The sequence below is a fragment of the Cryptomeria japonica genome, chromosome 2 (genome assembly GCF_030272615.1).
Source record: "Cryptomeria japonica chromosome 2, Sugi_1.0, whole genome shotgun sequence".
In the NCBI taxonomy this organism is placed as follows: Eukaryota; Viridiplantae; Streptophyta; class Pinopsida; order Cupressales; family Cupressaceae; genus Cryptomeria; species Cryptomeria japonica.
Genome location: NC_081406.1, coordinates 637,046,352 through 637,190,530, shown reverse-complemented (window position 1 = coordinate 637,190,530; position 144,179 = coordinate 637,046,352). Strand labels below are relative to the sequence as shown.

The following is a 144,179-nucleotide window of genomic DNA, read 5'->3' as shown; positions in this document are numbered from 1 at the left end:
TTTAGGAATCATCGCTTGAAGCCATTTCTTTTAATTTTTTATTATATCCCTAAGTGTTGCAAAAATCTTTGTGACATAAAGTTCTAAAATCCCCTAGGAAGGTCTCCACGCACGATCACTTCACCCATAAAAGGTCTCCACGTGCTCAAAAGATTCACTTAAGTGTCTTCCTTAGTGTAAATGTTGTGCGAGATAAGCATGTCAAAGGGAAATATGAAGAAAGTTTATCCCGTGAGCATTTTAGCAGAATGTCTCAGCCCCACGGGATAAAGGAATAACACTACTCAAAGAGGAAGTGTTATCTCGTGGCACATTGGAGGTAATGGTAGAGCTCCATGGGATAAGAAGTCTAAAGAAAATATAAAAAAATATTATCCCACAAATGCTTCATAATAGCAAAAGGATCGTGTGGGACAAGGAGCATTCACAGGAGCGATAGGAAGAAAAGATTATCTTGCAGTAGTTTTTAGTATGCACTGTGACCATGCAAGATAAGGGAAGATGAGGAGTGTTGAAGAAAGGCTTATCTCGCGATGTCTTAGGAACACTGAGATGAGGTTGCGGGATAAGAAATAACTCAAAGATTGGTCCCGCGGGATAAGGAGTAACTAAGGATTCTGAAGAGGGCTTATCCTGCAAGGAGTTTCACCCATTCAAAAGGGGTCGCGAGATAAGAATTGCAAGCCAACATAGACAAGAAGAGGAGTGCTAAAGAAAGGCTTATCTTGTAGTGTCTTAGGAACACCGATATGATGTTGCGGGATAAGAAATAACTCAAAGTTACAATGGAAATGTTATCCTGCAAGGTTTCCAAGCCGTCAAAGTGGTAATGGGGGATAAGAGATAGTGGAAAAGGTAATGAGAATAAGGGTTTTACCCATTGTGTTCTTCATTTGCAAGGATTGGTCCTATAGGATAAGGAGTAACAAAGGATTTTGAAGAGGCCTTATCCTGCAAGGAGTTTCACCCATTCAAAAGGGGTTGCGGGATAAGAAATAACTCAAAGTTACAATGGAAATTTTATCGCGCAAGGTTTCCAAGCCGTCAAAGAGGTAATGTGGGATAAGAGAGTGGAAAAGGTAATGAGTATAAGGGTTTGACCCATCATGTTCTTCATTTGTAAAGATTGGTCCCTCGGGATAAGGAGTAACAAAGGATTCTAAAGAGGCCTTATCCCACAAGGAGTTTCACCCATTCAAAAGGGGTCGTGAGATAATAATTGCAAGACAAAGACAAGAGGATTTCTTATCCCACGCATTCCCGCAGGGATGAGAGATAGGTTGCGGGCTAAGAAAATATTAGTCTATATGCTTACCTTGAGAGAGGTAGATACATGAAGAAAATCATTCTCAAGCAGCAAACATATAGAGGGCTATGAGCAACGTGAGATAAAAGGATTCCTAAAAATATATATATAGAGATTTATCTTGCAAAGGAAAACAAGGAGGACTATTGCGCTACAGGATAAGAAGAGATAGAAGCCGATGAGGTCAAAATAGCGGAAGCTTGTCCTGCAATGATGAAAAAGATGCTCTTAGGTGCTGCGGGATAAGAAAGAAAAGCAAACACAAAGAAACTTTATTCTGCAGGGATAATTCAAGTTGTGAAAGACAATGCAGGATAAGAGAGGAAGGTAAATACAAATGAGGGCTTATCCCGTAGAGATAATAAAGGCCATGGGATGGCTGGAATAACACAAAATGATAAATATTTTGACAAGTCAAGGGTGGTCGAAAGTGCTTCATAAAATGCCAAGTCACCATTCAGAGTACATCAAAGGACAATCTCGACCATTCATTTCTTAAGCAATAGATGAAATTCAAATTTGGCGCCAACGACTAACTCTATCCAGCACAGATGAATTAATGGCGATGCCATAAAAGAGGAATTCATTGGTGTTCTTCCTTACCTTGCAGCTGAAAGAAAATTCAGTGCATTTCCTGAGGAAGAAGAAGAGTGTGTTTCACTGAACCAGTGCGCCCTCCAGCAATTTAGCTAAGCAAAAACCAGTAAGTTGATTATCTCACCATCCTTGTGCATTGTTAGGATGTTGTGTGTACCCTAGAGCCTATAAGTTTGCGTCTGCTTTTAAATTTTCTAGGGATTCTTTGCTTTAAGCAATAAAATGACTTCTCCTGCTGAGAAATTTGCTAGCCCTACCTCAAAGGAAACCCCTGTTGTTGAATCCATCTCCTCAATTCCTATCACTAAAGCTACACCAATTGATATGATTCCTCCTCTGCAAGAGATAGGAAGTCCTCCCGATGTAGAGAAAAACCCTAGAGCTTCCTCGCAACCATCCGAGGAGGCCGAAGCTAGCTCCCTTCCAAAGGAAAAGGCCACAAAGAGGAAAAGAAGAACAATTCAAAAGACTATCAATGTTGTCTAAGACAAAGAGTCTTCAGGTGAGCCCGCTCCCGCTCCCAAAGCTAGAAAACCAACCCAAAAGAGGAGGAGGGGCACTCAAAGGACCTTTGTTGAAGCACTCACCATTGAAACTCCTCCTGCAAAAAGTGCCCCTATTGCAATTAACCCTCCTGCTAAGGAAACCCCAATTCCTCAGGGGAAAAATCCTCAAAAAGAAAACCCTCTGGAGCAAGTTAAGGAAACTGCTCCTACAAAGAGGCCAACTCCCAAAGTTGCAAGGCGGCCTAGGAAACCATCAAAAGGAGAATCATTTGCCCAAGCATGGCCCAAGCAAAGACAACAACAGTGCCTACTACCACTCTTGCTCCTGCAATGAGTGCAGAAGAATTGCAGCATGAAGTTGAATAGAAATTAGAAGAGGTTGCTCAAAGGCCAACCAGACAAACAAAGAGTCTACACCAGAACCTCTTGGAATTATTTGAGGGTTCTGATATGAATGATAGCCTTAGAATTTCCTTCAATGATAAGGAGGCAGGGTGCAGAGATGCTTTCACAAAGGAAAGGGGTTGGGACATTTTTTATTATTTTTATGGCAATGGAGATAAGCCTGTCCCAATAGCTAACCCTTGGACATTGAATATGGGAAATCTAATGGTACCAAATATTTTGGTTGAGCCTATGTTGATAAAAAAATTGGCTGAAGCTTATGATGCCTCAAGTCTAACTATAAGGACTATAGAAGGCTATGTCCTATTGGACATCTCACATAGGGCCATTGTTGAATGTTTTGGTTTGGATGGGTCTGCGCTCAAGGGCATCAACATGAGCAATCTACAAAGGGACTATCAATATAAAAAAGAGGTATAGAAAGGACCTTGTTCCTCCATTCATGAGGAAACTTTTCAAAAATTCACATAATTATGTCCTGCCATCTGAAAGGGAGCCTTTCAAATTGGAATGCTTTGAACCCTATTTTGTTAAGACTTACTATGCATTGGGGCAGATTCTTGGAGTTGATTGTGGGCTTACTCAAATTTCCATTGATTTCATGATGATTTCCATCAACATCTAGCACCATTCAATAATTGAGTTATATGATTTTGCAACTATTATTCATGACAAGCTACATGAGGGGTTAATAGGAGCAAAGAATAAAGTAGAGAAGCTGGAGTTCAGATAATATTCTTACTATGTCATCTTATTCTTTATCAAAACAAGGCTTTTTGGGGTCTAGAATTGAATATAAGGACTATTGACCCATGCATAGGTTCTGAGTGTCCAATGCAGAGGTGGACACAAGTATGGGATAAGGTGTCTAGGCATGGTGATTACTATGTTTTCTTTGACCATTTTGTTGTAAATATTCTATCCAGGATTGAAGTTGGGTTGCCAAGGCTGCCCAAGGACATCATCAAAATTTTGAGAGTAAATAGTTGCAGGGCTGATGGAATTGTATATCCCGAGGGTGCATTCACCCATAATTTTGGGGACTTCTTTTTGTATGGAAACTGCACTATCATTAGGGTCTATGGGTGTGAGAAGGCACCCCATGTGTTGCCACTTTTTGTTTCTCCAAGGCTAGCATTTATTAAGTTCATCTGGTAGATAATGTGGATGGAGAAAGATAAGATCAAAATTGATAAGAAAGGGAAGCTCCTCCCTAGGGTGACTGTGTTTGGTGAATTCACTGTAGGTTGTGATACTTTGGAGAAGGTATATAATTTTTTGGTAAAAACCTACAGATTAAAGGCTGCCCAAGCCAGGCATTTTGACCCTGAGGGATGTATAAATGATCTTAGGATACATAAGCTCAAGGAAAAAAGTTGTTTCCATTCTTTTGATGAAAGAGAGGATTTAACCAGGAATAATTTACCTACTGATATAGATCAAAGAAGAAAAAAGTGGGAGCTCATGAAGAAGCTAGAGAGGGAAAGGAAGAAGGAGCATCCTAATTTCTAGGGTATGTGCAGAAATTTTCAGAGTGATTTTGCTAGGATGTCTTTCATGCTTAGAAAGGCAGATGACATAATAAAGATGGAGATGGAGAGAAGGGATGCCAAGGATAAAGGGGATGAATTTGAAGAAAGGACAATCGACCCAACCCCTACAATGTACAAGATGAAGGGAAATACAGTAACAGTTGAAGAACTGTCCCCTGGAACCTCTCAGCGTAATGCACAAAGAGAAAAGCAATCTTCTCTTGAGCATGCAAGAAATATTGAGAAGGGGAAAGTGAATATGTCTGATTTTGTAGACATCCAAGAATATTTGGATACAAATGTGCCACCACCTTCTCCCCTGCGGGAAACATCCCATGAAGATGAAGTTGTTGAAGTCCTTAATAATTTAGATAGGGCCATCATCCCGAGCACAATCCCTATAGAAGAAACAAATGATGAAATAATTATTGCTTCAAAGAACTTTATGGTAGATGACAATTTTGTGAACTCTTCTGAGTTCAAATCGTTTTGGCTTAGGGAAAAATTAAAGAACTTATCTGATGAAGAGATTAGTAATTTTGATAGGAATAGTTTCAGATGCACCCCTGAAGAAGATAGGGATATGATTCAAAATAGTGGCATGCTTCTTGTTCCCGGCTGGGATTTTGAGAAAATTTTCTTGGTAGATCAAATCATGCGGCAGAAAGACCCCAATTTTTCCAAAGAGTTTGGAGAGCATGGGTCAGGGGTAAGTATAAGCTCAAAGGATTTTTCTCTATGGTCTAAAGCCCCAAATTTTTAGAAACCTGTAGTTTTGCAGGGTGGAAAACAAAAAATAGGAGATCAAGTGGTTAGGACACTAGAAGATACGATTGCATCTGAGGCTATGACAATCACATCACATGCAGTCCAATTTTCTCAACTAGTAGTTGAAGATCTTGAGAAAAAGCATGTAAGACTAAAGGACATGCATGTGGCCTTAAATGCAAGACACAATAAGTTATTCATTGAAAATGTTGCATTAAAGGAGCAAATAAAGAAGATGACTGCAAACTCTTTAGGAGGAATTAGACCTAAAGAATTGGAAAGGATGAACAAAGAGTTGCAAAGGGTCAGAGATGAGGCCGAAAATAATTATTTTGAAATCAAGAAATCTTCAATTTGGCGGATTTCAAATATGATTATTGATAAGTTGAGTGAGATACATACTTCATATTCTTTGACATCTCGGCTTCTTAGTCATCTAGATGAAATTCTTTCATTCTTTCAAGCCATTGGGATTACTTGGTTGCCAAAGAGTCAAATTTTAAAGGAAGTCATGTTGGTGGTCAAGAATGCAGAGTCTCCACGCCAAATTGTGGGGATAACATGGAAGAATTATAATTTGTTGATTAAGGAATTTCCCAACATAGAGGATGAGAGGAAAACATTGATGGGGATGATTAATTCTTTCCAAGGGCTGAAAAAGTGGGATATCCCCACATTTTTGACAGGTGAAGGACAAATCAAAAGCCTAGAAGAGTGGAAGCAAGGCTTCCAAGATGCCATAAATGTAGTTTTGAATTCTCTGGCTATTGATCTGACCCAAGGTGATACATATTATGATATTATTGATAAAATAATGGAGGTGGATTTAATGTATCACAAGTTTACTTTGGGAGCCACAACTGTACCAACCCACAAGAGAAAATAAGCAATTAGTAAGCTGCAAGGCTTAAGGGATTTATCTTGGCCAGATGATGAAATAGAAGCGTTGCACAGAAAGTATTGTTCTTTGGAAGAAGAGAAGCCTGAAGAGGAAGACTAGTCTCAGTCATTCCATTTTTGTCACTCCTAAAATTTTTGTATAGGTTGTCTATTTTGGGAGAATGATTAGAACACCCAACTAGCAAGGACCAATCTCTAAGAAGCCTGCCACCGAATGCCAGATTTCACTTTTGACCCTGACAGGAGAAGATATGAAGTACAAATGTGAGGACACCTTTTGCAGGTTCGTATCCCAAGCTCCTAGGATGATGCCTTCCCAACCGCCTTCATTAAATGCATCAAGGAATATTGCACGCAAAGAACCAGTGACCTAGGCTTTAGGTCAAATTGGTAATGCAATTAGATTTTGACATGTGTCTTCTTCGGCCTAAGGCTTTTTTTGCTCCCTTGTGTTATAAAAGGGAATTCAAGGCCAAGAAGAAGGATTCAAAAATTTTGATTAGTATGTACTAGGAAAACTATAGAGCAATATAGTGTCGGTTACTCTTTTGGAAGCTTAATGAGAAAAACAGTTTATCATGAGTGTATCATTCATCTTTTGAAAATTAATATATAATACAATCATTTTCTTACTCCAATCTCTGGTGTTTTATTGTATAAGTTGAAGTGTTAATAATATTTTAGCTTGTCTTCTCTAATGTAGAATATGTGTTATTTGAATAGGTTTCATTTCCAGTAAATGAATTAAATTCTATCTTAAACACTGCAATATATATGTATTTGAGAAATTGTGAGGAAGGAGTAGATGTGTTCTCATTCTGAACATGTTAAGCAAGTCTTAGATGTTTAGTATTGAATTCTAATGTTGATCATATGAAACTTTTTGTCATTAGGCCTGTTATTTGACTTTGTTTTCCCTTGAATAGGCACTAGTTGCACTTTTCTAAGTTTTGGGATCATTTTCACATTCTTATTTCACCTTTTATATTTAAATTTTCAGTTCTTCTGCATTAGGAGTAGAATAGATTAGAGCCACTTTCAATGCAAGCAAAGTGACACAAGCTAAAGTTCACGCCAGAATTTGTATTTTATCATACTTTTCTTGGTATATTTTCATTGAAAGCATCTGTTGTACATTGCAATGTTTGCTCATATAAAGCTAAAATGTTATATAACATTGCAATAGGGATACCCACCTAGGTCCTGCAGAGCCTAAATAGAAGAAGATTGTAGCTTTTATGTTGAATCTTGTTCATTGGCCAAATCCAATCCTAGGTCTGTTTATGAGTTAGTGGCTATTTCTCTAGGATCTAGGATCTTTTGATTTGGAAACTGACATATACAAAGAATTGAACAAATATCGCTACTTACCTCATGTATTTTCCAAGATCATATATAACCTGCTTGACATTGTTGTCGAAGTTGTCTTGGAGAGATAAAGGTAGAACGTACTGCAACAATTATAAAATAATCTTTTCATTATTTTTCCAAAAGTAGTAAACATAATACACTGAAAAGTACATGCAATATATATATATATATAATTTACCAGAATAATTACCTTAATGAAAGTATGTTAATCATGTGTTTTCATCCCTGACCCAAATTCACTTTTCTTTGTTATTATATTGTTTATGTTCACAGCAAATCCTGTGGGAAATCAAAATTTTCATATGACTTCTTTTATAGAATTGCTTTGCTGCTCCATTAATAACCAAGGAAGTGCGCTTATATTAATTTGGTCTCCATTGCTATTATATTGAATGACATTTTTCATTGCATGATTGGCTTCCTAAATGTCACTACAAATTTTGACAATTTTTTCTTTTTCATGCCTTCCATCCAATATTTTCCATAATGTTTCTATTAAATTCTTTCCGATATGCATTGTATCAAACAAATGCACAATTTGTAGATGCTCATAGTAGGGCAACCTACTAAATTGTCTAGGATAACTTTTCAATCCTTGTGGAAACCGACCATTAATGCCTTGATGACCTTCATGAAGCATATAAGTTAAACAAATTAACAACGACAATCATTGTCAATTACAACATGAGTCAAGGAAACACAATATAAAAATATAAATTCCAAACATATCATATATGATAGATAAACAATTTGATCCAATGTATAACCTTGACGATTAATTCTATTATATTCCAACTTCGATAGGCGAGGTGTCAATCTTCGTGGTTTTGATGTAGTCTCTTCTTTCCCATTGAAAAGATGTTTTCCAGTGGTTCGATACTTATGATTTATGTGGAAGAAGTGCCTATACTCATCAAACACCTGATTTCCTAAACTTGTTGAACGGCGAGATTTCATCTCTGGACCACAAACTGGACATGCAAAATTTCCCTTTGCTTGAAGACCTACAAGATCATATATAATTGGATTAAATATGTCAATTTTTATAATTATATATAATGAATAGATTATTTAAAAAAGATGCATGATATCTACTTCATAAAATTAAATATCGTTTAAGTGCATTCGAACGTTATAACATACCACAAAAATGTGTTAGCCCTGGGGCATCATGAATTTTCCATACAAGCATTACATGGAATTGAAATTGTCTTTGTCATAATGGTCTAGAGACGTCAGACATAGTGACGTCATTCCATAACTTTAGTAACTCATCAATAAGAGGCTTGATATATACATTCATATCTTTAACTTGGTACTTACCTGGTTGAATGAACATAAACATTACATAATTATTATAACCATTTTACTGCAATATATATAAATTAATGTACATGACTATTAAATGAAAAAAGATAGAAGTCATTATGCAACAAATAAGACAAATGAGATGCTACCATGTTAAAGAAAACTAATGTAAACAAATACCTAGAACAATCATTGCCAACATTATGTGCTCCCTCTTTATTGACATCCATGGAGGAATGTTATTGTTGATAACAAAAATAGGCCACACGGAGTAAATAGATCTCATCTCTCCAAATGGATTGACACCGTATGCTGCCAATAAAAGCCTGAGATTACGAGGTTCTTCTTTAAAGTGTGGCCATTTTTCCTCCATGTCCCTTAATGTAAAACCATCTGCAAGCATTGGAAGAATGCCATCTCCACTTCTATTACGTGGATGGTAATCCATGCATTTCGCTAAGCTTTCGCACCTAAATAATCGTTGCATACGTGGAATTATGGGAATATAATGAAGAACCTTGCGAGGCACCTTTTTTGTTAGTTGATCTGTTTGATATCTACTGATATGACATTCCTAGCATTCTATTGCAAATTCATGTTGTTTATGACATATAATATGATCATTGGGACATGCATCTATTGCTTTATACTCCATTCCAATATCTTTCATAATGGTAGATAAATCTCGATATGAGCAAGGTAAAATATTTGATGGTGGTAACAAAAATTCACCTATCAATCTACAACAAAAAATAATTTGTTATTATAACGAACATTAATGGTACATATTTCATCCTTTATTTATTAGTGATGAACTAACAACAAAAAATAGATAAAAAAAGATGACATATATGACATACCTTAACATTTGTGAGATTGCTATGTTGGATAAACCATTCATAACCTTCAAGTTCACCAGCAACAATACAACAAAGAGAAGAATTTTTTGGGAGCCTTCATAAAGGGGCTTGTATGCCTTCTCAAGTATAGGTAAATCATGAACATCATCAAAGTCATCTCTATCATCATCATGATCAGCTACGTCACTAAATGTGTCATGGATCAATGTATTTGTACAATCATCTTCAACTGTGTTTTCTGGCGCATTATCATCTTCTTCCATAGGATCATTAACTTCATCTTCGATATTCACAGCTCCATGTTCCTCCACTTGCAAATCCACATTCTTCATGCCATGATAATCCATATCATGTGCCCTAGGGCGTCCCACCATTATAATAATGATCGACACAAATAAACCATGATCAAGATTAAGTGATTATATATATATATATATATATATATATATAATGTTAAAACGATATAAACATTTACAAATTCAATCAATATAAATACATATAATGAACAACTTACCAATGCATGATAATCATGCCCCCCTTCAATGTGACCATGTTGCCTACAATGTTTCTCAGTTGTTGTGATTAAAAGTCTTCTCATCTTTAAGCCCTTGCAATTATTGCAAGGACAATAACATTTCTCATCACCCTTTATTTTCAATCTAGCCCACAATCTCGCAATTGTTTCTTCATTTTGTTCTGCACTCATATTATCTGACATGATTTTTCATTACCAAGCTTGAATATTTAGATAAATTGTCGAAACAAGGCTCTAATCAATAAACCCACCCATAAGGCCTTCTTGGCACAATGTCTCATCGGGTTTTAACACATAACAAGGCCAACTTCATGGATAGGCTTGAACAAAGGAACAACATGTTCTTCAAAAGAATAATACTTTTGATCAATAGGATAGTAGGGAACAATGAAACCATGCTTCAAACATGTTGCTTTACACATCCATTCATGATGTCAATGCACCTAGTTGACAAGGACTATGAACTTTGGATTCAGACTTTTGCCACATGGATCAGACTCACAAGATTATCTCAACCTCAAGTGCTAATTGGAATAATCAAATAGGTCTGTAAGTAAACATATTAGAACAATCGGCTAGGGCATCAAACTATATACCTACCGGTCAACCACAAATTAAGGTTGACTTTAAGCATTCGACGGAATATCGTCGGACTATCGATGAACCTTCTTGTTCGTCAAAATTTTGGTGAACTTTGGGGAGAAATTAAAAAAATAAAATGAAAAAATCACATTAAATTGAAAGCTACCTGACGAAACAATAAATTAATTCACTTTCGTCGAAAAATTTTGTCGGTTTTTTACCTCAAATGAGTTAGTGAGGTTTGCAAATTGTAAGTTTGAACTCTACAAGTCTGCACATTAAAATATTGTATTGTTGTGGATGTTGCAATAAAAAGTGACTAATTACCAAAGAAAGATTGTGAAGCACCAAGACTACCACCTAAGAAACCAAACGAAAGACCCAAGGAACAACCAATAGAGAAACTAGTAGCCCCTAACATTGACATATATATGTGTGTGCCAGTGACATTCGACTATGAATCTCTTATGTTTCCCAAGATTTGTAAATAAGAAGGGATATGGATTTGAAAAAATTAAACCAATGATCAAAGAAACTCAAGGGCTTTGTGATCAATAATTAACATATTGTGAAAATTATCAATAATAGACACACCTCAAGAGTTTAAGGATAATTTGATAAAGCAATTTGAAAATCCCTTAAGTTTTCCTCCAAGTTTTGAATGTGCTCAAAGAGGACCCTAAGAGAATCTTCATGATCAGTGTGGCTCATTGTAGGAGAACCACTTGGAAAAAGGTGATAAAGTGGAGAAAAGCTAGGTGGTAACCTTGTTAAGAATGGTTTTGCTATAAAGTTTGGTCCAGGTCTAAGAGGACTTTTAAGAGGTGGAGATTGAGACATTTATGAATTTGTGAAGCTTCTTCTAACAATATTAATAAAAAGGGATAGATAGGTATTTCAAGTGTTAGGTGAAGAAGATTGATTTGATTGTTTGAAAATGCTTGACAAATTAGATTTTTAGTTGTAAAAAACACTGGGTTCACCAAAATGTAATGAAGAAAATTTGACTCTTACAGAAGAATTTTTTTTTCAAGATTCAAAAGTACTTATTGTATTTAAATGAACCAAATATTTTACAAATTAGTGATATATCCTTTTTATACAATTTATAAAAATAAAAAATAAAATTAATTACAATAATTTCTACTAAAAATTCTCAGTTGTAATAGATTGATAAGAATATCTATTTTGTGAATAAAATTACAACTTGAAAATATTAGAAATATAATGTTCATATTTTATGATACTTATGTGACTTGTGCAACTTCTCTTCCTCAATGTGTAGACTATAACGTACTGCATTGCCATCATATATCAACGAATAATAGGAAGCCATAGAACAAAATGAAAGTTTATGCTTGCATAGATAAAAGATATCATAAGCCCATAATATACCAAAAAGCATAATATTTAACAAATACAAAGATATTCCCGGTTTCTGTTGTTTTGTTATTCCTATCTTATGTTGTCTTTTCTGTTTACTGGCTTGTTGCTAGTCGATTTGTATCTGGTTTTTATGTTTTGGAACTCTATGATGACATTTCTTAATATCCTATGTTAAAGGTTTCGGGTCCTGAAAACCTTCTTTTCTAATTAATCAGAACAAATACAAAGATATGTATCAAAATGAAGTAACAAGATAAAGGATAGGTATCACCGGATTATTATGTTCAAACTCCAAATGACTTGCACACATGAAATAACATAAATATTTGGGTGGTTTTCTAGGGGCTTGCATCAATCAAATCCCCATTTGGTATTTATACTTCCATGGATAGCTAAAATGGATTTTGATGATCAAGACGTGATAATAAAAGTGATATTTTTTTAAGCACATGCAATGCTAGATAAAGGTTTAATAGATTAATAATTGATGCAATGAAACGAGGATTAGTGGAAAACCAATATGAGATCATCTAAATAACACGCTCAACCATAAACATAATGATCTCAAACCCTTTCAAAATGTATCAAGAAAGATTAGTAAACAAGAAGCTAATTAGGAAATAAATAAAATGAAATGAACTTCCCCGTGATGCTCCCTATGCCATGACTCTTCCTTGTCACCCTCCTCTCCAAGATCCTGCTGCTATTTGATGTATGCCCTTAGCTTGAGCACTTAGCACAAAGGTATGTCAAATGGAGGATGGCAGATGGTTGATTATGTCAAGTGTGGATGAGGATGCAAATGAAATGTTAATGTAAACTAGCAACTCCAACTAGTGGAAGAGCTAAAACATCATACAAATCATTCAAAATCTAAACAAAATAACAATGCATGGATCACTCTTTTTTCCCTAACAATGAAGGAATGATCTCCATTTACAGGCAAAATGGAAAAATGAAGGGTTGAGAACTTGAGATTGAGTTGATTGACAAATGGTTAGGATTGTCTAAGGAAGCAATGATCCACAATCCATGTGCTCCCCTTCAAGCCACTCACATGTTGACAAGTGTCAACAAGGGAAGGCTTGAGAGGAGAGGGAAAAATAATTAAATGCTTGAAGAGACATGATGCTTACCGTGGGTGGTTAGGTTAAGGTTAGGTTAATAGATAAATATTTTATCCAAGGGGTAAAGGAATGTGCAAGGGTTAAAGGTGGGTTAGGTTGGTCAAAGACCCTTGTGGGTTAGCTTGTGAAAGGGAGAAGCCCTTTTAATGCTTTGTAAGAGCCATAAATGTTTTGAGAAGTGAGTCTTCCTTAATTCCTTAGTTTAGGAATATGCAAACACTTAGAGGGTTATTAGGCTAATAATAGGGGTTTAGTCATGATTAGAAGAAGGGTTAGTATGCAACTTGCATTTTCTATAAAGTGCAAGTGGGTGAGGAATTTAGGAAGTTATAAATAAATAATTATTTATTTAAATGTGAGGATGGGTTTTTGGGGATTTAAATATGTGAGAGAGGGTACAAATTAAACAAATATGTTTTATTTATTCAATTAATTATCAAAATATGGTTTAATGATTTAAATCAAATAATTTATTTAATTAATAGGAGAAGAGGGTTGGGATGAATTAATTAAATATTAATTTAATCAATAGTTGAACAATGGTTAAACAATCAAATAAATACTAAGTATTATTTTAATTAAGTGGACAAATTTGAGTGTCTAAAATAATAATATAATGATACTAGTGATATTTAAAATATTAGCTTTGAGGAATTTCCCACAATGAGAAAAGGGTAATCAATATTAGAGAAGTATACCTAAAAGTTGTCAGACTCCCAAAAAGATTCCAAAGCTACAACAATATTGCACTCCACAATACCACCATGAAGAAAATGGCAAGCAAGAGCCAAAAGGATGTTGTTCTTTGAAAAACTTAAAAAGCTTCACGAGTTGCAAAGCATAGGCAAGAGTATGCATTAATGAATGAATGATTTCTTCCTCCTTCACAAGGACAAGATTTCTTTGTCCAAAATAAAAGGTTTTGGCAATTTGTGCTTCCATGATATAGGATCCGACATCTTATGCAAATAAGTGTCTTAGGTATTGTCTTGTAGAACATTTCTAAGAAAGGTTTCACCCTAACAAAATGAGTGCTTGTAATCAACATTGAGTGGGCCGAACTTAAGCTTGAGATTGATCTAGAAGCCTCTCTATTCGCCATTGTATTTAACCTACAAGTACAAAGTGAAAACACAACATTTTAATTTTCACATAAAAAAAACCTTAAATTCAACATAAACTATTAAAAATTGGCATAAATTTAGCCTAAAATTTATATATCAAGATAAATTAGTTTAAAATTTAAAATTAATTAATTCAATACACGTTAATCATTTTATTCCCAAAAAAGATTAAAATTAGAAGAAAAAAAATGTATAAAAAAATGAACGAATTCCTAAAAAGAAATAACATAAATGAATAAAAAATGGTGATGAATCCAATTTTTTGGAAATAAATTTTAAAATATCATTAAGTTTTAGAAAATTATGAATTGTTTTCAACCTACATTCTAGATTTCAGATCAAAATGAATTTAAATCCTTGAAAAATAAAAGAAAAGAAAAAAGAGTTTACTAACCTAACCTTCATGAAATTCTTCAAATTTCCCTTCAAACTCAACTCTAAATCCTTCCAATTAGCTCCAAAGGATGCAAGATTGTTGTGTGAAAAGTGTGAGGGGCATGAATTCTTTTATAAAAGAAAAACACATGTTTTGAGTGTTTATGTTTTATTCTTGGCGTGTCTTGCACAACCAACATGTTTGGTGAGTCTTTTTGTTAGATTCATTGAGTTTCTAGTAAATAGTTGCCAAAAATTGATGAGTATTTATAGAAACTTATTGAGATTTTCAATGAGTTATATTGTCAAATACTCATTCTCAAATAAATTGAATGATTACTCACTAGATCTAACAACTATGCTTGTAAATAATTAAGAACATTTGTCTTAAAGGTTGTCATCAACGTGCCCAAACTAAAATTTGAGGTCACATCTTGACACAATCACGAATGGAAGTTCCAATGAAGAATAATTCACCTATGCATTGAAATGAAATAATGCACAATTATACAAAAAAAAATAATGAAACAATAATACGAGCTTTATTAATTCTCAATCATGAACAAATTATAATTTGTCATAATGGGATTTCAACATGCAAGGCCTTCATTATTTGATTACAAATGCAAATTAGAAAATTTGAATGATATTATAATATAATGCTCTAACTTGACTCCCAACTTGAATCTCCAACTTGATTGCTTTCAAATAATTATAAGTGATATTTTTGTAATGGCTCTTAGACTTAGTAAGGGTTTTAGTTAGCCACATGGTGACATAAAGCTATGCCTTGTAAAACATGCAGTTGACTAGAATGTGTGAAAGAATTTGCAAATATGAATGAGTGATGGTGGATTGATGAATCTAGACGTGGTTAACAATATAAGATCTCTCAAGTTTATTGTACCTTATAATGCATTCCTTTTGTTTTTGAAAGTTTTTGAAAGTTTTCGCAATACTAGAACATTAAAATTGTCTTATTTTGTTATGCTCCTTATTATAACAAAATTTGATAAATGTCTTTGTAATGATTAGAAACTTCTAAAAATTGAATATGATTTTGAAGTATCAGTGTAGAACACATGTTCTCAGTTGTGAAGTTTAATATCTGAAGTGCAGTAATATATGGTAATATCTATATTGATTTATTAATGATTAGAATGTAAATAAAAACTCGCAAATAAAATAATCAAATAAAAGAAAATATTTTTGGGTGACGCAAGTTTGCTCTTACACTTTGGGATGCTCCTATATTAGACACTAAAGGTTATTTAAAAAGTGATTCCCTCACTTTTTGATGGCTAGAGGGTAACTAAAATAGACAATCTCAATGTTAGTAATTTGAGATGAATCTTCTTCAAGACTTTCTTTCCACTTCACTAAATACTCCTCAATTTCTTTCTTTTGTAGTTACAATATTTGATTATCCCAATGTGCCTCTTGCTCTTGATTCTCTTTCATGGTATTGATATAAGTATTAGATGTTTAATAATGTCGATATGCTTAGGATTTTTGGTAGCTCCAATTCATATGCTTTTTTTGAATAAAATCTTTTCAGAATTCTACAAGACCAAATTTCTTCATCTTTAACATGTTATATGTGCCAATTATATATCTTCCTTTCCTAAGGTATATCATCACTTCATTTCCAACCGCAGACGCCTTATGATTTATATTCTCATATGCTTTCTCCTTATATCTATTGTTCATCATTTCCAAATCACTCTTTCCTTTTGCATGTCCTTTATGTATTATACAAGTTTCTCTACTTTTGTAGTCTTTTTTCTACTCTTGATAACTTCTAATTTTGATACATTCCTTGTTCTACTACCATATGAAATTGCAAATGGTGTCTTCCTATACTCTATTTTATTTATTCCATACCAACTCCATTTGCAATAGAACCATACCCCAATTTCCTACTTTCTTTCCAACCAAACATTTCAACAAGTCACCTAAGCCTCTATCTACAACCTTCATTTCTCCATTAGTTTATGGATGATATGTTGAACAAACCTTAAAATTTGTTTTTATCTTCTTCCACAATGTCTTTCAAAAGTATCCAATAAATTATCTTCATTTGAAACTGCAATCTTTAGAAAACCATGCAACCTCACAACTTCTTTGATAATTAAGTGAACTACATCTACCATATCATTAATTTTATTAAATGTAATAAAATGCATCATCTTATAAAATTTGTCAACTACCACAAATATTGAGTAATATTATATTTGTGTTATTGACAATCTTATTACAAAATTTATATGTACCTACTCCTAAGGTCTTCTCTCTAGAATTGGTAAACATTATAGAAACCAACATTTTGATTGCTTCCCTTTATAACTTCACAAGTACTACAACCTTGAACAAATTTTCTCACATCCTTATATATATTTATGACAAAAATAGTCCTCATTCGTTAATGCTACTATCTTATATATTCCAAAATGTTATGCTAAACCATCACTATGCTTCTTCTTGATCAAATTTTCGCTCATTAAACTTCCTAGAATGCATAGTTATTCAAGCCTAATATTTGTCAAATACCACAATTATTGAATCATATTATCATTGTGTTATTGGAAATCTTAATATAAAATTCATACTTATATCCTACCAAGGTCTCTCTAGAGTTGATAAATGTTGATAAAAACCAACATTTTGATTGCTACCCTTCACAACTTGACAAGTACTACAATCCTGAACAATTTTTTTGGCATCCTTATATATTTGTGACAATAATAGTTTCCATTCATTAATGCTACTATCTTATCTACTCCAATATGTTAAGCTAAACCATCACTATGCTTATGCTTGATCAAAATTTCTCTAATTAAAATTTTTGGAATGCACAACTACTCACCCTTAAACTTCTCATTTTGAATCCAACACTCCAACCACTTATTTATACCCATGCTTGTTGGCTCATTACATGTTCTCCATGCTTTTGTAAAATAATAATCATGCATACAAATGTTTAAGTTTTTTGAATCCAACTACCTCTATTTATATTTTGATTAACAAATTATGTCTCCTACTTAGCACATATGCAACCGTTTTTGAATTTCTACTCTTATGCTTCAACACAAAAGTATAGCTGCATAAATTCTATCCATCGTATGTTTTTTATTCAACTTACCTTAGTTTTTCACATACTGCAATGCTTGATCAATGTACAATATTGTTGGTGTAATTAATTTAATTTTTTTATCTCTTAGGATATAATTACACCATACTTAAGATTACTTAGGGAAATGCATAGGAGTAGTTGGAGCATTTTCACTTTAGGTGGATTTATCCTTTTCTAGGATGCATAGTTATTTGTGTCTGGTGGTTGAGTTCTAACTAACTCCTACCTACCCTTGCATTTCATTGAGCCACATGTCATTATTGTGTGTTCTCATTTCCTTTTGCCTTGCCTATATAAGCAGGCTTATGTACATTATTTATTGATCTAATTAATCTCATGGAATCTAGTTGATCCATTTTTTATTGCATCTTGACAGTAATATAGTTTATTCTTGTGCTTTCCATTGCCTCTAGATCTTGGGTGGCTACCTTCATAGCCAATTCTTACATGGTATTAGAGTCAAATCTTACATGGTATCAGAGCCATTAGAGTGCCATTGATTTTTATTTGAGAGAATTTTGGTGCAATTTGGGGTTTTGCATTTTGAGGCTTTATATTATAGATCAAAATTGGAGCTTTTTGGGTTGAATCTCGAGTGACCATTGGATTTGAAAGGTTCAAGAAAGTCACAACTGCATTTTGTTTCATCCAAATCCGACACTAGAGGCTAAATCTACCCATGGTTTCCCTCATGGTTTCCCTCATGGTTTCCCTCATGGTTTTCCTCATGGTTTTCTTCCCTTTGACTCCTAGTACGTCTTCCATTACCCCTTCCTCTTCTTCTTCCTCTTCCTCTTCCTCCTCCTCTAGCAATTCTAGGTTTTTACTTGAAAGTTAAATTATGTAGTTAGTTCTTGATTTAGGATTTTAAAATTTAATTTCTACCATTGCAAAACATTCCCTTAGTTGTATAAGTTTAAGTGAGCACAAGGCCTAGATTTGAACCTTTGCTCTGATACCACATGTAGTAACCCACCATAATTAACTCAACAAAATTGACCATTCTTTTTTTTTTAAAAAAAATTTAATCATTGTGTTTGATTCAATCGCATACTCTGGGCATCCATCCATTTGGATTAGGCATTCATCCATCCGGGATGAGCATCTAACCATACGGGTTAGGCATTTGTCCATACGAGACATAAGATTTCATCTATCCAATACGGGATAGGCATCTACCCATATGGGGTAGGCATCTATTCAATCGGGATGGGCATCTACCCATGCGGGGTAGGCATCTATCCAATCGGGATAGGAGGTGCTCTGCCCAGAGACTTAGACTCATTGGGACCATTTGGGTCCTGAGCCACTCACTAAGTACTACACTCTTCTAACAGAAGTGCACTGAGGTCGTCGTCCTTAGGAGTAATTAAATAACATAATACAAGCCTGAATTCTCCCTCAAAATTTGGCTTAAAGCCTCAGGAAGTCAAGCAAATCCATACGGGATTCCTTCCGAGTATGCATTGAATTACTTTTTCCCATTTTAATTATCTTTCAAATTAGGATTCTATTCAATCCTTCTATACCAAGTCTAGACCCCACCCACGAAAGCCTAAGTACGAGGGACAACTCCGTCCCAAGACTGCCTACATACCCGCTTCGGCACGAGATCAAGGCGTAAAGTATGTAGTTCTATTTTCTACTCTATGGTTTGATGTAAACTGATTAGTGGGTACGCAACCCTTTCTAGGATCAATGTCCCAGACAGTTTCTCTGCGGTTGCTAACCACGATGGTAGCACTTAAACAAAGGCTCAAGATGGCCTATTGTTTGTGGCCTAACAACTACATCCTAACACCTATCATGAGCGTCACCCTTGACCAAATTTTCAATCACCAATATCTCTTCAAGATTAAAATCAATTTCATAAAAGCATTTTACTTAACCAACCCTAAAGTGGGTTTACTATGGTTTATTTCAACGGATGAAAAATCATTTAGAAATTATCTTATTAGATTATCAATCCAAGAGGGATCACCCGCCCCTTGGATTTTAACTTCCAAGTGTCCGTTATTACTCCCGACGATTTATAGGGACAATGCCACAGATGTCGTTGATGTAGCTTTATTAGGCATTAAGTGCAGTAGTCCAACACGACGTCATTACCCGTAAGCGTGACCCAGAGGCACCATATATACCGAACGCTACTATGTTTTGGTTTCCATCTTCCTTTATTTAATTTTCTAACTACGAGCTATGAAAACATCATACTTGAAAACAGCTACTAATTGAACACGCAAAATTTAATTAATTGAAATAACTACTTGAGATATAACTTGCATAACAATGACCATCATGAAATTTGCATATTAATAATTACATGTGTACTTGCATGAAAACGTCAATAAATGTAATTAATCTATAATTAATTTGCATGTTATAAGAATAGTGTATCTTGCGTGCATGATTACGCAATCCAAAAATAGCGATTAAATTTAGGCATTTGATTCGAATCATATTAATGTGAATTATTTGCTTAATGCCAGCTAAGTGCCCCAATGGATCTTAATAGATCGAAAGATTCTAATTATAACATTTGATATAATATAATTTACAAGTGTTTATTATAGATAAGTTAATCGTGAATTTATTCCTCAATAATCCCCAATATTTATAAATTTTCTAAGTTAATTTAATAACTTAAAGTTTATACTAAGGAAAAGAAAATTAATGATTTCAAATTTGCAATTTATACATTTATTTCTAAATTGTATTTTATACATTTATATTAAAAAAAACTAAATAATATAACGACAAAAAAAACATGGTGAATTGTTAACGTTTAATAACCAATAGGGGGGGGACCACAGGTCCCATCACCCCTGCAATCCTGCATGCGTAGTCCCGCAGGGTTGAGGGGACACCGTGGGCCCCTCCACTCCCCCGTGGCCACTGCCGTGACAGTGACCGCAGGGGTAGTGGGGGGTACCACTGTCCCCTCCAACGGTTACAATAACCGCCGCCCCTGTACGCCTTCGTGCATCGCTCAAATAAGTTTTGAAGTTCGTGAATTACTTGCAACATTAAAATATTTTAACTCTTGAAATAAATTTAATATAGTTATAATGCAACATTAATATATTTTAACATTTGAAATAAACTTTATATATATATATGGTTTCATATTCCCAATTACTTAATGATATATAAAAACAAAAGAGAATTTATTTATGAGACTAAGAACATGGATAAAATAGATGACCAAACAATTGTTTCAGATTGATTTTACAGTAAACAGGAGGTTAACATTTACAGAGAGAGAGAGAGAGAGCTCATTCCAGCATTCACAGGGAGGGAGTTTATTTCCAGATTTCACAGGGGAATTGTTTATTTCCAATATTCACAGGAGGATTTTATTTAACTGATATTCATAGAGTTTCAACCAATATTCACAGAGAGATTTTATTCAACTCATTTCACAGAGAGATTTTATTTAACAAGTATTCACAGAGAGATTTATTTAACTAAAAATCACAGAGAGATTTTAAAAATAATCACAGAGGGATTTAAAATAATCACAGAGAGATTAAAGAATGAGATTCAAATTTCCATTCGAAGAACCAGAGAAATGAATTAGAGGGAGGCATAAAGATTAAAATCACACAGGAAGAATTTTAATCTCAGAAAAAGAGATTTTAAACAAATAAAGGAATATGATTTTCTTTTGCTAAAATTTTTGGAAGAAAATCAAGAAGCAAGATCATGTGCATATTTTCTTGAGGGAAATAAAATAAATAAATAACTATCTTTTACATGCACTATATGAAAGCATTATCATTATTATTTATCCCAAATAACAGATTTAAAATCTAATAAAAGAATCTCTTTATATAAAGGAAGATCTATAACTATTTTTTTTTGATAATACGAATTCCTCATAAGTGAATGTGAAATAACAGGGAGAGAACTTGGTTTATCGAGCTTGATGTTGAATCCACGGGTTATCCTTTTGATCCTTCCTTGCAACTTGAGAGAAATCCTTCAACAACAACTTAAAAATTCTTGCAACAAAAAATGAGACTACCAAAGAAAAGATCTACTTCTAAAACTTGGGAAACTTCCTTCAAAACATAATCAACTCCCTTCTTTGAAACTTGCATATAATTTTATAAGAAAATTCCCTCCATTCCACTATCTAGAAAATTTAATTAAAAAGGAGATTCTTTCCCAATTTTGGACTTCATGCAAATTGATTAGACTTAGTGGGGGAGTTGCATGCAAGGTGGTGGAGAATCCTCTAGAAGCTTCTTATTCTTCCTACAACATGTGCCATAATTGGATGTGGAAAATAAATAAATAAAAATAATGTATATTTTCCATGTGTGTATGTGTGTGTGTTATTATTTTATTCTTTTATAATATTCATTCAATCATTTAATAGCTTATCCAAAAATATAATAGAATTGTATTTTAAATCCAAAAGTGATAAGGGAGGGTTGTGACATCCTCCCCACCTTAATTTGTGCATCGTCCCGATGCACTTATTGAACGCATCCAAAAGAGTCGATAGTTCATGATTAAAACAAAAAAGGAAACAACTGCTGCATTTCCTTAGTATCTTCCCACGTGGCATTCTTTTCATCATACTGGTCCCATTGTACTTTGCATTGATCAACCTCTCTATTGCGCAACTGGCACTGGCACCTCTCCAAGATTTTGAATGGCTCTATCATTATTCCTCCCATTTCCTGGACCTGTAAAGCATCCCAATTCAAAATGTGTTTCTCATCAGGTACATACTTTTTAAGGAGAGATACATGGAAGACATCATGGATTCGGCTCAATTGGGTAGGTAAGGCCAACCAATATGCAACTGGATTAATCCTTCCCAATATTTCAAAGGGTCCAACGTAACGAGGTGCAAGCTTAGTCTTTTTCCCAAATCTTATGGAACTCTTGTGTGGCCTAACCCTTAGGAAGACTTTCTCTCCCACCTCAAACTCCCTTGGTGTCCTGTTTTTGTCTGCATAACTTTTCTGCCTATCTGAGGCTTCCTTCAATCTTTGCCTAATTTCCCTAGTTTTCCTCTCCATCTCTTTCAACATATCTGGTCCAACAATCACTCTATCTTCAAGACTATCCCAACTCAAAGGTGTTCGACATGGTCTACCATACAAAGCTTTGAAAGGTGTCATTCCCAAAGATGTTTGATGTGCATTATTGTAAGCAAACTCTACCAGAGGTAGGTACTCTTCCCATTTCTTCTGTTGGTCCATGCAATACATGCAAAGCAGGTCTTCCATAATTTGATTTGTCCTTTCTGTCTGACTGTCGGTTTCAGGATGGTATGCAGTGCTAAAATTTAGTTGAGTTCCTAGAGCTGATTGAAGAGCGGTCCAAAACCTTGAAGTGAATCTAGCATCTCTATCTGATATGATTTTCTCTGGTATTCCATGTAGCCTAAATATTTCCTTAACAAAGCACCTAGCCAAGGTAGGTACATCATCCGTCAGATTCCCTGGTATAAAGTGTGCCACCTTAGTGAGTTTGTCAATTACCACCATTATTGCATCATGCCTAGAAGGTGACATGGGTAACCCTTGCACAAAATCCATGCTAATAACTTGCCACTTGTGTTGAGGTACGTCGTGTAATTGTAACAATCCAGCTGGATGTCTATGTTCTGCCTTTACTCTTTGACACTCCAAACATTTAGCCACATACTTGACAATGTCATTCTTCATCCTTTGCCAAAAGTATAACTTCTTTAGATCTGCATAAAGTTTGTTAACTCCTGGGTGCCCTGAATAAGGGGCATTGTGAGCCTCCGACAAGACTACTTCCCTTAAGTTCCCTGAATTAGGAATATAGATTCTATTATTGTATCTGAGCAACCCATCTTCATCTAATGTATACCCTTCAATCTTAGGATCAGTTGGATCATATTCTAAAGTCAATTTGACTTGCTCATACCATGGGTCATGTCCTTGTTCATCCATCACTTGCCTTTTGAAAGAAGTTTTGAATGTTGCTATAGTCATCAAGTGTCTCCTCCTACTTAAGGCATCTGCCACCCTATTTTCCTTCCCCTTAATATATTCAATTTCAAAATCATATTCACTTAGAAACTCTAACCACCTTCTTTGTCTGGCATTTAAGTGGGGTTGGGTAAAGATGTACTTTAGTCCTTGGTTATCTGACTTTAACTCAAAGGGCTTCCCTAGTAAGAAGTGTCTCCATTTTTGTAGGGCATGCACAATCGCTGCCAACTCTAAGTCATGGGGTGCATAATTGACTTCATGAGTCTTTAGCTTTCTGGATTCGTAAGCTACTACCCCTTCATCTTGGACAAGTACTCCTCCTAAACCTTCAATAGAAGCATCAGTTACAACTGTGAAGTGTCCATTCGGATCTGGTACCTTTAGAATGGGTGTTGAAGTTAGTTTCCCTTTCAAAATTTGGAACGCCTTATCACTTTGTTCTGTCCACACTAACCTTTTACGCTTCCTTTGTAATGAGGTGATGGGGTTTGCTATCTTAGAGAATCCTTCCACAAACCTCCTATAGTAACCTGCTAGCCCCATAAAGCTTCTTACCTCTTAAACATTTTTAGGGATCGACCATTCTACTATTGCCTTTATCTTATCTGGATCGACTGCTATTCCTTCCTTAGATATTATATGCCCAAGGTAGTGAATCTTTTCCTCGAAGAAGGCACATTTTGACATTTCCCATATAACTTATGTTCTCTCAACCTTTGCAAAACAATTTGTAGGTGCACTAAATGTTCCTCCTCATTCCTAGAGTAAATCAATATGTCATCCAAAAATACCAAAACAAATTTATCTAAGTAGTCATGGAGTACACTATTCATTAGGTTCCTAAATGCAGTTGGGGCATTGGTTACACCAAAAGGAACTACTGTGAATTCATAATGCCCATATCTAGTCCTGAAAGCTATCTTCGGAATGTATTCCTCCTTAATTCTGAGTTGATGGTACCCTGACCGGAGGTCTATCTTTGAGAAAATTGTTGCTCCTTTCATTTGGTCAAAAAGATCCTCTATGCGAGGTAAGGGATACCTATTCTTTATTGTGACCTTGTTCAACATCCTATAGTCGATGCATAGTCTTAAGGTTCCATCCTTCTTCTTAACAAACAAAACTGGCGCTCCCCATGGTGATACACTTGGCCTTTTTAATCCCTTAGCTAAGAGTTCCTCTAATTGCATTTTGAGCTCTTGTAATTCAGTTGTGTTCATTCGATAAGGTGCCCTTGATACCGGTTCAGCTCCTGGTAGTACTTCGATAGAAAAGTCAAACTTCCTTTTAGGGGGTAAGCCGGGCAATTCTTCTGGAAAAACATCCTTGAATTCTTTTAAGAAAGGGGTATTTTCAAAGGTTGGTGTATTTTCTTCCTTTCCTTCATCAATTTCAACCATATAGATTAAGCCTCCTCTTCTCCTTTCCTTCTTTAATTGCATGGCTGAGATGGTTTCTATATTAATGGGTTTAAACTTTCCTTGGATTTTGACCCATTTCCCCCCATCATCCAAACATTCAACAAATTTGTTATAGCAATCTACATTAGCTTGATGGTCTGTTAACTAACTCATTCCAAAAATTACATCATATAATCCTAGGGGTGCCACATAGAGATCTACCCTTGTTTCGAACTTAGGAAATTGTACCCTTGCCCTCAGCAAACACTTAGTTACTTCCCTAGTTGCCTTATCCCCATATTGAACCATCCATGATGACTCCATTTGATTAACTTTTAATGCATATTTTCTTACTAATTCAAGTGAGATGAAACATTCAGATGATCCAGTGTCAATTAGAAATGAAATTGGTTGTTCAAATAGTGTACCTGTAGTTTCCACGGGAACATTCTGGTATCTTCCTCTTCGGTTCCTAACTGCTGCATGAATCCTTTGTTGGGGCCCTTGTTGGGGTTGATTTGCCCTAATTTGTCCTTGCATCCTGGGACACTCTCTAGAAAAATGGTTTCCCCCACACATGAAGCATCCACCTGGAGGACCCCTCCTACCTTGATTCCCAGGGGGATAATTCCTTGTTTCATTGGCCCTGGGTGGATAAGTTACCCTGTTCTACTGGTCATTCCTATTATAGTTGCCTCTGTTATTATTGCCCCTATTATTATTATTATTTCCATTCCTCTGGTATTGATTAGGAGGTGGCCTTCTTTCGGAAGAATTATTCCTTTGACCTTTGTTGAAATTAGTGTTCCCATTGAATTCTTGCTTCCTTTTAAATGAGTGGTTCCCACTATAGTTCTGCCCTGCTAGTGTTTGAATCTTCCTCTCTTGCCTTAGGGACTTTTCAAGTACTTCATTCATGTTTTTGGGTCCATGCATGTCAACCTTTGCCCCTATGTTGGTATTTAGCCCCAAAATGAACTTCCTTGCTTGGCCTTCTTCATCTTTTTGGTACATAGGTACATATTTAAGCAACTTGGCGAACTTATCCCAATATTCTTGAACGGAAAGGGGCCCTTGACGTAGATTATGGAATTCTGTCACCTTCTCATCAAAGAACAATTGAGGGAGCCACCTCTCTCAGAAGTGGTGAATAAATTGATCCCATGTGACCGTATCCCTGCTATACCCATTTTGTTCCTTGGTGTTGGTCCACCAACTAGCTGCCTCCCCTGTGAGTTGATACGAACCCCATAAAGCCTTGGTTGTTTCGCTAAAATCTCTTAGTTCAAAATACTTTTCCATTTCATTTAACCAATTCTCAGCTCCTTCACCAATTTGCCTCCCATCGAACTTAGGAGGGGTGATTTTCTTTAAGTCCTTGGAGAGTTCCAATATGTTATTTTCTTTTCTATTACCCATCATATTCCCTTGATTGCTACCAGGGTTTCCATTTTTGATACCACTTCTATTTTCAAAGTCATTCTGCCTTTCCCTAAGGTCCTGCACTGATTGTTCCAAGAAGTTGATTTTATCTCTTTGTTCGGTTAGAAGGTCGATTATAGCTTTGACCCCATCTTTGTTATTTCCTGGGTTGTGTCGATCCTCTTCATGGTCTTCCAAATGGTTTTCTTCATGGTTTCCCTCATGGTTTTCCTCATGGTTTTCTTCCCTTTGACTCCTAGTACGTCTTCCATTACCCCTTCCTCTTCCTCTTCCTCTTCCTCTAGCCATTCTAGGTTTTTACCTGAAAGTTAAATTATGTAGTTAGTTCTTGATTTAGGATTTTAAAATTTAATTTCTACCATTGCAAAACATTTCCTTAGATGTATAAGTTGAAGTGAGCACAAGGCCTAGATTTGAACCTTTGCTCTGATACCACATGTAGTAACCCACCATAATTAACTCAACAAAATTGACCATTCTCTGTTTTTTTTTTTAATTTAATCATTGTGTTTGATTCAATCGCATACTTTGGGCATCCATCCATTTGGATTAGGCATTCATCCATCTGGGATGAGCATCTAACCATACGGGTTAGGCATTTTTCCATACGAGACATAAGATTTCATCTATCCAATACGGGATAGGCATCTACCCATACGGGGTAGGCATCTATCCAATCGGGATAGGCATCTACCCATGCGGGGTAGGCATCTATCCAATCGAGATAGAAGGTGCTCTGGCCAGAGACTTAGAATCATTGGGACCATTCGGGTCCTGAGCCACTCACTAAGTACTACACTCTTCTAACAGAAGTGCACCGAGGCCGTCGTCCTTAGGAGTAATTAAATAACATAATACAAGCCTGAATTCCGCCTCAAAATTTGGCTTAAAGCCTTGGGAAGTCAAGCGAATCCATACGGGATTCCTTCCGAGTATGCATTGAATTACTTTTTCCCATTTTAATTATCTTTCAAATTAGGATTCTATTCAATCCTTCTATACCAAGTCTAGAGCCCACCCACGAACGCCTGAGTACGAGGGACAACTCCATCCCAAGACTGCCTACCTACCTGCTTCGATAAGGGATCAAGGCGTAAAGTATGTAGTTCTATTTTCTACTCTATGGTTTGATGTAAACTGATTAGTGGGTAAGCAACCCTTTCTAGGGTCAATGTCCCAGACAGTTTCTTTGCGGTTGCTACCCATGATGGTAGCACTTAAACAAAGGCTCAAGATGGCCTATTGTTTGTGGCCTAACAATTACATCCTAACACCTATCATGAGCGTCACCCTTGACCAAATTGTCAATTACCAATATCTCTTCAAGATTAAAATCAATTTCATAAAAGCATTTTACTTAACCAACCCTAAAGTGGGTTTACTATGGTTTATTTCAACGGATGAAAAATCATTTGGAAATTATCTTATTAGATTATCAATCCAAGAGGGATTACCCACCCCTTGGATTTTAACTTCCAAGTGTCCGTTATTACTCTCGATGATTTATAGGGACAATGCCACAGATGTCGTTGATGTAGCTTTATTAGGCGTTAAGTGCAGTAGTCCAACACGACAACATTACCCGTAAGCGTGACCCAGAGGCACCGTATATACCGAACGCTACTATGTTTTGGTTTCCATCTTCCTTTATTTAATTTTCTAACTACGAGCTATGAAAACATCATACTTGAAAATAGCTACTAATTGAACACGCAAAATTTAATTAATTGAAATAACTACTTGAGATATAACTTGCATAACAATGACCATCATGAAATTTGCATATTAATAATTACATGTGTACTTGCATGAAAATGTCAATAAATGTAATTAATCTATAATTAATTTGCATGTTATAAGAATAGTGTATCTTGCGTGCATGATTAAGCAATCCAAAAATAGTGATTAAATTTAGGCATTTGATTCGAATCATATTAATGTGAATTATTTGCTTAATGCCAGCTAAGTGCCCCAATGGATCTTAATAGATCGAAAGATTCTAATTATAACATTTGATATAATATAATTTACAAGTATTTATTATAGATAAGTTAATCGTGAATTTATTCCTCAATAATCCCCAATATTTATAAATTTTCTAAGTTAATTTAATAACTTAAAGTTTATACTAAGAAAAAGAAAATTAACGATTTCAAATTTGCAATTTATACATTTATTTCTAAATTGTATTTTATACATTTATATAAAAAAAAAACTAAATAATATAATGACAAAAAAAACATGGTGAATTATTAACGTTTAATAATCAATAGGGGGGGGGGGGGGGGACCATGGGTCCCATCACCCCTGCGGTCCTACATTGAGGCGACACCATGGGCCCCTCCACTCCCCTGCGGCCACTACCGTGACAGTGACCGTAGGGGTAGTGGGGGGTACCACTGTCCCCTCCGACGGTTACAATAACCGCCGCCCCTGTACGTCTCTGTGCATCGCTCAAATAATTTTCGAAGTCCGTGAATTACTTGCAACATTAAAATATTTTAACTCTTGAAATAAATTTAATATAATTATAATGCAACATTAATATATTTTAACATTTGAAATAAACTTAATATACATACATACATACATACATACATACATACATACATACATACATACATACATACATACATACATACATACATACATACATACATACATACATACATACATATATATATATATATATGGTTTCATATTCCCAATTACTTAATGATATATAAAAACAAAAGAGAATTTATTTATGAGACTAAGAACATGGATAAAATAGATGACCAAACAATTGTTTCAGATTGATTTTACAGTAAACAGGAGGTTAACATTTGCACAGAGGGAGAGAGAGCTCATTCCAGTATTCACAGGAGGATTTTATTTAACTGATATTCACAGAGTTTCAACCAATATTCACAAAGAGATTTTATTCAACTCATTTCACAGAGAGATTTTATTTAACAAGTATTCACAGAGAGATTTAAAATAATCACAGAGAGAGATTTTAAAAATAATCACAGAGGGATTTAAAATAATCACAGAGAGATTAAAGAATGAGATTCAGATTTCCATTCGAAGAACCAAAGAAATGAATTAGAGGGAGGCATAAAGATTCAAATCACACAGGAAGAATTTTAATCTTAGAAAAAGAGATTTTAAACAAATAAAGGAATATGACTTTCTTTTGCTAAAATCTTTGGAAGAAAAACAAGAAGGAAGATCATGTGCATATTTTCTTGAGGGAAATAAAATAAATAAATAACTATCTTTTACATGCACTATATGAAAGCATTATCATTATTATTTATCCCAAATAAAAGATTTAAAATCTAATAAAAGAATTTCTTTATATAAAGGAAGATCTATAACTATTTTTTTTTTATAATACGAATTCCTCATAAGTGAATGTGAAATAATAGGGAGAGAACTTGGTTTATCGAGCTTGATGTTGAATCCACTGGTTATCCTTTTGATCCTTCCTTGCAACTTGAGAGAAATCCTTCAACAACAACTTCAAAATTCTTGCAATGAAAAATGAGACTACCAAAGAAAAGATCTACTTCTAAAACTTGGGAAACTTCCTTCAAAACATAATCAACTCCCTTCTTTGAAACTTGAATATAATTTTATAAGAAAATTCCCTCCATTCCACTATCTAGAAAATTTAATTAAAAAGGAGATTCTTTCCCAATTTTGGACTTCATGCAAATTGATTAGACTTAGTGGGGGAGTTACATGCAAGGTGGTGGAGAATCCTCTAGAAGCTTCTTATTCTTCCTACAACATGTGCCATAATTGGATGTGGAAAATAAATAAATAAAAATAATGTATATTTTCTGTGTGTCTGTGTGTGTGTGTGTGTGTGTGTGTGTGTGTGTGTGTGTGTGTGTGTGTGTGTGTGTGTGTGTGTGTGTGTGTGTGTGTGTGTTATTATTTTATTCTTTTATAATATTCATTCAATCATTTAATAGCTTATCCAAAAATATAATAGAATTGTATTTTAAATCCAAAAGTGATAAGGGAGGGTTGTGACATCATGCATACAATTGTGTAAGTTTTTTGAATCCAACTACCTCTATTTATATTTTGATTAACAAATTGTGTCTCCTACTTAGCACATATGCAACCGTTTTTGAATTTCTACTCTTATGCTTCAACACAAAAGTATAGCTGCATAAATTCTATCCATCGTATGTTTTTTATTCAACTTACCTTAGTTTTTCACATATTGCAATGCTTGATCAATGTACAATATTGTTGGTGTAATTAATTTAATTTTTTTTATCTCTTAGGATATAATTACACTTTACTTAAGATTACTTAGGGAAATGCATAGGAGTAGTTGGAGCATTTCCACTTTAGGTGGACTTATCCTTTTCTAGGATGCATAGTTATTTGTGTCAGGTGGTTGAGTTCTAACTAACTCCTACCTACCCTTGCATTTCATTGAGCCACATGTCATTATTGTGTGCTCTCATTTCCTTTTGCCTTGCCTATATAAGCAGGCTTATGTACATTATTTATTGATCTAATTAATCTCATGGAATCTAGTTGATCCATTTTTTATTGCATCTTGACAGTAATATAGTTTATTCTTGTGCTTTCCATTGCCTCTAGATCTTGGGTGGCTACCTTCATAGCCAATTCTTACATGGTATTAGAGTCAAATCTTACATGGTATCAGAGCCATTAGAGTGCCATTGATTTTTCATTTGAGAGAATTTTGGTGCAATTTGGAGTTTTGCATTTTGAGGCTTTATATTATAGATCAAAATTGGAGCTTGTTGGGTCGAACCTCGAGTGACCATTGGATTTGAAAGGTTCGAGAAAGTCGCAAATGCATTTTGTTTCATCCAAATCCGACACTAGAGGCTAAATCTACAGCCATTTGAAGGTGGAGGGAGGTTACTTCACCCAAGAACATTCTTCAATTTTGGAGCACTTGGGGTCAAATTTGGCATCCACATCGTGATCAAAAGGCTCGAGAACCCCAAGATCGCTTATTCATTTGTCAAAATCGGAGCCATGCACCCCAAGCATATAGACGACATTTCTGTTGCAGACACAATTTTAAAAAAAAACATAAAAATAAATTAAATTTTTATTTTTCATCAGATTTTTTTATTTAAAACTAGGGGGGTTCAGTTTTTTATTTTTAAAATAAAAATTTGGGGGCAGGCCTCGTAGGGACCTGTGGCACCATAGCCCACTTGCAGCCTGCAATTGTACCTACGAGAACCGTAGGCCACCTACAACCCGCAAGTGTACCTGGGGGTATCACAAGCCACTTGCAATCCCCCATAGGTGTTTTTAATTTTTTTTAAAAAAATTTAATGTATTTTTTAGTTAAATAAAAACTTTGTTTTTAATTAAATTTTATTAAAATAGTTTTTTAAATAAAAAAATTTAAATGTTGACAAATAAAAAAAAGTATTTTTCTTTATTAGTATTTTTAATAAAGTTTATAATAATAAAAAAATTATCTTTTAAAAACAATTTTTTTACAAAAAGCAAAATTAGGAACACATTTTTTCTTCCATCTACATACCTGTTTGCAGTGATCGTCCTCCAACCAGCAGCCAGGAGCGTGTTCAATTGCCCCTACATTTTTCTTGGCAACATACGAATCGAAGGCATCTTCATCTGCAGTCTTCTACAGGGCATCTTTTTGGTGGCATCATCTTCATGTTTCCAAATTTTCACTTTGTCATGTTGTATTTTCTTTCATGAGCTATGTTGTACTCACACTAATATAAAGTGCCATATCTCTTTGTACTTTGTCATTGATGACATATTTGATATAATCCTCCTATAGTCAATAGATTAGGAACTATCTTGTGAGACTTGGTACATGTTTCCAATTGAGAATGTATGTAGTTTAAGTATTTAGTCGATGCTCATATAGGTTGTCTCCATGCTTGATCTTTATCATGTTGCATCGAGTGATTCATCGATCATTCTTCATCGACAATGGTACCTGGTTTTGTCACACTTTGACATTCTTGGTGCAACATTGGCTCTATTTCTTCCTAATGGGGAGGAATGTTGTTCAACATGATTGGACCATCCTTGCAGAAGATTCTAAATTGTGGGGGGGCTTCATGGTCTTTCCTCTTCTCTCTTATCTGGGGGACTTTTCCTCACATTAGGTTTTGTTCTTCTCATTCTTCATTGAGAGAATTGTGAGCTTTCATCTCTCTTTGGGGCGGGTGGGGGGGGGTTCCCATTGGGTTTCTCTCTTTCTTCATTTGTGAGAGATTGCATTGCATTTGTACATGGAGACCTAACATGGCCTAGTAGTCAGGACCCATCTTGCATTGTTAGCTTGATTCTACATTCTCCCCAGTTGCACTTAAGAGGGGGAGGGGGGGGGATGTTGGTGTAATTAATTTATTTTATTTATCTCTTAGAATATAATTACACTTTACTTAAGCTTACTTAGGGAATTGCATAGGAGTATTTGAATCATTTCCACTTTAGGTGTACTTATCCTTTCCTAGGATGCATAGTATTTTTTGTTGGGTGGTTGAGCTCTAACGAACTCCTACCTATCCTTGCATTTAATTAAGCCATATGTCATTATTGTGTGTTCTCATTTCCTTTTGCCTTGCCTGTATAAGAAGGCTTATGTACATTGTTTATTTATCCAATTAATCTCATGGAATCCGGTTGATCCATTTTTTATTACATCTTGATAGGAATACAGTTTATTCTTGTCACATATTATTTCTCTCTTGTTCTTGTGCTTTCCATTGCCTCTAGATCTTGGGTAGCTACCTCTATAGCCAATTCTTACAAATACAAACTCCTTTGGTAACAATTAATGTTTTATCTACTTCAATGCTTGAATTATGGCATAAAGTACTTGATCATATACTAAATATCTCTTTACATCATTGAAATTTTTATTAAAATATATTATTGGTCTTTCCTCTTGGCTCAATACTATTCTAATGACATTTTTCCTTGTGTCATAATCCACTTGAAATACTCTGTCAATATTTAGTAATGCTAGTATTCTTTGTTCTATCGCCACCTTTGACAATTCAATTCTATCTGCTCTTGATGTGCATTTAAATTTTTCCTTGTCCATCTTCATTGTCTTAATTAGCAATACACAAATATTTTTCAATTTTTTATGAACTTCCTATAGAAACTTGACAAACCATGGAAATATCCCCATCTCTCCAACATTCATTAGTGTAGGCCACTCAATAATTGTTCCAATTTTGTTTGAATCCATTTTCAACCTTTCAATTGTAATTACAAACTCAAGAATACCAACTCGATAAAAGTACATTTCTTCACATTGATTAGCAACTTTTCTTCCTTCAACCTTTCAATTACTAATATGATATGAACTGGGCATTCCTAAAATGTCATCCAAGTAAACAATCACAAATTTATCAGAAAATCTCGTCAATACTCCATTCATTTACTTTATGAATATGCTTGGTGTATTAGTCAACTCAAAGAACACAATTAGCTATTTATACAAACCTTCATTTGTCTTATATATTGTCTTTCATTCATCTCCTTCTCTAATGATATCCATTTTTCAAATCAAATTTTATTAAATACTTAGCTTTACTCAAACAATCCATTACATCATCCATACATGACAATGAGAATCTCTACCTTATTGTTGTTGAGTTTGTATACATACTCTAGTCACCATCCTTGGGTGCTAGTACCATGATTACTGAACATAAACTCGAACTTGATCTACTCAAGCAGTCCATTACATCATCCATACTCGGTGTTGCAGGAGCATCCCCGGTTCATAGCAATCTTGCATCAACCAAAAAATATTTCCCTTTATGTTTTGCTTTTTGTTTGCAGTTTTAGCATTTCTTTCTCTGTGTCCAAGATTTGGCTCACCGGATCTTGTGGAGTTGGATTCTACTTGAAGATTTGATCATCTTCCTTATTCCCAAACCGCACAGCATTTGGATCTTTTTCTGGCAAGTTATCGCTATCGATTTCCATGACAGTTTCCTATTACCGATTGCCTAGACCTATTTGCATTGGTGATCTACCAAAACCCCCTTTCGTAGCTTGCAGAGCCCTGAGCATTGATTCCAATGTTCCTTGGCATGTGGCTGACCTTTTTCCATGATCTACACTTCATCCTTTGGATTTTTTGGAGGAATCTCTTGGCGAAGGTTGACCTTGTTGGTTTTACACATTAGGTCTTGTTCTTCGGGTTTTGATCCCTTTTTGGGACGATTGGATCCCTTGGATCGTATAAATCATTGTATTGAGCATTAGAATGCAATGATCGAATAATCAAGTAGTTAGACTGAGCGTAGAAGATAGATCTTAAGATTGAAGGTCCCAATCGTGAGCTATTTTGTACTTTGAGCATGTTTAGTAGGCATGTGAGTCCGTTTCTATAACCCGGTTGTTACCAGCTAGTTGTAATCAGTTTTCATGTTATAACTCAATCTATTTTTCATTGCCTCCATCATATCTTTGTGTTTTCGTTGTGTTAACTCTTGCTGAGCGGTTTGGATTGATCTCTTTGAGGTCCCTCCTAACCAGTGACTACTTCAAGTGGTATCAGAGCGAGTTTTTGTTCCAGAGGTTACGTGTGTTGAGAATTTTGTTGTACGGTGGTGGACTATGGATCCGACCTGTAACTGTAGAGGACTGGCGTAAAGGATGGTGCAAAGAGGAACTAGGAATGGTGGAGCGCGCGGAAATGCAGACCCTGTTGTAATGGAAATGTTGCGAGGGATAGCAACCCGATTGGAAGCCGTGGAGACAACCCAGAGAAGAGGCCAACAAATTGAAGATGTAAGTGAAGATGAAGGAGAAGAAGCCCTAAAAAAACAAGTAAACCCGCCGGCGGTTGATCCAGATGAGGAAAGGTTTTTGAGGGTTTTGAGTAGGGCGAATACTAAACCTCATTTTACCCCACTGGAATATGATGGAAAGATGGATTTGTACCCGGTTGAAAGGTCATGCATCTCTTTGGTGGGAACATTTGCAAGTTGATAGACAAAGAAGAAGAAAAAAAAAGATCAAGACATGGGATCGAATGATTTCCAAGTTGAAGTCAAAATTTATGCCAGCTGATTATCAAGTGAATATGTTCTGGAAGTTGCAGAATTTGAGACAGAAGGAATCTAGTGTGAAGGAATACGCCGAAGCATTTTACAAGTTGAATATCAGATCCAAACATGTTGATGATGAAGTTGAACAAGTTGCAAGATATTTGAATGGATTACAGGTGTCTATACAAGATGAACTCAGTTTGATTAAATTACAGAGTGTTGAAGAGGCTTACCAGTATGCCCTAAAGGTAGAAGAGAAGCTAAAAAAAAGACATGAGTAGAGTCAGAGAGGCAAAAGTGGAAGGTTTAACGAAGAAATATTTCAAGGAGGAAGAGGACATACTGGAGGTAGAGGAACCTATACAAATCAAAACAAGGACAACGAAGTGAAAAAAGAAGGTAATTCATACCGGAAAGATGATAGAAATTTCTACTAGAGGAGAGAACCAGATGGCTACCGGAATGATAATTTTGGAAGATAAGACAAGAGAACATATAGAGGAACTTGCTTTAAGTGTGGAGGAGAAGGACATCGTTCTTTCAAGTGTAAGAAGACATAAAATATCGGAAGAGCAGCAGCGGTGGAAGAAAACCCCACCGGATCAGATAATAAATCGGAAGATGGAGAACTGTTGATGATGAGGAGAGCTCTGTGTCATACCGGGAGAGATGAAGAGCCCTTGCAAACAATTTTTTTTTTGAAGACCAGATGTAAGGTATCTGGTAAGTGTTGTAAAGTTATTATTGATAGTGGTAGTTCAGATAATTTTGTTTCAGAAGAGATGGTGAATAAGTTGAATTTGGAGAGATTAAAACACCCTAAACCTTATCAGATAGCATGGATTCAGGATGAACATAAGTTGTTAGTAAGTGAGCAATGTTTGGTGAAATTGAAAATTGGGAACTATCATGATGAAGTCTTGTGTGATATTATGCCTATGGATATTTGTCATCTTTTGTTGGGTAGACCTTGGCAGTTTGATAGACAGGCAGTACATGATGGGAGGAAGAATACATGCACTATTTTGGCCAGTGGGATAAAGCAAACCTTGTTGCCCTTGGAGGAGCCTTTAAAGAATGAAGTATGTACGAATGCTAGAATATGTTTGGTAGATGGAAGGAAATTCCTGGATGGATTGAGACATGAGAATGTGTGTTTTGCCTTAATTCCTAAGAAGAATAAGAATTTAGAGCATGAAGAGGAACAATTGGAAGAGATAAAAGATTTGCTGACAGAAGATGAAGACATCATTTCAGATAATGTACCTGATGGATTTCCGCCTGTGAGAAGTATCAGTCATTAGATGGACCTGGTTCTCGGAGCTAGTTTTCCTAACAAAGTTGCACACCGGATGACACCGACAGAGAATGAAGAACTGAATAGACAAGTGCAGGAGTTGTTGAAGAAAGGTTTGATCAAGGAAAGTCTGAGCCCTTGTGCGGTACTAGAAGTATTATCACCTAAGAAGAATGGAGAGTGGAGAATGTGTACTTATTCCAGAGCAATAAACAAGATCACAGTGAAATGCCAGTTTCCTTTGCCTAGGATAGATGACATAATGGATTGTTTGAGTGGAGCCAAATACTTTACAAAGATAGATTTGAAGAGTGGATATCATCAAATCGGAGTCAGAGAGGGAGATGAGTGGAAGACAACATTCAAGACAAATGAAGGACTATATGAATGGTTGGTGATGCCATTTGAGTTAACTAATGCATCGAGTACTTTCATGAGGCTGATGAAAGAGGTATTGAAGAAATTATTGGGTAAGTTTGTTATTGTATATTTGGATGACAATCTGATTTTCAATAAGACAAAATAGGAGCATTCGTTGCATTTGAGACAATTTTTGCAGAGGTTGAGAGAACAAAAGTTGATGATAAATATTAAGAAGTGTACTTGCATGAAGGATGAGTTAGTCTATTTGGGATTTGTAATATATGAGGATGGTTTGAAGATGGACCCTAAGAAAGTAAAAGCAATTGTTGAGTGGCCTACACTAGAAAGCATTGGAGAGGTAAGATCATTTCATGGATTGGCTAGTTTCTACCGGAAGTTCATTAGAAATTTCAGTTCAATTTGTAACCCTATGTTTGAGACCATGAAGGGAGATCCAGAAGGAATTCAAGTGGACCACCAAAGCAAACAAAAGTTTTGGACTATTGAAGCAGAAAGTGACTGAGCAACCTGTGTTAGCTTTACCAGATTTCAATAAAGTATTTCAAGTGGATTGCGATGCAAGTGGAACAACAATAGAAGAAATCTTGAGTCAGGAAGGGAGAGCAGTAGCTTATTTCAGTGAGAAGTTGAATGATGCCCAGAGGAGATATTTAGTGTATGATCAGGAGTTTTATGCCATAGTTAAAGCCTTGAAGAAGTAGAGACATTACCTATTGCCTAAGGAGTTTATGTTGTATACAGATCATCAAGCCTTGCAGTATTTGAACAGTCAAAGTAAGTTGAATCGGAGACATATGATATGGGTAGAGTTTTTGCAGAGTTACACCTTTGTGTTGAAGAATAGAAGTGGGAAATCTAACAAAATTGTCGATGCATTGAGTAGGAGAAGGAATTTGCTGACAGAGATGAGAGTGACAATATTAGGATTTGAAGAATTGAAGACCTTGTATGATGATGACCCAAATTTTGCAAAACCTTGGAAAGAATGTAGAAAACTAGTTATGGTAGATAGAAGCAAGTGGTTGGATTACTTCATTCAGGATGGGATGTTATTCAGAGGAGTTCAGTTGTGCATATCTAAGAGTTCTATGAGGGAGAATCTTATAAAGGAGAAACACAATGGAGGATTAGCTAGACATTTTGGTATTGACAAAACAATAGCATTGGTGAGTGAGAAGTACTTTTGGCCCCAAATTCATAAGGATGTTAAGAAATATGTGCAAATTTGTAGAGTTTGTCAAGTTTCAAAGGGTAGTAGTCATAATGTGGGATTGTATAAACCTTTGACAGTACCGGTAAGACCTTGGGAGGATATAAGCATGGATTTCATACTTGGATTTCCTAAAACACCAAGAGGGGATGATTCTATATCTGTGGTAGTGGATAGATTCTTGAAGATGGCTCATTTCATATCTTGTAAGAAGACATCAGATGCATTACATGTAGCAGACCTGTTTTTCAAGGAAGTAGTGAGATTGCATGGATTACCTAAGAGCATAGTTTCAAACAGAGACACTAAGTTTGTTGGCTATTTTTGAAGAACACTTTGGAAGAAGATGAAGATAGATTTGAAGTTCAGTTCTACTTTTCATCAACAGACTAATGGACAAACAAAAGTAGTTAATTGGAGCTTGGGAAATTTGTTGGGATGTTTAGTAAGAGATAAGACCGGAAGTTGGGATTTGATCCTTGCACAAGCAGAGTTTGCCTATAACAATTCATTAAATAGGAGTAGCGGAAGAAAACCTTTTGATAATATTACTGGAGTGCATCCTAGAGGTATATCAGAATTAAGAGATATTAGCAGTGAAGACTGGAGAAGTTTAGAAGAAGAAAACTTTACAAATCACATGGTAGCCTTCCATATTCAGGTTAAGCAATATTTGGAGGACATGAACATCAAGTATAAGGAGAAGGCATATGAGAAGAGGATACATAAGGAATTCGAAGTTGGCGATGAAGTGATGGTGTATATGAGAAAAGAGAGATTCCCAGTTGGAACTTATAACAAATTACAAATGAAAAAGTTTGGACCTTGCAGGATTTTGAGGAAGTTCAGTTTTGGGAATGCATATGAAGTGGAGTTACTGGATAGTCTGAGTATTTCACCTGTGTTTAACATTGCAGATCTCCATGAGTATCATGAACCAGAATTCAACGAGGACATTATTGTAGACTTGGAGAAATAGTTTCCCCAGAAGGAACCAAGTTGGATTGAAGACATTTTGGAGAGTAGGATTGGGCGAAGTACCCGGAGCAATCAGTATAAGGAGTATCTTGTGAAGTGGAAGTTCAAACTAGTTGAAGATTCATCTTGGATTTCTCAGGCAGAGGTAGACCGCCTTGGCTTTTCTTTGACCCCAACAAAGTGAGAGACTCACTTTTTCAAAAACCTCGGATGTCTGATGCAGGAGAATCCCTGGTTCATAGCAATCTTGCATCAACCAAAAAATATTTTCCTTTTTGTTTTGCTTTCTATTTGCAGATTCAAAATTTCTTTCTGTGTGTCCCAGATTTGGCTCACCGGATCCTGTGGAGTTGGATTCTACTTGAAGACTTGATCATCTTCCTTATTCCCAAACCGCACAACATTTGGATCTTTTTTCAGCAAGTTATCACTATAGGTTTTCATGACAGTTTCTTGTTACCGGTTGCCTAGACCTATTTGCATTGGTGATCTACCGGAACTCCCTTTCATATCTTGTGGAGCCTTGAGCGTTGATTTTGATGTTCCTTAGGGTGTGGCCGACCTTTTCCCACGATCTACACTTCATCCTTTGGATTTTTTTGGAGGAATCTCTTGGCAGAGGTTGACCTTGTTTGTTTTACACGTTAGGTCTTGTTCTTCGGGTTTTGATCCCTTTTTGGGCCGACCGGATCCCTTGGATTGTATAAATAATTGTATTGAGCATTAGAATGCAATGATCAAACAATCAAGTGGTTACACTAAGCGTAGAAGATAGATCTTAAGATTGAAGGTCTCAATTGTGACCTATTTTGTACTTTGAGCGTGTTTAGCAGGCATGTGAGTCGGTTTCTGTAACCCGGTTGTTACCTATTGGTTGTAATCAATTTTCATGTTATAATTCAATCTGTTATGCATTTCCTCCATCATATATTTGTGTTTCCATTATGTTTACTCATGCTGACCGGTCCCTCCTAACCGGCGACTGCTTCACTCAATAATGAGAATCTATAGTCGATTGTTGTTGAGTTTGTATACATACTCCACTCACCATTCTTGGGTGCTAGTACCATGGGTGCTAAACATAGACTCAAACTTACTCTAATCAAACATTTCTTCAATTGTTCTTGTACTTACTGATTTACTTCTTCATTTCCTATTGGTGTCATCCTATGTGGTGTTTCATTTAGTAAACTTTCTCTTGGTATGAGGTACATATGATGATTGACACTCCCTTACAATGGTAATCCATTTCTCATATTATTAATATGATCTCCCTATATTCTATTAGTAATTATGATATATCTTCTTGTGGTATCTTCTCTCCATCTATGTTGGTGTCCCTTCTACTTGTGATGCCACATATTCTAGGAATCTGGTGGAACATGCGACAGCGCCTGGTGTTGCCATATCTATTTCTCAAAGATTGTTATATGGTTGAATTTTTGTTCCATTTGGCACCCACTTGTCAACTTTCATTCTAAAGAAATGACAAGATAAACAAGGAAATTGAAGAGGGGTAGATGAAGACATTGATTCAATTACCCGATTCATAAAAAAACGCTAAGCATTCTCAAGGATTTGAGAACATTTTTCATAGAATGGTTGATAGGGTAGATGTTATCAGGGATGCTACTATTCAGGTACAAGGTTGGAATTTCTTCATATATGGTTTTAAAAGGAGCCAATATTTTAGACTAGAGTTTGTATTTGATACTGTTCATGATTCTCCAATGTGTTTATAAATATAGACTTGATCAAAGCAATTGTAAGACAATATAACCTTAATACTAGGGTTATGTTCAATTATAAGGATGTAAGACTAGCACATTTTGATATATCTGTAAAGTCTTTTATCTCAGAAATAATGCACATGTTCCAATTGGCCTTGGTTCATTAAATAAAGAGTGTTTATTTTATAGAGATAGAGACAATTATAGATTTAAGTGGTTACCTCATCATAGAAGAAAGGATCCAAATAGGTAGCTTATAAGGTTCACCTAAGATGAAATATAACCTTTTAATTATGATATGTTTGAAGATTACTTCATTAACACATATTTCACCTTATGCCAAGTTTAGGCTATGGATGTAAAAGTATAAATACCATTAGCCTTGATAGTAATAGTTGTAAATGTACAACATAAAGATTTAAACAAGGATTTTGATTATGTTACTTTCATAGTTGATGGAATTCATAAAGCCTTGATGGCAATCACTTGAGGGTAATACATATGTGCATTTCAAGTGGTATTATCTTCTTTGTCACATTATGTTGTATAATGATAGATAACTTTGGGGCTCTCTATTGCAATTAAGATTTCATGATGAGAATAGATACATATTGTCAGTCCAAGATTGGAATTACATTTGGGATATGCATTGTGATAGTCAAATTATATGATTTTTAAAGAATTATTTGTGAGAGAAATGCTAAGAAATCTAGGGCATCTTATTGATTAGAGAGTATCTAATAAAAATAGAAGATTTTTGAGGCCAAAGGACAAGCATCTAGAGATTGTGATAGATCACAACTAGGGTGATTGATTTTTTCATGCTAATACTATTGTGATCAAAGCGTATGGTGCACTAGCCAAGATCAGTACCTAAAAGAATTGCATTTTTGGAAATAATGTGGCAACTTAATGATGCTAATAGAACCCATTTGAGAAATGCAAAGAAGGGACATTTTTCAGATTTCATGAATGTTGCCAAGGAGGGTTTGTAGTTAATATACTCCAAATTGCAAGCATATAGAATGGAAGTGGATAAGCAAAAAAATTGTGACTTAGAGCATTTTATTCATCAAACTAGAATAGGAGATAAGATGGCAATATATGTTCATCAATTTGAGAATGTTAAAGACCTTATTAGGAACTTATCTTCTAAGGCTAAATTCCAAAAGAGAAGAGAATACTGGATCGAGATATAAACAAGAAAAGAGAAAAAAAAGAAAAAAGAGTAGAACCTACATGCATGAGGGCTTATTCAAAGATTGAGAACCCAATCAAAATCTTAGTCATGTTGGGTAAGGATGCCATTATTATAGTTGGAGCTCCAAAATTAGAAATGGGCAAACATGATGCAATAATTCAACAGATTGTGCAAAACTATCCCTAACAAGTAATGCCACTACAAGTAGCTCCTCAACCCATGGTTGGATAACCTAATGATGACGAATATGAGGACGATGTGTCTAATTATACAAAGGATAGGAAAGTAGTGTGTTCACCTCCAAGGTTCGTGATTGAGGCTACCCCTTAAGATAGAATTATAATTAACTTTGAAAGTGGGGGTGATGTAGTAGATACTGTTAGAGCCTTGACATGCCCAATTTTCATGTCAAATAACAAAAATTTCAAATTTAAAGAGTTTAAATATTTATTAGTTAAACTTTTCATGTCAAATAACAAAAATTTCAAATTTAAAGAGTTTAAATATTTATTAGTTAAGAATAAAGTTGAGCAATATTCTAAAATATTGAGAGAGGAGAAAAAATTCTACCAAAGAAGAATGGGATAGGTTGGCTAGGAAAATCTTGGTAGAGGTAAAGCCATATCAGTCTTAAAGACTGGAGGGAAATTGTGCAAAAAGTGGTTGTAAATGTTAATTGAAGGATGGGATATTTCTTTTCGTGTTGCTTTAGATACCATCATAAAGTGGGATATAGATAAACCACTAATAGTATCAAATGACCAAGCACAAGATTTACATTTTGTTTCATCATTTAGTACCAAGTATGAAACTTTAAAAATATGGTCAATATATCTCAAAAAAAATAAGCCACAAGTTATCAAGGATGTGATTGAGCTCACTAGTAACCTCATTGTCAGGATACTTGCATGTACTAGTGCCCCAAAGGTAGAAGCCTTAGTTGTAAATATTGCACTCTTTAATTAGGCTATAATAAGCAAACTATAAATAGTTTATAATAAGGCACAATGGGAAAATTTGAAATTATTGTAGGATTACAAGTTTAGGCCTTATTGCCTCTCCTTGAAGATATTAATTTAGTTTCATCCACTCCTCAAACCATTTTAGTTGATACATCCCTTTAGGATAGAGAGACTTTTATTCTAAGGTTCAAGGATTTGAAACAAGAGCTTAAACAAAATAAAAAGATAGACAAGTTTCCTTAAAGAGGGGGTAAAAAGAAAATGATTGTCATAATTGATAATCTATTGGGGCATATATTATCTTGTATTTTGCATTGCACATAAGAAGCATGGACTTGTTATAATACTTTGAGAAACAAATATACTAGTCATGTACAAACTAAGCATAGTTTGAAAGATGCTTGGAACATTTGGACCACAAGGATGCCATTGACAGGTATCATGATAAATCATTGCCAATTTTGATTTTTATGCTCCTAATGAATTAATTGGTCTTCATGAAAAAACAAGTTTATTAGGAGATGTTTTACTATCTCCCAATAAATTTTAGGGTTGTTTGGAGGAATTAAATTTCTTTGAAGAGATGGAAAGTGATATGATGCTAAGGACCATGAAGAATTATGGTGAAGTTAAAGAATATAATTCCCAAAGATCTAATTTTAGTGAAAAAATTGTCCTCTTTTTTATTTCATTTGTGTTGAAAATGAAGTTAATATAGATTTTTGTAACTCTACAATGCATAGCTTGATGAAATTAGAATAGGATTAATAAAGTTGTTTAAGGATGCCAAAGCTATATTGAATGATGAATATGCAACTCATATGGGCAATGTAGATTAAAATATTCCTTATCAATGGCCATTTGATGTTGCTTGGCTAGAAAAATACCAGTGAGAAGGCATCTAGTCACTTCAATAGTTTGTGTCTATCTGCAAAACCAATTGTCTATCTTCCACAATGACCTTAACAACAATATTTGCCTTTGCCTTTAAATGGTTATTGTCTTATATGAGACAATTACACCTTTTTTTTGATGTGATGTTATATAGATGTCAAATGAAACAGTGACATTTATAATTAAGGATCAAAGATTATTTGTTCCCTTATTCTATAAAAGGAAATTCTAAACCTCATTGTAGAGATTCTGGGAAATGTAATTTTGGGCAGGCATTTAGTTTAGAGATGTCAAGTTTTGTTTAGGGAACAAAGAAGTAAAGTCTATGAAATGGTTTTTTTTATAATAATGGATATCATTTCAATTGTAATACACAATAATTTCTGATGAATGAAATGACTGGGGATCTTTGATTTCATTTGTGCAAATTTTCTTGCATTAAATGCTTATATTTAAGTATTAAATTATAGATTATATACTTATTGATGAAATGTTGTGATATCTTATGGATTGTTAAGTAGAATTGCAATAGATTCCATTAGTAGGACACACCACTGCAAGGCCTTAATGCAAATTGTGCATTGGATTGAGTTTTTGTTGTTGTAAAGGAACATTTACTGAAACATGTGTGACTATGTTGCCCAAATAAGGCACCGCTCTAGGTAACTAGTCTTGTATGTCATTCAAGATAGTTAAAATAGATAAATCTCTCAGAAACTGTTGTATGTTATTCTTAATTATATTATGCTCTCATTGCTTGTATCTGAAAATAAGTAAGGAATTCAGCCAATCCTAAAATAATTTCACATCTTCGTGCTACAATATATAAGAATGCATTTGCTATGTCAATATCTTGTTAAAACTTGTTGACAATTTGACGATTTGATAGAAGAGAAACCCACTTTGGCTTTGCAGAGCATAAAGTGCAGAGAGAACTTACCTTTAATATGAATTCTCTATTCATTGGCTATTGATCAAATATTTTTTATCATAAGATATGGCAAACTGTTAGAGAAGATCAAACAATCAGTTAGAAATATCAACAAATTGGCAACTCTATTGGAGAATTAATTGTTTTATTTCACAAATTTGGTATATTCCCTGGAGTCTAGCAGTCAATATTGGGTGGTTTATAAAATCATTGATATCATAGGTGTTTATTGTCGAGAAACTTGAAAGGGTTTTTATCCTATGTTAATATATGGCAAAATTTAATAGATTTTTTAATTTTGTTCCCAATCTTGGGCGACAACTCTAAAATATCTAAATCAATGAATTAAAGCTAAATTGCATCTCCAAAGATTGAATGAAGGAGATACTTCTTCTAGAATGATCCTGAAAATAAATTGGCTAGTGAACTTATGAAGTAGAGATAGATATGGAGAGTTAAGGGCACCAATAAGTCTACTACCCAGGTGTCATTGATCTTCTTTCAATTAATGAAGAAAATGTTAAGACCACACCTCTTGGGAGTAGGAGCACCGATTTTAGGGTTCAAGCAAACCAAAGCAATCAACTATATTAATTATAATGCAAAATAAAAGGCAAAAATAGCAATTCATAATAACACAAAAATTAGTTCGCCCAATGTGGGTTGCATCCACAAAGAAACAACCATCCACTTTCTTCTATTATCCAGTGAAGAAATAAATTAAAATATCATGAGAGACTTACATTTCATAGCCATTTATATATCAAGCCTTTTTAGTAGTTTACAAAGCTTATTTTACATACCAAAACAACAACCGACTCCTTTATTAAATAATGGATAATTTTTCTTCAGATGTATTGCCCCCTAACCCCTACTATGGGCTCCACTCTTGGGCTCTACCCCCTTGCACTCCCCAGTCAATTGATTTGGAGGGAAAAAGTGACTATTAAAGTCAACAAATTTAAGCATGACAACATGATCAATCACCACATATCAATAATCTCCCACTTGGAGATTGATTAGGCTACACCAAACAATCAAGGCGTTGTGTTTGATGTGAATTGTTTAAAAGATGAAATAAATTGGATGGGTCCATAATATTACGAGTTATTAAATAAATTTGAGGGAAAGAGAGAAGATCCAAAGGGAGTATGATCTTCGAGAAAATATATTTGCACAAGTTAGCTTTGCTAGTGTAAACAAAACTACAACCACATTTGTGAATCTTGCTATTGCACCTGTGATGCAAAAGAGCTTCACATTTTGGTACCTAAATGCTTTTACTTCAAGTACCACACAATATATTGATGCAAATATTTTCTTATCCCTACCCAAAAGCCTCTACCTCAAAAAAGCAAGTCTAAAGCGAAGAAGAGTTGTTGAAAGTGGTGAATGAGCTCAAATTAGAGCTAGACAAGATGGAAAATATGAGGATAAGAGATGATATGAAGAGAAGAATAGATGCTTTAAGAAGTGTAAATGCAGTTGGTAATCCTATTGTGTCAAATTTTATTCTTCAAAATATTCCTATTAATAGCATGTCACAAAGTGTTCCCCCTACAAGTTCAATTCAAAATATCTCATTATTCAACATTGCAAGGTCTACTCCATAGCAAAGGATTATCATACAACAACCCCAATAAATCCAAATATACTAACAAATCCCTCATTAAATCCAATGCCAAATCCACAAGTCCATAGTAACATGTATCCACAAAATGTAACTATTGAGGTATGAGTCAACAACAAATCCACAATCCATATGCAAGAGGCAATAGTGTGGACAAAGGAATGAATCTGGGGTGTTGCATACCTCTTACACATTAAAATATTCAAGCAAATCTTGCCGCCGAAAATATTCAAGACAAAAGACCTTTACAACTTCAAAGCCATATGCAATTAAAATTCACTAGTATTTTTGGATATCCTAGCGCTATCTCTATAAAAAGGAATTTTGAGCTTACTTGAGATTTTGGGAAGTGTAATTTTAAGCAAACATTTAGTTTAGAGAATTCAAGTTTTATTCAGGAAACATAGGAGTCAAAGTCTGTTAAATGAAGATTTTTGAAGAATATTGTAATTATAGAGATTATTTTGATTGCAAAAATATGAATAACATGTGTCTACTACAATTGTCTCCATATTGTACACAACAATTTCCCATGAATGAAATGATTGAGGATCTTTTATTTCATCTATGCAAATTTTCCGGCATTGAATGTTTAACTGGCTGCTTCTATTCAAATAATAGATTAAATGTTTTTTGATGAAATGCTGAGTGTTGTGATATCTTATGGATTATTAAGTAGAAATGCAATAGATTCCATTAGTAGGATGCATCATTGCAAAGAATTAATGCAAATTGTCCATTGAATTGAATTGTTTTTTTGTGAACGAACATTTCTTGAAACTTGTGTAACTTTGTTGTCCGAATAAGACATTGATCAAGGTAATTAGTCTTGTGCATTATCCAAGATAGTTAAAAATGACAAGTCTCTCATTGCTTGGATCTAAAAAATAAGTAAGGAAATTAGCCAATCCTACAATGATTTTACATCTCCTTGCTACAATATATGAGAACACATCTACTCTCAATGTCCTGTTGAAACTTGTTGATAATTTGATGATATTGATAGTAGGGAAACCAGCGTGCCTTTGTAGAGCCTATAGTGTAGAGAGAATTACCTTTAATGTAAATTCTCTCTGTGTTGGCCACTAATCTAATATTCTTGATTATAAGACATTGAAAACTTTTAGAGCAGATCAGGCAATATGTTGAAAACACCAACAAAATCAATGAAAAACATATATTTTCACACCTTAGACCATCTAAGAATTTTATTTCATCCACTAAGCAAATTTTGGCACTCTTGCACACTTGACTATCCTTCCCTTTCAAAGGTATCAAAGAATGTCTTTTGTCATTTTTCACTATAGTGTAAGTATTCTTCCTCTCATCATTTATATCTTTCTTATCATATTGCTATTGTTACCTGATAACATATGACATACAACCATTGACAGAATCACGTGTGAGACTTCAACATGATATGTTCCAGTCTTAAATTTCACTACAAATTATTTGCCATTACTTGTTCATCTTGCAACCAAGCAACCTTGTATGGACCAAGGTGTTTTAACCTTTTCGATTTCAATTTATCAATCATTTCTTCTAAAACTAAATTATCTGCATTATTGCTGTCAACTCTAACTTTACACCACTTACATCCATATTTGTTTTTAATCCTAAATAAATTATTTCTTTGTATTGCTACTTCTTCACTATCACACTTCAACAATACTCTTCTCATGATAAGTGATTTACCATTCTCTAGTTCATCATCTGACTTGGGCGATCTTTTGAATTTTTATCTACATATGTATTTCTTACACTACCTTTTGATTGTGTTTCCTTTTCCTTGGTAACATTCAAATGCCTAATGTCCTTTTCCACACTTGAAACGTGTGCCTCTTTGATATCCATCTATTTTGTCATTCTGGTATGAATTATTGTCTTCTCCACTATTGGTGTAAGAATTATTGCTTCCTCCTTCATTGCAGTATGTACTACTGTCATCATGGTATGAAATGTCATCTTTTATTATTTTCATATATAGTCTTCTATTGCTATACATGAGATCAAGCTATAAATGAGTTGTGTATGATTCTTTGTGGGTGTTCCAAGCAATAAATCAGTTTAGGCAGATTGCTTATCTGCGCAATACCATAGGTACCAAGCCTGCTAAATTTTCAAGGAACTGTGGCAACATATGAACATCTTGCACCTTATTGAACAAGTACATAAATTTTCCACATTTTACCTCAGGAAGCTATTATTTATTTTGAGGCATCACCTGGTGCAAGAACTAGAGTGCCCAAAATAAGAGCAAGCACAAAAGGTCTCCAGAGAATTCTTTTAAACATTTGGAAAATACAAAAAATCTTTTATCAGAAGCGATTCTGCCATACATGCTTACTTTGTTGTGCAAGTTTGTCATACATTTCACTTCTATTAATCATACATAAAAATTGTCACATGACATAGTTGCAAATTTTGTCTTTACTAGAGAATACGTTAAGCTTTGCTAGCTAGTTTTTCTGAAAAACAAAAATTTGGACACTAAAGATTATTTTATTAAAGGAATCTAAGAAAATTGCCTGAGAAACATAGTTATCATGCTAAGTTGAATATTCATGAAAAGAAATTATACACATTTTATCATATCAAAATAAATTGAATTTTTTTATTAACATAATATATGAAGACCATTCATTCCAAATTGGAGGAAGAAGATAGCACAGAGATGAATTCCTTTTGTAGGGCATTTGATGTTCATTGAGATTCAATAACTGGGGCAAAACAACTCTTGAACTTTTAGTCTCAAGTAGAAGGAAGAATGTTAAGTGCAACATCTTTCAGCGATGGCATTGTCTCTTGTTGATGTAAACAGATGTGCTTGCCGTTAATTCTTCTCAGTACTTTCCAAGGTCCTGGGTATGACCTGCATGAAATGTGCAATCAAATGCACAAATATCAGCAGTCTGATGGACCCAATACCACCATATCCTTATCTCTCTTCTACAGGAGGCATGCACAGTGTAATAGGATGGATAAGACCAAGTGTAAGGCCATGGATTCCTTAGTTAGAAATGAACGAATGTTACCTGAAAAGCGTCCCTCCACCTTGGCCCTTGAAATTATGTATGTAGTATGCAGTCTCAAGCTTGGGTAAGAAGTTCTTTGCAAGGGCTGCAAGCTTTGGATAGAAGAATGGAGGGTAATCTTAAGTGAATCAAAGATAAACATCATTCTAGACTGTTACCTAATGAACATATATTGTTTTTTATATTACCTCCAACTTAACATATAAAGATGAAATCAGAACTCTATAAAAATGCTAGTAATAAGTATAAATGAAAGATACAACCACTCCGTATTCGGTCTAGTTCTCCATTGAATATAATCATCTTCCGTTCTGTGTTAACAACTGCATCCTTGTAAAGTTCCTCGACAACAAGCATTTCTAGGAAAGATAGCCTCCTATCAGTACAATGTACAACAGTTCTAAAGAAATTAATTCTATAAGTAGAAATTTGCATAACATTAAAGAATCCTCTACATATACCAGATGAGTAAAGCATTATCCTGGCCTTAGTATGTATTACTATTTCCTTGTTTATGATGATAATCATCTATTGGAGTACCTGTACAATCTACGATCTAGATATATCAAATTTCACTGCTCTTTTTATCAACCAAATCATAGTATATTAAAACAAAACTTTGAAATTTGCTAAACTTCATTTTTTCTGGAAGAAAATCAAAATTTACTGTATCATAGGGCAAAATTTTTTGAAGAATTCAAGTAATGTTTTTGGTAGCTTAGTGCACTATAAAATCTAGTAAAAGCAGATTGTGGCCAGGTGAGTTTCCAGAGAATCTTAATTTAACTGTAATTATCTCTAACGTTGAATGTGTTTGAGCTTTATACACAAAAACTTTCCAAAAATCCTATGGAATTCTATATGAATTAGACATCAGTTTAGTAACCATCTGTTACAAGTGCAAGCAATTTAGAATAATGTTCAAATAGGACTCCTGTTAATTAAGTTGTCTTTCAGAATTGTAATTCAATACAACTCAAATATTCAGAACCAATTTTACAACTACAAACTCAATGATGGCTAAGAATTTTCGCTAGTGTGTCAATAGTAGATTATTTCAAAAAATTCCATTGCATCAATCCATTGGAATATTTCTAAAATTTCTATAAATATTCATTACTGTAGATTGAATATAAATTTTGTTATATAAATTATACCTAATCAGTGTCTATTGCACTCTTTTCAACATCTATTTAACATTTGCCTTTAGAAATCAATTTAACATTTGCCTTTAGAAATCAATAGAGAAATTTTCATTTTCTGAAAGAGAATTTGTATGGCATTAATCACATCTAAGGGATGTGTCATGTGAAGTACCTATTCTATTTGTCAATGCCCTCGAAGTTAGTAGCATGTGATGATGAACTCAGCTAACTTTTCATTGCCTATTGGAAGGTTATCACTCTTGCGCATGAAATAAGTCCAGCCAAAGTTTGTTACTGCCAGATGCACTGCCTTTCTTTCCAGATATATTCTGATAGCTCTACAAAACAATGAGTTCTATTTTGTTTTCTTGTAGTCTCAAGGTTTGAATATATCTCTCACTTAACAGTCAATGTACGAATTTAACTTACACCTCTCTGCTAATATCAGATGTTTATATTGAAGCATCAGAATTTATAGGCGCACAAGTCTTAGTATGGGACACAATCCATTTTAAGAATGTACCAATTTTGATGTCATGAATAGTAGGTTGTTTCAAAAAACATTTCTTCTCTCTTAAAGTTTCTTTTTGTATGTCTACACACACTTGTGCCTGTGTGTGGGTGAGCTTGAGAGAGAGAGAGAGAGAGAATACCGTCCACATTGAAATATGGATAGGCAACCAGAAACATTTCATCTCCTGGCTGTACATGATCTGCCATTTGCACCTTCGTGCCAAATCCAAAATCCTCTAATAATGATGGCTTGGTCAAGTAATCCAACTTGAATGAAACTCCCTCAAAAATTGTTTTCTTGGCAAATTCAACTTCTTTGGCTTCAGGAAAAAACTGTTCAAGGATAAAACAAATATCCAGGAAATTATAAATTCTATGCAAAATTGAGATTAAGTCAATAAGATGAAATAAGGTCATAACATGAAACAACTAGGGCGCCTAATGTTTGAAAAAACAGTAAAGATGCAACCAACTTGAATTTTGCAGCCTTTATCAAAGAATCGGTCATGCATTGGACGAGAAATTATTTAATATAAAACATAACCAGAACAGAATTTTCCATATAAAGAAGGCATATTGGTCACATTTTCCACAGCCATATTTCTTGCATCTGCATCCAAATATTGTATATAGCGTGGAATAGTATTGCCGTTTATCATTTATAAACATTTATAAACCTATGGCTCATAGCATAAAACAATTGATTATTGAGAAATAATTATTGTGGCATTTCAACCGAAGAAAATGGTTTACAAAGGAATACTATAAACCACTTAAAACAAAATAATAAATATAAAATTGAGTAGTAATAGACAACTGTTCAATCATATCAAAGATGGTATTGTGCTTTTCTAGTTTTCTTGACTGTGTTTACTAATTTCTGTATAATTTAAATCCTCAAGATGCAATTGGAGTAGGAACGTCACATTCTTGAAGGATTTCATACAGCTAAGATGGTGTTAAAATGGTCTAGGCCCTTCTTGCTATGCCATCTTTACCCTCAAAAGTACTCTAAATTCAAGCCAACTTGAGCAGAATGGATTTTTGTTGTCAATTTCCTCCCAATGTTGTTGATCTGGATGTTGTTAGGTAATTATGTCCTATTGTAATTAGAACGTTATGTGTGTTAAGGGTCGGTGGTTATGTGACGATTGTCGGCAATTGGCACCGGACAACCTACACCGACACCTATATATATGTACTTGGTTTCCTATTTCAGTGTGTAGATATTGTCGAAGAAAGTTATGTTTTGAATGTACTGGCATTTGGCATTAATGAATACATACATCTGAGTTCTTTTGTTTACACTTGCATTGTTGTATACTCTCATATTTCCTACATTTCGATACTGTTATGCACTGTTTAACACACACACCCCTTGAGGGAAAACATCTGGCACCGTTGCCAAATTGAACTTGGAATGACAAGAACATACTACATGGCACGATGATAATGGGGCAACCAGTGAGCGAGCGGACCAGCAGCAATCCCGATGAAGAGCCGACAGAGTTGTTCGAAGGAGAGGGAGCACTAACAAGGGATTTCACTTGCATTCTACAGGCATCCATTGAAACTTACGTATGGAGGGAGGCCACGACTGAGGACGTCCCTGAGAGCGCAGTGTGGAGTGCCCTTGGCGTAAGTCCGGTCGTAAATCGGTTGATGAACAACTTGCCTAGCTTGTTGGCACAAGCATTCCTTGCTATCCAAACTTGTTAGGAAGAAACCTACCGCAAGACCCAGCAACAACAAATTTTGCAGCAATTTGAAGAAAGGTGTCGACGAGAGGAGGAACGTGACGAAAGCCATCGATGAACCTTCAACCCCACGGAAAGAAGGAATTGATGCCCGTGACGCTAAATAAGGATAGAAACCATGTGCCGAGGGAGGAAGAAGATGCGCACGAGGCAGCAGCGAGGACGCTGAGGTTAGAACAACAAGCAGAACGTCGGCGAAGACTAAAGAAACTTGTGGAAGAAAGCACAACTACCAATGATGGCTCGGGTGCTGAGGGCCAAGTTTCTGACATTGGAAGAGATTGGTGACGGGAGTACGGTAGAGCCGTACACACCATACAGGGGTGCCGAGACCAGGAGGGAAGAGGAGACAGAGACCGAGAACAGAGAGGCAGAAGATACCGATGCGACCAAAGGTGTCGGGAGGACACAAGGTCACGGTAGTAGAAGCAATCTATTCGGTGCAGGCTCATCACACCCTGGTACTCAGAGCAACTTGGTGGGACCTAACAGACCAAATCTCGGCGGAGTATCTTCGGGAGGACCAGTGTCTGGAGGAGGAGTTCCTGGAGGGTCAAGGTCGAGTTCCGAAAGGCGGACTGGGCCACCGCCAAGGAACGTGATGGCGAATCGGCAAAAATTGCTCAAGTTCAACAAAGACAGGAAAGAAGACCCGATACGCCATTGTCATACATGTGAAACAATCTGGTCGGCCAATGGCGTGGCTGACAGGGCAGAATGGGTGGTGCAATTCCCTGCTACATAAGGAGTAGCCATCGATTGGTACTCAGATGCTGATAAAACTAAGTTGACAACTTGGGATGAACTACACAAGGTCTTCGAAACAAAGTTTCGACTTCTCAAGGACGATAATGAAATCATGGCAGAAATCCTGAGTACTAAGCAAGGGAAAAGTGAGACCATCCAAGCATATAGCCGACACCTGAAGGAATTGCTGGGAAAAATGGACAACCAGCCCGGTGATGGATTGAAGAAAAGGTGGTTTGTGGAGGGTTTAAAGTCGTCACTCAGAAGGAAAATGAAAATCGTACCCCCCACATCCTACGAAGATGCCTATAACCGAGCAATGGACCTGGAAAGTGAAGGGAAGACATCCAGGAAGAAGAAAGACAGATCCTCTGGAGAGGAGGATTCCTCCAACGGAAGTAGCAGCGACGAGGGGTCGAGTAAAAAGGTGCAAGCCCTTCAGAAGGATATGCATCGCATGATGAAGGAATTCAAAAGTATGAAGAGAAGCACTAGCAAAAATGAGGAAGTGTGGTGCGCGGAATGTAAGGAGGAAGGTCACACAAAAGGCTCCTGTCCTAAAAAGGCCTTCTGTGACATTTGCCAAGTGTTGGGACACTCCACCAAAGAATATCCTTGCAACATGAAGACATAGGGAAATCAGGTGCTCTACACCTAGGAGCAGTCGTCACCCTCCGCAACAGCAAGCACATCGTAGCCTCAAGCCAACACCACAACATCATCTGGCGGTTACAGAGGTAACCGAAGGAGAGGAAGAGGCAACAATAATAATAGCAATAACCGGAGTCGAATGCAGTATGATGCCAAAGGACAGTCGATGATTCAGTGTCGGCCATGCAACCAGTGGGGACACTTTGCGCGGGATTGCCAAAAAGAGGAGACACCGCAGAACTTGTACAGATGGTGTGGTCCTGGAGACCACGATGAGACAAATTGCCCCAATCCAGGGGTTAATCTTCTCAATATTGAGAAGACTAGTGATAAAGAAGTACTGGCAATCACCCGTTCTCAGAACAAAAAGGCCACTTATCTCGACCCCCGTACAAAGGAGAGATTACAGGAAGCAAAGGCCAACATTGAGCGGGAGATGACGGTAGAACGACAGAACAATGCAGAGGTGGTGAGTACATCATCCCATACTGAAGCCGAAAAGAACATAATTGGGCAAGTCTTGTAGATAGAGGTGTCGATAAGGGTGAAGGACCTTCTAGACACAATGCCACAACTGAGGACCGCCATTTTCAGTTCCGTACAAAGCACCGCACACGCACCTTCGGGTGTGACCCAGACAGAAGTTCCAGTCAGCCCCTCAGTTGATCCAATGTTGTTGGCCTTAAATAGTGGTCGGCATCCTGCAGTAGTGGAAATGGGAATCCTCAAGGCTATCCTCAAGGACACCATCGTGGACGGAGGTTCTGGGGTGAATGTGCTGCCGGAGGATACATGGAAGAAGCTCGGGAAGACAACACTATGGCCACCCACATTCAATTTGGTGGGAGAAAACCAACACGACATCAAGCCACTCGGCACCTTGATGGCCCAACCCGTGACCATTGGCACACAACCCTTCCTACTGGATTTTGTGGTAATCCCACTTAAGAAGAAGGGCTATGACGCCATCTTAGGAAGAGGGTGGTTGGTTACAGCAAAAGTGAACCACAACTAGAAGAAGAACACCCTGTTCATGGAGAAAGGGAGGCGGAAGTACATCATTGACCTGAGGACCCAGGTTGTCGGCGAGGAGCTTGCATCATCCAACTCTGATTCAGAGGACTTAAACAAATGGGAGTGGGATTCCTATGAAGGCAAAGACGAGATGGAACCAAACAATGAAGGAGTGCTTGAACTCGATGGCTGCTCGGAAGATGACATCTGCTCATTGAATGGACTCTTCCACTGGCAAATGGAAGATTATGAAGTATTTCACCCTGCTTGTCACATGCTGCAAATTGAAGAGCCAGGCGAGAAAGATGAGTTCCTGTCAGAATTGTGCGTCCATCGGATACCATTGGTCCCGGGAGCCCAGCCGATGCAAAAGAGGTCGTACCGAATGAATAAGAACCTACGAAACCCGGGGACGCGTCCCCTACCTGAAAACCCCCGTCCCAGTCTCGGGGACGTTTCGGGGACTTGGGGACGGCCAGGGGACGTCCCCCCCCCGTCCCCAAATTGTCAAAATTTTGAGGGGACGTCCCCGAAACGGGGGGGACGACTTCCCTAGCTGTGGGGGACGTCCGTACGTCCCGGGGACGGCTGGGGACGGCTTGGGGACGTCCCAGCCGTCCCGGGGACGGCCAGAAGTCCCCCACATCTAGGGCTAGGGAAAAATATTAAAATAAAAAAAGTCGTATTTTCAAATTTTTTTTAATGATATTTTTTGCGTAATTGAGGGAGTGAAATATCTCATGAAGGGTTTTTTGCCAATAGAAAAATAACACCCGATGCCTATATAAAATAATAAAAGTATTTTTGGCCTCGCGGGGCGCTGCCCCTCGACCCCGCCCTGTATCGCGACAGGGAGTGCGCAAGGGGCGCTGCCCCTTGACCCCGCAAGGGGCGATGCCCCTTGACCCCAAGTTGGGGGCGCTGCCCCCAAACCCCCGTCAAAAAATATAGGGGGGAACTGCGCTGATGGAAGTAGTGAAAATTTAACCTCTGAGTCTGATTAGGCTCCATTATGTATTTTATTTCTTTAATATCTATTATGATATGCATATTGACAATGTGAATGAATTGAAATTCTGAATTCTGAGTGCATATTGAGTATTGAGTCTATTGATAATGTTGTATGTTCGATGTTTGCATTCTAAAATGTTTTCATAGTATCATACACATGCTATATCCATGTTTTCATATGAATATAATGTATAGATGCATGCTTTATCCATGTTTTCATATGAACATTTAGAATTTTCCTATATATTTTAAATTTTCCCTATATTTTATACAGCCGTCCCCTTTGCCGTCCCCCCCCGTCCCCAAATTTGGCAAAAAAATTTGCCGTCCCGGAAACTCGTCCCCCCGTCCCCCCGTCCCGGAAACTTGGGGTAACATAGATAAGAACTATCCGGCCAAGGTGAACGAAGAGATTGAATGGATGCTTGAGGCCGGCATCATATTTCGAGTGGAGACAAGTGAGTGGGTCTCGCCAATTGTGATCTCACTAAAGGAGGCCAACCACATCCGCATCTGCGTGGATTTTCAGTGTCTCAACGCAGTCACCGTCAAGGATCCATTCCCTATACCTTTCACAGACAGCATCCTGGAGGAGGTGGTTGGCCATTGGACGGCTTTTCCAGATACAATCAGATTTCGATAGCTGAGGAGGACAAGTTGAAGACCACCTTTGTGGTGGAGGACGGAGTCTATGCGTACAACCGAATGTCGTTCGGGTTGTGCAATGCTCTGGCAACCTTCCAGAGGATAGTCCTTCACATCTTCAATAAGATGTCTGTGGGAAATTTTAAAGCCTTTTTGGATATCTGGTCGATTTTCAGTAGCGAAGACACTCACTTGGTGGCGCTGAGAGAGTGCATGGAGAGATGTCGAAGGGCCAGGCTGGCCTTGAATCCGCAGAAATGCAGATTTATGGTACCACAAGGAAAGTTGTTAGGCCATATTGTTTGTAAAGATGGATTGAAAACTGACCCGGATAAGGTATGAGTAATTGTGGAGATGGAGCCGCCCATGGATGTAACGGGAGTAAAATCCTTCTTGGGACATATAGGATACGACCGGAAGTTCATCAAGAACTTCGCTCAACTTTCATTCCCACTGGACAAACTGACAAGAAAGGGCAAACCGTACATATGGGGACCGACACAAGGGGAAGCATTAGAGGAACTCAAGAGGAGACTAGTGGCAGCACCTATTCTGGCCTATCCAAATTGGGACCGAAAATTCCACATACACGTGGATGCCTTGAACTATGCCATTGGGGCTACGCTAGCACAGGAAGGGGGACATGGATTGGATAATCCCATCTATTTTGCCAGTCGGTTGATGTCGAAAGCCGAGAAGAATTACAGTACCACCGAGAGGGAAGCCCTCAGAATGGTCTATGCCGTACAAAAATTTCGGCACTACTTGTTGGCGACACCCTTCACTTTCTATGTGGATCACCAAGCGTTGATGTACCTGATAAATAAACCCATTATCCAAGGCCGGGTAAGCAGGTGGCTACTGCTCCTTCAGGAGTTCACTTTCACAATAATTGTACGTCCAGGCAAGAGCCATGTGATCGCCAGTTAGTTGTCCTGGATTAGGTCGGGGGAGCCGCCGGAGGGAGTCAATGACAATTTTCCTGATGCACATTTGTTCCAAATTGTGGCACTACCACCCTGGTATGCGAACAATGGGGAATACTTGTCTACCTCTCGGTTCCCAGCCGGAATGTTACCGAGTGAGAGAAGGAAGCTGGTCTTGAGAAGCAGGACATTTCAGCTAATTAATGGGCTGTTGTATAAAATGGGACCTGACCAAGTCTTCAGAAGGTGTGTGATGGAAGAAGAGATTCTGGGAGTGCTCTGGAAAGCACACGAAGGGCCCACTGGAGGTCACATGGGTCCAAACACCACCGCACGCAAGGTATTGCTGGTCAGACTATGGTGGCCCACCCTGTATAATGATGCACGGGAATGGGTGGTGGGCTGTGATATGTGCCAGAGGGCAGGAAAACCATTAAAGAGAGACTTTATGCCCCTCAATCCATCCCATGCCCAGGAGTTGCTTGAACGCTGGGGTTTGGATTTCATTTGACCTTTGAAGGTCAGCAAAACACGGAGTTACATTGTGGTGGCAACAAAATACCTTACGAAGTGGGCTGAGGCACGAGCACTGTCGGACAACTCAGCTTTGAGTACAACCAAGTTCATTTATGAACAGATTATTACAAGGTACGGCATCCCAATCCAACTGACGAGTGATCGCGGTCGGCACTTTGTGAATCATGTCGTCAAGCTGTTCACAATGGAATTCAAGATTTTTCATTCCTTGTCAAGCCCGTACTATTCGAGGGCCAACGGGCAGGCGGAGGCTACTAACAAAATACTGGTGTCAGTGATCTACAAGTCCTGCGGAGTTGAACAGGAAGATTGGGAGGAGAAGTTGTCGTCGGTACTATGGGCATATAGGACCACCTACAAAGTCACCACAGGCCAGACACCCTTTCAGTTCATGTACGGCCAGGAGGCAATTGTGCTGGTAGAATTCATGGTTCCGAGTTTAAGGATCGCGATCGAGAATCACCTAGGAGATATGGAAAGCCTGCAGGAATGGTTGTACACGTTAGGCAAGTTGGATGAATGCAAAATGATGGCTCAATAGGCCACTGAAGCCGCCCAACAAAGACGAAAATTTTGGCATGACAAGCACATCCGGCGCATGGAATTTCGTCCAAGACAGTGGGTGTTGAAGTGTAATGGGCGGAATGAAATTAAGCTTGGGAAATTTAAAGTCCAATGGTTGGGGCCATTTAAAATCCGCAAAGTAGTTGTGAATGGAGCAATTAAGTTGTCAACATTGGGCGACCAGCCGATAAAGGAGACGGTAAATGGGTCGAAGTTGAAGATTTATCACCACAAGCAGTAGCGGAATGATCCAGTTCGCCAAGAGGCGGGGCCCAGCCGGACAAATTGAAAAGGTATTATTTGATTTTTTTTTAGCTAAATAAAATAAAGAAACAAGAAATTAAAAAAATAAAAAATAAATTAACATACCGTACGGTGGAAAAAAGTCGTACACCGTACGACAGAGGGTAAAAAGAGTACTAACAAGGCATACGGAATTCATTTTAAAAAAACCCGTACAAGGAGCAACCGTACATTGCCATACGCCAAGGAGGACAAAAGGAAACAAACTCGTACGGACATTGCAAAATCGAATCGCCAGACACAGAAATCCGTACGATTTAGACATGGTCCATTAAAATCCGTACATTTGGCAGGATGAGTACGATGAGGAATCCGTATGATTGCAGAGCAGGAAGGTTTGTACAGTCAAACATAGAAATCCGTACAACATAATCAGTGCAAGAAGAATTTGTACGATACAAAGGCGATTGCAAATCCGTACAATCACTGGAGGAATCCATACAAACCAAATCCATAGTCACTAAAGGAAATCTGTACGGTATCAAGGAATGAGAAAGAATCCGTACGACCAGCTTAGCATTGTACGACCAACATAAAGAAATCCGTACAATGGCAAGGACATCAATGAAGACTGAAGATTGGTTGTAGAGCGATCAAAAATACGTACGTACAATGGCAAAAGGTAATAAAAATTGCGTACGCCAAGTGTAGCAGTGGGGTATCAAATCTGTACTAGTCAAAGTGCACATGCCATCCGTCCTATCCAAACTGCAAAAGTGGCGACAGTAGAAATCTGTACACGTGGTTAGTGAAGAGGATTGAACAAGAGGGGGAGAGTTTCGTACAATCCGTACATATCCAAAGAAGTACAAAGCCACAAAGAAAAGTAACGGCATTTGAAAAAAAAAAAGTTTATTAAAGTATTGGTGCCAGCAATTAAATCATTCAAATGGAATTAGGAAAACAGAAATTGGGAAAGCTAGACTGGAGAAAACGGTTGCAGCAGTTGGACCAACCAACGAAGTCAAGGAAAATGGCAGAGGGAAGCACAGCAGCCAAGGACAAGGGGAAGCGAGTGTTACAGTCGGGAGTGAAAATTGCAAGGTCAGCGGATACAAGAAAAGCCAAGAAGAAGGCAATGCCGGAGAAATTCAAACCTGACACTATTACATTCGAAGGATTGAGTGAAAATGTATGCAGGACCTGGTGGCTAGAAACCCCAAATAATTATGCAATTAAAGAATCTCTAAGGAAGGCATGGGTGCATTGGGCAATTCAAATGCCCATCTTCGCCATTAGGGATTTCAAATCATGTCTCTGAATGACGGTGGCTACATATGACAGCACGACCAGGGCATCAACTTTCTCTTACCAGCAAAGTACCGTGACTGTCTCCTTTGCACCCGATGATTTTGCTAGGGTATTTGGCATCCCAAACAAGGGAAAGAAAATAGACAAGAATTCTATGAAGATGTCGCCAGAAAGGAAAGAACAACTACTGCGGTTAATTTGCTTAAGTGATCTCTCTGACCGGGAATGGGCTGCGATCAAGGCACCCAAGGGCAGAGGGTTGAAGAAGTCCTACATCGTTCCAAGAGATTGGCAGTGTCTGCTGGATGTTATGAAAAACAAACTTATAGGAGCCAATAGGGCATCCGACACGGCGGTACCCATGATTGCACTGATGAATGGTCTGAGGAACGGGACGGTGTACAACTGGGCAACAGTTTTGTCCAACATAATCCACGAATTCTTGATCCTCCGACACAAGGCTTTTTACATGCCATTTCACGCCATAGGGTTATTCCTCGACGTTGTACGCACACAGGTGTCGCCGAAGAAGCATGTCTGGAAACCTTGAGAGACGAGGGACCCTTCACAGCCATTCATTTTTTATTGGACCCACCTAGATACCATGGCAGGTAGCGAGGAAGCCCATTCTAGCAGGAAGCAACGGAGACCACCACAGGTAGACACAGAACAGGAGACGGAGACAATTGACGAGGATGCAGAAGAAGAGGCTGCAGAAGAGGCTGACAGTAATGCAGAGGAAGGGGACGATTTTGAGGACACTTCTTCTCGAAGCAGCCAGAGTCATGACACATTCTGCCTTGCCAGCAGGAAGGAAGTAGAGAAAGCCCCAAGTACGGAGGAGAGAAGTGGCCACGTAATGCCTTTTGGGCACGTGACGAGAGGAATCCGTCAATTACCGGCGGGTGGAGTGCGACCTACGGGAGTAGGCCAATTGGTGTATGCACCACTAGTATTGACTCAAGATGGAGGATTGACACCTCTCCAGACTTCGGGGATGACGGTAGGAGCCATACCAGCCGTACCCATCCCATGATTTGGGCAGTTGAGACCCCGACCTTCAATGCCTACACCTTCTAGGGTTGCCATAGCAGTTCCAGCAGTTCTAGCAGTTCTCGTGGAGGACATTCCAACAGTGTCATTGTTTCCCAGCGAACCTCCTTGCATTGGATCTATCGTACGGAAGGAACCCGTACATACAGAGGTCTCAGCAATAGAGGGTACAGTGACCGGAGATGATGATGCCACCATGGATGCATGGCTGGGTCGCTATGAGATGCCTCCCATGGCACCATTGGGACCCCCGCCTACCTCACCCCAGCCACGTCCTTTTCCAGAGATTGTGGACCTCAATGAGGGTAGTTCTCATCAGGAAGCCGGACAACAAGAGTTGGCGATGGATTTCCTACATGACACTGTTGGGTTTGAGGAAGAGATGGTGGAGATGCAGCAACAGGAGCAGGCCACTATGGAGAGCCAGTTGGAGGGCATAGAGGTATTTTTGGCAGAGATGGGAGCCAGTGCGCGGAGGATGGCAGCAGAGGTCGAGGTCAGCGCACGGAGATTGGCAGTCTCTATTCAGGAGCAGACCGTCGGGCAATCTGTCGTTGAGGGACTCCTTGCCTTTGCCACCGGCGAGCGTACTGAGGAGTTTGGGCGATGTTTTGAGGCCAAGGGTTGGCTTGCTATGGAAACTTCCGAGATGTTGGCAGATTGGAGGCATGAGGAGACAGATGAGGTTGGTGGAGTACACTTGCTGCTACAACGGTTAGAGAAATCTTTCAGGGACTGGTACTACCAGCTCAGACGTACCTAGCATGGTGCCTCAGCAGCAGAGACAGAGCAGGTGGCGACCATCACAGCTCGGGAGGGGCTAGCCACTCGCCTGCATACGATGGAGATGGAGCTGGCACAGCAGAGAGCCCAAGCGACCAGCCTAGAGGAGTTGGCTCGTGCCAGGGTAGACTTAGCCCAGGAGACGGCAGGGTGTGCACACGAGGTAGTAGAATGGGTAACCCTTGAGACCCGTCTCACATCTACTTTTGAGGCGTTGGATGGTGTTGATTAACAGATTTGTTCCTTTCTTTAGATTATAATGTTTGCTTTCTTTGAATAATAATATGACTCTTGTACACCCCTTTATGAAAGGAAACAAATAAACCAACAGTTGGATGAACCAATTAAAAATCCATCCTCTGCATTAGAGGGCAGCTCCTCGTATGATTTGCAATGAATGTTATGCAGAAAACTTTGAAATGAATACACTTTTGACCAGAAAGCGTGTGGAAAGGCTTTAGCATTCATCTATCAACACAAAGGAATGCTTTTGAACTAAAACAGAAAGAATATTTTGAAGATCAATTTCAAATAAGAGCTCATAGACTCCGATTTTCACACATGTTCATTTCATAAATTCAGAGCAAAAGCAAATGCGTAGCACTATGAACTCTGATCGATTCTCTCTCATGTCTCACAGGACAAGGGGGATCAGCACAACTCAATCCACAAATGAATTTACTTGCAAATAATGGTAACAATGAATCCATAAAACATAGGAATAACTGATAACAAAATGATATCATGCACATTAGCTGATTTCTCAAGAAAGATCGCCAATCCTCAAACACATAGATTCAAGACTGCACACCATAACATTTCATTGCTAAACCAGTCATTCCAGTTTTAAGAAATTCATTGAAAACAAATATTGTTTGTTCCTTGAAAAATCATAGTTTTTCGGACCTTAACATAAACTTACTTCCTAGCTTAAATAGCCTCCAAGCTCATAGTTTGTTACATAATCATTAAAAATTCACTTTAACCAGAGGTTAAAGAAACCGTTTGCTAAAAACAAGAGAAAGTAAAATAACAGCCACAAAAACGCTGATAACTCATCCCCAAATCGATCATGACTCCACCGTGGCAGAGGAAGCCATTGGTCTATCCTGCTTTGCCGCAGAACTACGCATGCCACGCCACTCTAAATGTGCCGCCGAGAAGTTCAGGATGACTTGAAAGTAGGGGAGTCCAATATGTTGGATTCGTTGCTTCCAAACCTCCTTGTCCATATTTACTTGTCACCCTTGCCTTGTGCGTTTCCAGATGATTGGAACAAACCGTGAGCATTGACTCAATCCTGCCTACTTTTGAGAAATCATCCGTAGTCAAGGATTTTGTCTTTCGAATGAACTGTATCCTTTCTTGGAAGATTTTTGACATATCTATGGCAGCTTCGATTGTCTGGGCATCATCTTTCATAAGCTGGACGTCAATGCATTTAAGATCCTTTTGCATTGTATCAATTAAATCTGTCAATCCTTTTAGCAGTTTAGTGGATTCTTCGTGGCCCTATTTGATAATTGAATTACGCCACTCCACATTTTTCCTTGATACATATAATACATTGTCATCCAGGTTTTCCACAGGTTTTTCAGCCAAGAACTTCATCACACCAATTTTTTGTATATCATTCATCTGTGCAAGAACTGCCACCCATTTGGTCCTTTCTTTCTCCCAGGCAACGGCCTCTAATTCCAATTCCTTACTCACAGTCACAGCATCCTCATATACTTTCACCAGACTGACAATATAGTCTGAACCTTGTTGTTTTATAAGATCCAGCCATTTATTGAACATCTTCGCGACCATTCTGTTTCTTTGAACTTGATCCAACATCTTTTGATTTGCTGGAGATTTGAGATCAAATGATACTGCCACCTGTGACAAGGGTTGAGGATTTGGATGGTGAATGGCATTGATGTACTCAGCCATTTGAGTGATGATTTGCTTCAGCTCCTTTTTATCCTTCTCGTCCTTCCATGATCTAGAAATCATTCTCTTCGTGGAAGACTCCAAATGTTTAACATCAAGGCTCGCGAAGCAACCCCCAAATCAATCTTTTCTATTGTGAAATCCTCGGTAGCTTTGTCTATGTCTCTATCTGGAATAGGCTTGGCTATCTCGGTCGTCCAATGACCTGTTGCTTCATCTACCTCAAGCATTATCTGCGTTTTGAGTCTGTAGCATCGTAAATTGTACGCACTTGCTAGGGTGGTACAATTTCACACCTAGTTTAGCACCCGCCTTAGTGCATTTTACATTTTGCATTGCATTTCCCCTTGAGCACTTAATTAATCAAATTAATTAGGTCTAAGGTTCTATTTTATCATCTCCCACATCATAAAGTTGGGCCCTTTCATTAATGTGTGCCCTTTTCATTTTATTCCTCCTATACATCATTTAATCAAAAACCCTAATTAGGTCCTATTTTGAACTTGGGGGCTTGATTTCGGGGGTCAAAACATCTCAAAATCACCTGTAACTTCGGGATTCTCTCTAAAATCATCATATCCGACGGCCCTGAAAATTTGGTGAAAAGTTGTCGGGACCATGGCGCCCGGAGTGCACATGGTCCCGGACATTTTTCCCGAAATTTTAGGAGCACGATTCAATCATAAAATAAAGCTTAACCCCAAGAAATTGGCGGGATATTCAATCTCTAGGTCGGCCAAAAGACGAAATTGCGACCTAGGGTTTCATACATAAGAGCTCTCTTTCTTCATTTGAAAGGATCCGATTTTTGTTTTCAGGAACTTCATATGCAGCGAAAGAGAAGATCTTTGAAGACTTCAACAACATCCAACATCTTTCTATCAAGCATTTATCAATTTCATTCATCCATTTAGGGCTTGGAAGACATTGAAGAGCAATAGGAGATTACCGACTGAAGATTGGCTTGTACTCCTCCCTTGAGGGTTGGGTATGATTTCATGTTGTTTTCATGTCTTTGCATAAGCTTCAAATATCCTTTATTCATGCTTTAGATCACTTTGCATCTTCATTTAGAGCATTTACATTATCATTTACAAGCAATTAGGGTTTACTTTCTAGGTTGCTCTAGTTTGCTTTCTTGCATTTTAGGACCTTGCACACACACTAGGTCTGCACACACAATACATTTTACAATACAACTTGGCTATTCGTGGAGGTGGAAATCACCGAAGCGGGGGTTTGACTAAGGCAAAACCCTATATAGCCGCCCAAACACCTTTTCAGATATAAGTGCAGGTTTCGGGACTCGGACGACGCCGCAAGTTACAGATCCGGAAGAAGCAGACGGAGACCAAACAACACACCAAGTTTCAGAGCAAAAGACCAGGACAGGGGCGTGGAGCGCCCTGGTCCTGCCAGGACAGGGGCGCTGGGCGCCCTGGTCCTCCTGACAAACAGCATTTTCAGCATTTTTGACAGCTTTTTCCAAAGTGCAAAACAGCAGTTTCAGGGGCAGAATCAGGACAGTGGCGCCCGCGCCCCTGTCCCGAACATTTTCAGTCAGATTTTAACTCCGGGTACGCATTTTCATTCTTGTCTTATCCTTGTGTTTACAGCTTTCCATCATTTAAGTTCAATTCTGTAATCTTGTTATTAGTTCATACTTGCACTTTGGGGTTAGGGATTGAACTTGCATCATTTTATCTTTCAATTACAACAAGGGAATAGAAATCCTAATAGGTATCCCGTGGCTCTCTCTTCCACAAAAAGAAGTAGCCAATTGTGTGATACCTCTAGGCTCTTTCGTATTCCACAAGTGTGTGGTTGAAAGTGAGATTTGGGCATGTTTGCTTAGTTTCACTTTTTCTCCTACACATTTTGGTGAACCCGACGTGAACTCCAATCTTCTCTAAATTCTGATTTATGTTTTCAAATTTGAGTGTTTATGCTATTTCAAATTCAAATTTGTATTTACAAGTTTTAATTTCTTGCAAGATTTAAAAATTTAGAGGAAATTTTTGCTAAAACCCTAATTTTTCAATTCAAAGTTGAACTTGTGGATAGCTTAATTGGGATCAATAATTTTAAATCTGATTTAGGAACTCATTTGAATCATAAATTTTATCTACATTCTAAGTGCTTGCATTGGTTAAAATTAAGCATTTCCTTCTATTTTGCATGTGTTATCATTTGAAAGAGGAAAATTGTTGTCATGATGCATTCATTTCAGAGATGTGATAATGGGTTAGCTTCCCTTGTTTCAATTTTTCCTTCTCCTAAAGAACCTCCCCCCATCTATAACAACATTTTAGTGCCTAAAAGAGTTGCTACCAATCCCTTTGAGACTCTCCCATGCTCTAAGGATGAAGACTTTAAGAGTGATCTTGACAATTCTCCTAAAATGTGCCCTTCCTATTTAGCTATCCTAGAGGAAGAGAATGATATCATAAACACCTTTCTTAATGTTACTTCACCTTCCCTACATGATGCCTCTCTAAGTGAAAAGGTATTGATGGACATTGACTTATTTTCTCCTAAAGTTGGTCCTTCCAATGGGGGCATGTTAGTGCAACAAGAGGTTATGAACACTTCTTTCAAAGATCTCCTTCCTAAGCATGAATCTTTGGAGAAATATGTTCATGTTCCTCCTAAAAAACACTCCCTTCATGAGGATCATTTTGTGCAAGAAGATGACATTATCCCTACATTTCCTATTGATGGCATTTCCTTTTCTAACAAAATTCCCACTAGAGATGATGAATTAATGATAAATGCTTACCCTTCTCCTAAAGTTTGTCTTACCCATAAGCATCCCTTAGAGAAAGAAGATGAAATAATAAGCACTTTCCTTAATTCTCTCTCCCCTAAAGATCATATTGAACATATTTTGAGGAAAGAGGATGAGTTTAACACATCTATTGATGCTCTCCCTTCTAAGGATGAGGAATTAATAAACAATGTTATCTCCTCTCCCGAAATTGACAATACTTCAAACATTCCTTTCAACAACTTCACTATTCGGGATGAACCATTGGAAGAAGGTGTAGATTATTCTCTACCCCGTGAGAGAACCCTAGCCAAAGGGGATGAAATCAAGATTGAAAACTCCCTTGATAGTTTCTCACCTTCCTTGAGTCTTAATTATTCTCCCTCTAAAAATAAAGCATCTCCCTCTCCTCAATTTGGTTCTACTCATAAGGAAACCCTAGTTCAAAGCAAGATGGTTAACATTTCTTTCAGAGATCTCCCTCTCAAAAGTGAGACTTTAGAGAGTAATGTTGATCCTTCTCCTAGAGAGTTTATTCCCCATGTAGATCATTTGATGATAGAGGATGATATGACCTTTCCTCTTCCTACTAGAACATCAATGCCTACCCCTTGTCTCTCTCCTAAAATTGATTTAATCCGTGATGAGATTTTGGTGCAAGAGAAGACCATCAACAATTCTTCCAACACTTTTTTTCATTCCTCTAAACCATCCTCAATCAATTTGATACATGTGAATGAAACACCTAACAAACTCTCTTCACTGTCCAAGGTGCTTGTCCTTCTCAAAATTCTCAACCTTTAAATAAGCCTATCTTAGTGGTTCAAGGTGGTTATGCTAATGATTCTTTTTGCACTCCTAAGAAACCTATTATTACTGTGCAAGGAGGTTATTCTTCTAAGAGCCCTTATGAGTATGCTAAGCAACTGACTAGAGAGAGTTATCATGCGGTTGCTCATACCTATAACACAAGAAACAATAGGCAACCTAATCCTCCTCCAGTTATCCCAACTTCACTTCCTCCTTCTCAACCAATTCTTCCGCAAGCTCCACGTATTTCACAAGTTCTTGGTAAGGAATATGATCTCATAGAACAACTTAAAGCTACCCCTGCTAAGATATACCTTTGGGATTTGATCCAAACTTCTTCCGCTCATCATGGAATGTTACAAGATGCCTTGAAAGATTTGAATGTTCCTCCATCGAATACATCTAGTAATATAGCATCTTTAGTTAACTCTGTGATGAATCCTAAAGCTCAAATTGTGTTTACCCAAGATGAGTTGCCTACTAGTGAAATTCAACAACAATATGATCCCTTGATGATTGTGGTTATCATAAATGACACGGCTATAAGACGAACACTAGTAGATAATGGCTCTGGCCTTAATGTATGTAGCATTAATCTATTGCATAAGATGAATGTGGATACATCCCTTATTGAGCCTGACTCTCGTCCCATTCGAGGCTTTGATAATGTGGCTAAGTCTTCATTAGGTATTATCACCTTACCCATCACAGTGGGACCTGTTACTTTGCCTACTCCTATCCATGTTATGTCAGGAAATCTAACATACAACTTGTTATTAGGGAGACCTTGGATTCACAGTATGCAAGCTGTCCCCTCTACATTGCATAGACAAGTTAAATTTATTTATAACAATAAGACATATACCTTGATAGGTGATACTAATCTTCAGGCTTGTTTGCAAACATCTACTTCCAAAGGGAGTTCTTCTAAGCCTTCCTCTTCTAGTGATGACTCGTTAAACAAGATACCTATGGATGAATCATCACCCTCTAATAATCAAAATTCTTTGGATGAGTCTAAAGCTCCTGAAGAAGATCCTTCTCGACTTGAGTTTACACATGAAAAGGCTTTTGATCCTGAGAAGGTTCTCGCAGAAGACGATTGGGGATCCCTTGACTTTAATCCCACCTTTGTAGGTGAGTATAGGGTTCCTCCTAGAGATCTTAAAGGTAAAAAGAAGGAAGAAACTAGAGATCAATCAGTCTTACTTGAACCTATGAGCAATAATTTTGTGGCCGCTTCTCAAACTTCTTCTCCTCACACCTTTAATTCTGAAGAATTTGATTCTTTGTCTTATGAAAAACCACCTTCTCTTCCTGAAATGGCTGATCGTTATGGTCGTGGTTTTCGCATTTTTGCTAAGCATGGGTATCATGGAAATGGTTGTGGTGCTCATGAACAAGGGATAAAAGTTCCTCTAGAGACTAATTTTCACAATTATGCCTTTGGACTCGGCTATAATCCCTGCAAACGTACCAAAGCATCTAAAAGACCATCTCTCAATGTGAATGCTATATTTAGTAGTGATGATGATCTCACTTCAACTAAATCATCTTCTACTTCTATCATCTCTCATTCCCCTCATAAGGAAATCTTGGCGATGAACAAATCTCTTTATGATTCCCCTCAAATTTCTAGATCCACTTATGAATCTTTATCTCCTATTCATCACAAAGTCCTTTCCTCCAGGGATAAGGCTCTAATAAATTACACTCATCTTTCTTCTAAGATTTCTCGTAACTGTCCTTCTTCAATTATTATCACTTTATACATGTTTTTGATCTCACTTATAGTTGAGCATTTAGCATGTCAAATACCTCATTCAATCTATCATGTCTTTAAATAACATTAATGGCTATTATGTTGCTCATCATTATGTGACATTGGTAGCTCATTTACTAGGGGCTCATTGTCATTCATGATAGTACAATTTCAAGTGCAATCATATTTTTGAAGCAACATAATAGCCTAATTCTCTATGTTATCTCTTGTTCCTATGGGGACAAGGGTGATTTCATACATCTCTTCTTTTGCTTATGTCCAAATCTCTCCCTAGAAGATTGTGTAAGTCCTTCTCATTGAGGCAATGATCTTTCCTTATTTTTATCTAAGGATCCACTTTTTCCTATTTTGTGGATGGTGTGAACTTTATTACGTGATGTTATTCCTTGTATGCATTTGTTGTTGTTTGTTCAAGGATTCTCTCTTACAAGAGGTGTAAGTCCTTGACTACAACCTCTTTTGAACTTGGTAAAATACATCCATAATGAATTCACTCTCCCAATTGGGTTAAAAGGAGTGTCATCCTTCATTAAGAATCACTTTCACCTCACAAAAGAAGGAAGTATTGCATTCTTATTCTCTTCTTTGTCTTATTCCTCTCGGGGATAGGTATCTTTTGTACAAAGATCTCTTCTCCTCTAAGGATCTCCTTTACACATACTACAGGATATCCCTTCTCAACTATATTATCCTTGCTTAAAGAGTGCAAAACTCTCTTGCTTGGATCTATGACATTGTTGCATTTTTGGGGTATCTTCTTTTGTGATGAAGGTAGGTATCCTTGTTCTACTTTGCTTATGACATAAACATTACACTTTTTGAGCAATGGGTCATTCTCGGAACCAGAGCACAGACTCTTAGAGCGAGATGTCACGCTTTTGTACTATACATATACAAGTTGTAGCATACTCGAGCATAGACTCCTATGAGGTGCTTCTAACCTCCCTTACACACACATGCACGAGGTTGAGTGGAACTAGCAGCATAAGGCTAGACTTTCTCACTCTCCTCCCTTACATGGATCACCTAGACAGACTCTAGGGGCTAGTTTTCCATGTCCTTTTCCCATGGATCACCTAGACAGACTCTAGGGGCTAGTTTTCCATGTCCTTTTCCCATGGATCACCTAGACAAAATCTAGGGGCGAGAAGTCCATGTTTTCTCTCTCACTATTCTTCTCATGGATCACCAATGTGTGTATTCATGCTTTTTTCCTTTCTTTTCTTCTCTTTGCATTTTGTTTCCATTTACATCCTTCATCTTGTGTTAGAGAACTCTCAAATCGTCACACTCTTTGTTGTGTTGGAATTGAGATTTAGTCCTCTTTCTTACCAAATGATTCTCCATTAGATCTCATATCAAATCTTCTTGGGAGCATTTGTCATCAATATTCTCTAACAATTCAAAGTGGTAAACATGATACCCTGTTTCAACTCACTAAAATTAGCAAGCCGAAACAGGGGGGGGCATATAGTTACCCTCGAATTTTCATCACCTTCCTTAGTAAGCATTAGGTGATTTTGTGATCTAACACGTGTGTTTTGTAGGGTGCGGTTCCTAACTGTGTACTGCAGATACCGCTGGGGGCTTTGTTCGACAGACTTATGGATATATCCTTTTTCAAATAATGTTTACTTTTCTGTACTTTAGCTTGCATATGCACGTAGTGTTCATATGACCGCTAAAGTGGGGGCTAAATGTAGCGTCGTAAATTGTACGCACTTGCTAGGGTGGTACAATTTCACACCTAGTTTAGCACCCGCCTTAGTGCATTTTACATTTTGCATTGCATTTCCCCTTGAGCACTTAATTAATCAAATTAATTAGGTCTAAGGTTCTATTTTATCATCTCCCACATCATAAAGTTGGGCCCTTTCATTGATGTGTGCCCTTTTCATTTTATTCCTCCTATACATCATTTAATCAAAAACCCTAATTAGGTCCTATTTTGAACTTGGGGGCTTGATTTCGGGGTCAAAACATCTCGAAATCACCTGTAACTTCGGAATTCTCTCTAAAATCATCATATCCGATGGCCCTGAAAATTTGGTGAAAAGTTGTCGGGACCATGGCGCCCGAAGTGCACATGGTCCCGGACATTTTTCCCAAAATTTTAGGAGCACGATCCAATCATAAAATAAAGCTTAACCCCAAGAAATTGGCGGGATATTCAATCTCTAGGTCGGCCAAAAGACGAAATTGCGACCTAGGGTTTCATACATAAGAGCTCTCTTTCTTCATTTGAAAGGATCCGATTTTTGTTTTCAGGAACTTCATATGCAGCGAAAGAGAAGATCTTTGAAGACTTCAACAACATCCAACATCTTTCTATCAAGCATTTATCAATTTCATTCATCCATTTAGGGCTTGGAAGACATTGAAGAGCAATAGGAGATTACCGACTGAAGATTGGCTTGTACTCCTCCCTTGAGGGTTGGGTATGATTTCATGTTGTTTTCATGTCTTTGCATAAGCTTCAAATATCCTTTATTCATGCTTTAGATCACTTTGCATCTTCATTTAGAGCATTTACATTATCATTTACAAGCAATTAGGGTTTACTTTCTAGGTTGCTCTAGTTTGCTTTCTTGCATTTTAGGACCTTGCACACACACTAGGTCTGCACACACAATACATTTTACAATACAACTTGGCTATTCGTGGAGGTGTAAATCACCGAAGCGGGGGTTTGACTAAGGCAAAACCCTATATAGCCGCCCAAACACCTTTTCAGATATAAGTGCAGGTTTCGGGACTCGGACGACGCCGCAAGTTACAGATCCGGAAGAAGCAGGCGGAGACCAAACAACACACCAAGTTTCAGAGCAAAAGACCAGGACAGGGGCGTGGAGCGCCCTGGTCCCTGGGACAAGGGCGCTGGGCGCCCTGGTCCTCCTGACAGACAGCATTTTCAGCATTTTTGACAGCTTTTCCCAAAGTGCAAAACAGCAGTTTCCGGAGCAGTTTCAGGGGCAGAATCAGGACAATGGCGCCCGCGCCCCTGTCCCGAACATTTTCAGTCAGATTTTAACTCCGGGTACGCATTTTCATTCTTGTCTTATCCTTGTGTTTACAGCTTTCCATCATTTAAGTTCAATTCTGTAATCTTGTTATTAGTTCATACTTGCACTTTGGGGTTAGGGATTGAACTTGCATCATTTTATCTTTCAATTACAACAAGGGAATAGAAATCCTAATAGGTATCCCGTGGCTCTCTCTTCCACAAAAAGAAGTAGCCAATTGTGTGATACCTCTAGGCTCTTTCGTATTCCACAAGTGTGTGGTTGAAAGTGAGATTTGGGCATGTTTGCTTAGTTTCACTTTTTCTCCTACACAGAGTCTTTTCGGCTTGGATACCATTCCAAGACACTTGTTGACCATATCTTCTATAGGGATTGTAATTGGAACCACACTACGCTTCTTCCCAACAGCAGCTTCTAACCATCGCGGAGTGTTTGCAGGTTCTTTGGATGCAGGGGTTGTCTGAGTATCTGGTGAATTAGCAATAACCAGAGTTTTCATGGGAGGGGTTGTCTGAGTATTTGGTGAATTGACAATAACCAGAGTGTTCATGGGATTCAATTCACTCTCCATTTCTTTACCTATGTCCATTTCTTGTAATGCAGGCTCACCCAAATCCTGTTGATCCATTATTACTTCAACCTCTTCACTTGGATCCAGGTCCACAACAATGTGGCTCAATGTTGGCTTTTTACTCTTTTTCTTGCTCCTTGACCGAGTTACTCAGGCTACTGTAGAACCTAATGGTGACTGTTTTGATCTCCTGGTTTGGATTTTTTCAACAATTGACTTTGAACCACCTGCAATATCAACAATTTCATTAGTGGAAGAAATGGGAAGTTGAGTCACAGCACGTGAGTCAACTCTTAGTTCATGGGAGGATATGAGCGGCCCTTTCTTAAATTTTTGGTCTCTCAACCACTTCTCAATTCTCCTTACAACATTAAAAGTTTTAGCTTGGATATTATCATCTTCCTTTTTATTCCAGTCAATCTCAAGGATTGGCTTTCCTTGAACCTCCTTGTTGAATTCAGGATCCAGAACATCTTCCCTTGTTTCCTCCTGTACTCCGGATACATTGATAGGAAGCTTCATGGTGATTATCTGCTGCAGAGTAAATCTTGACCACAGTCTCTTCCTTACCTCATATTCATCACTGCAATTCTCCCAATAATCTTCCAAGTGGGGTTCATGACAGAAGTGGTTGTCCACATTTAGGTTTTCCATTGTATAATCTCTGTTATCAAACCTACGTCTAGCAACATAGGGTTGTAGGTTCATCCTCTTAAATTCCAATTCCAAATTTAAAGCATTGGATACGGACTTATAGCTATAGTATCCAAGTTCAATAGGAAAGGCAACTCCAAATTCGCCTTTTGCCCCCAACCTTTTATCAATATGAGCTAGTTGCCTGCTCACCTCTATGAGTACATAGCTATCGAAGGCATACCTAGGTAGCTTGAATGGTTCACCTTCGAAACCACCTACCCGAAGGTAGGTGAACCTAGGAAATTGAATGAAGAAGCTGTCGTATATACTTATTAACTCCATTGCTTCAACTAACATTCTCTTGTTCACATCACCCTGTAGTTCAAAAGTAAGTCTCCCTACGAAGACACCATTCCACCTGGCAATATGTTCTACATGTTTTTGCTGCTATAACAAAGGGTAGTAATCATAAACCTTCATGCCATCCACCCATGGTTCATTGAGCAAACCAGGCCAATCTCTGGTACAAGCTAGTATGTAGAAAAGATAAGAGGACATATAAAAACTAGACATACCCACAAAGTTACTCAAACCTTCATGGAGTCTCTCTGCAATTACTTGGGCCCAATCAAGATATTTGTCACCGGATAATAGCACCTGAATGTAAAAATACATCCAATCTTCCCAGTAAAAGGAGTGTGAATTCCCTTTTAGCCTATTCAGTAGTATAACAATGTCTCGCACTTCTGTGATGAAGTGCTCTCTAGTTAGGGGCTTTGGCAGCCGTGACCCTCCTTTCTGAACTCTAAGGAGCCAGTTTCTTGCAATTACACTTATATACACACTCTTTTTCTCTGAGAAGAAGGCGTATGAGATCCCAATAGACCAATCCTCGTATGATTCCTTGTGTGGTATTCCCATCGCCGCCATTACGGTTTCCCTATTGATACCAACTAGCAGCTCACCATTACTGGTTCTTATGTATCTGTTCTCGACATCATACCTATTCATACAAGCTACCACCAAATCTAGACATGGTGCACCAAGTGGAAATGCAGCGGCTTCAACGAGACCACTTCTCACCATTTTCTCCATGATTGAACAAGCTTGAGGGTTCTTGGTTCTTTCTAAGAAATCCCCTAGATTGGCATGAGCCAAGGAAGTATCATCTAGTTTTGGTAATATGCTCACTAAACATGACGTCCGGCTCGACAATACCAGCCTCATACTGCCTATCTATATTTTTAATCAAGCAATTCTAAAACAGGGTAGAATTCTACTCCAACAAGCTAAAGATTTCCTTCCTACACTGATAAATCCTCAGAACTAAAGAAATACAGCATAGGGGAATTGTTTGAACTTACCCGTTACCACCATGAATCTGGAAACCTTCTCAGGAAAGTAGAGCTGAATTTACCTTCGGCGTCTCCAATTCGCTCAATTATAGCAGCTGCAACCCTTACAAATTATGAAGATGAATTCATATATCCTTTTTGAACAGACGGGAAAGAACCAAGAAAACTACACACGCTTCATAATGATTCCTTTAAACGTGTGAAGTAACAGTGAAATGACTAAAAACTTGACACTTTCTTAATTGCCCATCACCTCCGCACAAGTAGTTAATGTTTTCATGATTACTTTCCAAATTTAGAATTTTAAACTGTTAGATGCTGAGAATATTCCTTCTTGCTGCACCGCTTTCAGTGTTTAACAAAGTCTTTAGAATCAGCTTGAAGTGAACTTTTTGAACCTTGAACCATCTTACAAAGAGTTCCATGGTTCAAGTTCAATCGGGAAGAACAAGGATGAACTAGCGGCTCAAAACAATACCGGGAACGAGCAATAACCATGACTAACAAGCAAGAACTTTGAACCTCGAACTGATGAATCGAAAAGACAATTGGTTCAAGGTTCAAGTTCAAAACCAACTTAAAACACATTCACACCTGCTCGTTAAATAACATTACATAGCCGCGACTCATAAAAAGACGTTTTGAACCTTGAACCAAAAAAAGGTTCACGGGTTCAAAGTTCAAAACGCATAACAATAACGCGCTTGCTTTGGTGGAGATAAAGGCCGCTAAAGACATTTACCTAAAACGCGCCTTGAACCTTGAACCTATTGAACTATTTTTTAAAGTTCAACGGTTTAGGTTCATGTTGTGACGTTTTCACACATCGCCCCATTGCAAATGGGGACCCATGTTTTTTTGCTCGTTTTGCTCGTTTTCGCTTTGCTTTTTAGAGGGTTTTGTTAGTTTGTTAGTTGTCTGGATTTAGGGTCAAGCCTTAGGGTTCTAATTACCGTCTTTTCGGACCAAAATCCAGTCAGTTTTGAGAGCTTTTTTGAATTTCCTTTTCTAGAATGCAAATTTTGAATGAAATGAATTCGCCAGAATGGTCTAATTTTCAATTGGAATGTTGATGCAGAGCTTAAATTTGTCTAAGTGTTGAAGATGAAATGTGAATTTTTGTCCAATTGAATATTTTTGACCAAATTTTGACATTTTTGATTTTTGATCCTAGGCATCTCAAATGATTTGTTTTCGCCTTGTGAAGTGTTAAAATGTGTAAAATCTTGTTATTTTGGCCTGTAGGAGCAAAATCGCTCCTGTCCCTCAGTGAAGGACGGGAGCTCATTTTCAAATATCTCATCATCCTTGCAGAGTTCAGACAAATTTTACGTTTGAAGTGATGGAGAACGACGAGATCTTTCCATTGAATATAAATTGAAGATTTTCATGAGCACAGAAAGGCCTCCAGGAGCAAAATCGCTCCTGTCCCTCAGTGAAGGACCGGAGCTACAAATCAAATTTCGCCTCGTCCTTGCAAGATTTTAATAACTTAGCAATTGGAGGACGTCCAAAGGAAGATACTTTGCCAAATGAATATAATTTGATATGCAAAAACGAAGGAGAATGACCTATATTGACCAAATCGCTCCTGTCCCTCTCCAAGGGACCAGGGCGAGGTACCTTGTAGCTCTCGTCCCTCTCCCAGGGACCAGAGCGATTTCCTTCATTATGCAAAATCCAGACAAAGGTCAAGGCAAGTTTACGTTCAAAAACAAGGAAAAACATGAGATAAATGCGTTGAATATAAATTGAAGATTTTTGGGACGTCCATAACAGTGCTAATTGCCTAAATCGCTCCTGTCCCTCAATGAAGGACCGGAGCTACAAATCCAATTTTGCTTTGTCCTTGCAAGATTTTAACGTCTTGACGATGTGAGAAGGTCCAAAGAGGTACATTTTATCAAATGAATATAACTTGAAGTGCTGTCGGGGAGATCAACAGGGTAGCAAGTCCGGCTTGAGTGAGGTCCTGATCCTGAAATTTGGCTAAGTCTGGAATGTCCTGATCCTGAAATTTGACTAAGTCTGGAAACTGAAAAAACCTCCAAAAACTAGATTTTGCAATATAACTCCTGGAGGTCTGAAACCACTCTCAAACATCCTGAAAGTATATATGGAATATAACTTAAAGTATAAGAAAGAAGAAACATAGAAGGAAATGTCACTTATACTTCGAAAAGTGCGAAAAGTCAAATTTCGCTCGTGTCCTTCTCCAAGGGTCCAAAGCGAAATGCGCTCGTGTCCCTCTCCAAGGGACCAAGGCGAATCGCTCGTGTCCCTCACCAAGGGACCAGAGCGAAAATGCTTAGTTGAGCCATTCCTGACCTTGTTTGGACGAATCGAGACATCAAAGGCATGGTGAAGGACGAAATGAGCATGATAGAACATCCAGACTTGATCAAAAAACAATGAAATGATGAAGTTTTGCCTAGAGGGTCAAATTCGCTCCTGTCCCTCACTGAAGGACCAGAGCGAAGTTCTTCATAAGGTACGATCTGGGCAAAGATCAAGCAAATTTTATGTTCGAAGGCAAGAAAGGAGGTCAATCGAACCCGTTGAAGACAAATTGAAGATTATCAAACGTCAACAAAGGACCAAAATGCTTAAGTTCGCTCCTGTCCCTCAGGAAGGGACCAGAGCGATTTTTGTTGTAGATGATTTTCTCGCCAAATTTCAACCGATCTCAAGGCATGAATGAATGAAAGGAGGCATTGCGAATCCGTTGAATATAATTTTCGAAGGTGATGAAGTGAAATGAGGCCCACAAGAGCAAAATCGCTCCTGTCCCTCAGTCAGGGACCAGGGCGATGAGGTACGTATCTTCCCACTTTTTCATTTTTGGGCGCTAAACAAACATTTTTTAAATTTATTTAAATGCTAGAAAAAAATCGATATTTAATTAAAAGCATTTAAATAGCGCATGGTATGTATTTATTAATTATTTTTTGCCTTTGTAAAAAATCGAAATTTATTAATTAAAAATAAAGGCATTTAATAATTAATTATTAATTTAATAAAAATCAAAAGGGAGCGCTTGGGTTTATTTTGTCAAGGTCGGCCTTTATTATTTATTTAAAAATCGTTTTAATTGCTATATTTTGCAAAAAGTCGGCCTAAGGTCAATATGAAGGTGAGCGCCTATAAAGGAAGGTGTTTATTTCATTTTCACATCATCATTTATCATCTCTCATATGCAACTTGGAGAAGGCAAAAGAGGAGCGAATTTCATACAAAGGAAGGGCGAAATTATCATTCAAGAAGAGGAGCGAATTCAATCAAAGGTGGTGCGAAACTACTATCCAAAGGAGAGGCGAACTTGAAGTTTCCATTTGAGCGAAGTTGCCTAGGACGTCAAAGACATATCAAAGATGGCGAAATTGCTAACTTGAAGAGGAAATCACGTCCAAGACTTGAAGGGTGGCGAAGTTGATAAGAGGAACGTTCTTTTGAAGATCACATCAAGACCATCTTATTTCAAATTTCGCCTAGGCGAATTTTATTCATTTTGCATTTTAGAGTTAAGCTCTCAAGTAAGGTATGGCAAGATCTCTTGTTTTAATTTCGAATTTTGATTGTCATTGCCTTAATTTTGTTATTTTGTTTTTCCTTAGCTCAGTCTTTTTTAGGAAATGATTAATAAAGGACTTATCATTAAGTTTCCTAAAAAATTGCTCTCTAATTTATGTTATGTATTGCAAAATCATGGTACTAATTTTGAAATGTTGTGTAGGCATCAAATGGAGGTCTCTTCAAGGAAAATCAAGCCGGATCAAGGACGGTCTTCGCCAGGACGGTCTTCGCCAGGACGATCAAGCCAAGACATGGGCGACCTCTTTCAATCCAGCGTTCCAAGGCGAGGTACATCGTCATCCTGCACATCAAGGACAAAAGGAGTTAGAACAAGAGTTAATTAAAGATAGCCTCTCAACGACATCAAATTGAATATCTAGCAAGCTTCAAGTGTCAGATGAGGTGGCGTCCTAGTCATCATTTCTCCAATCAGTGAAGTCCATCTCAGCATGTCCAGATTCAATGTACTTAACTCATGGAAGGTGGCACAAACTCCGATGTACCTACCCCGGCTATCCATTGGTCGATTTTTCTAAAAGGGACATGTGTCCAAGCAATACAATTTTATCATTGGTCAAGCATTAAATGTTATGTAATGGTTGTAACAAACCCTAATTAGGGTTTTCATTGTAAAATCTTGGCCATTGATCTTGAATTGATCTAAGCCATCAAATTGTATTGTGGGCACTATATAAGCCCAGGCATTTCATTTTGTAAAAGTGGAATTTTAGATGATTAGAGAGAGTTGTAGATAGAATTAGAGAGAGTTGTAAATAATTGATAGAATAGCAATTAGAGTAGAATAGGAGGACAAGGCAAGAAATTGTTGCCATTGATTGTAAACAAACTCCATTTTCATTGAAGTAATGGTGAAATATGTCGTTTTCTTGCAATTTGCATGGTTTCTTGTTGAAGTCTTCAATCTTAGATGGTAGATAATTAGATGAATGGAGGAAATGCGATTGATTAATGATGGAATTCGTACATCCACACTACTAGCAGTTTGTTGATTGCAGACTTGCCTTGCGTAGTCAACTGGAATCGTTCAGCCTAAGCTCAATTTCAACTTGTCGCCTCTTCATTGATATGCATCAACTTGGATGGTATCTATGCCTGCGGTGATGATTTGAACATCATAAAGCTTCCCTAGAAGATCGCACTAGCCTTGTGTAGATATTCCATTGATGTCAAAACAAGATCTAGTTAGAGTTTCATCAAAAGGTCAAGTCATTGCTCCTACATTCTTAGTATTAGGATTAGATCCTCTCTTCGCCCTTATCCTTTTTCCATTTTTTTAATTTAAGTTAGTAAGAGCCTGTGTCCAGCAAAGCAGATCGGAAGTTCAATGTAAGTCCCCTTGTGATTCCAGCAAATCACATCATACCACTGGAGCTTGTCCACACATGGAGACCCCACTAAAAGAACCTTGGAGTCTACCTAACTGATCCTTTACGCGAATCTTCAGCAGTTAGAGACTATTTTCTCAAGAGAGGATAAGATGCCTTTAGGTATTTTATTCTGTGTATGATGGTGTACAAAATACACGTCAACAGTTCAAAACGAAGAGGTACAAAAGACCCGAAAGAAATAGAGACACCAAATGGCAACCCGCAAGCTTGGACATTTTAAATGGAAAATTGCGAGGGTGCTAACAGATGGTAAACAAAAGGAGCTCATGGAGGCAGTTTTTATGGTGAAGCTGAGGGAGATCTCCAGCATAGGACACAACAAGTTCACCAGCTGAGGGAGCAGTTGGCAGCACCACCACCACCGGCCCCTTTTTCATCAAGGACGCCCTCTGTACCCCCTCGACTTTGATTTTCAAGTTTGGTCTTAGTGTCATTTCCCATTTTGTTGTATGTCATCAAGAGATGACCTTTTTTGGGGGGGATGATGTTGTCGGGTAATTATGTCCTATTGTAATTAAAACGTTATGTGTGTTAAGGGTCGGTGGTTACGTGACGGTTGTCGGCAGTTGGCATTGGACAACCTACACCGACACCTATATATATGTACTTGGTTTCCTATTTTAGTGTGTAGATATTGTCGAAGAAAGTTATGATTTGAATGTACTGGCATTTGGCATTAATGAATACATAGATCTGAGTTCTTTTGTTTACTTGCATTGCTGTATACTGTCATATTTCCTACATTTCGGTACTGTTATGCATTGTTATGCATTGTTGAACACACACATCCCTCGGGGGAAAACACTGGAGTTATCTAGTTTGAGGATCACAGGGTAGCCCAGTTCTAATTCCATATGCAGATTGAGATCAAGATCAATACACCACGGTTTGATTCAGATTTTTGTTGTTTACCATGTCATGGGGGGTTAGGTTTAAAATAATTAAATAGGCTTTGTGTTACTAATCAATAATCATTCCATCAAGACATCTACACATGATGTCAATATGCAACACCAGCACTTTGGATATCTTAGTGCATGCACATAAACCCCCAAGATAAACTGTCAAAACCTGATAGGTCTAAGACACAGAAAGATCCTTGGCAAACTACATATCAAAAGAATCCACATTCTTTGATGTCTGTCATCTATTTTGTGGGGAATATGCTATCTTTTCTTATTTAGAATTTGGACTTTATCTAGCTCAAACATTAGAATGACACATTGAATTGTCTAAATTTCAATCTGAATGTTCATCGCAATATCCTCTCAATCTATCCAAACTGAAGATTTCAATTGTCTCACAAGCTCCCTCAATTGAGAATAAACCAAAGATAAACGGTGCATGTGAAAAGTTGACATTGATTTAATCAAGGCAAGCAATAAGCAGTTTGCTAAATCAAGCACAATAGTCAAATTCAGAGTCACCAAACAATTACCTTTGAAAAAGGGGAATATTTGTCTAGTGCAGCAATAAACAATTAATAGCAGATGATTTTGGCCAAACAATAGTAAGTTCTAGCAAAGCATTAGTGAACAACATGCTTGCTAATTTTCTCTACATCTATATTATCAGAAACAAGAAACGGAAACTGCAATGGCAACGGCAACGTGAGGAGAAATAGAATATTTAGAGGTTGCATATAAGAAATGGATTTTATATACATATACATTTTCCTATAAATAAATATGTATACAAGTAAACATTTGTGAAATGTAACAAAATTAATTTAGAAAAAAACAAAAATTATAAAACATATTTCTCTATTTTAATTTAATTATAATTTATAATAAAAATAAGAATCAAAAAATATTAAACTCCATATCGGGTTGCATTAAAAAAATGGTCACTAACAATGCTTGACTCCTCGAAGTTGGAGAAAGCTAAAAAATGCAAGACTTTCGTTCATACTTTAACAGCAATGGCTTGAAACGGTGATTACAGCTTTGGAAACGGCCGTCTGCGACAGAAAAACACAAAACAAAGGTTTCCCCTCACATTTTTGGTAACATAGCTCTACATTGGTTAACTCATCAATGTCATAGAAAGGTTGTGCTGACATAAACTAAATCATCCATACAATATGCACTCATTCACCTTGTCTTCATTTCCGATCAAAGAAGACATGATTGAGTTATATGTGTTATTTTGTGAAGTTATTTGATGATATTTGGACACAATTTAATGACAAAGATTGAGAATTCCGTGGCACAGTCCATTATTCAATGATATCATCTTAAATAATGTTCCATTTGGAGCTACATCAGCATGAAAAAAAGCTCCAGTTTATTCTCTAAAAATTATAAATTTAATTTTAAATGATGATAGCATTTGTGAGTTAGAAGGACATCATCATTCTACTTCAATCTAGTTTAGGTTTTGTGCCTCCTCTATTGTCTTAAGCATTCATCCCTTAGTTGAATATATAAGGATGAGACTCCTCTTTTTAATTAAGGTCCCCTCTTGGCCATATTATCTTGTTTGTAGGTTCTTGGTGGGAAGATTGGGGTGGAATAGCCCAAGTCTTCAAAAGGTAGCCCTCTGACTTGTCTCAACCTTGTACCTCTTCTGGTTGTGAACATAACTATAGTTATTTTCAATGTTCCACAGGCATTGGGGACGGGGGAACGCAAGGATGGGCTTCGGGGACGGGGGGACAAAGGGCTTAAGTTTCGGGGACAGGTTTCAGGGATAGGGGCACGTGGGCCTTGGGGGGGACACGATCCTGTGGAACACTGGTTATTTTGAGCCATCCACACAAAGAAACACAATAAGTTGACTCAATGTCTCAATGATCTAGTTTTTGTGCAAAACAACCTTAAGCTTTACACAAGGAAGGTGGAGGATAAATCACAAGAACTTATTGATCCCCACAGTGACTGGACTGTGCAGGATGAGGAGTTGTCCTTGTTTATAGAGGATGAGATACTTGATTTCGAGAGACAAGCTATGGAGGGTGTAAATGCAGCAGAAGCCTGGGAGATTGGATTGAATGACATCAATGCAGATGATGTTGAACATGAAGTAGAGGAGGAAACATTTCCATCTAGTAGCAAGGTGGAGCCATGGTTGCAACCTTCTAGGCCAAGCAAGGAGCAGCAAAAATTTGTGAGGACTAGACACTCTCCTCAATTTTTCACTAGAACAAGGAAGAGGAAATTGTAAATTCTTGCAATTTGTAACTTGCAGGGATATGCAATTTATGATGACGAATTTCAATGGCGATCATCATTAATTCATATCATTTACTAGTGGCCGTTGTATTCGCATGATGATGCAATTTTGTTCTTTATTTGTATTCAAATCTAGTAGAAAACACTCCCTCAACACTGTGTAGTCTCATTTGATACATTTTGTAACTAAATTTTGCACAAAATTTATGTTTTTTAAGAAACATCCTTTTTTTAGTTGGTTGAGTTTTAATGAGGCAGAAGAAGTTTTAGTCTGCCTAGTCAAGTATGCAAACTATGGATGAATCCATCAAGTTAACCACAATTGGCTTTATGGTTTTTTTTTCCTAAATCTTTAAATCTGGCAAGCAGGATTTTTCTGAGTGTTTGATAGGCTTGCAAACTTCCTATAAGGTCTCAAAAGGCATAATGGAAGCTCAACTTCTTCCATATACATAGTTGGATGTTGGCTAGATGTGTAATGCCTCGTGCATAGGTCCCTTGTATATCCAATGACAATGGATGCAAACTTAAGGCATGCATCTGTAGCCTGATATCAAACACAATGTTTGTGTATTTTCTGTTATGCATTCGTTCAACTCTCATAGTGATGGGTTTATATTGACTTTTCATGATTTCATTGGGAGGTAATGATGGGTGATGACAAATGTTAATGATAAAACTAAGCTAATTTCATTGCAAATTGCAGCTGCTATTAGAATTAAGATTGAGAATACTACAGGTAAATTGCGTCTTGGCATTATGAACTTTTGATGCAGGGGTATCCACGTGGAGGAGGAGAACTTCAATTTTGAAATTTCCAATTTTGCTTCTTGTAGGCGTGAGATTGTGGGTGTTTTGTCTTTTGACCGGCTCACTAAAGACTCCCAAAATGGCTCGAAGGTCAGAAATGTCACTGATTTTTGCAATTAATATTTTTGGTGTGTGCCTCTTTCAGATTGGGCATATAGCTTTGGTGAAGGGTAAGTATGTAAGAGATAATAGAATGCATTGATGGAGGTGTTGAGTCTGCCTACATGTGCAGGGGAAGGAAAAACACCTAAAAGAATTGGCTAGGAAAAGGGGCATCATGGGAGAAAGAAGTATCGACTCAGCTGCATAGAGAAAAAAAAAAGTGAAAAGTGAAAGGCATGAATGAAGTAACGGAGAGTGGGGGAGTAAGCAATGGCCCAAGATGAAGGAGAAAAAATGTGAGACTGTAGAGAGGTGAGAAAAGAGCCCTCCCAAGCGTGCGCAATGGCAGAATTAAACCTGCAGGTAGAAAGGCAATAAAAATATGAGAGTGAACAGGAGAGAATGATGTGTTGGGGGTGTCTCCAATTGATCAATAAGTGTGTTAAGGAAAGGAAGAGGAGAAGATAAGTGCAGGTTGAAGAGGAGAATAAGGGTTGCGTCAGGAAGAGAATAAGCTAGCACTTCTAGGAGGTGAACAGAGTATAGAGATAAAGGAAGACTTAAACATCAAGTTTGAAAAGATCAGTGACTATGTGAGGGACAAAAGACCAAGTTTTCAATTACAGATTAAAAACAAAGAGAGTAAAGGAAGAAGGTATGGAGTGTGAAAATAAATCCAAAGATGGGATACACAATGATTGCAAGTGAAAAGAATTAGAGGCTATGAAAGCCAAGATTGTTTTGCTAGATGCAGATTTATGTAAATTGTTTGGATGTAATTGTTTTCTTTTTGGATTTCAATGAAATTTTTTGAATGCATCTCTTTAGTTTCCATTGTGTGTGGAAGTGTGTTTTGTGAGTTGTAAGTAGGCAAAGGGATTCTATATTGCATTAGTGGTATCAAAGCAAGAGTTCCTGTGTGTGCAGACAGAGCGCCGAATGTGAGGCAGTTTGCACCAGGACCTGAGGGTGGAAAGTGTGTGGATTTTGCTTGCAGATGAATGTGCACATTATAAGAAGAAATTTTCAGAGGATTTGAGGAGCAGAGGTTCCTGTGATTGTAAATAGATCACCAAAGGAGGCAGTTAACAATAATACTTGTGAACATTGAAGGAGGAATGAGAGTTTGAATATTTGTGTAGAAAAGAGAAGAGAAGAAGAAAATATGGTCATGAAGGAGACCCATTACTTTTTTAACAAAGATGTATTTGTAAGTGAAGTTATGTATGCAGCTGAACAAGATGATTTACTTTTACAAATTGAATCAATGGGATAAATTCATTACAGGTAGAGCTAAAGTTTCAGCAGAAAGTGACAAGGTAAAGTCTGATTTTATTGAATGTTATGATGAGGTTGACTTGCTTAAGACTAGTGAAGATGACGACTGCCTGGTTAGAGAGTTTGACTATTTGTTAGAGGATGTGGAAATGGAAAGAGAAGAGATGATTTGTTAATGAGGATTGCAGCAGTGGAGGTAGAGTGGAATGTATTGGTTGCAGGTCAACAAGGTGCTATGGTTATATGTCTTGTTGAAGGCATGAAAGAAGAGAACAAAGTTGAAGTTGTAGCACGTAATGAGAAGGTAAATTCACATTTCATTGAATTTGAAAATGATGGGTTTTATGATTTAGAGAATACAGATGAGATGGTCTAGGTGGATCTTGTTAGTGTTGATTGGTATGTAGAGAACGGTTTGTATAGTGTTGCAGTGTTTTATGCAGATGCATTTTGGTGGAGGTGGTTGGACTATGGTGGGTTGAGTCCCATGAGATTAGAGGAGAGTGGACTATACATTTTCAAGAGGTTGAATGCAGAACAGAGTTTCTAGTGGAGGGTACTTGTTCCATGTAGGTGCTGGAAGAGAAGGAAGAAGAACACGTCAGAGATGCCAATTTCAGCAAGGGAGTTTGTTGCAGATTGTTTGCAATTTGAAATAGTACTACCAATCAGCTCCAGTTTGTGAATCCATATTCACAAAAAAAATTTACCTTGGGTGTCTGATGCAGTGGGTCAAGCAATCCTACACACCCAAAAATATTTCATTTTATGCTTAGTTGGATTTTTGGCTTAGGTGGATTTTTGGTATTTAATAAGCCAAATATTTTAGAAAATATTTTGGCATTTGTTTGTAATAAATGTAAATGGTGTCCAAATTGCATTTAGGAAAGTTTAGTGTAAATTTGAGTGAATTTGATGCATTTGGGCGTAGGATTCTTTTGGCAGCCCACATTCACCTCAAATGGCCCCAAGATGTACATTTGGCATGTTTTTAGAGGCTACAGGTATGACAAGAATCTCCATGAAGGTTGACCAGTTCTATTCCAGGCGCCAGCCACAGAAAGAAATGGACAAGTGGCAAATTCTTTATGAAACTGTAGGAGCATCTTCATGCATGTTTGAGGAGCTTTAAGGCATGCAAGAGAGGGGGTTATGGTTTTTGAGTGTAGCATTTATGGGAAACCAAATTCAAGGAAAGGAAAGGTAATTTCATTTTGGGTTGATGAATAGAAAAGGGTAGAATTTCATTTGCATGGTAGATTTTTTGAAGTGGGAAGTTGGAGGAGAGTTGGGTGAAGGCTTGTAGAAGCCACATGCTGCTGTAATTCAGCATTGTTGCAGGTCTATATCAGACCTATATCAAATTGGGAAAGTGTATTGTGAAGCATATAGGCTAACCTAGTTGTATTGCAAAATTGTTTTAAGTTTCAATAAGAAATTCTTAAGTTTTGTTGCATCAATTTGCTGTTCATTTCCAGCCATTTTTCTGTCGTTTATCAGCAGATGTGTTTGTGTGTTTAGAGTGTTTGTTTGAGGCATGTTTTGAAGGGACTTACATTCCTTTGCATCAACTTTCTTGAGCCTAATCTATGCCATGAAATTGCATTACAACTTGGAAGATATTTGAAGCAGAACAGGATGTGAATGAAACAAATCTGATGCAGAATTTTCCTTAGGTTAATTTTTAATAAACGTTTGAAAATCATTACAAATAAGCAGTATAGTGGATTCCTATTTCTGTAAATTTGATTGTTTTAATATATGTTCCTATAAAGTACTAATATTTATAATTTGATAAAATTAGTAAATTACATCTGTGTAACTGTAAATAGAAAGTTGAAGGCTTCTGGAGAAAAAAAAATTAAAAAAATAAGCAAAGGATAAGAGATTTCGTATCCAACAAAAGAATCAAAAACCTCAACTCAACTAATTACGTGATAAGTCCAATAATAGATCAATGAATAAAATGAAATAAAATTTTCAGTCTTGCACTGTTAGAACTTAGAAGGCTGGTTATCTCAAGAACCTTTAACATCAAAAAAGTTTAAACTTGTCTAGGAAAATGCCAACGATGCAGTACTAGACCCCGTGACCACCATCATATGATCTTTGTTTGAATGCATTGGTACATTAAAAGATATATATATAGCAGCTGAACGAACGCAATATTATAAATTTATAATCGGAAAATAGGTGTGGCCTGGCCAAGCACTTAGCAGTCTTTTCTCTAATCAATTCCCTCTCTCCCTTAAGGCTTTGACTTCGAATCTCTCCTTCTCCCTCTTCTACGCGACTCAGCATCCCCCAAAGCTTATGGTTCTTATTTTTTATTAATAGTTTTTGTCTGAAAAAAATGAGGTTCTTATTCATTGGGTTTAGGGTTTTTAATTTTCGGCAGTAAAGAAAATTGTTTAGGGGTTGTTAGTGTTGAGACATGGACCAGCTAGGACTCTAACCTAGGACCTTCCATACGCTGCTGGAGTGCTCTACCACTGAGCTACTGGCCCCTCTTGGACCAGTCCATCGTTGGTCCAGGTGTGGCTTATTTCCAACACCAACACCCCCCTTAAGCCACACCTCTCGTGTGCTTGGGGCTCCTAGCCTGAACCTGGCTCTGATACCATGTTGAGACATGGACCAGCTAGGACTCGAACCTAGGACCTTCCATACGCTGCTGGAGTGCTCTACCACTGAGCTACCCGCCCCTCTTGGACCAGTCCATCGTCGGTCTGGATGTGGCTTATTTCCAACACAACATTTAGAGGTCCGGAAATCAGCAAAATTTAGGGCCAAATTCTGCCCTTGCACCAATTCCATGCAGACTCCTATTCTGGGATGTTTCATACCCGGAATCGGCCTCAATTTCGAGTAATTCGATAACATAGGTTTTTACAAATAAGAAATATAAATGATCATACTAATATTAGGCCCTCAAGCATAGGCTCAGACAGTAAGACGCTTTGACTAGCATTCAACACATCTCCAGTTCAAAACTCAAATCAAACTGCAGAGCAGGAGTTGGGAATCCTAGCAATGCATAGGGGTTATAGTCGCTCGTCCTGCTGTTCAACACCTTCTGAGTCAATGCCAGGTTACTGGACTACCAATTTCCCCAGATATCAAAAAATTAAAAATAAATAAATAAGTAATCATACTAATATTTAGCAAAATTTACTTAGTATGATCTATTTAGATAATACTTTATATAAAATGTTGACTACTGCTAATGAAAAGATTACCAATTGACAATCTAATATTTGAAGAACTAGTAAACATGGCCTCATTAAATTGATATCCACTCTTCTATGCAAGAGTCAGAAATTACACTTCCCTACAGCTAGGTTTCTGCGTACGTGAATTCAATGAACTAGCTGTGATTGCAGACAGGTGAATGAATTTAGAAAAAGTGAAACAATGTAAGGTCAGAACATACAATGCGCGTGCGGGTGGCTTGTTCAGGTTTGAAGAAGATTCCACAAAATTCCCGAATCAGAGCCATGTTAGAATTCATTTCTATGCCTCCCTCAGCATCACCTGAAGCTCTTTATACAGGTAATTTGTCAGCATTTGCTCTGTAATGATGATCATCATAAATGGTCAAATTGAACTATATATAAACCTTGGAGATTGCTAGTTCTATTCATAACTGAAGGAGACTCCCCACTTTCTTTCTTTTTTGCGATGTGTAAGAAAAATAACTAAATGTGAAATGAATTCTTACTGCATAAGTCATCAACCTTCTGATGTATGTGTGCTAGATTAAAAAATTCAATGTAAGATGTAAGGAAAGAAAGGAATTAGAAAATTTTGCACCCGAAACAGAATCAAGCCCAGCTGTTGGAAATTCAATCTCCTGACATAGCATGAAACATAATGAGAGCAATCTTCATCGTAAGATTTAGATAATGAGAAAAGTTGGAGCAATCACATGATTAGACATTTTCTATCTCCTCAAATATATTTAAGCTTAAAAGATTGCTTACCAGCAAATGTTTTGATTCCTTCAATGCCAATTGTGTTGCCACTTTTACCTATGAAAATCAAGAAGAGACAAGACAAATTGAAGCATATAAGCATTATTATTAAATAACGATATGATCTTAGACAGACAAACTGATCTGCTCTAAGTAAGATTGGACTCAAATTTGTGTGTCCATTTTTAATTAATCTCGAGTAAAAGTATAAACAAAGAAGGGCATGTAGAATCCATGATAAGAAGATAGCTGGGAGAAATATTACCACTAGACATCTAGAAGCTACTTTCTAGTTTATTATACTCAAATGTTAATAAGCATCAGGAAAACAGTGTTAAAGCTAAAATGCATATTAAGCAAAGTTAAAACATAAGTTGAGTTGACCACTTAAAATTAAACCTAGAAGATTACATGATAAAAATGAGCACAATTAATATTTAAAACTAATGCCGAATGAGCACTTAGAACTACATTAATCATATCTACTACTTTCTAAACAGATGCACTTTGAATTTGCTGAGCGCTATCTAAATTGAAACTAAAGATACAAAATTTTCAATATATGATATGAGCTTCGGTAATATTTCTGGATTTGACTATGTAAACTAAAATTGCTCAATTTTTAACTATTAGAAATAACATAGACACTCAAACAGGTTATTAAAACCAATATCTTCTTAGAATAAAAGAGCTTCTGAAGAAAACTGTTTATATTTTTATTTTTTTTGGCCAGATCACATTCGGTGATCCTTCAACAGGATAGAGAGACAAATATCTTCAATTTTCTTTGTTACGAGTAACAACTAGCGCCTCTCTGCCTATGTTTTTAAGAAGTCAAGGATATCAATGTTTTACAAATTTGTGGAAAAAATAAGAAATAACAAATCTACTCTTTAAACAAATAGTGAAAATGCATCTTTATCATTCTTACTGAATAATATATACCATGAGAAGCTGCGCATGTAAGTGGGGCTACAACTAAAACAAAGGAAGAAAAGAAATCAAACCCAGGAAAGAACATTAAACAGCATACTTGATCCAGGTGGATATGCTCAAAATAGTTTCAAATTCCATGTGGCACCTCACAGAAGTAAATCAAGATTTGGTTGCTTAAAATGTGTGTTACGAGGTTCGAACTATGAACCTCCCATCTCCTATTCTTATGTACTGCCACCAGGCCATCCGCTTTCCTTGGGTTCTATTCTCGGCGGTTTCTATTTAACTTCTACGCTAAGTTTAGTTCATTTGCTAAAAAGGGAGTTGAGCAGTTTTGAACCACCGACCTCCACTCTTCACATTTTTCTCTCCACCAATGCAGTTGCGGGTATTTCGGGATACTCTTGGCGATTTTTGGTTTTTGTTATATGATAAACCGTGAGTTTAGGGCTCCGGCCAAACCCGAGCCCTCCCCCATTTGCAAGCATAAACTAATTCAAACAAACCCAACTATTAATAATTTTAAAAACCAACCCAAGATTATATTGTTAAGGCTTGAGCCAATTAATTTTAAGGGTTGAGTATATTTTTGAAAGATTAAGTGTTAAAATTGGGAGATATGAGTGATTGTACAATCATATGGTTTTACACCATAATTGGCAAAATGTGTGTATAAAAAGGGGGGTATGTTGTGAGTTTGGGAGGAGGAAATTTGGTAGTGAATTGAGACTGGAGAAGTGTGAGAAAAATTATTTTGGAGAGTTTGATAGTGAATGGTTCGTCTCTATGCATTGGGAGCTTGAATTTGAGCTTGTTGTACGTGGGAGAAGGACTTTTGTAATTCATTATTGTCCGAGGAGACATGAGGAGTCTTTGTAACCATTGAGGTGCTTTGTAACCATTTTCTGGAACTGAAACAAGGATCGGCCACTCCATTGGAGGGACCCAGAGATGTAGCCAATTGGTGAACTCCGTTATCAACTTGTGTTTTGTCTTCTCTCTTCTTTCTCTCTTTTGTTCAATCTATCGTTATTTGATTATTATGTTTATTTAAGCAATTTGATTGTAATTTTAAGACCTTCATTTAATCGTCGCAAAAGTTAACATCTCACGTGCAACAGTCATAGATCCTAACATCAGATCAAGTGGTATCAGAGCTTGTTTGACTAGTGTTTGCAGAGGTGGATGTTAACACGATCTAAGAGCCAATGTGGTGAAGGCACATTTGCAGAGTATAATCCTGAGATCAGTAAACAAAGGACCTTTCCACCGAAGATGTCAGAAATTGTAACTGAACAGGAATACCCTGAGCTCAATGAAAGAGACTTTCGGAAAGCTTTTTTTGAAATGAAGGCTATGGTGGAAGTACTCTACAAAGAGAGGCAAGATCGGATGAAGCATGAAAAAGGAAAGTCATCGAAGGACCATGGAGATCGAGAGGATAAAGGGAAGCGATCAGGAGGTGGCGATTCACCACCAAAAACTCCTCCTTCTTCCCCTTCTTCTTCTTCTACTTCTATTAATCCTTTCAAGAGCACATCTAAGCCTGTAATTAAACTGGATGTAAAATTTGAATTACCTAAGTACTGTGGGGAGTTAGATGCTGAAAAGTTAGATGATTGGGTCCAACAGGTAGAGGTGTATTGTAGAATACAAGGCCTAGTAGAAGATGCCTCTAGGATCCAGTTAGCCACTCTCCGATTGGGAGGAACAGCTCTCACCTAGTGGAAGAGTAGGACTCAAGCAAAAATTGCTCACCATGGTAATGTTAGTATGACTTGGATGGAATTTGTTGCTGCTCTCAAGAAGCAGTTCTACCCTTTGGGTCATATGCAACAATTGACAATGAATTGGCAAACCTTAGGCAATCTAAGGGTCAATCTATCCAACATTACACCCACGAGTTCAGAAAACAGGCTATTGCTTTGAATGTGCCATTGTATACTCAGGATACACTGCTTAAGTACATAGGTGGTTTGCATTCGTACCTAAGACATTCTATTTTGATGTTGAATCCTAGTAATTTGGATGAAGTCAGTGTTCAAGCCACACATCTAGAGTCCAGGAGTAAGAATATTGACAATGATAATTTTGTACAAAATTCATCTAAGGTTGCAGAAACAAGAAGAGAAAGGAAGATAGCTACTGTTAAGGAGTTCACATGTTCTCATTGTGACAAGAAAGGTCATGATGAAGAACATTGTTGGCGGTTGCATCCAGAATTGAAACCTAAGTGGGCTCAGAAACAGAAAGGTAAGTGTTGGCGGCAATATTGTAAATGAAAATAAAACTAGTTAATTAAGTTGTAATTGTCTTGGTTAGTTGGCAACCGAGGGGTGGCAGTTGCGGTGCGACGGTTGGCGCTCGCCCCCCCTCGGTATCTTTATATACTTCCGAATGTAACTTGTGACGGGGGGGAACAATTATGAATGGAAGAAGATCTCTTATACTTGTCTGATATCTATGGCGTTATTATTCTGCATTACGTGCTTTATGTTTTAAGCTATTCACCCGAGAGGGCAAACATTTGGCGCCGCTGCCTAGACGTACTCAAGAACGGAAGACGCGATGGCGCACGGACACGATGGGCCTACCCATCGGTGAGATTAACCCAGAGGCTGACGATGCGCAAACGGAACAATCGTCGTGGGACGCAGAGCGTGATGGCAAGAGGCAAAGGGGAAATATTGGAGGCACTTGGACATTGGGCACTCTTCCGCGAAGCGGAAAAGGGCGGTAGATACGGCCTCGGCTTCAGGGGAGCCTGACAGCGAGAGGGATTCCAATAGCACGAGGAATCAGAAGCGGAAGAGGAGGATGATAGCAGCAGGGCAACGGAGGAGCGAGTCCTGTTTGCCCCACCCCTGCTACTGATGGGCACGTCGTTGCCATCATCTGGAGTAGGCGGCACCCTTATTCCAGCCTTCGGACAGAGCCGCATGCCAGTTACACTTGGCCCCCTACAGCAACGGGTCGCATCACCGAGCCCAACCATGGCGGCACCTACGGAGGACATGGCAGAGTCAGGGACGGAGGAGTCACTGCATCGGGTAGTAGTCGTCGAGCAAGGGCTGAGGAAGGTAGTGGATACAGAGCCTCGGGTGCAGTTGGACGTTGTGGGGAGTGACACCGTGGTGACTGTGTCTGCGTCTTTGTTGGAGGAGCCGACGACAGCGAACCATCCCCTGGTCGTAGAGATGTGTGTCGACCCGTCGGTCGTGGCTATGCAGAGCTAGCTCACACAACAGTTTCAGATGACATTGGCACAACCAGAGGGAGTTGTTGTATTCTCACCGTGTCGAGAGACTAGAACGGAGGTAGTCAACTTGGACGACTCATCGGGCGAGGCACATGGACTCGTAGTTGGGAACGAGGCAGGGGAGGTCGCCTCTGCTGGGCAGGCGCCAGGGGATGGTACACCTTCGATGGTGGAGGAGGTAACTTCACAGCAGGATGCGGTTGTGTCCATTCCACCAGAGACTTCACAGCCTTCAGCGCAGACGGGGGAAGATATTGAGACCTATCTAGCTGACATGGCTGACATGGTGACGAGGGGTAGGCGGGTGGTGGCCGCTGCCCAGACGCAAGCATTGCAGCAGGTGGTGGTGGAGCTAGAGCAGGTCTTACAGTTTATGCGGGTGGGCTGCCCGGCAGCCTTTGCTACCTGCTTTGAGTCTCAGGGTTGGCCGACTACTGAGACGGAGGAGATGCTCCAGGCTTGGCGTGTGCGTCAGCCCGTTGTGGAGAGTCGGGTGACGGCAGTTGTCCGCGAGATCAAGCAGGTCTACCAAGATGCCTATTGTACATTGAGGCGTACACAGCAGGAGTCTGCGGTCCGCGAGGCTGCGCGAGTAGCATTGGAGATGGAGGTGGCCAGTCAGCAGGCCTCATGGGCAGCCAAGAGGGTGCAATTGTTGGCCCAGCTAGAGGTGGCCCGCGCAAAGACGGCTGAGACCCGAGCAGAGAAGGCCGAGGTCGAGATTCGTCTGGCGGCTGAGCAGAGTGTGAGGAGCCACGTGCAGCAAGAGTTGGATGTCGTCAGTACCGAGAGGAGTTTGTTGCACACTCGGTTGGTCTACGCGACGAAGGCAGCGGATACAAAAGAGGAGTTGCTAGAAGCCGCACACATGGTGAAGACAGCTTTGGAGAAAGTATTGGTGGCGGAGCGGGATGTGATTGTACGCACTCAGCAGGTTTAAAAGGTAAGGCTCTTATTGCCAGTGTTTCCTTTGATTGTTGTGTGTCTACTTCTCAAGTTAATGATGTCCCTGAAGATAAGAAAAGAAGTGAGCTTTTTCATGTAAGGGTTGTTGCTAAGCACACTAAAGTTGATGCACTCATAGATAGTGGATCCCAAACTAACTTAATCTCAGAAGATGTTGTAAGGAATTTAGGGTTGAAAACTACACCACATAAGAGACCTTATCCACTAGGTTGGATTTGCAAAAACAGTAAATTGCAAGTAACAAGGCAATGTACTTTAAGGTTTGCAATCTCAACTAAGTATGTTGATAAGGTACAATTTGATGTGGTTCCACTAGATGTTTGCAGAATAGTGTTGGGTAGCCCTTATTTGTATCATCGGAAGGCTATTTTCTACAAGGAATTGAATCATTATCATTTGCTTAAAGATGGCATCAAGTATATTATACACTCTCACAAGGTTAAGACTAATCAGTCTTTTGCAAACACAGGGCAGTTGAAGAGGGTGATTAATGCAAGTAAAGATTTGTCTCTTATGTCTGTCAGGTCAGGTGATTCTAGGCAGGAACTTGAAGCAATCAAGGCTAATACAGTTCAAATGTCGCAGGATACACCAACAGTACAGCGTGAGGAGACAACAAATGGCATCGATGATCCAAGTCCTCAACTTATGGTTGAGAGTTTGAAGGTTCCCTTGGGTAAAACTGTTCATGTTCTGAAAGACAAACACATTGTTGATTCATTCACTTTTGTATTTGCATTGTTATTCAGCTTGATATTAATCAGTGGTTATTGGTTAGTAGTTGGAGCAGTTGATGTAGATGTTTATGGAAGTGATAGCATGATGCATATGTTCAACAATATTGCTGCAGTCTTGATTGTTGTGATGAGCCAGGTGTACAGATGGGTAGAGGATACTGGACAAGTGGGGAGGCCATGCCCTCACATAATTTCTAAATAGATGCAACTTTTGGAGGTCCAAAAGTTTTCTAGTGGGGAGGATTGATCCAAGCAGATATGCTCAAAATAATTTCAAATTCCATGTAGCGCCTCATAGAAGTAAATCAAGATTTGATTGCTTAAAATGTGTGTTACAAGGTTCGAACTATGAACCTCCCATCTCCTATTCTTATGCACTGCCACCAGGCCATCCGCTTTCCTTGGGTTCTATTCTCGGCGGTTTCTATTTAACTTCTATGCTAAGGATAGTTCATTTGCTAAAAAGGGAGTTGAGCAGTTTTGAACCACCGACCTCCACTCTTCACATTTTTCTCTCCACCAGTGCAATTGCGGGTATTTCAGGATACTCTTGGCGATTTTTGGATTTTGTTATATGATAAACCGTGAGTTTAGGGCTTCGGCCAAACCCGAGCCCTCCCCCATTTGCAAGCATAAACTAATTCAAACAAACCCAACTATTAATAATTTTAAAAACCAACGGACAAATTTAGAAGAATGGGGTATGAGGGCCCTAGTAGATGTCCTCTATGCGAGGCAAAGGAGGAGGACACCAATCATATCCTCCTTAACTGCCCCTTTGCTCACAAATGTTGGATCTGGTTCACCAACAAACTTGAATGGTCTGCGGCCTTCCCCCACACCATCTTTGGAATGCTCAAGGCATGGCCTCTCCTCAGGCGTGGTTGTCTCTTTGAAGGTTTATGGACAGCTCTTCCTTCTTCCATTATGTGGGAATTATGGAAGGAGAGAAATAGACGTCTCTTAAAAAATGAGAAACTAGAGGTTCCCATTAACAGGATAGAGTCAGCTATCATTGAGCTCTTGAACAACCGACTGTCATCAGGCACATTGAAGAATGCCTCTATCACTTATTGGGATGAAAAGATGAAAAAACGATGGGAAGGCTTATCCTTTCCTCCCTTTGTAGGAGATGGTCCTACTACAAGTCTTCGATCAAGGGATACATGCAGATGGCAGCCCCCAGGCGAAGGTTGGGTGAAGCTAAACTTTGATGGGGCATCTCGTGGCAACCCAGGGCAAGCAGGGATAGGATGTGTTGTTCATAATTGGGAAGGCAAGGAACTGGCAACCCTTGCCTCTCCGGTTGGCATCAACACCAACAATTGGGCAGAACTTATGGCCCTGGTGGAGGGTCTACATTTATGTAGGAAACTAGGAGTTAAGAACTTAGAAATTGAAGGAGATTCAGCTATAATTGTCAATGCTCTGAGGAAAGGTAGTATGCCTAATTGGAGACTAAATACTTTGCTGTCAAAAGCTCTTGACTTATGCAGAGATCTTGATAGGTTCACAGTCAATCATATTTATAGGGAGGGCAATAAAAGAGCGGATGAGTTGGCCAACTTTGGAGCCAACGGCATCAATCTCCTATCTGTGCCACCTTAAGGCAACCCCCTCTTTTGTTTTCGTGTCCTAAGTGGTCGTTAGCATCTTTCTCCTTTCATCCCCTTATGTTTCTCTTGCCTAGGCTCTGTTTTAACCCCCTTATTTATTCCTCTTCCTGCCCCTTGTATTTACATATAGATACTTAGACAAACATTCAGCTTAAATATGCCCATATATCTGTTCTCCCAGACTTTAACTCAGGTAGTTAGGCTCAATCCATGGTCGGATATAATCATTAAAACACAAATCTCAATCATAGATTTTATTCCTCTCCTTCATACCCATTTAGTCTTCCATCCTTTAGCCCAAGGAGAGTGTAATGTTCCCAATTGGAGATTGGATTATTTGGCGTCCAAGTCCTGCAAACAAACGTTAGTATACAAACAATATGAAAGGTAATTAAACATATATATTTATTTGTGCAACTATACAAGAAAGAATGCGATACGTTATTCTACATATTTAACAAATAATGTTAAACTAATTTATTGTTATCTATAAAAAGGATACAATACTTAGTTGGACCTTACCTGGATTGACCCAACCCTCTATTGAGAAACACTTCTCAGTTAGGAGCAATCCAAGATGTCGTCCTCCTAAGGTCTCTATTTGGGATCTCTATTAATGAGTGAAATCATTAATGCTCTCAAAGCTTGGCAGAGATCCCACCCCTGCTCAAGCCTCTCTAGCTCTAACATATGCATATGGTTAATCTCTACAATATATATATTGTCTCTAAGAGATTCCCTATGAATCTCTCTCTAGATTCCTCTTGGAATCTTGGCATTCAACTCTGCTCTGAAATGCCTCAATGATCCCTAGCTCTGTAAATTTCCTCCAAAGCAATCTCTATTTCCTCTGTTTTAATTCTGAGTGTATCTCTACAATCTTATGGTAATTTATTTAACATCACTAATATATCGCTATTATAATATAATCCTGAATGTATCTCTGTCTCTAGAAGTGTCATTACAATTCTGGGTGCATCTCTATTATGCTAATTCTGAATGTATCTCTGCAACTTTGATTATAAATGCATCTCTGTTAATTTAGAATGTATCTCTGTTATTTACCGGCTATTCTATTTAAATTTATCATGCGGTATGATTCGAATTCTACGACATTATTCATGAAGTATTTACTATGGTTTAGGGTGAACCGATTACTTGCTGGTGGTGTATCCTGGATATGCTGGGTATGCTTCCCTCCTTCCACGATTTTGCTTCCAACGTGGCTATGGTTGTTCGTATGCAGTGGATGTCAACCAATGGCTAGTGATTAGAGCAGCGTATATTCAGACTGAAGTCCAGACGTGATTTTTCCTCAGCGATTTATTCCCCTTTATATCTCTCCATTTGAGGGAGAGGTCACACCTCTTCATCATGTATGCCCTTTGGAAAGAGTGCAACTCTTCATTATTTCTACCCTTTGAAAGGGACACAGCCTTTCATAATCAGATGTGCACTTATTATTTAAATCAGAGCTGCACTTCTCATTTCCAAATTATCCCCCCTCAAATGAGGTTCTCTTCTCCCTTTTATATCTCAATGTTGAGGGAGTCACAACTTTTCCTTTCATGACTTTTGACTTTTCATTAACTTAATTAATTTTTAATTAATCATATTTAATTATATTATTTTATATTTTAATTTAATTTTTAATGTTTTAATTTTATTATTATCATTTATTATTAAATTCTATTTCAAAGTGGGGACATTACAGTCCACCCCTCCCAAATTTGCTTGTCCTCAAGCAATGTCAATTTTAACTTTCTCAAACTAAGTCATCTACCAATATAAATCAAAACATAGAGCATACACATGAAAAACACGAAGCATACACGTGAATACACATATTGTCAGATTTTTTTCTTATTGACTAGAATGATTCAATGATTCATCTTTACCCTACAGGATGGCAGGATCATAGCTCTGATACCACTGTAATGTTCCCAGTTGGGGATTGGATTATTTGGCGTCCAAGTCCTGCAAACAAACGTTAGTATACAAACAATATGAAAGGTAATTAAACATATATATTTATTTGTGCAATTATACAAGAAAGAATGCGATACGTTATTCTACATATTTAACAAATAATGTTAAACTAATTTATTGTTATCTATAAAAAGGATACAATACTTAGTTGGACCTTACCTGGATTGACCCAACCCTCTATTGAGAAACACTTCTCAGTTAGGAGCAATCCAAGATGTCGTCCTCCTAAGGTCTCTATTTGGGATCTCTATTAATGAGTGAAATCATTAATGCTCTCAAAGCTTGGCAGAGATCCCACCCCTGCTCAAGCCTCTCTAGCTCTAACATATGCATATGGTTAATCTCTACAATATATATATTGTCTCTAAGAGATTCCCTATGAATCTCTCTCTGGATTCCTCTTGGAATCTTGGCATTCAACTCTGCTCTGAAATGCCTCAATGATCCCTAGCTCTGTAAATTTCCTCCGAAGCAATCTCTATTTCCTCTGTTTTAATTCTGAGTGTATCTCTACAATCTTATGGTAATTTGTTATTTAACATCACTAATATATCGCTATTATAATATAATCCTGAATGTATCTCTGTCTCTAGAAGTGTCATTACAATTCTGGGTGCATCTCTATTATGCTAATTCTGAATGTATCTCTGCAACTTTGATTATAAATGCATCTCTGTTAATTTAGAATGTATCTCTGTTATTTACCGGCTATTCTATTTAAATTTATCATGCGGTATGATTCGAATTCTACGACATTATTCATGAAGTATTTACTATGGTTTAGGGTGAACCGATTACTTGCTGGTGGTGTATCCTGGATATGCTGGGTATGCTTCCCTCCTTCCACGATTTTGCTTCCAACGTGGCTATGGTTGTTCGTATGCAGTGGATGTCAACCAATGGCTAGTGATTAGAGCAGCGTATATTCAGACTGAAGTCCAGACGTGATTTTTCCTCAGCGATTTATTCCCCTTTATATCTCTCCATTTGAGGGAGAGGCCACACCTCTTCATCATGTATGCCCTTTGGAAAGAGTGCAACTCTTCATTATTTCTACCCTTTGAAAGGGACACAGCCTTTCATAATCAGATGTGCACTTATTATTTAAATCAGATCTGCACTTCTCATTTCCAAATTATCCCCCCTCAAATGAGGTTCTCTTCTCCCTTTTATATCTCAATGTTGAGGGAGTCACAACTTTTCCTTTCATGACTTTTGACTTTTCATTAACTTAATTAATTTTTAATTAATCATATTTAATTATATTATTTTATATTTTAATTTAATTTTTAATGTTTTAATTTTATTATTATCATTTATTATTAAATTCTATTTCAAAGTGGGGACATTACAGAGAGGCCCCTCGTCTAATATTTTTGTATATACTTGTCTGGGAACTTTCATTTTCAGACCCTCACCTTGATTCAGTCATCCATCCTCATATTCAGCCTCTCATCGGCACATATATATATATATATATATATATATATATATATATATATATTTACATATATATACATATATGCAGGTTTTATCTCACATTCTTGCAGCCCAGGACCCTTTCATGAATTATCTGGGACAGATAAGCACTCTCAACGCATGTATCCTTCTTTCATCGAAATACTGTATTCGGTCACTATGGTTGTTTCCTCACCGATACCTATATGTTATCCATTGGGTTTTATGTCAAAGAAACCTCGGGCTTCGGTGACCTTTATTTTTTCCACCGAAACACTTCTTCCATCGAAATCATCATGCCCTGTCGGTGAATGGATCTATTGTCTCACCGAAGCCTTTCTTTATCCTCCCTTATCATCCTCCACCGATAAAGTCGCATCGGTGAAACCATGCGTATCGGAGGCATGCCTTTTCACTTCCTCGAAACCTATTTCCTCATCGATATCTTTTATCAATGTAGCTTCCTTTTGTCTGATTGACTTTATTCTTTCGATGAGAACATTCCTTTCGGTGTGTCCTTTTTATGTTACACCGAGGGTACTATCTCCTCGAAGACCTTTTGCCGTCAATAAAAACCATCTCCGCTTTCTTCGATATCTTTTGTCGATGGAATTACTGTCTTCGATGAGTCTTTTCTAAAGTTCATCGGCGCTTCCTTTCTTCGATGGCCCTTCTATATTGATGAGACATCGTTGGGTCTCATCGATATTATTTGAACCCGAATATCTTAAATAGGATGCTTTTGCACCTGCTTGATGACTTGTGGGCTACCATGTTATTAATGAAAATGATAATTTCTTTTAACAATAGGAGGCTTTTATAATTTAACTTCACAGATAATCCTTCTTTCATCGAAATACTGTATTCGGTCACTATGGTTGTTTCCTCACCGATACCTATCTGATATCCATTGGGTTTTTATGTCGAAGAAACCGCGGACTTCAGTGACCTCCTTTATTTTCTCCACCGAAACACTTCTTCCATCGAAATCATCATGCCCTGTCGGTGAATGGCTCTATTGTCTCACCGAAGCCTTTCTTTTTCTTCCCTTTTCATCTTCCACCGATAAAGTCGCATCGGTGAAACCATGCGTATCGGAGGCATGCCTTTTTGCCTCCTCGAAACCTATTTCCTCATCGATATCTTTTATCGACGTAGCCTTCTTTTGTCTGATCGTCATCTTTTCTTTCGATGAGAACATTCCTTTCGGTGAGTCCTTTTTATGTTACACCGATGGTACTATCTCCTCGTAGACCTTCCCGTCGATGAAAACCATCTCCGCTTTCCTCGATATCTTTTGTCGATGGAATTTCTGTCCTCGATGAGTCTTTTCTAAAGTTCATCGGTGCTTCCTTTCTTCGATGGCCCTTCTATATCGATGAGACATCGTTGGGTCTCATCGATATTATTTGAACCCGGATATCTTAAATAGGATGCTATTACACCCACTTGATGACTTGTGGGCTACCATAGTATTAATGAAAATGATAATTCTTTTAACAATAGGGGGCTTTTATAATTTAACTCCACAAATAATCCTTCTTTCATCGAAATACTGTATTCGGTCACTATGGTTGTTTCCTCACCGATACCTATCTGATATCCAGTGGGTTTTTATGTCAAAGAAACCACGGGCTTCGGTGACCTCCTTTATTTTCTCCACCGAAACACTTATTCCATCGATATCATCATGCCCTGTCGGTGAATGGATCTATTGTCTCACCGAAGCCTTTCTTTATCCTCCCTTATCATCTTCCACCGATAAAGTCGCATCGATGAAACCATGCGTATCGAAGGCATGACTTTTAGACTCCTCGAAACCTATTTCCTCATCGATATCTTTTATCGAGGTAGCCTCCTTTTGTCTGATTGACTTTATTCTATCGATGAGAACATTCCTTTCGCTGAGAAGTTACACCGATGGTATCATCTCCTCGTAGACCTTTTCCTGTCGATGGAAACCATCTCCGCTTTCCTCGATATCTTTTGTCGATGGAATTTCTGTCTTCGATGAGTCTTTTCTGAAGTTCATCGGCGCTTCCTTTCTTCGACAGCCCTTCTATATCGATGAAGACATCATTGGGTCTCATCGATATTATCATCCTCCCTTATCATCCTTCACCGATAAAGTCGCATCAGTGAAACCATGCATATCGGAGGCATGCCTTTTTTGCTTCCTCGAAACCTATTTCCTCATCGATATCTTTTATCGATGTAGCTTCCTTTTGTCTGATCGACTTTATTCTTTCGATGAGAGCATTCCTTTCGGTGATTATGTTACACCGATGGTACTATCTCCTCGAAGACCTTTTCCCGTTGATTAAAACCATCTCCGCTTTCCTCAATATCTTTTGTCGATGGAATTACTGTCTTCGATGAGTCTTTTCTAAAGTTCATCAGCGCTTCCTTTCTTCGATGGCCCTTCTATATCGATAAGACATCGTTGGGTCTCATCAATATTATTTGAAACTGGATATCTTAAATAGGATGCTATTACACCCGCTTGATGACTTGTGGGCTACCATGGTATTAATGAAAATGACAATTTCTTTTAACAATAGGGGGCTTTTATAATTTAACTTCACAGATTATCCTTCTTTCATCGAAATACTGTATTCGACCACTATGGTTGTTTCCTCACCGATACCTATCTGATATCCATTGGGTTTTTATGTCGAAACCTTGGGCTTTGGTGACCCTTTTTCCACCGAAACACTTCTTCCATCGAAATCATCATGCCCTGTCGATGAATGGATCTATTGTCTCACCGAAGCCTTCCTTTATCCTCCCTTATCATCTTCCACCGATAAAGGCGCATCGGTGAAACCATGCATTTAGCATCCTCGATACCTATTTCCTCATCGATACCTTTATCGATGTAGCTTCCTTTTGTCTGATCGACATTATTCTTTCGATGAGAACTTTCCTTTTGGTGAGCCCTTTTTATGTTACACCGATGGTATTATCTCCTCAAAGACCTTTTCCTGTCGATGAAAACCATCTTCGCTCTCCTCGTTATCTTTTGTCGATGGAATTATTGTCTTCGATGAGTCTTTTCTTAAGTTCATCGTCGCTCTGCTAGGATAAGCTTTAAGACTAGAAGGAGGCAATACCTTACATTAATGAGCATAGGTATATAAACGTGCTGACATATCTCGCTCCCGGATATATGTGATCATGGATATATAGGTATTATTATTTATGTAGATATTGTCTTCTTTTAGGACTAACACTAACCTAGCTATCCTCATCTCTATTTTACCTTTTCGGTCCCCTATAATCTTGATGTTTTGTCTCTTGTTTTGTTCTTAAGAAGCTTTCAGGCTTTAATGTCTCTAGGTTGCTTTAACTTAGCTTCGTAATCTTGTTAAGCTATGTATATTCTTTAAGATGGTAGCTCCCCGCGATCTCTTTGCAGGAATAATTATGGAATTTGCCTCGTTAATATTTATTGAGTTTATGCTTTCCGATGGGTAATCACTCTTGCATTATGTTTCTGGAGATTTTTTGAGACTAATATTTTGAGCTATGTATCCTAACAGGGTGACCATCCAGGCAGGTATGATATATTGTATAAGTTGACCTGTTCAGTTTTCCTTTTCCTAACATTCTGGTGAGAGATTTTCTCAAGATTTTGTGCAGCATATGGAGCAGAGCATGCTTAACCCTGTGTTTCAAGAATAGCAAGAACTGTCGCCCACAAATGGCAGCATCACCCCAAGAAATGGGCAATCTGATGCTCAACTTTACACAGAGGATTTCTACAGACAATCTTCATTATTTTGGACAAGTTCCCTCTGTGATCTTGTATCTCCATTTTGTATCACATTCTTAATTTTTTCTGATCCTTGAGGGATCTGGGCTAGACCGGAGGTTTTCTTCCCTCCATTCTTTCCTACCGGTGCCCACACCGAATGGAGGTGTAAATGTAATTCTATCTATTTTTTAAAAATTAATAAAATTCTTTGGCCTCAGCCTTTTATAGATCAAAAAAAAAATATTAAAAACCAACCCAAAATTATATTGTTAAGGCTTGAGCCAATTATTTTAAGGGTTGAGTATAATTTTAAAAGATTAAGTGTTAAAATTGGGAGATATGAGTGATTGTACAATCATATGGTTTTACACCATATTTGGCAAAATGTGTGTATAAAAAGGGGGGTATGTTGTGAGTTTGGGAGGAGGAAATTTGGTAGTGAATTGAGACTGGAGAAGTGTGAGAGAAATTATTTTGGAGAGTTTGATAGTGAATGATTCGTCTCTGTACATTGGGAGCTTGAATTTGAGCTTGTTGTGCGTGGGAGAAGGACTTTTGTAATTCATTATTGTCCGAGGAGACATGAGGAGTCTTTGTAACCATTGAGGTGCTTTGTAACCATTTTCTGGAACTGAAACAAGGATCGGCCACTCCATTGGAGAGACCCGGAGACGTAGCCAATTGGTGAACTCCGTTATCAACTTGTGTTTTGTCTTCTCTCTTCTTTCTCTCTTTTGTTCAATCTATCATTATTTGATTATTATGTTTATTTAAGCAATTTGATTGTAATTTTAAGACCTTCATTTAATCGTTGCAAAAGTTAACATCTCACGTGCAGCAGTCATAGATCCTAACATCAGATCAATACTCAACTATTAGTTATTAATCACATTGCTTTTAGACTTCCTGAGATGAAAATGAAGTGGCGTAGCTTTTGCAGTATTTATGTTTTAAAACTGCATTATAAATTTGGACGTAAGTTCACATAAACAACTAGTGTTTCACTTATATAATATCGATATGGTGTATGGAATAAGCATTGTCTTCCGGGTGGTTCTTTGGTAAAATAATTTATATTTCTATTCCGCCTAAGATTCATCCTATTAGCTTAATCTCTTCTCAAGACATTACTATTCACAAGAAACCGAAAAGTACAGTAATGGAAGAACATAAACAACTGCTGAAAACTTCTTTTAAATGTAGGTTTAGTACAGATTCGGAAAGCTAGATATAAGTCCCATTACCATATGACCTAGTAGTTAGTTAGGCATGCTATGATAAGGGAGATATTTTAAACCGCAAGGGCGCACTTACATCACATTCAACTCACACAAATAAACGCATTTAATAAGCTCCACTCTCATCAATTCTCAGTTAAGTACACTGTAATATGTCCGTGGGCATGTATCAGAATGAAGGATAGGGAAAGGGGTATCTTGCTAAAGACCCAGTGTAGAATTCTGGTTAAGTACCCCGCATTCGCAAGTACCAAGTTACGAATTCCTTTATCAATAGAATGATGTAGATATTCCTTTCATTAAGACAAGATGCATACCTGCTCAAGTAGCTCACCATAGTCACAGGGGAATTCAACCTCCGTCTCAGCAGCTGCCCCCGCACCACTGTCGGAACTTGCTTTACGGCTCCTGCTATGGGGTTCCAAGGGTTTGGGATAATCAAAGCCAAGAGAAATTGGGTTCTTGAGAAAGGCCTTACTGGCATGTTTGTTGCACAGAATTTGATTACCTGAGCTATACTTTTGCACATTATCCTGCATACGAACAGATACAAAGGAACCGTATCAACCCACATAAGTATTAAGGAAAAGAATTAGAGAAATGCAAACATATTAATGGGTAAACCAAAGATTGTCGACTCCCCAACTAGAAAATCCTAGAGAACGGTTCTACCAGTTAATAAGAACAAGGATTTCGGGTAATCAATATACCCAATTGACCTGCTTAGATAATAACGTTCCGTCCTCGTATGGATTTTGCAGGCATGATACGGTGGAGAATCTCTGTGTGGCCTTCTGTGCTCCTATAAGCTGCATTTTCTGAAGCATATCAGCCAATTATTGGCCACCACATGCATAATGAAGGTATTTATAACATCACCCCTTTGAAACGAGGCCCGGGCAAAAGAGTCTATGTTCAAGCACTTCATTGGCTGATAATTTGTTGTTTACCCACGATGTTATGGACAGCCATCGGAAGGTTATCTCATATCTCTGAAGGGACGAACGTTGGAATTATTAGTTTAGAGCGTGATATTTCAATATGCACGACAAGGTGTGTTTTGTTTGTATTTTGGGGAGCTGAAGTGAAGCTTTGTTTTGCTTCTGGGAATTATGTTTTCATTGCAGTTCCCTGACGACGGTATGACTGGGGAATCAGGCTGGGGAGTCAGGCTGGGTCCCATGTAGGGGTTTCCTAAAAATAGATTTTTAAGGAATTTTAAAAAGTAGGTGGTCTTATAAAATTTGTAGTGCATTTTTCTTAAAAATTTAAGCTTTTAAATTGAAGGAAGCTGGTGGTTCTATAAACAATGCAATTCAGCTTAAAAAATTTAGTTCTTAAATTTAAGGACTAATTATGTCTATTTTTGTAGTGTGCAATTTTAACAATAACTTTTTATTAAATTATAATTGACAAGTAGCATAAATTATCCCTAAGCTCTAGGGGCTAATTCGAGACCCATCCCATTTGCACCCGCTCAAAAATGAAAATCTAAAAAGTAGGAGCTTCTACTTTTTAGGAGAAGATTCCAAATTTATTCTGTAGCCAAAAAAAAATCCATAGGACCGCCTTTTTCATAAAAATAGAGCCCATAGGACACCAGCCTCAAAGACCAGGGATTGCACTTGGATTGGATCCAACAATTTATTTGTAGACCGTCATTCAACCAACAAAACCCAACGAATGGTCGATTCAAATGTAATTTTAGAAGAAGAAAAACTTGTAGGTAATGTCTATGAAGTTAAAAATAGTCTATAGGAAAGCCAACTTCATCAATTTGATCTTATCTACTTCAATCTATTTGCTATTTAAAGAGATGGCAAGCATTTCCATCTTCTCAATAGTCTTGCTAAATAAATTGTGCACGAAACTACTACCATTATCATTATATTGAAATGCTTGTTTCTATTTTCTTGAAGGCACCACACTCTAAGGGAAGAGCACCAGTAGTTGAGCATGTATGAATTGTTCTGAAGGTCGTTGATACTTTTTATTCCAAAAATAGTACAAATAAAAACTATTGTTTGAAACATAAAATGTCAATTGTTGTGTGCTATATATTATTAATTACAATACATTGCACCAATAGTTGTGACTTTAAAATTATTATTGCTATGAAATGTACCATTAGTTGTAAAAAGCAATCAATCATGTGATGCCACATCAGCTCCACAATTTTAGGGGCCTCTTCTCATGCCTATTGGTCTCACTTTTGGGGGGGCATTGTTTTGGACACGTTGGCAAAAAGCATGCTGATGTGGCACCATACTTGATGATGTGGCCCTGAAACCTCAGTTATAAGCAAGGGACTTGCCAAGTAAGCTACTATAAAAAATTGGGAGTGATTTGAAATTTCCACGTATGATTTTGAGAAGCGCGAAGTTAAGGTGCACAACTATTGGGTCCTATCCCCTATAATAAAGTGTTTTTTCTAATTTCATTGTCCTAGTAGTGCAAAAAATACATACACTTTCTTTAAGTGTTTTTAGATCTGTGTACTATGATTTTTCACATTATCTTCCAATTTTATTGCTCTTGTGCTTACATAGTGCTTAACCTAGGATTTAACTAGTAGTTGCTTGCCATCATTTAGTTCCTACACTTCCAAGGGTTTTTCCTCTGGTTCTATCTTTCCACACATATTCATTTCAAATTTGTTTTTTTATTACATTTATCTTCTTTTCATATCTAAAATTTGTTTGCATCCCCATTGCTTACAATTTCGTTTCACCAAGGATTTTGACCTAGTTTGGTCTTTTCCATCATCCCTTGTTTGTTGATTGTTATATCCCTAACTATGGAATCTCATATAGCCTTTCCTTTACTACTATAGTTTCTATCCATGCATGTCTCAAGGATTTCAAATGAATGTTCTTATAATTTGTTATATTTGATTCTTCAATCCTTGATGATGTTAATTCCTACCACATGAATCACGGTGCATGCTCTATGCAAACATTATTTTATCAAGGTATGCAATCCATAATCCTTCATAGGGTTGTTCAATGTTTTTCCTTCCCTTTTATATGCATTCACTTCACTTGTTGTGACCCTCACTTGAATGATGATAATACTTTTTATATAATGATCATTATATTTTTATGTCTACCAATGATACTTTAAATTCTCATTTCATGATATGTCTAGTGATGATATTTATGATATTTGATTATTAATGTGCACTACTTGTTTTCTCCCTTACATAATATTGTTTTGTCTTGTAATGATGATATTGATGCTTCATTGTGTGATGATAGTGTATTCCATGTGTCTAATGCATATGTTGTTTGACAATTGATACTACATACATCTAGTGCTTAGCCCTAGCCTCTTATGTTGCATCTAGGGATCATGTTTCATGTGATGGTGATGTTCCACTAAATAATGATGATACTCCTTTTTTATATATTTTGATGATTTATCTTAAGAGGACCTTCAAGATGCATGTTTACTTAAAGATTATGTTTAGCCTTATTTCTCACGCATTGCTATTATAGATAAAAATGACACTCATTCTTTCCAAGTAACAAATTCTAGTTATATGAATACTTAAATTTCTCATAATGTTTTGTATCCTTCTCTATATTTTATGCATACCAATAGAGATCCTATAAATCATGTTTTTAGGGAAGATACAAGTACATTCTTACATGTTAGATTCTCCATGTTCTTATATCATTATCACACACATAATGATTCTTTTCTAATTAATGTGTTTAGAGGTCATTTACGAGACTATATTATCATTTGATGTGTCTCAATCTTCTCATTGTGCATTCTTTAATTTTTCTTATGCCCTTATTGGACATTATAACAATTTTCCTAGGGTATATTCTTCTTGTGTTTCTACTTTTTCAATCTATAACAATTATTTTTGGGGGATTCTTATGGGTGACTATACTTGCTCACTATACAACATCTTTAGATCTCTGTAATGGGTCTCCTAATGACCATTTTAGTATTGTTTTATCCCTTGTACCTAACCCACTATTTTAAATAGAAATATACATCATGATACTATTATCACCACATCTCATGTGAAATTATTCAAGTGAAAGACAAAGCATTTATAAATTTCGCTAGCTTAGAGGATCCTCCCTATAGAGTGTTAAAATAACCTTTTCAACACAATTTCATTACTTTACCTCACACTAAGAAAATTGATAGATCTAAATGTGTCCCAAAACTCTTTGATGCTACAAGCTTATGTGATTATCTTAGGATACATGAACATGCCATGGATAGGTGTATTATATGAAAACATAAAATTCAAGGTCTTATTGACAAAATTACGATACAACAAGTTAAGAACATTGATGGTAAAGAAAATAGCAAAGGATGTCCTTTCTAATCTACTAATAAGGAACATCACAAGCATAAGGAATCTAGCTCATCATATGACACCAAATTACATTAAACTTCAAACAATGTGACAATGAATGAAATATTTATGTATGAATGAGCATAAATGGCACAATGTGTTGTGACATGATGGTTGGTCTAAGTAATCCAATGCAAATCACTTTAGAAACAAAGGTATCTCAAACAAAGCACTGAGAGATGAAGGTTTCCAATGATAAATCTTTAGATGTACACTCTCATGGCCATGATTAATGTCATGATAATGAAACATCTATACAAACATTGTATATAGACAACAAAACCAAGGTGACATCCTTATATGCCACCTTTTTTTCATAAAGAAGTATATCCACCACCACCATCATCATTTGTGCAATATAGCATGTTAAAGGAACTATCATGCCAAGAACATGAGATTTTTACAACACATGTTTTTTTTATAAAATAGATGTTGGTTCCCATTTAGATGGTATCTTTGTTTATTATACATGATTCATCATTACATAGCATGTCTTTATGTTACATGTTTCACTTTATCTTGCCACTTGAGGTACAAAGTTTTATGTTGTTTAGCAGGATCACACACTCATCCTTGCTCTTCTTGATGGGGGAAATAGTATGAGTGTCTTTTTGACATATATTATTGGAAATATATTACATTATATGGTATAGAGGTTAAGTTAATAAATAAATAAAGTTTATTAATAATAAATGTTAGTAGTGTTAATAATTAGTTTGAAGGTTGGTTGTTGGGAATAGCTTTCCATATGGAAGTGAAGCAATTGTATGAAAAGATTAAAGGAATTATAAAGCCAATGTATTGAAATGTAAAAATTAATGAAATAATCTCAAATAATTTATTGCATTCTTCTTTGATTATGTTGTAATCATTTTTTCCATGTGCATTGTCTAATACATTTTAATTCAAAAGAGTGGGATGTCAACTAAAGTCTAGAGAAGATGTAGATTACAATGGTCGAGGAGATGGTTCACATGAAAGGATTATTTCATCTATATGGTTGAAGCATAATGACAAAGCAACACATGTCGGTTGAGGAGAGGACATCAAAGGAAATTCACATCTAGTTGATCCCTTGAAATTCTTAGTCAGATGCAAATACTGCATATCCATTTAATTTTTCGTTGTTTTGATGATGAAAATGCTAATAAAGTTCCCCTCTAGTCCATTATTTTATATTTCTATCACGAACTCACTTCAATTACAAGTAAAATAGTAATAAGTGGTTGCTACAATTTTCAACATATTTTTTTGTCAATTTCAATCCATTAAATATGAATATGATTGGTAAACATGTTTTGTAATCTAAATGGTATTTTCCTCATGTGGATCTCAATCCTGCAACATTTAATAGTGGTATAGCCACTGATCTTATACCTATCTTGTTTTCACTCAAAATTTCGTCATGACCACAAACACAAATTTTTTGGTACAATGTATTTCTTAAATTATACTAATTTTTATGATAGATCATATAGAGATGGGGAGAAAAACTTTTAGATATTTGGTGAAATACAATGGCAAAAGAGGTTGCAATACATTTAAAGTATAATGCATAGAGATATGCCAAGTTATAGTAATAGAGATGGAAAAAATGCACGAGTCTTTATAGAAAACTAAGGGAAGAACCCTTACAATGAGCACAATAGTGCCTTTAATTCATTTGTATGGTGCTAAAGGTAGATAGGGCACATACCTAGGCAAGAAAACCTAGTTTCCTACATAACCAATCATATGCAGACATGTGTACTTCAAATCTTAAGTTGGAGGCACAAGAAAAATTCTTAACACCATAGCCATGCCCAAACATGATGAATATGTGGAAGAAGTGTAGAAATTGCTGCAAAAATTACAACAGTGATGGCCTTCTAACAAACAAGAGTTTTCCATACTATAAATGAGAATGGGCATCATATCTTCCCTTGGATCCATGTAAAAAAGAATTCAAAACCCTTCCTATAGCTTCATAGATCAAGATCTAGTAGTTGTGAGATTTGTTACAACATTAATAGTGATTTTTGGATCAAAACGTGGAAATTGATTAGACTTGTCTAAAAATTCCTATGAGACTCAAAGTTCCAACAAGACCAACGGTGATAGGATTTTGGGGGCAACAGGAACTTGAGGGCACCAAGAACTTAAGGATGGAAAGAAGTGGGGAGTGAGAACAAGGAAATTGGACCTTTGAACATGGTCCAAATATCCCTACAAGTTTCAAAAAATTGATAGGACCAAAGGCAATAGGAACTCATGAGCAACAAGAACTGAGGGGTGGAAGAGAGTGGGGAGTCCAGGAACAGGGAAGGATCCTGGACCTTTTGACTTGGTCCAAATATCCTTGTGGTACCTAAAGTTCTAATAGGACCAAAAGGCAATAGGAACTCGAGGTCCGACACAAACTTGGAGATGGAAGTAGGGAGCAGGAATAGGGAAGGAACTTGGACATGGACCGAATATCCCTATGGGACCCAAAGTTCCAACAGGACTAAAGGCAATAAGAACTCAAAGCGACATAAACTCAAGGATGAAAGAAAGTGAAGAGTGAGAATAGGGAGTAAGAAAGGATGGAGGGGGAGGTATACATAGAGGGAGTGAGGGACCCAGGGAAGGAGGAGATAGAGAAGTGAGGGTAGAGAGAGAAGAGGAGAGTGTTCATAAAGGGAGAGGGGTAAGGGTAGATGGATGCGATATCTATAGGGAGAGAGAGAGAGAGAGAGAGAGAGAGAGAGAGAGAGAGAGAGAGAGAGAGAGAGAGAGAGAGAGAGAGAGAGAGAGAGAGAGAGAGAGAGACCTAGATGGGGAGAGAGAAAGGTGAGATAGATAGAGGGGGTTAGAGAGAGGTGGAGAGGGAGGAAGGGAGAAACCTAGAGAGGGTGGGAGGGAGAGAGGAAGAAAGGGAGGGATACCTAGAAAGGGGAGATAGAGGTGAGAGAGAGAGGAAGATGAAGAGATAGAGGAAAGTATCAATATGGGCAATACCCTCAATCACATGTATCTTAAACCATATACCATCAATCTTGTACCCTAAACCCTAAACCCTATACCCTAAACCCTAAACCCTATATCCTACACCCTATTACCTAAACCCTATACAAGGGAGGGAGAGGTGATGACCTCAAGATGGGAGGGAGATAAAAGAGGAGAGAGAAGAACAAAGAGAAAGACAAGGCTAAGGAGGGAGGGAGAGGTAGATAGGGAGTGACTGAGAGACCTACAGAGGGGAGAGGTAGATATGTGAGGGGGAGAGAGAGAGAGAGAGAGAGAGAGAGAGAGAGAGAGAGAGAGAGAGAGAGAGAGAGAGAGAGAGAGAGAGAGAGAGAGAGAGAGAGAGAGAGAGAGAGAGAGAGAGAGAGAGAGAGAGAGAGAGAGAGATGAGTTTCCAAATAGAGAAATAGGGGTAAGGAGGCAGGGAGAGAGGTGGAGAGGGTGGGAAAGAACTAGATAGGGGATAGATATAAAGGTGAGAGACCTAGAGCCCAAGGAGAGAGGGGTGAGAGACCTAGGGGAGAGAGATAGAGGAGCAGAGAGAGAAGTGGGAAATGAGATAGGGAGGGAGAGGTAGAAATGGAGGGAAGGAGAGACCTAGGGATGAGAGAGAGAAAGGATATGAGGAAGAGGTAGTGATCAAGAGAAGCGAGAGAAATAATAAGAGAGGGAGAAGCAGAGAGAGTGAGGGAGGTGGGAATAGAGATGGTAGTAAGGAGGGAAGGTGAGGTAAAGAGGGAGAGAGGATGGGAGAGACCTAGAGAATAGGAGTAAAGAGGGAGTAAGGGGCAAGAGTGTAAAGAGAGAAAGTAGACATGTAGTAGAGAGTGAAGGGTGAGAGAGAGGTAGAGAGATAGGGCTAGATCTTGGGGGAGAGAGGGGAGAGTGAGATAGAGAGAGGTAGAAAGGGGACAAAGGAAGAGTGATAAAGAGAGAGATAGGTCTAGAGTTTGGGGGAGATAAAGAGAGTGGGATAGAGAGAGTGAGAGAATATTGATAGGAGCCTATTGATTACTAGAATTTGACCAAGTTTGAAAAATTATAAGATCTTCTCAAACCTAGAATCCACATTATAACTCTTAGAGATTTGAAAACACTCTTGAACATCATTGTTGGCACATTATTAGCAGTGGGAGACTTAATTGTCTATGATCGCCAACTTAATTTATAGGCCAACTTAGGTAAGTTGGCACTCTTCAAATTGAAGAGCCACCCTCCTTGTGAAGGAGGACGACTCATGTGAAGGGTCACGATACACATATAAGTGTTGAAGGTGTCTTCATTCTTGGAATGGTATCGTATACACACTCTTAGATCGCTCTCCTTCACTTAGCATTATTACTTCAGCAGTTAGATACTTACATCAAGGTGTGATCGGATATATGCTGCTCTTGACATGCGATACCTGTGAAAACACAACATGGTATCAGAGCAGTGTAGATCATGTGCCTATTATTTAGTATGTATTATTTTGTGATGTGAAATATTATTGGCATAGTCGAAGGTGCAATTTGAAGGTCGGGCTTAACCAACACACTCGAAACTTTGACTGCTTCGAGTGTCTTCGGTGGGGCCCAACCATAATCTGTCTCCCTCCCATTTTCCGTTAACAAGGTCGGTTGATGGATTGATGGATGAACCATGCCCATCCACGGTATCTCGTCCTGCATCATTTGTCAGTACGGTGGTTGTCTCGACAGTCGATGGTCCGTCACACCATTATGTTCTTTTCAATTTTGTCTCATCCTTTCTGATAATTAAACGCCCACCCAAATCAAAATCTAAAGCAACTTTTCATGAGGGGAGTGGGAAAATGAGTTGTTTACCTAACACAGGTGGTGTAGGGGATTTGCCATGCGCCTCCCAATCAAATCCACAGTGAGATCAAGAAACAAGAGCTCAGATAGTGAGGCAAACATTTGATATCGAAGATTATGCCCACCAGCATGCTGGTTCTGAAGATCCAACGCAACTTTTTTTGCTTTCAATTTTTTGTTTTAATTCCTCCAGTTTATCACGTACACCTTGAAATATATATTTTTTAATGGAAAATTGAAATACAAGGGCACCTTGATCATTATTTTGGAGTTCTCTATTAAAATGTTAGGATTTGGGGTATTAACCCTTTTCTTGAGTGTTTTCTTTCTTTTTCTAAACATCATAGAATGTAGTTTTGTCTCTGTTTTTTTTGTGTGGATTTGAGCTGCATTTTTGTTATCTGTCTTCATGGATCTTTCCTGGTTCTTAGTGAAGGATTGAAGAAGAAAACAACACCTACACAATATTGAAGAAATTAGATCAAAGATTAAAAAACCATCTCATTCAATCTCAGATTATTGATTAAAAGACTCCAATGACAAACTGTTCTAACTATGCATCAATAGAGATAAAAAATTGTCTTGAATATTGTTCTTTATTTAGATGAAGTTTAGCTTCTCTTTGACAATGATGGATGTGGCTATTGAACTTCTAATATTTCTCTCTTGTCCAGTGAATGGAACTCAGTTCTAATAATGAGTATGAATCAAAAATCAATTGACAAATCATTATTAATTAATACAAAAAAATATATTTTGCCAAATTTGAGTAATTAATTAGTTATAGGTAATGGGGATCTAGCCCTTCTCCTTTTCTAAATTTTAGTAATAAGGTAAATAATTCTTATCCCACTTCACTATTCCCCTCACATAAACTAATTTTGTATATTTTTAAAAGTGAAAATATTCATGGGACCATAAAACTCGGTGTGGTTTAAGATGAGCTCCATTTCTCATTTTCTTGATTATATTTTCTTTTAATTAAGAAAAAAACTTTCTTATATTTCTTATTCGTTACCTATGAAACTTTTGGCTCTACTTAATCTCAACCCTACTCTAAAATGTAGCAATAATTTAGAATAATTTTCAAATTTTATTTTAATTTGTTTGATAGGAGTTTTTGAATTCAATTAGTCTTTTTACACCGATGTTTTAGATCAAACTTAGTGATCCATCATTAGGATGAAGTTTGAAATTATAAGAGTTGGATTGGAAACTTAGCACAATAAAATAGGTTGCAATGCAAATAAAGTGAAGAGGAGGCACATAAAAAGAGAGGAAACCAAGAAAAAGGGAAAAAAAATCAAATATGTCATAATATCAACATTCATAAGAGGTGTCAAAAATTGTAGGTAGTAATTTGGAATGATTCTTAGATTTATGTAATGGTTTATTTCATTAAAAAAATGTTTGCATGTATGACTAAGGGTCCATTTTATTAATTACAATTCCACAATATTAATATCCATCAAGGTCTAAAAACTAGTAATTTTATACTCTTAACTCAAAAAATAATTCTCACGACTAATCTTTTAAACTATTGATTTAAACTATAGATGTCAAATTTGAGCTAGAATGGAGATCGAGATGCATAATTAACAAATATTACTCAGACTTAAATAGGAGTTGATTATATGATTATCATTGCAATTGATTATACATCTTAGATTTAGTGATTATTATACTCATGATGATATGATAATGTTATTATGTATTGGCAATGTTAATGATGTTAGCCCTGATTGGGTAATATTTATATGCACTTAGCCTATGATGCATATGCATGAGTACCCCTGACATTTTGAGTAATGTTGTTATGTACTGGCAATGTTAGTGATGTTAGCTTTGATTGTGGAATATTTATATGCACTCTGGCTATGATGCATATGCATGAGTACCCCTGACATTTTGAGTAATGCAGGTACTAGGAATCAATTCCACTTGGCTCCACAAGTGTGATCATACACTTTCCTAACAATGGTTAATAGGAGATAACACATTGCCCACAATGTCCTCAAACCATACCCATTGCACCTTGTTAAGGGTGATTTCCATGTGTTTATTAGTTTGAAACCCGAAAACCATTGTTGGTAATGTTTAGAAAACCCAATCGTCTTATGTGGTTAGCCAATAAAGTTAGTTTGTGCATATAGGCTTAAGTTGTATTTTATCACCGATTTTAATATATAAATGATTTTAAACATGGTTTTTTAGTTATAATTTTATATTTAAATGTTAAACGCATACCTCACATGTATTCATCATGTTTGCAAATGCATAATTATGCTAATGGGTCATTTTTGGAATTTATAAGTGTTATTTAATTTTAATCATTTTAAATGTTTTATATGAGGTGAGTAGTAATTGAGATTTATATTGGGAAAAAAAGATACATTTGGATAGTTAACTACTTTTGAAATTTTCTCTCCCAAAGAAAACCCTCCTATTTTTCAAATTTGGTTTCGTCATTGTGAGAGATCTATTAGGAAGATTTTTATAGATAAGAGCTCAATGGATTTTTTTGGTGGATTCTCCTTGTCCAAAGGATTTGTGCTATAATTTTGTTTTTGCAAAGGATCCAATAAACAACTCTCATTCTCTAATAAAGTGAAGGTTATGATTCAAGATTGGAAGATTAAGAATCCACCCACCAGGTAGAACATTAGTTCGTGCATTCAATGGGGGTGGGTCGGTGTTTATTTTTTCTGTTAGTCTTTATTCTCATCTATCTTTGAGTTTTGTTGCATCTGGTTTTGGGTTCCTATTGTTTTTGTTCTTTCTTGGCAGTTGGCACTGGGGTTTTGGGTTCTCAATCCTTGTGAGTCTCATGGATTTTCTCATTTTTTCATCTATGTAGCAGTTATGTAATGGTTTGTGCCTCTCTTAGTTTAAACTAATCAGAACAATTGTTCAGATTAATTTCTCAAAAACGGACCCTAGGAAATGTTATGCTATCAACAAATTTATTAAATGCATGAAGTATGGATATGAATATGAATTTGTGTTGTTGGGAGCATTGGGACCAAAAGGTTATCCTTATATTTTTAAGATTTGCATTTGAATTTTCAGTATTCTTGAAGGTCTTTTAATGGTGAACTTGCACTATACCCGAGTTATTGGGATTTTTGTGGTTTGATAAACAGTGTAATTGGATGGTTTTGATGTGATATTATAATGTGGAATTATGGAAAACATAAAAAGGATTTAGAAATTGGATTGAATTAGATCCATTTACATGATGTTGTGATTGTTTGATCATTTGAACATAAAATGTGAATAGAGTAATGAAAAAGGCCAGATGTGCCTAGAGTCTTGGATTAGATCTCATGTGATATTTCATTCTTTTGTTTTTATTTTTTGTCCTCATTTTTATAGATTGGGATGAGCCTTAGGATTAGCTAATAGAGTGGTTCACGGGGGTGGCTCTTAATTGGGTTCAAGTCCCAAAGTGGCCACTAAGGTAACTCATTGGAAAGTGAGAATAGTTCAAGTGAAAACTTAATTATCAAAATAGGGTAAAGCTCCAAATAAGATAATTGGATTCCCCTTCCATTCCTTGAGCACTTGTGTAGGCTAATGATGTATTGGGAAGTCCTGGCCATTTGTGGGGCATTGATCTAGCATGATCGAGTATCCTCATCTATATGAGAGGACTTCTTGATTCTATGTGGTGCCATCCCTTCGACCACACATGGAGACACGCCCTATACTTGGCACTCTAGTATCTAGGTCCTAGTATTTGAGTAGCACCTGAGAGATGTCGGTTCCTTTCTCATTTGGTGATTTCTTCTTGAAATTATGCTTCATGTCAAATTGGTGTTGCTCCTTAATATGGTGCCTTCTTCTTGTTATCATTTTTACTTGATGTTGTTCTATATCTTTTGGTGATGACTTAATTTTGTTGAGAACTTCACTATTTTGGTGTTTCTCTAAGGTCATGTATGATGTGTTTACTCCATGTTTGGTGTATATGTAAGCCTATCTATCCACATACATTGTCTTCATTGTTTGAGTGTTTGGTCTGTGTGACTATATCCATGAGCATGGTGGGGTGGACCTATGGGTTCCACATGGTGAAGTGGCATTGCAAAAAAACCATTAGGGGTTAGTGGACTTGGCATCAAGGTTAAACATCAAGTACTCTCTCTCTCTCTCTCTCTCTCTCATGCTTCCATATTTACCTTTTCAAGATAATGTAATATTAATATCAAAAAAATAAAAAAATATTGATGAGATTGTATAATTAAAAACTCCTCATGGAGATATATGTAATCATAAGATATTATAAATGATTAGATTTGCTTATATGTGTTGGTGTTGGTATCAGACATGATTGGTTATACTTAGATTCCTTGAGTACAATATTATGTATTGGAAATGTGTTTAGGAACACTTCATTTGGTGCTTAAAATGAATCTAAAGATGTCTTGTTTAGTCTACGAGGATGATTTAGCCCCATCACAATGTTTTCAAGAAGTCTTGACTAGTTATTTGAAGCTTAGAGAGGATTAGTGCCAATATGTGTTCGTTTTGGACAATTCAGGGGAACCATAACCCCTTATAGAATGTGCCTATAAAAATGCCTCACCTAGTAGCAGCTACACATACCCTTTCCATTTTTGTGAAATAGGCACTACCTCCTCTTGCACCTACATCAAATCTCCAAACCCTTGACTAGGAAAATGCCACACACACACACATAACATTTATGTTGAAAAAAACTATTGACTATGCATACATTATACACTTGTAGTTTCTACACCAAACCTAAAACCCTTGACTACATAAATTCCTCACTCGTAGTGTTTGTGACAAACCCATAACCCTTAAATATGTATATGTGAGTGTCATGCCCATCTTTTAACACATGTAAACATAACACTACCTCCATTTTTTTTACTTTTAACATAAACCAATATAAAATTCAATTGAGAAGAAAATGTAATTAAACCTTTCTTAAATAAAATGTGCAACTAGCAACACTTACTATGTGTCATCAATATCATGCCACCAAGTGGGCAGAGAAGATGGAGTTTGAATAATACGAAAAATAAGGATTCTCTACCTTACACAGTAACAAAGATAAGAATTCCTAATAGGGTTAGGTAAAGTTGTGCTACCTAGTACAAGGGAATAATTATTTTATAATAATTCCCACGTTTAAACTATATGAAAGCTTAATAGTCATCATGATGAGACCATAAATTTTCTATTCAATGAATCTTCCCAAATTAATATAAGGAATATGAGACAACAATCTTACTCTTTAATGTACCCAAATATGATTAATCTTTAAACTAATCAAGCTAACTCAATTAACTTTACAAATTAAATATTTCAAAGAGAACATAAAACTTAATATTTCTTGACAACTACCATAATTTACTTTAAAAAAACCAATTTTCATTCATAACCTTTAAAAATAATTAAATTACTCATGCCATGTTAGTATCAATGGTTCACTATTTCTCTTAAATAACCTCCTTTAAATTATAAAAGAAATTTAGGTCAAGCTTTGTATAAGAACAACTAAATACAAGGGACTCCATAGAAATTGTCACCACCAAGGCACTAACAATTAATTCAAACTAAAAATATTTAAATTAATGGTCAAAATTAAAACTAAGGTGGTGAGAATCAAATTTCCACTAGTAGGTGGAAAGAATTTGAACCCTTGGATTTTATGGATTGTTCCAACTCTTTCCCTTCCATTCATTCTTGCAGATTCGAGGGAGAATGGGTTTGATAGGCGAAGTCTCCTCACAAGTGAGAGGAAGAAAATAAGAGCTTGATTTTGCATTTATGATTGATTTTATTGTTTCTCTCACAAGGCTTTATTTTTTATAGCATACATTCAACTTTTGTGTAATTTTTTATAGGCTTTGAAGAGATTGGAGACTTTGAATCGATGATTGACATCCAATATTTACATATGTATATGTTTTAAAACCTATTGATGGAAAATTATAACATCTAAACTAAACCTAAAACCCCTAAAATGTAGATGACATATAATTGTAGTGTCTATGTCAAACCCAAAACCCTTAACTATGTATATGCCATGTAAATATGATATTTGTATTTACCCACACCACTTGATTGCATAGATCATATCATGAACCCATAACATCTATGTTGAAACTAAAACCCTAGATTACATAAACACCATGCAAACCTATTTCATCATATCATGCATCCACTAACCCTCATCTTTCTCCTTATATCCATATCATCCTTATCAATTTTTCCTTTAACCTTCCTCCTTCAGCTAACTTTCTTCATAATTTCCAATCACTTCTTCTAGCACTCAAATTCACATATATTCACTCCTTTACTAATTATTAGTTTCATCCATTTTAACAACACACCCATTTTCTTCCAACCCATTTTCCCTCTCAATGGGACATCATATTATAGAAAAGTAAAATTGTCTAGTACATTTTTATGTCGTCATCCCTTGATTATTTTTCTTCTATCCATTCTCACTTTCCTACATCTCCAAGCCATCTTGTATTCCAAGGAAACATCATCCATTGATCAAGCATCTCTCACCTCCTTCTACCTCTTTTCAAGAGTCTACAATACACATCCATGCAAACCAATCCTAACCCTTGATTTTACCCAAGTCAATCCAATCCCTCCATATCCAACTTAGAAATCCATTTAAGAAGGCTTCTCAAATGGACTTGGGGATCCATCACTCGTCAAACTTACATGTTATCAAATTTAGTAACATCAAAGTAGAGACCATCCACATATCAATACTTCAACTATTGGAGTGCATGACAAAGATCTAATGGAGGTATATTGCTCTTATTTTGTTTTATTTGCATTGTTATTTTACTTCCATTCTTGCTCTAACTTAAGTGTGTAACTCCTATTTGAGTTTGAGTAATAACTTTTGATTATGCATCTCGGTTTCCATTCTAGCTCAAATTTGGCATCTATAGTCTAAAAGATTAGTTGTGAGAATTATTTTTTGGATTAAAAGTATAAAATTATTATTTTTTAGACCTTGATGGGTAATAACATTATCATATCATGTCATGAGTATAATAATCACTAAACCTAAGATGTATAATCAACTGCACTGGTAATCATATAATCAACTCTTATTTAAGTTGAGTAATATTTTTTTTATTATGCATCTCGGTTTCCATTCTAGCTCAAATTTAACAGCTATAGTTAAAATCAATAGTTTTAAAAGATTAGCTGTGAGTTAAGAGTATTTAAAATTACTATTTTTTAGACCTTGATGGATATTAATATTGTAGCATTATAATTAATAAAATGGACTTTTAGTCTTACATGCAAACATTTTTTTTATGAAATGAACCATTACAAAAATTTAAGAATCATTCCAAATTACTACCTACAATTTTTGACACCTCTTATGATGTTGATATTATGAAATATTTGATTTTTTTCCCCTTTTTCTTTGTTTCCTCTCTTTTTATGTGTCTCCTCTTCTCTTTATTGTCATTACAACCTATTTTATAGTGCTAAGTTTCCAATCCAACTCTTATAATTTCAAACTTCATCCTAATGATGGATCACTAAGTTTGATCTAAAACATCGATGTAAAAAGACTTACATAATTGAATTCAAAAACACCTATCAAACAAACTACAATAAAAAATTTAAAATTATTCTAAATTATTGCTACATTTTGGAGTAGGGTTGAGAATAAGTAGAGCCAAAAGTTTCATAAAAGTATAAGGTCATGAATAAGAAATATAAGCAAGATTTTTTCTTAATCAAAAGAAAATATAATCAAGAAAAGGAGAAATGGAGCCCATCTTAAACCACACCAAGTTTTATGGTTCCATGAATATTTTCACTTTAAAAAATGTACAAAGTTAGTTTTTGTGAGGGGGTAGTGAAGTGGGATAAGAATTATTTACTTTATTACTAAAATTTAGAAAAGGAGAAGGGCTAGATCCCCATTTACCTATAACTAATTACTCAAATATGATAAGGAAAAATATTTTTTGTATTAATTAATAATGAGTGAGTTGTCAATTGATTTTTTATTCATACTCATTATTAACAATGCTTAAGATGCTAACTCTAATTTTAGGTTATCCATGTTGTGAGTTAATTAGATTCTTTATTACAATAATATATATTTCAATTTCTTTTATCTAATTTATTACATGATAGAAATAATTTTATAAAGTAGTATCAATAATTATAAGAATAAACACTAATCTTGGCATCTATTAGTATAAGTTGAAATTCATGAAAAAAGATTCACTTTTCATATTTATATTTGAAGATTATCCTTAATAAGTCTTAAAGAAAAAATTATATATTTTACATAAAGAAAATATAGTTTTTTAAAATATCTATATAATATAATATAAGTAATGCCAACATCTCAAATTCACTAAAATGTTATATTACCATGGCCTACTTAAAAAAATTATTATATTTTATCATTTATTGAAAAAAAAGGCTCTAACCAATAATCTGATTCACAAAAACTGATGAAGGTAGAACTGAGTTTGATTCACTGGAAACTAGTATTCTGAACAAGAGAGAAAATTCTGGACAAGAGAGAAATATTATAATTTCAATAGCCACATCCATCATTGTCAAAGAGAAGCTAAACTTGATCTAAATAAAGAACAATATTCAAAACAGATTTTTATCTCTGTTGACGCACAATTAGAACAGTTTGTCATTGGAGTCTTTTAATCAATAATCTGAGATCGAATGAGATGTTTTTCTCTGATCCAATTTCTTCAATATTGTGTAGGTGTTATTTTCTTCTTCAATCCTTCACTAAGAACTAGGAAAGATCCATGAAAGCAAATAACAAAAATGCAGCTCAAATCCACACAAAAAAAACAGAGACAACTACATTCTATGATGCTTAATTAGAAAAAGAAAGAAAACACTGCAGGAAAGGGTTAATACCCCCAAATACCTCAAATCCTAACATTTTAATATAGAGTTCCAGGATAATGATCAAGGTGCCCTTGTATTTCAAATTTCCATTAAAATTAAGATATATCAAGGTGTATGTGATAAACTGGAGGATTTAGAACAAAAAATTGAGAGCATAAAAAGTTGTTTTGGATCTTCGGAACCGACATGCTAGTGGGCATAATCTTCGATATCAAATGTTTGCCTCACTATCTGGGCTCCTGTTTCTTGATCTCACTGTGGATTTGATTGGGAGGCGCATGGCAAATCCCCTGCACCACTTGTGGTAGGTAAAATACTCATTTTCCCGCTCCCCTCATGAAAAGTTTCTTTAGATTTTGATTTGGGAGGGCGTTTAATTATCAGTCAGGATGAGGCAAATTTGAAAAGGGTTGAAGCTATTCTGGCTCCAATACAAACCTTTCGTACAGCGTGTTAGTGACATGGTAGTCAATCTCAACCGTTTATTGCAAAATCGACGGTGTAAAACATGCGACTAACAATATGTGTTAGTCAATCCGTACTGCCGTTTTGGAACCATCCAAAACATAATAGTGTGACAGACCATCGACTATTGAGACCACCACCGTACTGACAAATGCTGCTGGACGAGATACCATGGATGGGCATGGTTCATCCATCAATCCATCAACCGACCTTGTTAACGGAAAACGGGAGGGAGACGAATTTTGGTTGGGCCCCACCGAAGACACTCGAAGCAGTCAAAGCTTCGAGTGTGTTGGTGAAGCCCGGCCCAATTTGAATCGCAATTTTGAATAAGTCGTTTTACTCTTATCGTGAGCTCTGAATTGTGCCTTGTCGGAATGTTTGAGCTTCCTGGGATTTTCTCTCAACTTTTGCGTCGTTCTGTCTAGAGTGTTTTAGTGTCTCTGACACGGGCATTGGATTTATGAGGCTTTGAAAGAAGATCTGTTTTTAGAGCGGCAGAAAATGCCATTATTTATTTCAAGTGCCTTGACAGAGCATTGGCGAGTTCAAAGTTTTTCTTTTCTTGGCGTATATCAATATGGATCGACCTTTGTTGATCAGTGCAAGGTGGAAGCCATTTGCTCGTCAGCTCCTTGATGGGCTCATGGTCCGGTGAAGGAACTTCATCATCTCTTGTCTAGGCTCGAATCATAAATCTGCCCACGACTTTATCAGAATATAGAGTGACGCTCTGTAGGCTCATTCATATTCTTGAATCAATGATTTTGTCCTCTCACATAGCAGCACACGTTGAAGATTTTAAAGGTGCTCAAGGCCTGTATTCTTAGATCTGTGGATGTTGTCTCCATATGAACAGTGGACAGGGACGTCAACTCTCATCTAAACAACATATTCATATCGCAGGCCCCTTATCACTAATAGAGGCGACGTCATTGTCTAGATGGATCGACCCCTCTATTTGGTCTGGTGTGCATATTTGAGAGTTGTCTGAGGCGTGAGATTCGAAAGAGTTGTAGCTGCATTCTTCAGTGCTAATCATGAAATGTGAAGGAGAACACAATCATTCCTAGTTGCTAACAAAAAAAAAATATTGAAATCATTTGCATCAATTATTTGGCATGCCCATCATCCTTGGCAATAGATATCATTATTGTATTCGCTAGTGTATTCTGATTTGCGGCTGTGTGACATAATTTTTTTTATTTCCTTTTGAGCTGTGATATTGCCATTTGATAGTGATTTTTTCTCTGAGCTCAAGCAGTGGCTATCACAAGGCATCTATGCAGTCCATCGACTTGTCGCGATCTCTTCTTGAACGAGGACCTTCATGATTTTCATTGATCGGGTCGGTTCCTTGTTTCATGGTTGATGAAATTCACATACTGCTCACGACTGAGAAAACTTGTGGGAGACTTCTATGATTGATGGACGACAGACTCTAGCACAAGCAGACGTATTCGAGCCAGGTTTCAAGAAGTGAAACTGAGGGTTGTTTACTTCGCAGCTCGACAGCCCTTGTAAAAAGGACTTACCATTCCTTGCTCAAACTATGCAGTAAGCTTAATAATATCTAGTTCTTCGCCGGTGATGCCCTCGGGAAGCCTTACCGTGTACTGCTCTGCCTCGGGAGGCAATAAGGGTTTGACCGATAAATCTACTGGCTTTGTTGGCTGAGCACCCTTGGTAGCAATCGTTGCAGGTGTAACCCCGTCAGCCTTACCACTGGCGGGTTTGGGTTGTAATTACACTGGGTTTTGAACTTGCAACCTGAATTCTGAAACATGATGCTGGTAATATGCATGTTTTATCGACAATGTTGTGAATGTCGGGCGGCGGGTGGATTATTCCGATGTTTTTTTTTTGTATGTGTAGCAACAAATGCAGATTCAGATCCTGATATGCTTAAATTGCTTAGATTTTGAATTGTCGATATTCACCTGATTCCTTGCTTGGCTTAAATGTCAACTCCACGTTAGTAAGAAATGTTGCTCTAGTGGGACACATCCAACACGACAAAACCATGTTCATGGACATGCGGGTCGAGCAGACCCATCACATTTCTACTTTTGACGTTCACAGCGAGAAGCATATGAGGTACACCATCACTCGGTTTGACGAGCAGGAGCACCAAATTTCTATCATGGCGGTTCTCATGTCGCTTGTTTTGGAGGACACTAACGCCAAATCCTACCTCTAGGATGTCCTAGATTCCCTTGGCCATGTTAACTTTTCCGACGAGATGACAATCGCTCTTGCGCTTGCTGATAGCGTTGTGCTAGTTGTCGATGTTGCGAAGGGTGTCATGGACGGATCGAGGAGCAAAAGAATGATTTGCATAAAGAATTCTAGGGAGGAAGAGATTGTTGCATCCCATGAGGAAGTCACACAGGTTGAAGAAATGTATGGAGACACAACTTGCAGCCATGGGACTGAGTTGAGTCATCTCTCGAAGAGGAAGTACATTGCAATCAGTTTCTTAGAGGAGGAATTAACATTCAAAGGGAGTCTGACAAATCAACAAAGGCAAATTTGGACGAGAAGGTCAGTTGTCAACAAAGGCAACTTTGGACGAGAAGGTCAAGAGGTTGATACTAGTGCTTGAAGCCTTTGCTAAGAGGGAGCCTTAGCATCAACAATTTCTTGAGATGTATTTTAATTGTCACGAACCCTATTTTTCCATAATTATTTAATTAGGAAAATAATGTTTATTTTTCACATGAAATTGAAATGAAATAGAACTGTTAATGAAATAAGAAAGGATATCGAATGTACTGATATGATTTATATAAAATTGAATGATCAGTAATAATTTTTATTGTAAATTGGGATCGTCATTGCTAATGAGTGATTGAGTGCAAAGTGAATGCAGGAACAGGTGAACAATGATGAAGGCGAGAACATGGTTCAGGTAGAGTTGTCTTAGCTCTTGTATTTCGTTAGGATAGATGGAATCTCTCACACACCACATTAGGATTTCTATTTGCATCTTGAAAGATGGATGATTTAAATGACCTAATTTGAGTGTTTGTTCAAATTGAAATGATAAATTTAGTATGAGTAGTAGATTGATTTAAATAATTAGACATGTGCATTGATAGCATGATGTGAGTGGCGATTGAATTGAATTTAAGTTGCATGAGTAATGATGAAATATCATGCTTTATTGTTAAAAGAGATGAAATATATAAACGATTCAAAAACGAATATCGACCCTAAGTTTTTATGTCCTTCTTGTTCAGATATGTAAATGTATGAAAAGAGTACTTACGAGTTTAAATTTTGTAAATTGAATAATAGTCTAATATATATATATGAGAAATTTATTCAATCATATACATATATCAATATCCAATTATAGTGAAATTTGATTTCGTCAAGACTTCTGTTTATACATATACGTAATCATTTGAGATCAAAAACATATACGCATTATGTGTATATGAATTCTAATGATAATTCGATCACAGACTTATAGATAAGAGTGTAATTATCAAATATAGGTTTGAGGAATTAAACTATTTTATAATAATCCATTATATATATATATATATATATATATATATATATATATATATATATATATATATATAATATTTAATTACGCTTAAGTAATTATCTTCTTATTTTATGATCATGACCATTCGAAATTTGTCTAATAATAATTTGATCATCTATTTTGTAAATATTGAATATGTATGTATGAAATTAAATTAGGAAATGAAAACCTGATATATATATTTCTTTATCAAAGAAAAGGTTTATCAAAGAATATATTAAGAACAAAGTTTAATGTTTAATGAAAATTCATTTATAAATTATAAAACATACCATATTATAAATATAATATTAAACATAATAATAAAAGGTGGCGGGTTGAAAAAGGTGGTCGACCGTTTGAAGCAAATGGAAGAGTCACCTTGGTCGGTGTAAACAAACTCCTCCACCCATGGTAGCCACTTTGGTCGGTTAGATAACAGTCTCCCTCCATCCACGGTGGCCACTATCAAAGCATTAACGCAGGTCAAATACGGTGGGAGGCAATAAGGTAAGATGTTAAGGTAGGCGTAGCTTAAGGAGATATTACCGACCACCACTACTCCCATTTACTACGTAAACAACGTGTAAAACACTCCTACGACTTGGCATGCAACACCACTCTGCAGTATTCGACAGATTCCATGCAACAATCAAGCTCCAACTGAAACGGTTGGAAGCTTTAAACAATAAGACTCGAACTTGCCACAAAACAAGGATGGTATTTAATCCATAAGACTGCGTGGAGAATACAGTTACAACCACATGACAATAGAAATAATGGAATAGTAAATAAGACCCAGAGGATAGCAGCAAACATAGCCAAGATTCGAATAAATAGACATATGCACACACTCATTCACTTCATTCTTTCTCACATGAGATTAGAAGAGCGATAATTTCTTGAAGGGAAGGTGAGAATAGTTGGAGAGGGGAGATGGAAGAGGAAAAAGGTGAGATGCAGCTAAGGATCAGAGATGGAATAAGGAAGAGAAAAGTAGTGAGATTTAGAAATGTTTACGATCGAGTCGTAAAACAGCTAAGGATCAGAGATGGAATAAGGAAGAGAAAAGTAGTGAGATTTAGAAATGTTTACGATCGAGTCGTAAAAGATCGACCATGATCATCTCAGATTTAGAGTCGAATTTCAAAGTAAAGTTTAGAAATAAAAGATAGAAAGGAATGATAGAGTTAATAGAAGAATCGATAGATGGAGAGCGTCAAAGAGGTTGTGTACCATCTTGAAAGAGAGAAAACAAATGTGAAGAGGGAAGCAAATCCATCACCTCAAGCCTACAAGAGCATAAGGAGGTAGGATCTACCTTAATTCTTTGGTCACTATGCAAGGATAGTAAGTGAGTCATGAAGTTATATAATGTTTATTAGAATGAAGTTTGATTGAGTCAAGCCATGATTAGAACAAAATTGTTTGAACTCACTTCTAAATAGTCTTATGGAGAAATTTATGATGAGGTATATATGATAAAATAACTAAGAACATGCATGGAAGATGTTAAAAAGTAGTAGGAATTGCATATAGATTGCTTTACATATTCTCTAAAGGATGATGTAGTTTTAGACCTATGTAATATACTAATGGAAGAGATAGAATCGTGAAAGGAATCATTGTTAATTGTTCAAAAATTACGTTCATGTAAATAGAGATACAATAGTGAAATAATTTCTCAAAGGTTGTAGATAAACTTAGTGAAACTCTCATAAATGAGATTATCCAATCTTCTAGAAATTAAGTAAGAGGCTAGAGAGAGAAACTTTGAGATTGAACCACGAAGAAGATGAAATAATAGGATAACGACTTATTAAATAATGAAGTTATTTTGATATCACAAGAAAAGACTTAGACTTTCAAATTTTGCAAAGAAAAATAATGATGGTTATCGAGTGTCTCATTTGAAAAGCCTTATGGATAGGTGTTTTATGAACTTGTATCATATTAGATTGTCATTATGGTAAAGTAGTGAAGTCAATGTGTTAAGTTTTAAATCATGAAAAGTCACATATTAGTATTTAAATTAAATATGATGTTTTGAGAAAAGAGGTAAATGAACCACAACACTTGGAAAGATAGAGAGAGAGTTTAGACGAGATAAACTTAGAATTCTAAACCATAAGAATGGAATGCATGTTAATGATTATGCTATTTAAACGTTTTAATAATTGAATAAAAGAATGTGTACTCATTCTATTCAATTTATATGTAAGGTACATACATATGTTACACCTTCTTAATATTTTAATCTTGTCTTTAAATTGCTTGAAATATAGAAGGGAAAGATTGTCTTCTTTTAGATGTATATTTGATTATCCGTAAAAGATTGTTTCCTATCAGATAGGATTGGTTGTAATAAAAGGTTTTTTTTTTTTCAATTTCTATTCAAACGAAAGATTGTCTTCTTAGCATAGTATTTTTATCTTACAAGAAATAGGAAGCTAGAATTAAAAGGCGAAAGATTGTCTTTTGAATGAATGTATGTGAACCAAGCTAGATAGGCTTATGGTTGTGGAAAGTTACCTTCCAGGACGGGTGCCGAATGTGGATTATAGAGAGTATAGTTGTTTTTCCAACTATCTATTTTTGTTGTGCATGGCATTATACTTGGCCGAGTTATCAAATTGAATTAACCATTGAAATAATGGAATTCTTTTATTTTATCCTCTCTACCATATCCTAGATTGATAATGAATGCTTGTTTCTTAATAGAATTAGAAAATTGAAAATGCATGTATCATCTAGGCATGCACCAAATTCCATCTTGCCTTTCGAATTCTTTTGCTAAGCAATTCGTGCAGGGTCGAGTATTCTTGATTGACCAAGAATTCCGGGGAAGCGTAAGCTTCAAGGTTGGCGACAGCTTGGGTTGCAGATCAATGGACGCATCTCATCCTTTACTTTGTATTATTTTGTTATTGAACTTACGACAACTTGAAATGCGTAAGTATTGTATGATCAAAATACTACCTTTATCGATTTATTGAATGAAGAATATTTATCTTTTATAGAAATTTCATGTGTATTACGATCTAAATGGAATGATCAAATGAAGCTATGGATGGAAAAATGGAATGAAACAGATTTATTAACTGATTTATGAGTTTATTTAAAAATAAAGAGTATTTCGGCTATTATTTGAAGTTAGCTCGATTTATGTCTTTACATTAATGCATTCTTCTCTGTGAGAGAGAAATTTGAGGTGCAAACCCTTGTTAATGCATTCTTCTCTTGCATTCTTCTCTGTGAGAGAGAAGTTTGAAGTGCAAACCTTTGTGAATGCATTCTTCCTGTGAGAAGGAAGTTTGAGGTGAAAGCCCTTGTTCCACCCTCTGGGAGTAGCCATGGTGGATGTCATGTTGAGAAACTCCATGACAACATCTTTATACTTGTGTTTTTCCACATGGGAGTAGTCATAGTGGACATCATGTTGAGAGACTCCATGATGACATCACATTGAGTGACTCCGTGATGGGCACTTGTACACATATTCTTTCACATGGGAGTAACCACGATGGACGTCTTTGATATCATTGAGAGATTATGTGATAAACTCTTTTCACCAATGGGTGTAGCCATTGTGAGTGTCATGTTGAGAGACTCCATGACATGAGTATCTAAGAAAAATATCTCCCTAGCTAAAGAGGGAGTGTTGGCCCATTATTAGTGGCGGGAGACTTAATTGTCTATGATCGCCAACTTAATTTATAGGCCGACTTAAGTAAGTCAACACTCTTCAAATTGAAGAGTCGCCCTCCTTATGAAGGAGGATGACTCATGTGAAGGGTCACAATACACATATAAGTGTTGAAGGTGTCTTCATTCTTGGAACGGTATCGTATACACACTCTCAGATCGCTCTCCTTCACTCAACATTATTACTTCAGTAGTTCAATACTTACATCAAGGTGTGATCGGATATATGCTACTCTTGACATGTGATACCTATGAAAACACAACACATGCCAATATATACATAAAATATAACTCAAAGTATAAGAAAAAAAAAAGACATTGAAATATGAGTATCAATCTTGTACCCTAAACCCTATATCAATACCCACAACCCACAACCCTAAACCTTATATCCTACACCCTATTCCCTATACCCTATACCCTATACAAGGGAGGGAGAGGTGGTGACCAAGAGAGGGGAGGAAGAGAGAAAATGAGAGAGAGCAAAGAGAAAGAGAGGGCTAAGGAGGGAGGGAGGGAGAGATAGATAGGGAGTGACTAAGAGACCTAAAGAGGGGAGAGGTAGAGAGGTGAGGAAGAGAGAGTTCACAAAGAGAAAAAGATAGGTAAGGAGGCAAGGAGAGAGGTGGAGAGGGAGGGAAAGAACTAGAGAGGGGAGAAATATAGAGGTGAGAGACCTAGGGGGAAGAGATAGAAATGAGAGAGAGGGTGGGAGGGAGAGGTAGTGATCGAGAGAATGGATAGGGCAGAGAAATAATAAGAGGGGGAGAGAAGAGAAGAAAATAAAAGGAGGGAGGTGGGGATAGAAATGGGAATAAAGAGGGAAGGTGAGGTACAGAGGGTGGAAGAGACCTAGAGAGAGAGAGAGAGAGAGAGAGAGAGAGAGAGAGTGTTTGGGAGATATAAAGAGAGTGAGATAGAGAGAGTGAGAGAATGTTGATAGGAATGTGTTACTCCAAGAGATTTGAAACCACTCTCAAACATCCTAGCAATATATACACGAAATATAACTTAAAACATATTGAAATGTGACTTATACTTGAATGTTATATTTCATGTATATATTCTTCTTGAGAGATAGAAACATTAAATCAGAGAAAGAGAGAATTGGACCAATGCAGACAATTTAGCGCTAGCATTCTGAAAATGCATTTTCTTTTGGCGCTCACCCAAATTGCACAAAAGGAAAATGCATTTATACTTGAATGTTTTTCATGTATATATTCTTCTTCAGAGATTAAGTTTGATTTGAAGACAAAGATGGGGAGTTAGAAACATTTAATCAAAGAGAGAGAGAGAGAGAGAGAGAGAGAGAGAGAGAGAATTGGACCAATGCAGACAATTTGGCGCTAACATTCTGAAAATGCATTTTCTTTTGGCGCTCACCCAAATTGCACAAAAGGAAAATGCATTTCCATTTGGTGAATGCCAAATGGTTTGAATTGGCTAAGTCACTCTGAACCAATTTGGCAAGCACCACATGCTTTGATGGGGGCCAAAAAAAGAAAGTGACATCTTCTTGGTCCCCCATCTTGGTGCACTTACCCCACCATTTGATTAGATTTAAGTGTTAGGTACTTAGATTTTGGGGCTTGGCTACATGGTTGGTTAGACAATGTTTTATTAGACCCTCCATTAGACTCCCCATTTATGATTACATCAATCTCTTGGCACCGCCCCACTTTAAACATAGTTATAACAAGATAATGTGCATACACTAGATTTAAATCATTCTATGCACTAGATTCAATTTCGTAATTTATCTATTATGAACTCTTTGTCTATTGAAAATCTTATTTTTCAACTGATTTATACATTCAATTTCGTAATTTATCTATTATGAACTGTTTGTCTATTGAAAATCTTATGAAAATCTTATTTTTCAACTGATTTATACATCTATTCCAAACATTTTCATCATCTAACTTATATAAATAAAATTATGGATTTATTGTTCCAATCCCAATTCGTTATTCTAAGATTCTATTATTGTTTAACTATTTGCTCAAGAATATTTATTTGAAATTTGTATATTTATTTATCTCCTAAAGAGAAAATTTATTTAATGTTTTATTCGATATTTGATTTTCTCAGTTTTAACTTGTGTCACTAAGACAGTCCAAATGTGTTGAGGTAGGTATATATGAAGACAAAGATGTGCAGTCAAATCTCAAAATTATATCTAAAGACAAAGCAATGCAGTCAAAACTCAAAATTTAAAACAAATTCAATAACATTAAATTGTACAATGATTCATATATAAAATTGAGTGACAGCAAATAGGTTTAACAAAGTTTGGTTAATTCAATGACGCCATCTTTGAAACCGAGAAACAAAAGCCATTGTAACGTAATTGTATACTTTAAAACTAATTCAATAGCCATATGACGTAATTCTATATTTTAGAACTAATTCATGGCCTTCTCTCCGAAGAAGAATTCATCGGATAAAGCAAATACAGAAACTAAGCTTGATCCCTCACAAATATCGACACAGAAAATAATTCCAAAACAATTTTGGAAATCATCTCCCATCTCACACATACCACACATCTTATAGGAATTGTATCTGAAGTATTATAAAAGCTTGCCATATTTAAGGATGATATTCAATAATGGAGTTCTATTCCAACATTCTAACACACTGAATTTTTAGGATGACATGACACTAAATGATCTATCATTATCATTGTGAAAGAGTAAACAATTCCTCAAAATTATTTGAATTTAGTTAAGATTGATGTTTAAGACGACACTCAATGATCTATTCTATGGAGTTCTGAATTTTTAGTATGACATTAAATGATTTATTATTGTGAAAGAGCAAACAATTCCTCAAAATTATTTGAATTTAATTAAGATTGATGTTTAAGACGATCTATTCTATCATAGTGTGAAAGAATGAATGATTCCCCATTGTGAAAGAACAAACAATTCTTCAAAATTATTTGAAAAGAATGAATGATTTCCCATTGTGAAAGAACAAACAATTCCTCAAAATTATTTGAATGTAGTTAAGATTGATGTTTAAGATGACACTCAATGATCTATTCTATCATTGTGTGAAAGAACGAATGATTCCCCAAAACTGTCTAAATTTAAGTTGAGAATGATGTTTAGGATGAGACCCATGATCTATCATTGTAAAAGAGCAAATGAGATGTTTAAGACGACACTCAATGATCTATTCTATGGAGTTCTGAATTTTTAGTATGACACTAAATGATCTATCATTGTGAAAGAGCAAACAATTCCTCAAAATTATTTGAATTTAATTAAGATTGATGTTTAAGACGATCTATTCTATCATTGTGTGAAAGAAGAATGAATGATTTCCCATTGTGAAAGAACAAACAATTCCTCAAAATTATTTGAATTTAATTAAGATTGATGTTTAAGATGACACTCAATGATCTATTCTATCATTGTGTGAAAGAACGAATGATTCCCCAAAACTGTCTAAATTTAAGTTGAGATTGATGTTTAGGATGAGACCCATGATCTATCATTGTAAAAGAGCAAATGATAATCATTGAGTGTGATCCTAAACAGAGGAAACAATTCAGAAGAAACGATTCCTGATCCTAAAGAGCAAATGATAATCATTGAGTGTGATCCTAAACAGAGGAAACAATTCAGAAGAAACGATTCCTGATCCTAAACAGAGGAAACGATTCAGAGGAGATTCTTTGAATTTAGTTAAGATTGATGTTTAAGATGACACTCAATGATCATTGTGAAAGAATAAATGATTCACCAAAACTCTCTAAATTTTAAGTTGAGATTGATGTTTAGGATGAGACCCATGATCTATCATTGTAAAATAGAAAAGAGAAAATAGAAAATGATTGTAAAAGAGTGTGATCCTAAACATCTATATTAATGAAATGAGGAAATGTAAATTAGATCTATATTAATGAAATGAGGAAATGTAAATTAGATCTATATATATTAATGAAATGAGGAAATGTAAATTAGATCTATATTATGAGTGTGATCCTAATGAAATGGGGAAATGTAAATTAGATCGATATTATAAGATGTCTAAGGAATCAAATTATTCAGTGAAATCACCCATCTCATCCATATGGGCAATTATTTTTGGGCACAGTCCATAACACCATGATGACCAAAATACACAAAAGAATATTATATTTGACTTCTTAAAAAACCAAAATACACAAAAGAATATTATATTTGACTTCTTAAAAAACCAAAATACACAAAAGATTAGTCTCTGTATATCATAACCAAAATACACAAAAGATTAGTCTCTTATGATATACAGGATAAAAGTCTCATCAATTACTAGACAAAGCCATATTTGCAAGTGAAATTTACCTTATAAGGCCCTTTTTCATTACAGCTCATGTTAAAGAGCTAACAATGTGTATAATGTACATGGAGGCATTAGTCTTTGGTTATTTGGTAAGTAGTTGCTTACACAATTAAGAGTTAGCAGAGCTATTTTTCTACATTAGTCCTATCAATTTACTTATCACTGCCAATCCATTTGGCATATGATTCTGCTTGTCATTATGTATGTTTTCTCTCCATCCTAGCCGCTGGCTATTATGAAGGAAGCATATTGTCCTGTACAGATAAAGTTACTGTTAAAGTTACTGTTGATGTTACCTCAAATCTTTGCAAAATCGAGCTGACTGCCAATGCCTTGTAAATCTGTTAAAGAGAATGATCTTATGGAAAATGAGGCTGGTGGAGCACCAGTACTGTGGAACTTCGCACGGGGAGGCAATGGAGGAAGAGGGGGAAGCCTTAACTCATTTTCATAGCCTTCCATATTACTCATAGAGACAGCAAGGGCCAACGTGCTTTTGCTAGAACGAATTGCCTTCTTGGATATTCCAGTTGGAGAAAAACGATTTCTATCCCAGTTATTCCCAGACACTAACAAATTCCTTCGCCTCTTATTGTAAGGATTATCTGGTTTGGAAAGATCTTTGATGGAAATTGCATCGGACAGACTTGAAAAGGACCTTGATTTTCCTGTGAAGAACTTTGAAATACCTCTTCTGCACGCCATTAAAAGAAAAACTCTCCTTTGTCAAAATTTGAAAAAAATATTGAAATAAAGAATGATTGGAACAGGTCCAAAAAAACATCTGTTTTAATATCACAACAGTGCTGTTAAATCCTTATCACAATCGTTGTTGTTTACTTATGGGCTTTAAAATTGAAATCTTACACTCTGCCTCAACCAAACCAACCAATTTACTTCTGTGATATTATTATAGTGTATCAGGGTATCTCCTTCACAGGTGAAACATTTAGTATGTTGTACCCTATTTTGTTAACAATGACAAGTTCCTGATTGTACTGCATCCATCTTCCTCTTCTACACATTCAGCCCTAATATTTTCTTGACCACAATTAACTATGAAACTCATTCCATCAGAAAATTACCAAACGACAACTTATCCTGCTTTTAATAATGAAAACTTATCCTGCTTTTAATAATGACAGCTTATCCGCAACATAGTCAAATTACAAAGTAAAACTGCTCTGCTATCTGGCGAAAATGCGAATTCATCACGCAGCGAACTTGTCAAGGTTTTCGGGGGGGGGTGCAGACAGGTGTTTGCCACATGCCCGAGATGCCCGAGGAGCATCTCTGTCTTCAGTCCGCCATGTAAGAAAATCCCTGCTAGAAACATAACGTTGTCAAACGAAAGGAGGGATTCGGTTTTTAGAGAGGGCGATTTTGGGATAAATGATGAAATTAGGGCAAAAAATGCCGAAGCCCTGTCGCTACCCTCCGACGGAAATTGGCAAGTGTTTCGTTCGAAAAAAATTATGAAAAAGATGGGCAATCATAGAGACACATCTTTAAATATTGATAGGCTCAAACACACAGCCTCAAAGCAATCTCCGGCAACTGGGGCTAATTTGGTGCCGCTCGGGAAAGTTAGAATTTTTGAGCCGAAACCTAATATTAGGCAGAGGCGTATATGCAATATCCCGGCTTATCTGATGGAACCCCAATTCAGTTTATATAGCAAATGTGGGGTTTTTGTAAAATGGACTGGATCTGGTGAAGATACAAAAAGGATTGTCGATTGGTGGTTGGCCCTATATCCGGGACAGGTAAGTATTACTATCCTGGAAAATAATTTTCTTGCAATTTTGTGTGATAATCAAAATACAAGGAATGACATTATGCATGGTAAGGTTAAATTGTATAGAGGTTATGGTTTTTTTCGATGTGAATGGATGCCGAATTTTGACCCACATTCACAGAATTTAAACAAATATCCAAGATGGATTAATCTGGGCTCATTACCAATTGAATATTTGGATTTTAAAATTTTGGAATACTTAGGGGAACAGTTTGGGTCCTTTTTGGGCTGTGAAGGATTAGAAAGAATGGTTTTAAACAAGAACACCAAAATCTTAGTTGAATTTGACAGTAATTCTCGGGTCTTGGAACCCACCAAGCTAGTAACAAACAGGGGGGAGTGGAACATTCATCCCACCTTCTATGATGGGGTCATAAATGAAACTGATATATGGCTGAAATCAAGCCCGGTACTGGTAAATAGTATCAATCAAAAGGAAAACCCTCTTTCAGATCAGAATGAAAAAATCACATTAAATTCTATCCATGAAAATGCTAACTGCCCTCCTGTGACTAACACAGATGTAAATAAACACAATAATCTCAGTAATATTAATGATCTCGATAAGATAATAGATGAGGCAAATTCCATAAAAGAAGAAGCCTTAGTGGAGATGTCAAAAAGAATCTCCGATTCGGTGGATTCATTGAAATCGCCTTCTGAAACAAAATCAGTCGAAAACTTGGGGCAAGATAATGAGGCAGATCAAGAAGAAATGTCTTCTAGAATGACTGCTGTTCTAGAGGTATTCAATAATAATGTAGTTGAAAATCTTTCCCCGGAAGAGGAAGATGAGAAGAGGTTTCTAATTCAGGAGCTTCTAGCCTCTATGGATGAGGAAGAAAATAATGAGAATAGGGTAGGAGATATTACCCCTCTCCCTGTCAATGACTACACAGCAGCTCAGTCCCAGCTGGGAGAGGATGACGGAGAAGGAGTGATAGTTCCCCAGCAAACCTTAGGAATAACAAACATATATGACGGGAAAAACTTTCCTGACTGCGCTAGAGAAGCTAAAAGTAGAGGCAGAAAATCTTTGAGCGAATTAAGGTTGCAGGATGGAAATGCAAAAGACCAAGGCAAATTAACTGCCTTCTTTGATGCTGGGAAGGGGAAGGGCCTTCCCACGGTCCAATGAAAATCTCTTCGTGGAATGTTAGGGGCATGAATGCCCCTAACAAACAGCGTCTAATTAGACGCAACATCATAGAATGGAAACATGACATCGTTCTTCTTCAAGAAACTAAATTAGCCCAGGTAGAAGCTGAGGCTTTTAAAAGGAAATTAGGTCTTCTTAGCTGTGAATTTGTGGAAGCCAGGGGTGCCTCTGGTGGATTAGGTATCATTTGGAATCCGCGTAGTATATTATTTTGCCCAATAGCAGGAAACAGAAACTGGCTATTGGGAAAGGTAATAAGCAAACTCAGCAAGCTCTCATTTACCCTAATAAACATCTATGGCCCGATTCCAGATGCTGGGAAACGCAAAGTTTGGTCGGAAATCTCGTTTATGATGGGGCTAGATCCCTCTTCCCCTGTTATTCTAGGAGGGGACTTCAACGCTATCCTAAATTTATCAGAAAAAAAGGGTGGTATTCGCAGGGAACCGCAGTCCTTAAAAGACTTTAGAGAGTGGGTAGCTCATAACAATCTGATTGATATAGAAACCAGTAATGGAGTGTATACCTGGTACAATAGAAGATCAGGCTTTACACAAATCGCTGAGAGATTAGATAGATTTCTTTTTAGAGGGAATCTGAGCGATCTAGCGGTTAACCTCTCAGCTTCGTTACTCCCATCTTCAGGATCTGATCACTATCCTGTCATCCTCAATATTGAGGGAGAGGCTACACCGAGGTGCTGCCCCTTTAAGTTTGAAAAAATGTGGATGCAAAATCCGGATTTCTATGATCTCGTAGCCAGGTGGTGGTCTGAGGTTAATTTTCAGGGATCAAAAATGTTTTGCCTCGTAAATAAACTAAAACATCTTAAAAGCAAGTTACTGAAATGGAATAATGAAGTCTTCGGTAACATTTTTGAAACCAAAATTTCATTAGAAAAAGAAATCGCAGACCTAAATGAAAAAGTGTTTAGACTAGGAATGGATCAGGATAGCTTCCTCAAAGAAAAGGAGCTCCTCGGGAAATATGAGGAAACGTTAACAAAAGAAGAAATTTTTTGGAAACAGAAATCTAGAGAGAATTGGCTTCAAAATGGGGATAGGAATACTAAGTTCTTCCACAACAGTACAAAAAACAGGAGGAACACCAATAGTATTCACAAGATCATGAGTAATAATGGTATACTTCTGGAAGATCAAAAGGACATAACTACAGAAGCGGTGAACCATTTCAAAACCCTATTCAGTTCGGAATCTTCCCCTAAAGACGCCAATTTAACTTTGCTTAGGAATATTCCTAAGATCGTAACTGAAAACCAAAACAAAGCGCTTAGCAACAAATTTTCAGAATCAGAAGTAAAATTAGCATTGGGGCAACTTAACCTTGATAAAGCACCCGGCCCCGATGGTTTTCCAGCTTGCTTTTTTCAAAAATGCTGGCACATTATTGGTAAGGAGGTGGTGGAAGCATTGGAAGCTGTTAGAAACTCTGGAAGTATTTTAAGGGAGATCAACAATACTTTCATTACTTTGATTCCTAAGAAGGAGGAATCAAGAAACTTTGATGACTTCCGACCTATTTCCTTATGTAACACAATCTACAAGCTTTTTACAAAAATTTTAGCGAATAGATTGAAGGGCATTCTCCCTTGCATAATTTCAGAGGAACAAACCGGATTCGTTCCAGGTAGATCTATCTTTGATGGCATTATTGTTGCTCAAGAAGTCATGCACTCGTTACAACAAAATCGTTTAGCTGCTATGATGATCAAATTAGACATCAAGAAGGCATATGATAAAGTCGATTGGAGATTTTTGTGTAAATGTTTAGAATCCTTTGGTTTTTCTAAACAATGGATCAATTTAATATTCGAATGCATCTCATCTCCCAGGGTGTCATTACTTATTAATGGTTCCCCTGCAGGCTTCTTCCAGATATCTAGAGGGATTAGACAAGGAGATCCTTTATCCCCCTTCTTATTTATCATAATGGCAGAGGGCCTTGGGAGAATCATTTCTTGTGCTCGTATGAATCAGATTATTAAAGGTATTAAAATCACTAATGGAATGGAGGCCATTACTCACCAACAGTTTGCTGATGACACAATGCTGATGGGATGTGCGAATAGGACGGAAGCCATGACTTTCAAAAGGATTCTTGACATTTATGCATTAGCTTCTGGTCAGGAAGTGAACAAGAATAAATCGGAAATCTTCTTCTTCAATACTTCGCAAAACATAGAGACAGATATGTGTAATATTTTTGGGTTTGATAGAGGGAAACTTCCTTGTAAATATTTAGGGATACCGATGGATAAGGGAAACAATATTATTTCATTATGGAGAGGTATCCTTGATAAGATGGATCTCAGGTTGAATTCTTGGAAGAACAAATGCCTCTCTTCGGCTGGGAGGATTACATTACTTAAAGCTGTTTTGGCGGCTATTCCGATATATCAAATGTCCTGCCAGCAATTACCTAAAGGAGCTCGGCTAGAAATGGTAAAAAAGATGAGGAAGTTCTTTTGGAATATGGATTCAGACAAAAAGAAATTCGCATTAATTTCTTGGGATAAAATTAGCCAACCTATCAGTTTAGGGGGAGTTGGCATCAAAGATTTGGGGGTACAAAACATGGCTCTGGGGGCAAAGTTAGTCTGGAAAATGTACTCATAACCAAATCTTAAATGGGTAAGGATCCTCAAAGCTAAATATCTTACTAACTCCAACCCTGATAGCATATTGAGGACGGAAATATTACCCAAGGGATCCAAAGTTTGGAATTTTATGATAGAATGTAGAAAGGTGATCAGGGATTATCTAACTTGGGATATTGTGGAAGGATCTGAGGCACTGTTCTGGGAAGACTCTTGGGGGGGCTATCCAGCCTTAGACAAAATAGGTATAAGCGAAGAAGGTATAGAACATTGCAAATCTATCAGGGGTAGGTTTGTTAAGGATTATATCAAGCTTATCTCCAATGATCCCGCTTTGGGTTGGGAATGGAAACCCCTTGATGAGATGAACTTGTCAAATGCAGACAAGGAGATCCTCTGGAATAATTTGAGGCATAGGCATTTATCATTACATAGTGGGAAAGACAGGATAATATGGGCGGGTAGCTCTTCAGGCATTTACAAAGCCAAAGAAGGATACTCACTTTTAAAACTCAGTCGAGCTGCAACCAATCCTAATATACCGATTAGCCTATGCTGGAATAACGTTGGTCTTCCCAAAGCTGGTATCTTCTCATGGGCAGCTTTCCAAAAAAGAATTCTTACCTCAGACTGGTTCTCAAAATTAGGATTCCTGGGACCATCGAGATGTCCTCTATGCGAATCAGAGGAAGAAAATGCGGATCACCTGCTTCTCAATTGCAGTTTTAGTCAGAGATGTTGGGATTGGCTTTGCTCAAGCCTTGGATGGCTGACGCCGAGACCTAGGGACATTTCAGAATGGCTGATTAGCTGGCAACCTCCTCACACAAAGGATATATATCACTTAGTGTGGTCAATTTCCCCGGCAATCCTCTTATGGGAAATATGGAAGGAGAGAAACAGGCGGATCTTCAAAGAATCAAAATTGAGGGTAGAATCCCTTCTAAATAAGATCGAAGCAACAATTGTGGAAAAAATTAATAATAAACTTAGACATACACAGGAAAAGTCTATTAACTTAACCAGATGGGATGAGGTTCTTCGATCTAAATGGTTGGGTTTGATAATTCCCCCGTTTATTGGGAAGGGTGGGAAACAGGCTGAGTTAGATAGGAAGTTAACAAAATGGGCTCCCCCCCGAAAGGGCTGGGCTAAGCTAAACTTTGATGGCGCTTCCCGTGGGAACCCTGGTGTAGCAGGTATTGGGTGTGCTATTCATCAAGATAACGGAGATCTAATAGCTAGCATTAATAAGCCCATAGGTATGGCTTCAAATAACATGGCTGAGTTTTCAGCGTTGCGGGAAGGACTGATTATAGCTAAATCACTCAAGATTAAATATCTGGAAATTGAAGGTGATTCGACATTAACTATAAATGCAGTCAGGACTAGGGAAGTGTCTAACTGGAGATTGAAAGCGGAATTAAAAAGAATTCTGGATTTGATCAAATACTTTGAGGAAACTTCGGTTAAACATATTTATAGGGAAGGTAATTCTATAGCAGACAAGTTAGCAAATTTAGGGGCAGATGGTAATTCGTCTGTCTTTAGGAAGGATACTCCCTCGGATTAATACTTTGGCGTTGGCCATGTCAACAACTCATATCACTCCTCTCCAAGTCCTCTCCTTGGCCCTCATGTATAAATTCTAGGATATGCGGTCACCGTTTCCTTATAACAGCATTTTGGTATACTAAGTTTCAGATAAATATATATATATATATACAGATATATATATATATATGTATATATTTGTAGTTAATCCCATATGGACTGATTCATGTTATATGGTGTACTCATATAAATACAAATATATACATATATATATATATTCATATATATAGATATATGTATATATATACAATCATATATATATACATATATATATATACTCATATATATATATATATATATATATATATATGTGTGTGTGTGTGTGTATGTGTGTGGGTGTAAATAGAAACACATACAATTACACACACACATATATACATATATATATATATACAGATACTATATATATATGAGTATGTGTATATGTGTACAAAAAGGTATTCATTGATATCCTTATTCGAACCTTCATATATGCTTGTATTAATCTCTCCTCACCTGACCCTGTGTGTGGGTGAAAGGGGTGTTTCAGGAGTGTTGAAAGGAGATTGGTAGATGTCGGGTATTCCTATTCTGGCTCATGCAGGTCTCCCCTCCAATGCAAGTTATCTGTGTTTAGACTGTCCTGGGCAGCGAGGGTATTGACTTCAATATGGCATATATGATGTCTTCTATTGACAATTAGAGTCTGCCAGGCTATGTGTATTCATGCTAAGGTTACTGGCTTTTTGCATTCTGATATTCTTGATTCATTGCATCGGATAGTGATTGATTTTAGCCCTGTGTTAAATAGGGGACAGATAACACTGGTTTCTGTTGCGATGATTGTGGTACAGCAGTGGATTCTATA

The 144,179-nt window shown here is 37.1% G+C and overlaps 2 protein-coding genes across 3 annotated transcripts; both read right to left on the bottom strand.

The window, feature by feature from the left end:
• Positions 1-49,506: 49,506 nt before the first annotated feature.
• LOC131055475 (protein LPA3) lies at positions 49,507-107,121 on the bottom strand. Of its 2 annotated transcripts, none has more exons than XM_057989965.2 (9): positions 106,722-107,121; positions 106,320-106,535; positions 90,056-90,103; positions 89,886-89,925; positions 89,506-89,606; positions 51,746-51,938; positions 50,208-50,306; positions 49,948-50,065; positions 49,507-49,784 (listed from the first exon to the last, which is right to left on the bottom strand). In XM_057989965.2, exons 1-9 carry the CDS (start codon positions 106,827-106,829, stop codon positions 49,664-49,666), a joined length of 1,044 nt encoding a protein of 347 aa, XP_057845948.1. In that variant the 5' UTR covers positions 106,830-107,121; the 3' UTR covers positions 49,507-49,663. The 2 variants fall into 2 exon arrangements, with proteins under 2 accessions (XP_057845948.1, XP_057845944.1); XM_057989961.2 differs by having other exon boundaries at positions 106,713-107,119.
• A 29,320-nt stretch (positions 107,122-136,441) lies between these two features.
• On the bottom strand, positions 136,442-136,849 carry LOC131055587 (protein OXIDATIVE STRESS 3 LIKE 1). The gene has a single exon (XM_057990058.1). The coding sequence runs from the start codon at positions 136,847-136,849 to the stop codon at positions 136,442-136,444; it is 408 nt and encodes a 135-aa protein (XP_057846041.1).
• Between the last annotated feature and the right edge of the window lie 7,330 nt (positions 136,850-144,179).

What these genes read in the sequence shown, in the direction of transcription:
- LOC131055587 (XM_057990058.1), bottom strand. Translation starts at nt 136,849, where the DNA reads ATGGCGTGCAGAAGAGGTATTTCAAAGTTCTTCACAGGAAAATCAAGG.
- LOC131055475 (XM_057989961.2), bottom strand. Translation starts at nt 106,829, where the DNA reads ATGCTTCAGAAAATGCAGCTTATAGGAGCACAGAAGGCCACACAGAGA. An exon ending in TATCTAAGCAGGTCAATTGG is followed by an intron (nt 106,536 to 106,712) that starts GTATATTGATTA and finishes GTTCGTATGCAG; the next exon opens with GATAATGTGCAAAAGTATAG. An exon ending in ATGGTGAGCTACTTGAGCAG is followed by an intron (nt 90,104 to 106,319) that starts GTATGCATCTTG and finishes TGATTTTCATAG; the next exon opens with GTAAAAGTGGCAACACAATT.